At 34.5% G+C, this 115,259-nt stretch overlaps 13 protein-coding genes across 19 annotated transcripts; 9 read left to right on the forward strand and 4 right to left on the reverse strand.

Annotated features, from left to right (window-relative positions):
* Positions 1–8,457: 8,457 nt before the first annotated feature.
* LOC117913875 (sulfate transporter 3.1-like) lies at positions 8,458–13,070 on the reverse strand. Its single transcript, XM_034828970.1, has 12 exons — positions 12,467–13,070; positions 12,173–12,380; positions 11,893–12,064; positions 11,711–11,776; positions 10,879–10,992; positions 10,650–10,766; positions 9,946–10,072; positions 9,554–9,840; positions 9,271–9,461; positions 9,090–9,175; positions 8,908–8,984; positions 8,458–8,784 (listed from the first exon to the last, which is right to left on the reverse strand). Exons 1-12 carry the CDS (start codon positions 12,780–12,782, stop codon positions 8,581–8,583), a joined length of 1,965 nt encoding a protein of 654 aa, XP_034684861.1. The 5' UTR covers positions 12,783–13,070; the 3' UTR covers positions 8,458–8,580.
* Positions 13,071–30,047: 16,977 nt separating this feature from the next.
* On the forward strand, positions 30,048–40,258 carry LOC117914484. The gene is made up of 3 exons (XM_034829828.1): positions 30,048–30,199; positions 34,959–35,082; positions 39,515–40,258. The coding sequence occupies exons 1-3, from the start codon at positions 30,048–30,050 to the stop codon at positions 39,539–39,541; spliced, it is 303 nt and encodes a 100-aa protein (XP_034685719.1). The 3' UTR covers positions 39,542–40,258.
* Positions 32,169–34,900, reverse strand: LOC117915383 (protein IQ-DOMAIN 14). The gene is made up of 4 exons (XM_034830953.1): positions 34,263–34,900; positions 33,870–34,106; positions 32,648–33,334; positions 32,169–32,525 (listed from the first exon to the last, which is right to left on the reverse strand). Exons 1-4 carry the CDS (start codon positions 34,710–34,712, stop codon positions 32,505–32,507), a joined length of 1,395 nt encoding a protein of 464 aa, XP_034686844.1. The 5' UTR covers positions 34,713–34,900; the 3' UTR covers positions 32,169–32,504.
* Positions 40,259–46,393: 6,135 nt separating the features above from the next.
* On the forward strand, positions 46,394–47,593 carry LOC117913923 (E3 ubiquitin-protein ligase RNF126-like). The gene is made up of 2 exons (XM_034829046.1): positions 46,394–46,767; positions 47,138–47,593. The coding sequence occupies exons 1-2, from the start codon at positions 46,562–46,564 to the stop codon at positions 47,424–47,426; spliced, it is 495 nt and encodes a 164-aa protein (XP_034684937.1). The 5' UTR covers positions 46,394–46,561; the 3' UTR covers positions 47,427–47,593.
* Positions 47,594–48,928: 1,335 nt separating this feature from the next.
* LOC117914030 lies at positions 48,929–51,927 on the forward strand. Its single transcript, XM_034829188.1, has 6 exons — positions 48,929–49,348; positions 49,550–49,705; positions 50,510–50,590; positions 50,673–50,798; positions 51,001–51,096; positions 51,520–51,927. The coding sequence occupies exons 1-6, from the start codon at positions 49,246–49,248 to the stop codon at positions 51,594–51,596; spliced, it is 639 nt and encodes a 212-aa protein (XP_034685079.1). The 5' UTR covers positions 48,929–49,245; the 3' UTR covers positions 51,597–51,927.
* A 12,642-nt stretch (positions 51,928–64,569) lies between these two features.
* On the forward strand, positions 64,570–68,683 carry LOC117915125 (VAN3-binding protein-like). 3 transcript variants are annotated; one of them, XM_034830703.1, is made up of 7 exons: positions 64,570–64,929; positions 65,596–65,718; positions 66,428–66,833; positions 66,938–67,165; positions 67,259–67,308; positions 67,713–67,770; positions 67,928–68,683. In XM_034830703.1, exons 1-7 carry the CDS (start codon positions 64,627–64,629, stop codon positions 68,140–68,142), a joined length of 1,383 nt encoding a protein of 460 aa, XP_034686594.1. In that variant the 5' UTR covers positions 64,570–64,626; the 3' UTR covers positions 68,143–68,683. The 3 variants fall into 3 exon arrangements, with proteins under 3 accessions (XP_034686594.1, XP_034686593.1, XP_034686595.1); XM_034830702.1 differs by having other exon boundaries at positions 64,571–64,929; positions 65,593–65,718; XM_034830704.1 differs by lacking the exon at positions 64,570–64,929 and adding an exon at positions 65,178–65,497.
* Positions 68,684–71,778: 3,095 nt separating this feature from the next.
* On the reverse strand, positions 71,779–73,521 carry LOC117915391 (protein LIFEGUARD 4-like). Its single transcript, XM_034830966.1, has 4 exons — positions 73,146–73,521; positions 72,941–73,054; positions 72,390–72,547; positions 71,779–72,296 (listed from the first exon to the last, which is right to left on the reverse strand). Exons 1-4 carry the CDS (start codon positions 73,393–73,395, stop codon positions 72,090–72,092), a joined length of 729 nt encoding a protein of 242 aa, XP_034686857.1. The 5' UTR covers positions 73,396–73,521; the 3' UTR covers positions 71,779–72,089.
* Positions 73,522–77,226: 3,705 nt separating this feature from the next.
* On the forward strand, positions 77,227–79,809 carry LOC117913783 (chlorophyllase-2, chloroplastic). Its single transcript, XM_034828821.1, has 2 exons — positions 77,227–77,565; positions 78,784–79,809. Exons 1-2 carry the CDS (start codon positions 77,272–77,274, stop codon positions 79,456–79,458), a joined length of 969 nt encoding a protein of 322 aa, XP_034684712.1. The 5' UTR covers positions 77,227–77,271; the 3' UTR covers positions 79,459–79,809.
* A 4,970-nt stretch (positions 79,810–84,779) lies between these two features.
* On the reverse strand, positions 84,780–85,721 carry LOC117914649 (EPIDERMAL PATTERNING FACTOR-like protein 5). Its single transcript, XM_034830068.1, has one exon. The coding sequence runs from the start codon at positions 85,590–85,592 to the stop codon at positions 85,155–85,157; it is 438 nt and encodes a 145-aa protein (XP_034685959.1). The 5' UTR covers positions 85,593–85,721; the 3' UTR covers positions 84,780–85,154.
* Positions 85,722–91,406: 5,685 nt separating this feature from the next.
* Positions 91,407–97,925, forward strand: LOC117914647 (protein TIFY 4B-like). 5 transcript variants are annotated; one of them, XM_034830063.1, is made up of 9 exons: positions 91,407–91,638; positions 91,787–91,929; positions 92,221–92,393; positions 93,183–93,273; positions 93,361–93,526; positions 94,166–94,225; positions 95,492–95,555; positions 95,687–95,892; positions 97,427–97,925. In XM_034830063.1, the coding sequence occupies exons 1-9, from the start codon at positions 91,521–91,523 to the stop codon at positions 97,441–97,443; spliced, it is 1,038 nt and encodes a 345-aa protein (XP_034685954.1). In that variant the 5' UTR covers positions 91,407–91,520; the 3' UTR covers positions 97,444–97,925. The 5 variants fall into 5 exon arrangements, with proteins under 5 accessions (XP_034685954.1, XP_034685956.1, XP_034685955.1 ...); XM_034830065.1 differs by lacking the exon at positions 95,687–95,892; XM_034830064.1 differs by lacking the exon at positions 94,166–94,225.
* A 660-nt stretch (positions 97,926–98,585) lies between these two features.
* Positions 98,586–99,706, forward strand: LOC117914781 (1,2-dihydroxy-3-keto-5-methylthiopentene dioxygenase 1). The gene is made up of 5 exons (XM_034830249.1): positions 98,586–98,688; positions 98,773–98,860; positions 98,946–99,040; positions 99,137–99,376; positions 99,453–99,706. The coding sequence occupies exons 1-5, from the start codon at positions 98,677–98,679 to the stop codon at positions 99,579–99,581; spliced, it is 564 nt and encodes a 187-aa protein (XP_034686140.1). The 5' UTR covers positions 98,586–98,676; the 3' UTR covers positions 99,582–99,706.
* Positions 99,707–104,464: 4,758 nt separating this feature from the next.
* On the forward strand, positions 104,465–107,463 carry LOC117913816 (1,2-dihydroxy-3-keto-5-methylthiopentene dioxygenase 2). The gene is made up of 7 exons (XM_034828867.1): positions 104,465–104,522; positions 105,798–105,909; positions 105,997–106,091; positions 106,236–106,350; positions 106,434–106,558; positions 106,919–106,989; positions 107,105–107,463. Exons 1-7 carry the CDS (start codon positions 104,508–104,510, stop codon positions 107,169–107,171), a joined length of 600 nt encoding a protein of 199 aa, XP_034684758.1. The 5' UTR covers positions 104,465–104,507; the 3' UTR covers positions 107,172–107,463.
* Positions 107,464–108,761: 1,298 nt separating this feature from the next.
* Positions 108,762–111,451, forward strand: LOC117915017 (heat stress transcription factor A-6b-like). Its single transcript, XM_034830560.1, has 2 exons — positions 108,762–109,693; positions 110,329–111,451. The coding sequence occupies exons 1-2, from the start codon at positions 109,406–109,408 to the stop codon at positions 111,097–111,099; spliced, it is 1,059 nt and encodes a 352-aa protein (XP_034686451.1). The 5' UTR covers positions 108,762–109,405; the 3' UTR covers positions 111,100–111,451.
* The last annotated feature ends 3,808 nt before the right edge of the window (positions 111,452–115,259 follow it).

The following is a 115,259-nucleotide window of genomic DNA, read 5'->3' on the forward strand; positions in this document are numbered from 1 at the left end:
TTTAAAAATAATAAATTATTTTAATTTTTTTCATTTATTTAACTTTTTTATATAAAAATTAAATAATTTAAAAATATATAAAATTTTTATTAATTTTAATTGTATTTGATTTTTTATTTTTATTTTTTTTTATCATTTTTCATAATACAATCAAATATAAAAAAAATATTTTTCTTTAACATTTTTTTCTTGATATTTTCAAAAATCAAACATAACCTAAATAAAATTTGAAAATAAAATGGGGATCTATTGGATTTTGAGAAAATGTTAGATATCATTTTCATGTTTACTATTTCTATTTTTTGGAAACAAAATTTTATTTCTATTATCAAATAAGTTAGAGCTTTATGTGCAATTATTTTAAAAACCCTATTTAAATTTAAGAAAAAAAAAAAATCTCTGTCGGACAAAAGTGAAAGAAGAAAGAATATTAAATTTATAATCAAAATATAAATCATTGGATAGACAGTTTGAGCCATGATAACTAGGTTGAGAAACCATGGAACCCATCTGTTGAACCCCATTCGTTGGCTCCTCTCTCTCTGTTAGACCATTGAATATTTAACACTGATAAGGTTGAGGTGAGGCTTTGTCAACAAAATTATATTGAAAATTCAAAAAGAGTTAAATCAGTTAAAATTGTAATTTTGAACCAAGTCAGGTAGATGGAAGGAGTTAGGGTGTGGTCGATCGGCATCAGATAGGACGCGTTCCAACTCCACCTGGACTCCCCAACTCAAAATGTTGCCCGTCTCTTACTATAATTGCATTGCCTACCATCCACCTACGTTAGTTGGTCTGTCTGTTTTGCCCGCCCCAACCATAATCATATATTTTTTAGTTTTTAGTGAAGTTAAAAGGAAATGAATGTAACAGCTTAATCCTATTCCTACGGAGTAGAAAGAATGACGCAAGTGGAGAGAAATGTTTCATGGCGTAAGCAGGGTTCAACAGTGGAGGGCACACGCCGGGTGGAAGGAAGGAGTCCGCGCCGTGGGACACAGTACTGATGGCCGTGGAGAAATTTAAGGAATTTTTTTGACTCAAGGGAAAAGCATGCTTTTTTTGGACCATCTTTCTCTCTTCTCATGATGATAAAAGTAAATGACAGTGATAAACAATGTCTTTGATGAATTAATGTGTAGTGTAGCCTTGCTTCTCCCATCTTCTTGGAAATCTTCACCCTGCCAATCTTAGACTTGATATAACATGTGTTCCAAATGGCCTCACAAACTAGACTTTCCTATGGAATGTGTCATACAAATACTCTCAATCGATCAAAGAAAGTATCTCAAGCAAACCAATTTGAAAATTTGATCATTAATTAGAAAAAATATACTCAATTTAGCTTTCACATAACTTGTCATATCTCCTATTTGTTTTTCAAAATTAATATTCTACTTGAAATAATACGAATGCCTAACAGTGTCAAGATTTATAGCACTGATCCTTTGACTTCAACAGAAAAAAACAAATTTGTTAGATTTTTTTCCCTTGGTGTTTTTCAACTGTAGATGGGTCTTAAAGTGGCAGGAAACTTTTTATTATTAGCTGATTGAATGCTGACCTAATTGTAATGTGTATCCCCAAATGCCTCCAATCCGGTGAATTCCCAACTAATATATACAAATTTGGTGCTCCTACCTGTTCACATTAGTGATGTGCAATATGTTGTGTAGGCCCAATTAATTAATATCAAATTCTTAAAATCAAGGTCCATTCTCATAAACCAACAATCAATTTGTTGATTCTTACTCAAAAATCCAAACTCTTTTCCCCTTTAAGACCAACTTAAATATCTAATTTTGCATCTAGAAACTATTAATAGAATAGGAGTGATGAGTCTAAGAGGGTGTTTGTTTTTTTAGTTTTTTATTAAAAACAAATTGATTTCAGAATTTAAATTGTTTTTTTTTATTATTATAAATTTGTTACTGAATAGAAAAAACCAAATAATTAGTTTTTTCTAAATGAAAAAAACATATTGATTTTTCTTAATATTTTAATGTTTGATAAAAATAAAATATTATAAAAATAAACAACTTAATATTTAACACAATTAAACATTAAAATTCTATTTAGAGTTAAGTAAAAAACAAACACCACCTAATTCAAATACTACCGTATTTATATAAAAACATAAAAATCAAACAATCTAAGATGGTTCAACCTAATATGATTATATTCATTGAAAATAAGAAAATATTCTATTGTGAGATAGAAAATATTACAACAAATAAGAAATAAGTGCCACTATTGAATTATGAAACATTCCACGTTTTCAAATTTTTTATATTTACAATATTCCATGTTTCTATACTCTTTATATCTACATATAACAATGTCTTTTCATATATGTATTTATCGATATCTTTTACTCTTTCTCATATTTTTGTTCATCACTTATAGTATTTGTTGGTGCATGGTCAATGATATCATTTCCGATTGGCTTCCTTTGAGTGAACGGTGAGCATACCTACAACAAGGTGTGTCCAAACATGCTCCTCTGAAGCTTAAGTTAGTTTTTGGAAGAAATAGACTATGACTCTTTTAGGGAGCTTAGTTTATAACTGAATTTGATGTCTAGTAATTTTTTATTCTGATAGGGTTGTAATGTTCCATGTGTCTCTTTAATGTTTTAAATAGACCCATAATTGGTCTTACAAATAATAACTTTTGGACTTAAAGTTAAACGTTTATGTTTATGATTACTTCTAACATAACGATTAAGTACATTTATCACTTGCGTAATGAACATGGATGCTGACATAATAACATTTTGTTCGTCCGATACCTGGACGGATGCGAGGCCCCACAATATTCACAAGTCTATTTCCTTGTATCATTTTTTTTTCGCTCATTACTTAGAATATTTTAGAAAAATATTCTTAATAATTTTTCTTATTCTATAAAAAAATATAATTAACATATAAACTTAAAAATGTATATACATGGATTAAGAATTTGAGACACTTTAAAATAGAATTTGATCATAAATTAATTTAAATAAATGGTATTCAACTTAGAGTTAAATAAAATCAAAATGCAATAAAGTCTTGATTTATATGAAGTCTAATGGTGAGAGATATTTATTGCATTTTCCGGCACTATCAGAATGTTTTTCACATATTCCACTTCAAGTTGAAAAATCCTTTCGCCCCTTTAGGCTATTACTTTTGGCTTTACCCCTTTTCAAAGTCCTCCACTCGAAAGTGTTGGATAAAACCTGGCTCATAAGTTTTAACATGTGATATGTATTCCAATTATATATCACCACTTGCTTCTTGGAGTCAATTCATTTTCTTTGTCCCCTGATAACAAGGCTGAGACACCTTCGAAGAAGAAGTAGTTTTGGGGGTTTACCACTATTGACTTCCTTTTATACACTTTGGGGACTTTATTTAGTGATGTGAAATGAAGAATATTCTTATAAAAGTTTTTTTTAAAAAAAAGTGTAGCAAAATTCAAATTCCTCCCATTACCATCTAATAAATTATAAGACCTGCAACAATTATCCACCAAGGTATTCATTGAATCAAGCAAAATAATGATGAGTGCAGGCCAACTTTTTCACAAATCATGTCCACCACCACATCCAAAAGAAAGCGTAAAAAAAATATTAAAGTAATAACCAATTATTCGCCATTTTGTTAATGGCCAACTTCTGAATTTCCAATTGGTAATTATTAATTCCATGTTTAAAAATCTATATCCATACGTCAGGTAAGTTGAATAAGTTCTCATTTTCCTTCTCTTTGTTCCCCTCTACTTGGGGACTCCTTATTCTCCTCTACTTTGGGTTGAATTTCCTATTTGCTTTCATAATAATAGTAATAATTTCCATATTATTAATCTCATTTTCAAAAATTTATATGCATAGGACCAATAAGTTGAATGAAATCTCATTTTTCTTCTCATCTACTTCGGGATGAGATAAAAAAAGACGAGTTTAAGATGTAAAAGAGGTATTTATGGAACTTATCATCCCAATAATTGAAATTGTATAATAAAACTTAAATAAATGATGAGACCAAAAAGTACATAAATAATAAGATTAAGGTATAAAAAAATAAGATCAAATGCAAACAATGGATTAAAGTGATGTTTAATTTGTTTTTTGACTGATATTTTGAACTTGTTCTTAATAAGTTTAATTTAACCAAAAAACAAACACCATGTAACAAGAAGAGATTGAGCTAAAGTACAAGATAGTGAAATCGGACTTAATTTAAAATATTGAGATAAAATTACAAGAGACCAGACTTAATGCAAAATAAGCATATAAAATTACAATTTAGAGACACAAAGTTCCCTTTCAAACCAACTCCTCTTTTTGAATGAGTCACATTTGTTCCTATAGTTGCTTAGGACTTTTAAGGTTATTTAAATGGTGGAATTGTAATCTCTTCAAACAGTTGGTTGTGTCAAATCATATATCATGTCAGCTAGGTTATCTGAAAATACAATAAAATGAACACCTCCTTGTGAAACACATTGAGATGGGCAAGCCAAAATAAGGCCCAGTTTGCACACACGGAGAATAGAAAGCCGAAACCGAGTGTTGAGTCAAAAAAATTGATGTGAATGTTGTGCCGGTAGTGAAATTAACGCGCCTTATTTCTTTCCAAGCAGCTTCTAATGCGGGGTCTTAAGGCCCAACTCACACACTGAAAGCAATAATTAAGGGATTAGTGAGGGACAAAACTTTAACGTTAGTTGTGGTTGCAGATCGAGCATGTGGAGCGGTGTCCTCACTCTGGTCGTGGAGAGCACTGTCTGGAGCATTGTCATGGAGTATTTATTTGAATATAACAATGGGGTCTTCATGAAAAAGGGCCCCGTGGGTTTGTTGGGTTGATCCTCAAGAATCCAATCCATGGATATGGAACTGTAAACGAAAGAGGACCATGTAATTCATCGAAGTGGTAGGTGGCCCAACTTATATAGGGTGTCTCGATATCTGAAATGTATTAGGGCCTTTTAAGGAAAACCCCATATGCATATTCAGTTATCAGTAGGCCAGGGGAGGGGTAAGTGGACTACTAGTGGTGCCATCCAAAGTGAGAAGGAGAGATTTATGGTGTCAGATACATGTTGATTAGCTTTTGATCTCGGTACATGTTGCTATACCATCACGAATCTGTTTGTATGGCTAAGTTTGGAAGCTTTTGGTGTGTCTATTGGTATTGGTCGGTCCATGAATGCACTTAGAATGATGGCCAATGACCATCATTTTGCAGGCAAAGCACTTACAGCAAAGAATCTGCTTATCTTACTGATGATGTACCCCAGCCATGTCGGGCGCATTTGTGAAGTATGTGAACTAATGTTGTTGTGTTTCATTTGTGTCCACAAGGTAAAAGGGGGAGATTACTACATGATCAGATCAGCTGCTCTGAAGCTGAGGAAGAAAGAGGAGAAAGAATCAAAATAATTTACATAGATTGATGTCACATTTAGATAATGATTAATTTGACGGAAAATCTTCTCAGGAAAACTCCTGGCTAAAGTTGACGTTTTAGCTATTTCAATACAAATTTGGTGGATGTATAAGCTATTATTATAGGATTATGTAACAACCTACTTCTGATTATGTAAATATTATTCTTTACGAGTCCAATAGATTCTTACAACTTAAAGACGCATTTACAAGACTATGAGGAACTTATACATCTATAATGTCAAAAACTTTTTTTATTATTTAACGTGGAATATCACAATCACTCTCACATAGACACGATATTCTCATTGTGTTTCATAATATTGTGGATCAAAACAAACAAATACCTTTTGCAAAGCCAAACAAACTCCTATATTAGTGTTAGAGATTGCTTTCAATATCATTTGTAACAGTTTGCCTCCAATTGTGTTGATATTATCCTTTTTGGCCTAATGGGCTGTCACGACTTTAAAATACATCTATCAGGATTAAAGGAGCTCATACATGCGTCATAAACTCCCACAGTCCCTATTACTTATTCTGTAAGGCTATGTTTGGTTCCCGGAAAGTACAAAAGAAAGAAAAAAAATGTTAAGGAAAATGATTTTCTCATATTTGGTTGTCCTATGAAAAATATCAAAGAAAATTAAATATAATTAAAACTAATTAAAAACTTATGTATTTTTAAATTATTTAATCTTTATATTGATGAGTTAAAATAAATAAAATGAGTTTGAAGTAACAAAAAAAATAATTTATCAACTTTTAATCTATTTTTTTATTTTTTTTCACTTTTTCTTTCCTTCTACTTTTCCTTTGTATTTTCTTTCCCTCGCATTTTCCCTCAAATTTTCCGGGAACCAAACATAGCCTAACTGTTCTAATGTTTTGAACTTGAATACTTCAATGGAGTGAATCGATGAGAAAAAGCCCAAAATTAATCTATATGAACATAAAAGCCCAAGTCCCCTCCAATAGTTGATCTTTGTCCTCACTACTAATTACTAGAATCTAATCATAATTTTAGATGATTACTGATAAGTTTTCATTAGATAGTAACTGCTACAATAACCTCAACTCTCTGTTCTTGCATGAAGGGGTACAGTTCAGATATTCCCCAGCTGACTTATTGGGCAGGCAGTGTAGGGCCACCAAAAATATTGTGGAGAAGCGGATTCAATGTCACCTGCCGAAAGGGAAGACAAAGCACCCAAAGAGCAGGCAGAACTCACATGTTAGATCAATGTTTATGTCTTCAATTGCCTGTACAATATCTTGTCATCTTCTGAAAGAATCGATATTCCTCTTAAAACAACTCCATTTTCAAGTCAGCTTCCCACCATCTATCCTAATAAAATCAATGTATATTCTGGAAAAGGTATTGCACTTTTTAATTATATGACATTCCCATCGCCACCAATGCTGCTTTTTTAATTAGCATGAGTCCAAAGGCATCTGGCCGGGTTATATTTGATAAAGCCAGAACCAAGACAACACAAGTGATTTTTCCCTGGATGTCTGCTAAAATGGTTCTGGATCCTTCTGGCTGAAATCCAGGGCTAGCTCATCTAAAGAGGTGAAGACAAGTAATGCTTCTAGATTTTCTTTAGGTGCATGGTTGGAATATATTCTCTTCCAAAGCGAGAAAAGTCAGAAGGCCAGATAGAGAGTGAGCTCCATGTCTGGCAAAATGTCCTTCTACTTAAAAATGGTTTAATTAAGGTGTCTAGTGCCGGATGACTCCAATGCAATCTTCCCAAGATTCCCAGCAAAATGTAATTTTCTAAGAGCCTCAATTATTGGTCTGACCATTTGAACCTTCGTTGAAATGCTAGCAGCATTCATTCCTTCATGTTTTCAAATATGGTATGTGTGTGAGTTTTTCAATTGAAAACAAATTAAATAATCATAAAGTGGATAGATATCTTGAGATGGGCACAGAAAGGGGTGCAGAGGAGATAAGAAAATGGGCATGCAGACGCAGGCTGGACTCAGGGTAATTATTGAAGAGGAAGTCGGGTTTGCACATCAAGTGCCTTCAATCAATAATCTGTTGATTCCATTTATGAATGAAAAGAAAGGAAAATGGCCCATTTCCTTATTTCTGTGGGAGCTACAGGGAATTTCTGCTCTATCAGGCCCATGAATTGCTCCTGATATATGTCCATAGGGACATCAATGCAATTCAATGAGTAATTTTCAGTTAATCTATTTCTTGTAGTAGAAATATTTTTAGAAAAATTAACCATCAAAGTGTTTTTCTAAAAAAGACTCCCAATGATTTTTTTTTTTTTTCTAAAAATGTTTTTAAAAATTTTACTAAATATTTGATTTTTTAAAAAAACCTTTTTTAGGTGTTTTATTAAAGCACTATCAAGCCAACTCGAACTGTATCAATAAGTACTGTTAACAATGGACCAGCTAACTTTCTAGAGAAACCAGTGAGCATGGAACACACCAGGAATATGAAAGTTGACATTCTCAGTCATGAGCATCCATTCTAGAAAGAGGACTTTTTTTTTTTTTCTTCTAAGAGCAGAAAAATTTATTCAAAAAAAATGAAAGAAATGTGGAGACAGTGCAATATGACACTTTTCGAAGCCCCATAATTGTTCTCTTCCATGTGCCAATTAAATATTATAAAATATAACTAGTTTGCGGCCTCGATTGTTGGAGATGGTTATGCTTTTCTGTATGAGAAAAGATTTTAGTCACATGTCAAAATTTACTGCAGAAAGGAATTCAGTATGGGAAAATTTTTAAGCAATTTTAAGTACTTCTCCAATCTGAACTTGATTCCTTTAAGCTTGGGTGTCTTTACAATGAATTTTTCATTCAAGTGTCTAAAGTAATTTTACCCTAGTTTTGATGAAAACGTTCGTGGTGGGCTTGATCTTGATCTCCTTTTATGTCAAAGTTTTGAAAAAACAATTTGGAATGAGAGACGGCAAAACGTTCCTGGTTACTCATATTTTCGATTCATAAATTATTGTAGAGGTCACTGGTGCAGGGCCAGATGGTAAAAGCTGTGATATCCATTCAAATAGCAAGCCGCATGTTGTTGATAACTTGATACAACTGCCACGTTTGGGAAAATAGAGCTTAAACTATTACAACCCTTTATCCTTATTTGTAGAATATCACACGTAATCATATGTGTTGGGTTCAACTGCGGCAGGATTTGTGAGAGCCGCAGAAGTGGACTTGCATGAGTGTAGCATGAAGTTGCAGGCTCCCACTGCCTCTGCCACCGTCAAATACATCCATTCCTCTCCAATTTTTTCAATCATCTTCGACTTGTCCAGCTTCTTCATCACTTCACTTCCAGGATTTGCTAATGCAAGCTGAATGGATTACAATCCATGATCAGTCAGCATATAAGTCAGCTTTAGAGGAAAGAATACTTTCAGACAAGTTATAAATGATTAGTATAATTAACAAAACAATGAGAAACTAATTCTAGGTACCTGGAGACCCCTTCTATCGACATTCTTCCTGACTTCTTCAAGCATGTGGATTCCACTTGCATCAATGCTACTCACAGCTGGAATTTAAGAGTTTTTCGAGTATTAAAGAAAGTGATTAATGCATATATATGTATATATATATTACCGAACTTTTCATGTCTGAATAGGGGTTGATTGTTTACCACTCATATCTAATATGACATAATGTAAGCTGGTTTCTCCTGCAGATTTTAGCCTGTCTTCCTCCTCATATATCCATCTCGATATCCTACGATCAATAGCCAAGAATCAAGATAAGTATTGCTTTATGCGAATTGAGAATCTATTATGATCAGTCCTTGTATCGGGGTTATAAATATATACCTTTCCCTTAAGTAGCTAGTATTAGCAAAGTAGATTGGAGCATCAATACGGAGAATGAGCATTCCCGGAACATTAGCAGCAGCTGGATACTGTTCAATGCTTCTGTAGGTTATGGAGTTAGGAATGTTGCCTAGAGCATAAGTCCTTGGCCTCGACAAGGATAGAAGCAACCTGAGCATGGAAATGGTGACCTGCATTCCCCAATAGTTAAATCAAATAATGAATCTGACTGTCATCTATTCCAGCTTCAAACATTCAGTATATATATATTAATTTCACATACCGCAATAATTAAGCCAATTTCAACACTGCCGAAGACCACACCAAGAAATGCACTTATGCTCACAAAGAAGTCGAATTTGTCGATCGTCCAGAGATGGATGATACCCCCATAGTCTATCAGGCCGAGCATGGCAGCGATGATTATGGAGGCGAGCACCACAAGGGGAGTGTAATGGAAGAGCGGGGTCAGGAATAGTAGTGTCATCATCACTGCTGTTGCCATGACAATGTTGGAAGCTGCTGTCTTGCAACCTGCATTGAAGTTCACTGCTGTCCGCGAAAAGGGTCCTGTAATAACAGGTTTTTTAGAACCAGAAATAATGAATATGGGGATGAGAAAATATACAAATTTAATGACCTAGAGAGGTAATTTAGAGCGACAAACAATGGTACCTGTGGTCAAGTAGCAAGAAGTTAAAGAGCCCACGAGATTCATCATTCCAAATGCGATCATTTCTTTGTTCCCGTCAATGTGATAGTTCTTATACATGGCGAAGCTTCTTCCCACTGCGACTCCTTCCTGTACCCCGTCCATCAATTGAGCTATGTATGTTAGCCCTCCCTCTAGGAAAAATCCTTAAATTTACACTATTTATGTCGAAAAAAAAGGCAGTTTAACTGAATGAATTCTAAAAGACTAATAATGCTATCCATCGTGATCAAACAGGTTCAATGAATTGCTTCTGAATTCTCACAATGGCATTTGTTACAAAATATCCGTTTGGGAAAGCATTGAAACCCCCTTTCAAAACGTTTCTCTTTCCCCCCTTTTTATCACCTTATTAGCTGAAACAAATTTTAGTATATTCTTTTCGTATGTTGAAAATTCATTTCTACCACCTCAGTAAACTCGTAAATTGTTGGAAAAACATAGGAAACTCTAACATTCCTCTTTCCCTTGCCTCCATGTGCTGAAAGATCTAGCAATAAACCGTAGGAAAAGATCAATGGAAGGGCTAGTTGGGATATTTTGCTCACATGCAATGTCCAATATATATGGGTTGATCACCGCCGACAAACTGAGTTGCCAAATTTTCAGTGCTCATAGGCATTAGAATGGATGCTATAGTGTGATGACGAGAGGGATTAGAACTTACAGCTAGGGATATGATCCCAATGGTGGCTCCTGCTTTAATGGCTGTCATCAGATATGGTGACCCGAAACCCAGTTCAGACACAGATGGTGGATTCAACCCTTTCTTCAAGTGCCCAATCTGCATATACAAAAGAAATTGCAGATATCAGGCACAGCATATTAGAACCCTGATCCAGAAACGTTACAGGAAGGTTGACTCGCTGGTCAGGGAGAGATGGGTGTTCACTCACCACTTGGACACCATGTTTCTCAGCATGGGTCATATAGACTAGAATGCTTCCCAAAATCACAGACGTTAGAGGCGCCATGGCGTTTATCCAGAAGAAGGCTTGTTTTCTCTTGCTCTGCTCGGTTTTCAATGTCACCATGAACAGATGATGCATACTTTAGTGTCAAAAGTGGAAAAACATAGGCAGAGTTCTACAATTATTTTGCTCTGTTTTGAAACAAGACAAAGTGCTCTAGTTTTACAATTATTTTATGCTATTAGAAAACAAGGCAAAGTGCTCTTGAATAATGTCTTTTGTAACTTCTCAATCATATATGAATTGAATATAAACAATAAATTTGACAAATCATCTTTGGTTGGAAAGTTCTTAAATTTTTAGTTGGTATAATTTTTTTTTAAAAAAATATTTTCATATATCATTGTAATTAAATTTATTGTGAAATAAAAAAAAAAACCATTAGTAATATCTATGAATATAAGGAGAATAGTTTACGAAATAAAATAAGAAAACTTATAGTTTAAAGTGAAAATATAAAGAAATTGTGAAAAATCGAATAGTTATATCAATTCTTTTGTCTTTTATAATATTATCGGTAACATAGTGAAGTATTATTTTTTATTCGTGGATATAAACATGGGTGGTAAAATCACGTGAAAACCTCGGCAGACCTTTGTACATGGAGGATTATTACATCTTTACATTCTTTCGTTAGCATGATTATAATAGTATTGCTTGAGTAAGTTCTTTTTCGATTTTGAATTTAATTATTGGGTTCCATAAATCTGAGAATAAATAAGACGAGAAATGGAGAGGGTTCAGATAATTCACTTACATAGTATTTTGTGAGGATGAGGAATGATAGAAAAACACAGCCCAAGACACAACTTTCCCATCTCCACTGCAACAACCCAACACCATAGCCACCATTAACATTGGAAAAAGAAAAATGGAAACCTGGCCCAATTTCAATTTAAAATAGACTAAAAAAATATGAAAATTGTAGTGGAAGGGAACCTGGTGCGTTTGAGTGAATACGGCTCGCAGTACCGATACGATGTCGGTCTCTAGTGTAAAATGAACCAGACCCAGGATACCTTTCAGCTGCTGTAAACAAACAATTATGGCTGCTCCATTCATGAACCCCACTATTGCTGCATGTGACAGAAAGTCCACGAGAAACCCTAGTCTGCAAGTCATATTTTAATTACAAAATATTTGTTACAACTCTGAGGGAAACCAGAGAGAGAGAGTCATATATATATATATATTCCAAAATGTTGTTTAACAAACCGACCTTAAGAACCCCAGGCAAGTTTCGATCACTCCAGCAAAGAACGTGGCAGTGAAGACTGCCTGAAGATAAATCTTTGGGTTCTCAGTTGGATTGATCTCTCTCCCAATCATGGAACTTAGGAGGAGTGATCCAACGGCATTAGTACCCACTGCCATGTCTCTGGAGCTTCCGAACATGGCGTATATCAAGGGAGGCACAAAGCTCGAATCTGCATTTCCCAATACATAAGTTTACACTTCTCAGAAAGAAATTATAAAAATTTATTCTAAAATATGCTTTCTCATCAGCACTCACATAATCCCTGAATGGCGGGCACGTTCGCTAATTTTGCATAACTTATCCCTTGAGGAACGGCGAGACTGGCAATAGTAATTCCCGCTATTAAATCAGCTTTGAAGAACTCAAAAGTATAGCTAGGAGCCCACTCGAAGATAGGTACCAAGTATTGTAACCCTAATACAAACTTCCTGGAAGGAGACTGGTTCTTGAATTGCCTAAAAGGGTCATCGGGAAAGATAGTCTCTTTGAAAGTTGAACTCAAAGAAGCAGAAAAAGATTTTTTTGGAGGAACAGCAACTCGACGTGGGGTTTCACAATTGGAGTTACCCATTCGATCCTTGGTTCTGAATTTAGATCAGATGCTACTATTCCTGAACTTAGAAAAGGTGAGAGTAGCAGTACCGTTATGGTACCACAAGATATGTGTGTGGTGCAGTTAGGTCGGCTGTGCTAAATGTTGAGTGGCCTAGAACATATGGTGCACGGACTTAGGTTTTTTCAATCAAAACCATGAAAACTCATCTCAGTGAAGATCCTGAAAGAGATGGGTATGGTGAGTGGGAGAGGGTTTGAAGAGGAGGGTTTGGTGGCAATGGTGTGGAGGGAAGTGCAGTGAGTGAGCAAGGGAGGGGGCGGTCCTGTTTATATAAGGTTTGAGTTCTGAGCGGGGTATGTACATGTGTGGTGTCCACATGTGAGATATTGGGACTCCGGACCCACATGTGAAACCCACACGTGCCACCCAACTCAGCCTCAATTTCTTCGCACAGTGAGGCCCCAACCGAGGAAGGTGGGCAGCTCACATGTGTTCAGGAGAGGCCCGGCCCCTCTGAAAATTGTTGATTGCACCTCCCATGATTAGCAATATTTAACTCTGGACTTATCAAATTCTGATTGCACCAGCTTGCTTTGGCACTAAATGAGGTGCACACATTTTTTTCTTTTCTTTTTTTTGTTTTGCTCACTGTTTTAAGCACTTCTCTAACTTTACGATCCTGGGTTTTACACCAGAAAACTATTAATAGTTTCCATATTAGAGAAGGTATTAGAATCTCTAACCAACTCTTTCTCTTAGGTCATTAACTTAATTATGCTTTAATTGATCATTCAAATAGGATGTGGCGTGTGGAACTCTACTTGAATCAACTACCACCATTTGCTAAGCTCTGAGGAGAGTCCTAGCGAAAAAACAAAACACGCATGAAAGATATGGTTATCAGCCTCTACTAGTGGGGTGTGATCAAGCTTTAAAATTCATGAAACTTGACTGGTTTCTCCGATCCATGAGGAGGAGGATAAGCCTATGGGAAAGCAGTTAAATTGTAGGACTTAATGATGTTTGGATGAAATAAAAAAGTCTTGGAATTAAACAAACAAAATATGTTTTTGCTAGACGCCTTTAACTGTCAGGTTCATCTCCAAGTTCCCAGCATGCACCATTGGGGAAAGGCCACCGGTGATGGGCCATTTTCTGAGGTGATGAATGACGTCATTTTATTTTTTCCAATTATGATCCTCTCTCGATTTTATTTTCGTCAGGGGAAGAACAAGTCAACCCACCCTTTGGGTTGACCACACATGGTTTAATCACAATTGCATGTAAGTTGAAACTTTTACTAAGTTCCGTTTGATTTCCAAGAGATTGGAGACATTATTTCAAATTAGGGGTATGCGACCAAATTGATAGAGGCAAATAGACACCAAATTTTAAGGTTATGTTTGGTTTTAAAAAATTTTGAAAAAAAATTTTAGAAAAAAAAAAATAGAAGGAGTATTTTTCCCCTTCTTTAGTATGTTTGAACCTAACATACCATCAAAGATTGAAAAAATGTGAGAAAAAATTGTATGGCTTCTTGGATGGATAACCCAATCATGTAGGTCCGACTAATTATGAGTTATATGCTTCCATAGATAATTTTAATTTCAATTTAAAATTCTTGAATTCAAGTCAATTTCAAAGTCAATAATTGCCGACCCAGCTGGGACACTAGCAGACAATTGACGCACAAACTAGGTTAGGTAAAAAGTTCTTTTTGCCAACTCTGATATAAGCTTATGCAAATAGAAGGGTATTAATTTATGCTTATTTTGGCATTTGATTAATGTATATACTTGGTTTATAATAATTCAAATGACAAGCACGTGGTGATATTATTTCATAAATCATAAAAATATTATTAAATCATTTTTATTTGAGATGAATGACATTCAGGTAATCTAACTTTATACATTTAAATAAATTTAAAAATATTTACTATATATATTTTTAGATTATTACTATTATTAAAAATTTATTACTATTATTGCAAAGATAAATTAATTAAAAAATATATGTTTTAGCTTATTATTATTATTAATTATGGGGGTGTTTGATAAAACTCAATATTTATTACTTAATGATTTAAGTTGACTTTAAGTTAAATTATACTTAGGTGGTGTTTGTTTTTTGACTCAATTGAAAAAATCAAAATATTTGATTTTTTCTATTCAGTTAAAAGTAATTCATTGATATCAACCAACATAATTAAACTAAACTTATTGATAACAAGTTCACTTTAGTTATATTAGTTAATATCAACAAGGTATTTTTAGGTGAATAGAAAAGGTCAAATATTTTAATTTTTTCTATTCAACCAAAAAACAAACATCACCTTTAAATTATTAACTTAAAACTTATTACTTAATTTTTATATTAAAGTTGTTTCATAAAGTCTATTTAAAACATATCCAAAATTATAAAATTTATATATTTATCCTCATAAATTATAATTAGGATAAAAGAAATCGAGTAATAGTAGAGGTCGTAAAGTAGGAAAAGATATTCGTAGAGATAACTAGAGTAAATAAAAAAAATAAAAAATAAAAAATGTGAACTTAAGAATAAATTAATTATTTTACTTATTACTTAAAATTATTTTTTATTTTAAATCACACCATTAAATTATTTTACCAAACATACTTAATTTAGTTAATAACTTAAATTAAATTATTAAGTCACTTTTAAGTTATTAGGTTAGTGGACCAAACACCCACTGTGTATCCAACTTAATCTATATATTTTTGTTGTACAGTTACCTAAATATCAAATTCTTTTTGCGCATGAAAAATAATTAGTAATATTACACAAATATAAAATATGATTATAAGTTATTGGACTATAGGTTATTGACTTTTGTTGCATATGCACTTTGTACTATGCCCTTTCAAACAAATTTCAACTCTTTATTTTATTAAATATATGCATATTTAAATTAACTAGAGAAGCAATTGTACTTATCAATTGACTCAAATTAATTTTCATATTTATCCAATTTTTATCTTGCGGCACCAAATTTCTTATTTTCTTTTTATTTTATTTTTCCTTTCTTATTTTGCCATTTTTGAAGCTTCTACATAGCTTGGCAGACTACCATGTTTTGCATTCAACGATTTAAGTTATTTTCTAAACAATTATTACACATTAATTATTTATTTTATTTTCAAAGTTTAGCCAGATATTCATGAACTTAATTAGATAAATTTGTAAAATCAATTTAATGATTTAATAACTTAATTTAATATTATAACATAAAATCATTTTTAATTTTAAGTATTAAATCAAAATAGTTAATACATCATTTGTCCACACTAATGAAAATATATTTTAGAATTATGATTCTAAATAAATAACTTATTTTTATAATAAATATTTTACAATTATATTATGAGCCTATGATACTTTAAATATAGATGTTTTATAAATAAATTTATTATTTAAAATTAATGAAAATAAATATGAGTTAAAATCAATAAAAATAAAATTAATTTGATGATTTAAAATAAAAATTAAGTAAATCATTAACTAATAAATATTAAAAAAATTTATATTTAAATCAAACATTAAGATACAGTTACTGTCAAACAATAAAATAGAAATAATTGATTCCAAATTTTCGTTCTAAGAATGATTAACCCATTTCATTGCTCATTCAAGGAGTCATGAAATCAAAGGGAATCTTTTATTTTTCTTTGACTAATGATTAAGACGAAGGGAGAAAATCTTGGTAGACGAATAGGTGATAAGTAAAAAATAATTAGTCATTTTTTGTGGCCAGTTTTAATTTCAACTTGGAAAATTTGACTTCAAATCAGTTTCAGAGATTTGACAGTTGCCAACCCGGGAGAGCACCAATTTTGGTGGAAGGTATTTCTGCCGAGACTCCGAAGAGTTTTAGGCGAAATAAAGAATGTAAGGGACAAATGCAGACGAAAATTGCTGGGGACAAGGAAAGAAGGATGTGATGAAACGTCGTGGTCAGGGCCAAAGGGTGGCAAGCATGGCATGATGTGAGGATTGATGATGGCCAGTGAGAATTTTGAGGTGGGCATGGAATTGGAATTTGTTTGACCTTATAGAAAATGGGGAATTTTCATTTCTTCCTCTTTTTCCGTTTTGGGTCTTATCTTTCTCTCTTCTCATCATAAGAGTGAATGATGATGGCAGGCCCATTTCTTCCCTGATTGCTGGGTTTACTTCTCTTATCCTCCCCCGCAAATCTTTGATCGCTTTAGAAAACATGTCACTAGTTTGATGCTTTACGCATTTGCATTTCTTTATATATATACACACAATATGAATTGCCACTTTCTGCATGCCCAACTGCCACATATCTTACTCATTGATTACAATGAGCAGGAAACAGAGCACTAAGTTGAAATGAAGTTATATATATTAATTTGTCTATTTCTTTGTTCTTCTTCTATGATTCCATGGAGGCCCTAGCAACAGAGGACTTCCAATGAGTCGGATGTTTTCGACCGTGAGTTTCTTATGTGTAGAGTTCCAGGTTCTGGAATGGCCTTTGTTGTGTCAAATCATGGTAATGTCAAAGGGCCGGCGTTGATGGACGGTTGTTTGGGAAAATGATCGAATTGAAATTGTACGGGGCAAATCGATCGACACTTGAATGAAATAGAAATCCCACTAACAACCCGAACTTTAGTGTAAAATAAAAAAATATAAGGCAAAATTCTTGTGAAACACATGCAATTTTTGTGAGTGGCAGCTTATTTCCTAGCAGACGCAACTGGAGTGGGGTGTCAGTAAAGGACAAGGTATAACAATAATTGAGCTTGCCGACCACATGGAACAGTCTCAACGTTCAAGCGTGGAGCACTTGTCATCGGGCATCATCATGGTTCGTGGAGTACTTACTTGAATGGAAGGATGGATAAACATCAAGTAGGGCACTGTAGGACACTGTATTTCCATACGTAACTCGAGGAAGAAACCAAGGTTTGGTTTGAATAGTTTTCGAAAATTCCAAACTAAAAAAATGAGAAAAATATGCGTGATAACTTTTTTTTTCTTAAAAATAGTTTCATATAACATATTTTAATTATATTTTTTTATTATTTTTATTTAGTTTTTAAAAATTATTTAAAAAAATAATTATTTAAGCATATAAAATGATTAAGAATAAAATATTACATATAAAATTATTTTTAAAATATATTTAAAAATATTAAAAATGATATAAAAATATTTTAGGTTTTCAAATAAATTTTTATTTTATAAAATATTAAATAATGGTTTTCAAAACTGTTTGAAAAGATAATTATCAAATAGACTATAAAGTATCAAAGAGGTTGTCTAATTTCTGATCTTTATTGTTAAAATATATAAAAAATCAAAATATAAAATAGTGAGATTTAGATACTTATATGATATAATTTAATTAATTACATCTTTTAATAAATATATTTTTAGTAAAGGTAACAATTTGTGTTAATGAGTCATGTTCGTGTCATGTCAAAACTAAGGTATTTTATTACATAGGCCAACCTAAATTCGACCTAAATAATAATTATATTAAAAACATATATAAACTTAAATATTATTTAATTATAACCAATTAACATGTCGTGTAATCCATTTAATAATCACGTCCTTCTATATAATAATTATGTTGAATTTATATAAGTTTATATGATTAATATCTTAATTAAAGGTACATATGACTCAATTAACTTATTTATTTAAAAATAAACTTAAAATAAGTTAAATATCTATCAAATAGTTTAAAATTATAATTAAGTTAATCAAAATGATTATTAAACAAGTCAATTCATATCAAATTCATATCATGCAGGTTGATTTAAAACCTTCTTATTTATTAAATGAGTTATATAGGTCGACACAAATTTGACTCAAATTCAATTATACTTAACTCAAACTTATGAAAAACGTGTTAAGTTCTAATTATATTGACGAATCGTATCAAACTCTATCATCCTTGCTTTTTAGTGTTATAATTGAACTAATTAAACATATAACTATAAAACTAACAAGTTCACTTTAGTTATAAAAGCTGATATCAATATATTACTTTTAATTAAATTTATTTATTTTTCTATTGATTCAAAATACAAACACTTATCTTCTACTATGAATCTTCATCAATTATTGGGGACCATGCAGGTCCCGCAAGTGGTAGAGTGGCCACGCACTCATGTTGGATGTGTCAAAAGATTCTTGAGTAAACCCGAAAGTAGATATTAAGAATTTTATTTGAATAAAAAGAATGATAAAATTGAAAATCTACATTTTATTTTTCTTCGGTTCTGTGTTACTTCCCTGAGGCAACTCTGGGTGGGGCGTAGAGCATTGGGACAACTTCTAGTGCCATTTAAAGTAAAGAAAGAGATTTGTGGAGTGAAGTGGGTAATGAGCTCTGGATAAGTTTATGGCTGTAATTTGAAAAACCAATATGCTAATGATGAAGCGAGAGACAACTGGGGACCCCAAAAATGTTGTGGTCTAATGGCCGGTGCATGCATGCACATGCACCTGAGCAATATTAGTGGTGTTGGAGGCACCGCCATCTGAGTTGCCTAAAAGGACTGATACCAAAGATTTTGCGGATCGTCTCATGTAAGTAGGAGTTGGACACAATTTTTGTCTACTATGTCAAATGTCGGTGTGTTCAATGTAGAATGTTGGATTGGACCCTCAAGTACAATGAAGCTCGAGAAAAATATGTTATGCCCTTTGTACGATAAATTGGAAAAAAGGATTTGCCAAATACGCCTGTTTATAAACGATTGTGGATGTGGATATCGTTTCTACAACCCACAATTTCTTCACTTTCTTTGTTCCTTTTTTCTTTCCTTTTTACCCAAGTCGCATGGGAAATCATCTTTATAGAAGGTTCATATCTTTTCTTCTCATTGAAAACGTCTTTATAAAAAAAATGCTCTGAAATAGTTTTTGTCACAACACTTTTTTACTTTTATTTTATTTTATTTTTTGAAAATGGTTTTTTTTTCTTATTTTCGAAAAACATATTTTACCAAGACCCCTTTAAATATACTTTATATATCTCAATTTTTTTTGAAAAATTTTGATAAGTCTCTTCAAAATAAAAGTTCCTTGTAAAAATTATTTGTTTAATACATGATTTTTTTTACTATATTTGATAAAATGATTTTTCAATATTTGATACTAGATTATTAGGTTGAAATTGAGTATGTTTACTCGCACTCAATCATATAGATATGGTTTGTTTTAGGTCCAAATGGATTTTCACGACTTTAAAATATATTTATAAAATTTTAAAAAGTCTATATTTATATAATATTAGGAGCTTTTTCTCATATTTAATGTCGAACATTATAAACATTTCTCATGTAAACACAATATCATCATTATTTCTCTCAAGATTGTCAAATCAAACAAACAAACAAACATCCCTCACGAAACCAAACAAAACGCCTAATGGGGTTAAAAAAAAACTCACACCGAGGTAAGAGATTAGTTTTGATACCATTTATAATGACGCACATCTAACCATATAAATATTGTTCGCTTTTGGAGTATGTTTAGCCCTATGAAGGGTATCTATTTGTTTGGCTCCGTAATTTCGTGGAACATAACGAGAATGTTATGTTTGTATAAATGAATGTTTGTAATGTATTATATCAAATAAGGGAAAAAAATTTCAGGCACTATATAAATATAAACTTCTCTTAACCTTGCAAATCCATTTTAGTGCCATAAGAGTCTATTTGGGTTCAGAATGGATAATATTTACATGGTTAGTTGTAGGTTATTATAAATGGTATTAGAGTCAATCCATAACCTCGGTGTAAGGGTTTATTTGGTCCTGTAAAGATGAAGATTTTGTATCTATATGAGGGGTAATTATAATATCTCACATCAGATAAGTTATATAAGTATGAGTTCCTCTTAACTATATAAATATGTTTTAAAATCGTAAAGATTTCTTTGGGTTTAAAGTAGACAATATTTATATGATTGGATGTCAATTATTTAAGTGTGTAAGTAAAGCCGAAAAAATCGATAAACCGACCCAAACCAATCAAACCGGTCAAAACCATCTTGTCGGTACGGTTTTCGATTTTCTTGTCTTATAATTGATAAAAATCGATCCAAACCAACCAAAACAAATCATATTGGTTCAGATTTAAAAATTAAACAAGTCGATTCGGTTTGAGAAATTTAAAAACCAATATTATCGATGCGGTTTTAAATTTTCTTGTCTTATAACTAAAAAAAAAAAAACCAAACCAAATTGATATTTAAAAACTTAAATATAATTGTTTGATATTTAATAATTTTTTATTAGATTTTATTAACTGATTCATTATTTTTATATTATAGTCAAATTAATTGCAAATGCATTTAATATATTTTTAACATTAAATTCAAGTTAGTTTAAATTAATTTTAAAAACAAATTAGACTTATGGTCTAATATAAACTCAAATTAATGAGATTTGAACTCAAAATAAACACAAATCTACAATTAGATTTAGGACTAAAAAAATACTATTAAGTTAGGTCAAAATTGATCCATAAAAATCGAACCAAACCAACCTCAAAAGACCTAATTTGATTCGGTTTTTTTTACTCAAAAGTTGATCGGTTTAATTTTTATCATATCTAAAATCGACTATATCAATTCAATTCATTTTTTATCAAAAAAAAATTGATGCAATTCACCTTATTGACATGAAATGATTGTTATTTTAACTAATAACTTTGTTTCATTTGTAAGTTTGTTTCCTATTTTTACTTTTTGGGAACGGTTGTTGAAAGCATGTTTTTCATTCTAATCAATTACTCTTGCCCGCTATTGATTGTTTTTGTAGCACATATTGCAATATTTTAAGAATTATTATTATTTAAATATTTATAAAAAAAATAAGGATAAAAAAAAGTTACAAAAGAAAAAAAAATACAACAGAACGTCCATATGGGTTTTTATAATAAGAAGATATAAAGAATTTTCCATCATTATGATGTGACTCCCACCTTTGTGATTTCCACCTTCTGTCCCGATGCAATCTATGGACATTGTAGAGAAGCTATTGCACTTATTATATAAAATATTCTCTTTACCGCCCAATCTACGTTTTCAGCAAGTCAAAGCAGAATCCTTGATAAACCTACAACCATCCAACACAACACGATGGATGTTTCCGTAGGTCGCCGCTAGAATGTCTCTGAACCTTCCATCTGTCCAATATATTGACCCATTTTTTAGGGCTTTTCGAGCTCCATTTTCAGCTGGCCAGCTCATTCTCATTTATGTGAAAGATGATTTGTGCTTCTAGAATCTAGACGTTCTTTAGGGGTTGAAATTGGAATACATATCTGTTATCGAGCTATTCTATGGTATCGAAAAGTGCTTTTCGGTACCATACATTCGTTTTCAAACCAATAAGAATAAGCCACATGTAAGGTATAGTTTAAGTCGATAAAAGTCAGAAGGTCAAAAGATCGAAAATGACCTCCATATTTGGCAAAATGTCTTCTCATGCTATCCAGTGTACTCCAAGACTATCTCTCCCCAGATTCCTACCGAAACGTCATCTTCTGAGAGCTTCGATTATTGATTTGACTATTACAGAATTTTATTGGCAGCCAAGTCCCTGCATTAATTCCTCGGAAAATGCTAAAATATCTCTATGATATTTATCCGATAAATGATTTGGATTATCGAATATATATATATATAATATGATTAAGAACGTAAAATAAGAATATAATATAATGAGATTATAATATAAATGATGATCAATGATACCATTTTAGTAGATTAGAAAAAATACACTTCTATACTTTCATCGAAGCCTAATTCCTGTTATGTTTTCAGATTTGTAATTTCTTGCCTCATTTGAGAAAGCAAAATGAGCGGTCGTAACATGGATTAATAATTTAGAAGGGTTAAGGAAGAATAGGATGGGCATGAGGTTGACCTTTTCAAATTATTGAAGGAGTGGGGCTTGCATATAAGTGCCTTTTATCAATTGGATCTACGGAAAGAAGGGAGAAGAGCATCTTTCCATAAATGCTTGGGAGATGGGAATTTCTGCTTCCTCATACCCATGAATAGTTCATGATATCTTCAGTCTTCTAATGACATAAATGTCACTCTCTCCATTGCCAAGGAAAATGTGGGGCGGTGAAGAGATAGGGTGGATTATTGCTTGGCTCTAATGATCTGGAGTAATCTCCATTGCTTGGCTCAAATGCAGTCTCAAAATTCTTGATCTGGGGAGCTTCTGAAGCAAATGATCAAACAGGGCCTTGTACCTATCCATGTACTAGTGCAGTGTTTACTGTATTTTCTAGCTTGTCCATTGAAGAGGAGAGAATTGTGGCATGGACCCACTGAAGTGGAGTAGAAATCGACCCAGTGCAGTGGAGTAGAAATGCCAAGTGTTCAGTGTCGGGGTCAGACATGAGCACTGCTCATTACTACAAGTTTATTTCCTCTTTAGTATCTCCATGAATTCTTTCTACCGAATCTTGATTTCATAAATTCAAAAGTTTTTAATGAATGTTAATGCATGTTTTAGTTGATAATTAGGCTTTGATACATGTAATGGGGTGCAATAATATGATTCTTAAAAGGGATAGGTCACCCAAATGATAGGCATTCGAATGTCTTAAATGACTTGACTTATTTTTAATAAACATCAATTAGTTTTCAAATGAAATGGTCAAAGTCTGATGATCCAAAAATTGATATTGAAGCCAAGATTATGGATTTGGTCTACGAGAACCTTATGTTGAAGGAGGGATTATTGGGTATACTACTCTTAAGCTCAAAATGGGTCACTTAAATGATGATGGTCGAATATCATAAAAGAATCAAAGAAATACGATGATTTTAGGAATATGGTTTACCAAAATGGCTCATAAGGTCTTCATGTAACCTAAAAAATTTTGCACGTGAAAGCTGCAGTTAATAAAGTTCTACCCTACTCTTTAATCAGTTCTGACATAATTGAATTGTTTGGAAATACAAAAAATGGATCTGAGTGCATACTATTGCCCCGTCCAAGCGTCACTTGATGAATGGAAGACGAAACACCCAAGATTATTGAACCCACATGGTACCGCAATCCTCCTGTCTTCACTTGTTTAGACATGTAATCTCGTCATCTTCTCAGAGAATCAAAATCCTCCCGAGTACGTCCATTTTTCGAGTCAGATGCCCACCATCTTTCCCAATAAAATCAATGAAGATTCCGGAAAAGCGCTACATGTACACTTTACGGCATTCCCATTACTACTGATGCCACTTTTAGGAATTAGGACAAGTCAAACGGCATGGTTCATTGCTTCCCTTTAATAAAGCGTAGAATGAAGTTTGCTCACGTTTCTCTATATTTCTGCTAAATTACTGATTATGGAGCCTGCTTCTGGCTTATCATTTCTAGCAAGCACATTCATTTTTATTATTATGAATATTGTTACTTCAGTGCTCCAAACCTCTAGTACTGCTGAAGATGAATGCTTGTAGACTTTGGTGGTAGGAATATATTCTCTGCCGAAAGCACCCAAAACCACAGGCATAGTAGAAAATGACGTCCATGTTGGGCACTAGCTCTCTTTCTCATTCTACTAAAAGTGGTTTAATCTGTCTAGTGTCCAAGAACTACAAGGCTCTCTACCAAGATTCCTTGCGGAAATGTCATCTTCCAAGGGTTTTCAATTATTGATCTGGTCCATTGCTGACTTCGTTCAAGTAGCAGACACAGGAAGAGGAAGAGCATAAAACTCTCAACTTCCCAAACTACAGTATACCCGCCTGCCCAAGACAGAAGAACATGGGCAGGATATATACCTCACAATAATTTGCAGATGTGGGGGCTTTTTCTCAGTTGATCAATCATTAAATTGTTAAGTGAAAGGAAAGGGCTACAAAACGAGAGAAGAAGAAGCGCTTGCAGGGTGGACTTCTTCAAATTATTGAAGAGGAAGTGGGGTATACACATCAAGAGCCAGGCTTCCGTCAAGAATATGTTGATTGGGTTTATGAATGGACAGAAACAAGCAAAAAAAGCAGCTTTCCGAAATGTTTGAGAAATGGGAATTTCTGCTTTCTCAGACCCAGAAACAGCTCCTGATATTGACAAATTATACTGCTTTCACATCATTAATTTTCTTTCTAGTGAAACAAATGTCATGTTCTGCTTTCTTTACACCATTGAAATGATGAGGGATAGGATCAATTATTTATTGATGCGTCCAAATTCAGGACCAGCTCTCGGCCTTTTCACAATATTCCTTTTGGGTTCGTCAATCTGCCCAACCCTGATGAAAGCGGATCGTACTAAATCCATAGCCTACCAACATTCGGGTGTGCCTGCTATCCCCACTTTTAACACGAGCTGGAACCTCATTCTAGCCAATGTGCTTTTTAGGTTATAGCCCCCACCCACAAAGGGTATATATCTTCCACCGGCCGCCGACCAGTTCACCTTCATGATTTAAGAAAGCAGGTGGTGCTTTAGGCAAGATACAGATTGAGCCGGCATGCTTTTAAAGACCAGGTGTTCCCGCTTCTAGAATATTTAGTGTGCGGTAGGTAGGTGGGGAAAAAAATGGTTTTATCGCTATTTTAATAAAAGTTTGTTTGAATTTTTAGATATTTTTAAAAATAAATTTTAATCATTTTTCATGTACAAAATTTTGTTTTAAACAATCAAAATATATTCTAAGATAGTACGAGTTTGTTTGATAGTATGATTTAAAAATAATTTTATATTTTTTAAATAAAAAACTATTTTAAAATTTTTTTTAACACTATTCTATTATTATTCTCTAAAAATAATTTTTAAAAATAAAATGAAATAAAGAACAGTTTTTAGAAATAAGTAAAAATTGTTTTCATTGATTTTTAAAAACAAAAGGAAAAATATAAATTAAAAAAAGACAAATAAAATTGAATATTTCTTTTCTATCTCCAGATTTAATATCAATACAAAAAAGAAAAAAAAAACCCTTAGATATGATATTCTTTTAAATTACATGTGGAATTTCTTTTAATTTTTTTAAAATTTTTCATTAAACAAATAAATTTCAAGTCAAACTGTATTATTTTTTAAAATTTATTAAGTTTTAAAAATAATTAAAAATTTTAAAACTGATTTAAGTCATAAAACTTAATAACATTACAAAGTCATAAGCTATATATATATATATATATATATATATATATATATATATATATATATATATATATATATCATATTTTTACAAAAAATAATTATTAGACAAATAAATTCCAAATTAAGTAACACTTAATAATATTGAATTTATTAACAACTCTAATAATTTTTAAAATTAATCAAAAAATAAAATAATGAATTAATTAATATCATAAATTTAGGGATAAAAATTGATCTAAAACTATTCAAACGTTTCTCTTATATGCATAGAATCATTAATTTCCTTCTTTTTTTCACAAATAAATTATGAACTAAACAAGATTTTATGTGTTGGATTTATTATCGAGTCTAGTAATTTTAAAAAGTAAATTAAAACACAAATAATGATTCAATCAACACCAGAAATTTATAAAAAAAAAAAAAAAATTGGTTTAAAATAATTCTATTGTTTTTCTTCTACATAAAATCATTATTTTCTATTTTTTTTTCACCAAGTAAATAAACTATAAATTAAATAAGACTTAATGCATCGGATTCATCAACAAGATTAGTAATTTTAAAAAATAATCTAAAACTAAAATAATAAATCATTAATATGAAACATTTATAAATAAAAATTGGTTCATAACGACTTTATTATTATTATTGTACATAATTTTATTTTTATAAATTTTATCACTATAAAAAATAACTTGAAATCAAGTGACATTGTGTATTGAATTTTTAATGGGCTTAATTTTTTTAAAAAATAATTTGGAACTCAAAAACTGGATCGAATTATTATTAAAAAAAATCAAAATTGATAAGTTATGAGTCATGACTTTACTCTTTCTTCTATACATGTAACTATATTTTTTGAATTTAGATAAGTAAATTATAAATTAATTAAAACATAATTAATAATTTAAAGAATTTTTTAACTTTTAAGAATACTTTTAAATTCAAAAAATTGATCCAATTAAATGTAAACTAAATCAAAACATTCTAAAATATTATATTCATAATTTAGTACTCAATATATATATATATATATATAATGAAAAACTTAACTCATTTATATGTTAAAAAAAGTTAAATTTTATTCATTTTTTATTTTAGATACAATATTATTAAAATGTATTATTTTAAATTATTATTATTTATTTTCAAATAAAAAAATTTACAAAGATGTTAATATCATTATGTTTCTAACATATACTAAAATAATATATTTTTTTTTATAAAAAATAATTTATAATATTACTAGTTATGTTTTACTGAAAGTTATTTAATTTTTAATTTATTCTATTTTCATTTTTAATAACACTTGAAGTAAATTTAATTTATATTATATAAGTTCAATTTGCAATATTTTTACAAAACCAAAACAATATATATATATATATATATATATATATATATATATATATATATATATATATATATATATATTTTCAAAAACAACTTATCCGAATAAATTTTTTATTTTTTATTTTTAAAAACAATTTTTAAACATCCTTATTTTTTATAAAATACTAGAAAACTATTTTTTTTTATCCTTTAACTTAACAATATTTTTTAAAAACAAGTTTTTAAAATCATGGCCAAACGGGCCCTTAGGTTTCAAAATGAAATTTTAGGCTATATTTGATTTATAAGAAATTTGAAAGAAAAATGTAAGAAAGAAATTAAGAAAAAAAAGTAAATAGAAATAAATAATAAATTTAAAATCTATAAATTATTTTTATACATTAATTTATTTTAATTGTTTTATATGGTAAATAATTGAAAGGTATACAAGTTTTTAAATAAGTTTAATTATTTTCTTTCATATTGTTTATAATAAAACCAAAATGATGTTCTTCTTTAGGACTTTCCTGAAATCAAACGTAAGTTAACCCTGCCCTACTAATGCAAGTGTAAAGAGAGAAAGAAGCTAGTGGGAGATCGGCACTGGCCAAGAAATTAGAAATGACAAGAAAAATATGGAGTGTTTCCCTCTCATCTTATTTATTTCGGATCAAAGTTGACATTCCCATGCATGCACACCCCAAAAATTAAAAAAAAAATGAAAAAAATAAAAAGGGAATACTAGGCTTTATTTTGTAACTATTTTCAAAAACAATTTTTAAAAACTATATTATAATGTTTTATATCTTCTGCCCATTCTTCGTTCACACGGTTCTCAAAGCAGAGAGGGAAGGGTGGGCAGTAGGTACCACGAGCCCTCTGTCCCACACATCTATCCAAAAGCAAGTGTAGTTCATTGGTTCCACCGAATGCTCTTATCTCTCGGCAAAGATCGTGTGAGTGTGTAGTTATGCTTCGGATGCTTCGTCATAGAATAGATCGACCCTTTAAAAACTTAAAATATTTTTAACATATTTTAAATATTTTTAAATATATTTTAAAAATAATTTTTATATATAATATTTTATTTTTAATCATATAATCATTTTCTAAAAGAGCACTAAGAAAATAAATAAAAACAATTAAATAATATTTTTTTAAATACTATATTTTTTGTTTTTAATAATAAAAATGTAAAATAATTTTTTGGATATCAAATGTATTTTCTTTTTTTAAAGAACGAAAAATTATTCTTTAAAAATAATTACCAAACAACACCCTAATATCTCTCTCAATCTAGGTTTTTTTTTTATTCTATTTTGGTGTATTTTTTTATTAAATTTTATTTCAAGTTGGCATTCTTGTGACCTTGATGGGTTTGTAACATAACTGTGCAGCCAACAAAGTTTACCTCATTAGTTTCTTGACTTTGTTTGCCTGTTCTTAATATTGAATATTGGTCCAAAGAAATTTGTGAAGGATTTATTTAGGAAACGTGTTCCACATTAAACAAAGAAGTTAGTTAAAGACTGAATTGGACCGTATGCACTCTCGTAACAGCATGTTCTTTTCGTAGTATTGCTTCGATTGGTCATATCTCCCTAATTCCAACTACGAATTGTAATATGTTTGAAATATTGGATTTCTAACTTCCTAAACTTTAAAACTATATATAATTTGCCCTAAGAAACTTAATGAAAATATCTTCACTTTTACCTCAGAGTTGATGTCATTATGTTACCATACACTTTGCACAACCTTATTTTAATCGGTTATATCTCTTTTGTTTCAATTCCAAATTGTGATTTGTTTGAAGTATTGGATTCATAACTTTCTAAGCTTCAAATGCATATGTAGTTTGCCCCAAGAATTATAATGTGTCTCGTTTATGAGATATTAAATATCTTTGAATATATCTAAATTAGAAAATTTATTTTATTTAATATTAAATATGTTTTCAAGTTCTATATGCTATTATTTAAACATAAATTTTATCATAAATATTTATTTAAAATTTTCTAATATTTTTAAGGGTTTTAATCTACTTCCGTCTCATAAAAAATTTTGTCTATTTTTTTTATATATATTTTTAATATTTTCATAAAATTCAACTACCAATATTTTCATAAAAACGTCCTCTTTCATCTTATCCTTAATCCATATAGGTAAGTTTTAAATTCTTTGAATGGTCCCCTGTTAATTGTATATGAGTTGTGCTACTCGGCTGGGTGAACAGCAGCCCAAGTCTAAGGCAACTGGGGGCCTGGAAACATGATCCCAAATCTCAACACCACTGCTTCAATCTTTCCAGAATTAAGAATGTGAACCGAACCTAACCGAGTTTGGGTCAACAGAACACCTTAAAACCCAAAGCTACTAGAATCAAACACCAAAGCCTGGACTCTGGAGTTCTTGGGCCCAACATTCACCCTCTACTTGTGGCCACTTTTTTTTTTTTTTCCTTGCTAAACCATAATTTCATACTCTTAATTGTGGAGAAAAATTTAATGGTATCAAATCGATAATAAATAAATAAATAAAATTGTAGATTAAATAAGTAAAATAAATTTAAAATAATTTATTAATTTTAAATTTATTTTTAACAGTTTTTTATTCTTCTTTTTTTTTTTTTTTTTATCTCTTTCATTTTGTATCAAATTTTCCCCTTACCAAACATAGCGTTAGGGATTTTCTTAAATTCGAGGGAATGTAATGTGCGCTGACTCGCGTTTTCCTGGTCAACTAGAGGAAACACATTGGCACCGTTTGTTTTCTTTCTTTCCCATTTCGTTTTTCCATTTATGACTTTGCCGTTGACAGGTTTGAACTGGTGGCAGAGTAGTTATGGAGGCCCAAGAGCCCTCCATTTCCTTCGAATGCTTCGTTTTGCCTTGTCCACCTCTCTCTCTCTCTCCCCCAATCAGCAACTCCAAAACGACGCCGTCTTCTACAGGTACCCTCTCCTCTCTCAGAGTTTTATTAAAACCATCTCTGCCTTGGTATATGTTTGTTGTTTTAGTGTTTATTGTCGCCTCTGAATACAAATTACTCAAAAAGAAATTGTAATTCGAAATAATTTAATTCAATTTTTTTAATAATTATTGGAGCCGAAATGCGTTTGCGAATTCTCACTCAGAACCTTTGTTTAAACGCTTAGATTAGTTGCCGAGAAAATGCAGGAAAGGAAAAAAGAATTAAAATTTTATACCATACCGCTTTTATTTATTGTGTTCAACTTCTTGTTTCTACCTGGATATCTGTGTGTCAGTTCAATCTATAGTCATCCAAAAACTCATGGTGCAGACCGTAGCTAGAGTGGTTATAGTTGGATTAAGTCAGTGTTGTTTAATGGGGAAAGAGGATGTTAGCATGAAACCCTGGCTGGAAAAGGTGAATATTTTAGCTCCAAATTAGGTATCTGGGTGCCATGTAGTGTTAGTCCACTAACAAGCAAAATGCCGGAAGAGGGGCAGAAGGGGCTTCAAGAGCAGTGGCGTGGAAATCTTTGTCATAAGAAATTCTAAGGTTAGAATGTGTAGCCTACATTTAGTAAGAGGCATTTGGGAATTGGAATTTCAGTTTTCAAGTTGAAGGTCGAGCCTAGAGCCTAGGGTTGGCAACGGGTCATGTTGTGTTAAGGTAAGAAATAGTGAAAATTTACTCAACATGTATATGGTCCGATTATGAATCCTCAGCTTGGAATAATTGTGATTTCAAGGAAAGCCAGAATTCTGCTTGCCCGTCCTCTTTTGGAGATTTCATCTTTTTAGGGTATGCTTTATACTCTTAATAAGGTATGTTTTTCTGATCGATAGTGTCTGTTTCATTCAGTTAAATTCATTTACCTTGGTTTGGCTCTTGGAAATTTTGAAGGAAAATGCAAAGAAAAGAAACTAGAGAGAAAAAAAAAGTGAAAGAAAATAGAAAATAGATTTAAAGTTAATAAATTATTTTTATGTGTATTTTCAAATTCATTTAACTTATTTGTCATCTTTTATATAAAGATTAAATAATTTGAAAATCTATAAGTTTATTTTTCATAATAAACCAAATACAAAAAAACCATTTTTTCCCCTTTCTTTATTACTGTCCTGGAACCAAACATAGCATTAACTAACCAGCGTTATTCTCATGTAATCCCAATGAATGGAGATGGGGCAGTGAGGATCATGATCCCTTGAAGGATCTGCCTATAACTAATTCTTTTTCTAGATACAGCTCAAATATTTTTCTGGTCTTAGGTCATTTCATTGGATTCAACTGACAAAGATGCTAACATTTAATTAAAGGACTGTCAAGACGTAGATGCTTCGGATGACTCACACAACCTATGTAATATACTTCTATGGAGCAAGGGTTCTGTTACTAGGGTTTAAGACTTTTCTAAGCAGTAAGCATGACTATGTGATTAACTCATTGATGACACTGAGCTAGAAGAAAGTGTATTAGAATACAAGCAAACAGATTCCTTTAGTGTCAGGCATTCTCCATAAACTTGTAGCAAGAGAAACCGAGAGAAGAAACGAATCTGCTAAAGAACCATTCTAGTCTGACTCCTAAATGGCAAAACAGAAGTTTATCAAAGAGATCTGTTTCTCTTCTTGCAGAGTGAACAAAATTGTCTCATTTCTTAGTATCCTGTGGAAAAATGGTAATAAGTAATATTTCAAGCTATTGAGAATTGCAAAACCTCCAAGAGACCCATGAAATGGTTTTCCCTGCTGTCTAACTATTGAAGAATGGATTTGCATTTGTGAAGTTATAACATGATACTGCATGGAAGCTCTGTGGCATTAGTAGGTTGCTGTCAAAGAGATAAGGAGACCCTTGAATTTGGCAGCGATGAAGTTGATTTCTGGTCAAACATCTCATAGAGGAATCAGTAGTTCTAGGAAAAATCACACCCAAGAGATTTATAGACAAATAATGAATCAGTTAAAAGTACATTCCTGAGAATTTCATTTGCCCTGGTAATTCTCACGATTCCACATTGCCAGCTTTTCTCAGCAACACATTCATCCAAATAATGCAGAAACATAAAATTTCAAACGGTAGACTCTACATAGAGGGAGCTTCAAGTCAAAGCACCTTCAAATGACACTGAAATCAGGAACCAAAAACTATCAATTGTTTTAGCAACTTCTATCTAAAAAGTCCCAACTGTCTTCTGCTGAAGCTTGGATTGCTTGTTTATTTTACTGTTACACATTCCTGTCCATGCACAAATGCCAGTCATAGTGGTTGAAAAGGATAAACTGTTAATACCTATCCCCCTGCAGCTGCAGTCACAACCAAAAAAAAAAAAAAAAAAGTAATGATACGGTATGATGACATTAACTAATAACAGTAGCTATGCCATTTTTTTTCATGTGATTATGACATTGGGTTAAATAATACTCACATCATATGCAAAGAGGGATTTGCAGTAGTTGGTATTTGTGAGCACTGTACTGGTAGATCCACACTCACTGTCTTTAAGGGAAACTGTTGATCTGTCAAGTTTGATCGACCAGGGATATTGGTATCCTTGAGCAGTGGAGCCTACATGCGAAGATGATCTTTGCATCCGCATGGCCCTTGGGATGTTTCTTCCTTCCATTGATGCTCTCCGCCGGCTTGGTTGCCTCTCAAAGGATTCTGGCCGTTGCTTTGGTGCACTATGTGATCGCACTTTGGCTTTTGAAGATTCTGTGTTAGCCATGTAATTGGGGAAGAATGGGTAATCATAGGACAAAGATTCTGCGCAATCGGTCTGAGGGAAAGCGAAAGGAACTCCTGTGCAATCAGGTTTAGACACAGCTGAGTAGCACTGGGGGCTGCTTTGCGTTGTGGTGAAGCAATATTCCTCAAAATGCCCACTGCTGGCTCTTGGACTCATGTCAGTCAAGGCTGATGGGGCTGGTGAGATCTGTTGATTATCTTGTTTTGAGTATGCATGATTTGTTGCATAGTTTGTGGAGAATCTGGGCTCTGCTCGTTCAGTTTGTGCATGGTTTGAATAGCTATTCCTTCCTTTTGAACTTCCCTTTGACTCCCCTTGGTCCATCTCCACTATCTTAATGTTCTCCTCCATGCCTCTATCTTTATCCTATATCCAGAAAGATCATATTACGGTTTACTGGTTTCAGAATTTAAAATAGCTATTTCACATCAGTCAAGCAGGTTCTCTGCCATACTTAACAGCTTCAAAATTCACATTTCCCATTTTTCTCAATATCCAAAGGAAAAGATAAAAAATTAGAAAAGGGGAACATTTTTCTTAATATTAAAAGAATAATAATAATAAAACAAAAAAGAAAAAAGAAACATGTTCCCCCATTTGGAGTTCATGGGCACCTCTTAATGCCTCTTATAATTTAAGTGATATTTCTAAAATATTCAGTAATGGGGCAATTTTGATTGCCATTTTCTTATCATGTAATAACGAATTTTGTCCATCCAACAAATTTGTAATTGAATTTATTGTTAAAAAAACCAAGAAGGATAGAGTAAAATTCAAAATAGAATGCAACAGTTGATCTCTCATTTTATTTCTATAGCATGTCAATTGAGCAACTTAGTTGGATATTAAAGAGGATTATGACTTGGAAATTTCTGGTGGAAGCAGTGTAGATGAAACTCACATGATTTGTGTTCCTGAACCGATTGTCCTGTGTGGATTTTCTTTGAGTCAATTGCCTCTGATTAACCGGCTTTGTTTCTTCAGTCATCCGGATCCTCTGAACTCGAGCTCTAGCCTGAACTGTCACCAGTGCCTGCATGCACCGGAGTGTAGCAGTGGCCTGTTTTCTCACCAGGTTACCCCTTACCAGTGCCTGCAACTTCACTAATCCTTTTAATGCACACAGTGCTTTTCTTGCCTGTAACAACACACCAATGAAATTTATCACTACTAGATTGATAAACATTATAATCTCTTTTTCATCTGGGTCTTATAGTTTGGATCTTCTGAGAGAAATTCTGAAACAAAGATGTTGGCTACTGAAGCATAAATAGATTTTTCCAGAATTTCCTACCAAATGAGCACGAAAAGCAGCTTGAATCTTAACAGCAGCAGCCTCCTCAATTGCTCCTGCTCTCCCGGTGGCAGCAGCTGTTAGTCGGATCACAGCAGCAGCAGCTTGTGCAGCTGCCACAGCTGCACCAGCAGCTGCTGCAGTAGCTGCAGCCACTGCCATGGCATGCTTTTTCTGCTCATTTTCAGAATCCAATATTGGCTGTCCTGCCGGCGGTGTAGTGGCAATTGTGTCCATAGAGATTGAGTCCTTGTGACCTGCTGATGTTGCCGACGATCTGCGAAAACTCCATCGCCGTTTTTCTTTGGGAGTTGTTGGTGGGATAAGAATGGGGGTGCTTGGATTCTCAATGGCAATTGAGTTAAGCTTTTCCTTGTCTTTCTCTCTGTCTCTCTCCTTATCTTTCTTCCCTGTCAAGAAGTTTCTAATCCATTTGCCTGTCTTCCCCATCTCTCTCAAAACCTTCTAAGCTGCCAATCTAAAACAGAGAACATAGGCAAAGAAAGCAACAAATGATATCTAGATCTCTCCCTCTCTATATTTGATTGGTAGCTGTCAACACTATCATGGCTTACTTAATTGCTCTCTTTTACAGTCTTTATCAAACTGTTCTGTTTCCCCACTCAGTTAGTCATAACTACCATTTTCAGAATGTGATCTAGTCATTTTGTTTTGTTTATTGGGTAAAACTTGCAGGAGCAGGAAAGAAGCTGATAGGAAACTCCCTCTTGATAAGCCACTTGCTGCCCTCCTGGAAGATTATTGGAAGGATTCCTTGCTCGCCCTGGAACTTCCTCAGCTACCCATTTTGTCCCTCCAGGTATCCTTCACTCTCATATACTGATCAAGGGCATTTTAATAATTATGTGGTGTTAGTTAATGTGGGAGGAGATGATGAGAGACCCATGTGAAAAAATGGCCAAGAACATGCAGAATCCGTGTAAAACACTCGGTGTCAGGTTTGGGAAGCTGTCCAGTTATGGGGTCCTTTCTTGATGTTATGGGTCTAAAACTTGGGGTACCCCTCCCGGGCCAGGTTGTGTGGTCCACATAGAAGGGCACGAGCAGGTATGATCTAGGGTTGTGCACGTGGTTGTCCTATCCCAGCTGTAGGATTCTTCTGTCTTTACAGGCTTTAGCCATTCCTTCAAGATCCCAAGAGAAGTCACCTCGATACTAAGACTGAGAAGGAAGTCATCTTACTATATCCCATATCCGAATTGAAAAGGCCCCATTAGCTTTTATACCTCTCTCTAGATGAGAGTCTGTGATGCAGAGAATACTAGAGCAGTTGGTGGAGAGACAGGCCAGTTAATGTGAATTAATGCCCGACTCTCTTCAGACTGCATTTGTGTCTTTGCAGGACCAGCCTGGAAATTTAATCAGTTGAGTAGTAAATTAGATGTAAGACCAAAAATAATATATACATTTTTGGAGGCTAAAGGCCTTTTTTTCCTAGACATTGAGACCATGATAAAATATACTTTCATCTGTAGTGACAAACAGAAAAAGAAAAACCCGACGAAAACATGTGGCCTTGAACTCATCTAATTGTCGGTCCCATGCGAGTTATAAGGTTGAGGTTTATAACTAGCTATTCTTCTCCACAATAAATCTTCTTTAAATCATTTGGTGGGGGATTTTTCTTTTCTTGAATTGTGTGTAAATAGAGTGACTTAGCAAAGTAGGATTTGTTTTCCCAAATCATAATTAGCCTAAGCGTTTTCCACGAGGAAAACCTTCTGTTGATGACATTTTTCCTTTTGAAATTGGGTGAGAATTCGTAGAAAGCAGGTTAAACTGGCTGATTTTTCGGCTTTGTAAAAGACTGAAAGGACTACTAACATAGACTGCTTTGGCCATATATATCCTCCATGGCAAGAGGTGGCACATAATTTTCAAAATCCACTGAATTGAAAGACTTCTAGTTAGTTCCTGATCACTCCCACGCATCATACCTTTTTTCTTTTTCTCGATTCACAGGTTCGGATTCTGTCATATCATACTATACATTATGATGACAATCCATGCCAAAAGAAATAAATAAATAAATAAAATCAAAGCAGAAAAAGTAAAAGACCCTTTGTGTTTGTGGGGATGTACAATAACTCTCTAATGATTAGTTGGGTAAAAATTAGAGGAAAAGTATTATTTGCTATAATTGGAGGATTGAAATGAAGACTTCGTATATATTATTTGCATTAGGACCAAAAACTCTCTATTATTGAATCTTTGGTACGCCATACTTTAGGACAAGCAATAAAACAAGATGATTTAATTATGTTTGGCCCTATCCTAACCACTGGCGATGTATAATTGCAGCAGTGTGATAGACTATTTTTGTTTTAGTTACTAATACTTTAGTTGGCAATCACATGGCATGTTTATATCCTCCCCTTTGACTCTGTTTGGATTGGGGAAAAACTCTAGTGTTGGAATTTGCTCCTTCTCTTGCTTCCATTAATTCTTAATCACCCCACCCATTCCTCTTCATCCCGTAACTGACGGGTTGGACAAGAAAATTTTAACCGAGTCTCTGCTCCCTTCTTGGGGTTGATTGAATTCTTATTCAAACCCCTTGGGTGGGACCAGCCCATCTCTATGTTTCATCTTGGATGTGAATCATGTGGATGGTTGTAGCACACATCCTTTGAAAAACATTCTGATATTGAGACAAAAATAAGATAATTATGGAACAATGAAGTGGGTGATTAATGTATGTGTGTATGCATTAATGTAGTGAAGAGAATCCTCCAGTAATTAAAAGGAGAAGGTGGATACCACATGGAGTAGAGGTGTGTATACATGCATGCATGTGCAGATTCTTTGATTGGACGTGGATCCTTCCATGTCCTTTTGGATGCATCTCAAGTCACATGCTAGTGCTTGGTTATTTTGATTATAATCTGACCCCTTATTTTTTACTGGTTTGATCGGGTTTTGTCGGGGCTCGTATTTGGGTTCAGCCCAAATATAATAATAAAATCGTCAGGGAAGTAAACATCCACAAAATGTGACCCTGTGTCTACCCTATGAGCAAAAAAGAGTACGATACCATGGATTTTTGGTGAAAAAATTAATTGAATCGATATGGGTGATTTATACTTGAATTGGAATCTAACCAACACATTAGTGATGAAAAAAAACAAATCAAACCAAGTTACTAATTAAGGTCGATTTGGTCTGATGTAGATGATCGATTGGATACAAGTTAATTTAGATTTTTAGTTTAATTTGTTTTTAAAATTAATTAAAATCAATTTAAACTTGAAATTGAAAAATATATAAAAATTTTCACCATGGTTTTAAAAACCGAACCGAATTGGCCGGTCACAGTTCCGATTCGGTCCGATCAATTGGATTGGAAAGTGGTCGAATCGGAATTGAACTGGTTAAACCGATGGTCCCACTGACGACTTGGACGGTACCCTCCAAATTGGGTTCAATTTTTATTTTTTTTCTACTATCGTCGTCACTGTTTTAAAAATCGAACTGGACCGGTTGGTTCAACAGGTGGAACCGTTGCTCGAACCCTAGTTCGGTCCGATTGAGCTTTTGAGTCGAAAAGGGCTTCGAATTGGCATTGAACCGGATGAACTAGTGGTTCAATCGCCAAGTCGGACAGAACCTGGACGATTCGGTTCAATGGGTTTTTAGGGCAAAACAGACATTAATAACCAATGGGTCACACCCCCTTTCATGGCCATTAGCCAGTTGAGACACAAGCAACTAAATGAGGTTTTTAAAAGAATTTTTATGCTCTTGCTTTTCAATGTGAGACTCTACCAAGGGTTCAAGGTGAGTCTGGTTGCACCAATCTGTTGTATTGTTTTTCTGATTTAATGATTGGTCCAATTCTGAAAACATTGTTTTTCACTCAAAATATAATTAATATATTTAAAAAATAATTTAATCATAATTTAAGAATAATAAATTATTTTTATGGAATCTAATATTAAAAAATCATCAAACATTGAATAATTATATATAAATTTTTAAATATTCGTTTAATTTGATTTTTTTTCTATTTGGAGTCCAGGAGATTGAAAACCGAATCGATAAAATCGGCTTTTCAAATGAAACCAACTTTTATGGTTATTGAAAACCAAAGCGAAATAATTAGTTTTGGTGGATTTGGATTCAGAATTTACTTGCTCCCTCGACTGACACTAGGGAAAACATTGAGAAATGGAGTTCAGGCTGTTGCAATTACAGTGTAGTAAGTGAACAAGGAAATGGGAGCAAAACAAACGCACCATTGTAGTAGTCCCACAGGCTTGAACAGGTGTGTTTTTGCCCTTCTTTTTGGGAGGGGGTGAGGGTACCAGCAACAGGACCAGTCTGTTTTTATGCCAAAAAATAGAAAGATAGTATTTTCTGAAGAGGGTAGCCATGGCCCCGAGTCATGACTATGATTTTGAATCTTGTCGGATTTGCCCTCTTATGGTATGAATATTTTATCGTGTGAAATATAGTAACGTACCTTCTAACATGCCCCCAACACCATCAAACAAAACAAGGTTTACCCAATGGAGTCTACCATCAAAACGGACGACATTCCTTTGTATGTGTTTTAAAAGAAAATGTTATCTTTATAAATAAATAAATAAATAAAGTGATGGTATTTTTGTTGAAAATAAGTCTTTTTTTAAATATAAAAAAAAAAGTGGAAGGTTAGATTTGTAATTTTATGTTTATTTTGTCCCTTTTAATATGTTGTCCCTAGTTATTGCTATCTTTAAAAAAATCAATTCAGAATCATATTTAAATAATTATGATTTTGAATTTAAAAACTATGGTTTCATGTGGACCGTATTTAAAAATTATGATTTTTGGAATATTTAAAAACTTTTTTATAATAAATTTTTTTAAAAATTCCAAATATCCTAAAAGTTTCAAACAAGTAGTGGAAACTTTATTTATTAACTTTTAAAATAAAGAAAATTAAAATTTAAAAAAATAATAATGAAAATAATAAAGAGTCCATTTTCTTATGAAGTTATCAAAATATTATTAATAGTGAATATAAAAAGGTTAAAAGTTATTATAAAAAAAAAATGACAATGGTCAAGATATTAATATAATAGCAGAAAAACTATTTGTCTTGTGGTTGAAGTTTCTAAATTTATACTGAAAGTTGTAATTTTTAATGTGATTTTGGAATTAAATTTTTAGATGTAGTTTCTTTATTTTGGAAACATGCTAGTATGTGTCTCAATGTGATTCTTTTTATTTCTGTTTTTTGAAAATAGAAAGTGGTTCTTCCTTCTGAACCCTGAACTGAACCGGGAAGACTCAACACCACTCAACAATGGCATGGGTAGTTGGGTAGGCACTGTAAAAAGCCAGGCTAAATTCCAGATTGGGGACTGAATTCTTGGGCTTGTAGTGTACGTAGAGAAGTTGAATCAGCCCATAAGCACATTACCAGGCTTTGTGGTCCAACAATGAGGTCCCAAATCCTCTGTTTTCTTCATGTTCAATCTAACCCATATATGCCATCTCAATCAAATAACCCTGTGAACAGAAGGCTCGTGGTCCTAAAAAAAAAAGGTATGATCGATCCAAAGCATTTGCCATCACAATCCGATCTTGTAATGGCAGCTTTTCATTTGTTCCAAGCCCACCCGTAATGTATATAGGGATCCTAGAGATTGACTGAACCCTTTGCAACTCGGCTTCACCTAAATAGGAGGAAGGGGATTTACGTGAAATAAACGGCTGCCGTATACTCCCAAGTGTGTGGTCACGGACTGGAATACTGTTGCAACTACTCGAATTCAAGTAGAAGAGATGTCCATTAAGGCCGAGAGGCGACTTGACAAAAGAGACTTAGCGCTGGCCTTTCGAATGGAGGTGCGGCCTTCCCGTGTCACATTAATTCTTAGTACGATGCCTGCGTGGCAATTGGATGGGTCAGTTGGGAATTGTTTGTATAATTACGTTTAATTTGTAGGCGAAATTAATTTATGAAACTTCTTGCTGTTTCCTCCCAATTTTATTAAAATGATTTTTTGGTTTTAATCATTAAGGGAAAGAATAGTATGACATGGAATGACAAAACGCGGAATAGAAATAATAAAGGAAATACACAAAATCAAATACATAATAATAAGAATTTGCTTCAGTATTTTCATAAATCAAGGAAAATTATGTATTAATAATATTTTATTTTCTTAATTTATGAATTTTTTTTTTTTTGTGGATATTTATTATTTATTTCTTTGTATAGTTCAAATTATATAAATTTCTAAAAAGCAATATCAAAACTCATTGCTTCATTGCCAAATTATCAAAACTCTTCATGGCACTAGCAAAGACAGCATGTCCAAAGGGGGCAAGTGCCCTCTCTCCCTAAAAAACCAAATTCCAAAGTAAAATGTACATCTTAATATCACATTCCCTGCCCCCCACCCCTTTGTCGTAGGATTCTAACTCTGCCAATGCTTCATGATATGGAGGAGACAAACTCGAGCTTTCTTTAAAAGTAGTTGAATACCATAAAATACTCAACTTACCCTAACAAACCATGTCTTCTTCTAAAATAAAATTTAATATCCAAGCTTTCCATGAGTGTTCTAGTTTGATTTCAATCAAGTGTTTATTTCCCTCTTTGATGGAATCAAATCATCCCTTTAGTTCATGACATCAAATATCGGTTCTTAAATGAAGAAAAATCTACTAAAGAAACTAAGGATGATGAGGGAAATAAAAGTCTTATCCTGCAATTCCAGTTATGGGTTGACAATAACAAATTTGTCACTTCATAAGTTCTTAAATTAATGAAAGAATACATTTTCAATATGATCTTTAGTCTTAATGTAATATATGAGGTATGAACTTCTCTTAAAAAGTAATTACTCTCTGTTATGGGAAAAAAAATATGAAAAATATGTTAATGACTTAAAAAACCGATGTTATGCTTAATCACTTGAAACGGCCTTTCTAATTACTTGTCATGCTCAACTCGTCAGGCATTAATTCAACAAAAACAAGTTAATACTTAATACTATTAGATTGTATTTAAAATTAAATTAAATTAAGTTCTATTTATAATTAAGTAAATAAAAAATAAAAATAAATAAAGAAAAGAAAACAGCACCTAAAGGTCTCATCAAACCCTTAAGCATCATAATATCTGAGCTTTCTCTAAGATTTGATGACTACATGTCTTCATTTAGAGAAAGGACAAAGCAACGCATCCGATCAGTGGGCTTGTTTATAGATTGATGGGTATACATATCACTCAACGAAAAATCACATCCTGGGCTCCCCAGGTAGTCTTTATACCATGGATCAGGACCCACCATCATCTCCTAAGCCCATGTCATTCAACCTAGTGGGCCGACTGTGCTTTTCTATTTATCTTCTATTTTGAATGTTTGTCTAAATATTAGGTCAATGACAAGGTCATGAAATGATGGTCAATGTCGGTATATTTAATGTTTAATGACTTTAATATAAATAAATCTTATCTTTTGCCCTAAATATCATAAGCCCTTAGATTTTACTAAATGTCCTACCAACTTCTCTTCTTGAACTTTTATATCATTTAACAAAGTTTTTTTCTTAAATAAATATAGTACTTTAATTCAACGGATTGTTATTTAATTTTGAAACAAAATTACAAAATAATAATCATGTACCTCTTGAACTTTTATATCATTTAACAAAGTTTTTTTATTACAAAATAATAATCATGTACCTGTGAGTGATAATATCTTTCTTGTAGAGTGATAATAATAATCATGCATCTTAGGAGTTGTTTGTGTGACAAGTTTTTTTTTTTGGGGGAAGGTATATTTTGATATTCCCATATGAAAAGAAAAATGGAAAATAAGTATTTATTGGGTTGAAATCAAATTTATTTTTGCATTACTTCGTACTCTTCTTAAGATGTCTTTTTGAGTAGCGAGGACAACAGCGGAGAACAAGTTATTCTCATCCCAACCTCACTCCATTTATTCAAAAGAATTATCGTCCCCACCTCATTAAAAGAATTAAATGGGGCAGGGCAAGGCGAGACAAGTACATGAATTTTCCATACCCACCTTGCCCTGATTAATTCTTCTTTTTTTAAATTTTTTAATTTTTTTTAAATTTTAAATACATTAAAATAAATATTATGAAAGAAGACGTTTTCAATGTGATCTTGGGTCTTAAAGCAATAAATGAGGTATGAACTTCTCTTAAAGAGTAATTACTCTGTTATGGGAAAAAAATATAAAAAATATGTTAATGACATATGTGCTCTAGTATGATTTCCCTCTTTGATCAAATTTTGATGAGATCAAATTTTGATGAAATCAAACCATCCTTTTAGTTCATAGCATTAAATATTGTCTCTTAAATTGAGAAAAATCTACTAAATAAATTAAAGATAATGATGGAAATAAAAGTCTTATCCTATAATATCAGTTATGGGTTGATGATAACAGATTTGTTACTTCATAAGTTCTTAAAATCATGAAAGAAGATGTTTTCAATATGATCTTTGATCTTAATGCGATGCATGATGTATGAACTTATCTTAAAAAGTAATTACTCTCTTATGGGAAAAAAAATATGAAAAATATGTTAATGACTTAAAAAACTGATATTAATCACTTGAAATAGTCTTTCTAATTACTTGTCATGTTCAGCTTGTTGGGCATCTAAATCAACAAAAACAAGTTAATACTTAATAGTATTAGATCGTATTTAAAATTAAATTAAATTAAGTTCTATTTAGATTTAAGTGACAAGAAAAAAAAAACAGCACCAAAAGGTCTCATCAAACCCTTAAGCATCATAATATCTGAGCTTTCTCTAAGATTTGAGGACTACATGTCTTTATTTAGAGAAAGGACAAAGCAACGCATCCGATCAGTGGGCTTGTTTTTAGATTGATGGGTATATATATGATATGTCACTCAACGAAAACTCACATCTTGGGCTCCCCAGGTAGTCTTTATACCATGGACCAGGACCACCATCATCTCCTAAGCCCATTTCACTCAACCTGGTGGCCCGACTGTGCTTTTCTATTTATCTTCCCTTTTGAATGTTTGTCTAAATATTAGGTCAATGACAAGGTCATTGTCTAAATATTTAATGCTTAATAATGACTTTAATATAAATCATCTTATCTTTTGGCCCAAATGTCATAAGCATTGACCATTAGATTTTACTAAATGTCCTCTAACTTCTCTTCTAGAACTTTTATATCATTTAACAAAGTTTTTTTCTTAAATAAATATAGCACTTTAATTCAAAGGATTGTTATGTAATTTTGAAACAAAATTACAAAATAATAATCATGTACGTGTGAGTGATAATATCTTTCTTGTAGAGTGGTTCAAACTTTATCATACCCCTAAGCATCTTAGGAGTTGTTTGTGTGACAAGTGTTTTTTTTTTTTTTTGGAAAAAGTGTGTTTTGATATTCCCATATGAAAAGAAAAATGGAAAATAAGTATTTATTGGGTTGAAATCAAATTAATTTTGCATTACTTCATACCTTTCTTAAGATGTCTTTTTGAGTAGGGAGGACAATAGACACGCTTCGGGACAAATTACCCTCATCCCAACCTCGCCTCATTTATTCAAAATAATTGTCAAATCCACCCCCATTAAAAGAGTTAAATGGGGCGGAGCAAAACGAGGCAAGTACATAAATTTTCCATACCCACTCATCCTAATTAATTATTTTATTTTTTATTTTTTATTTTTTAAAATTTTTAATTACATTAAAATAAATATACTTTAAAAAATAATTAAAATATTATAATTTTTATAACCTATTATTATTATTATTATAAAATATATGAAAATAAAATTTAAATTAAATTTTAAAATTAATTTTATATATAATCGGGACGGGACAAGACAATATCTGAATTCATTCCAGATTGTTTTTTTTAAAAAACATCAAACTCACCCCTAATACTCTTATTTTAATTTCAAACTCAAAAAAGCGGTACATGAAAAAACTCATAGCATTGTTATCCCTATCTTTTAGTTGCTTGTATAGTTGGTTGCTTCCTACCTTTCCAATGAAGTATTCCTCAATCCATGACTTAATTATACTGCAATAGCATCAAATTTTGAATATGGGTTTATATTTTCATTCCTAATAAATAATTGGTGAAATAAAAGAGCAAACCATTATGTTTTTTTTCCATTTTTTAAAAACCAAATAAATATGAAAGGAAAAAAGTTATTCTTTGACTTATTGATTGAATTGTAAAGATTTTTTAATTAAAAAGAGATAAAATATAGATTCTTAAATTAAATAGATATGACATGGAAAATTAAAATTTTCAATTTATTTTTTTTTTAAAAAAAAAGAGAAAAATTAGATTGTCTGAAGTGATTTTTAAGATAAGATTCAAACTTGAGAGAAGCATTGTGTACCTTTGAGAATATTTTTGAGAATAGTTATCAATAAATAATCTTTAAGAATCATTTTCAAAAAAAAATATTAGAATAGGTACTAGGAATGTTGTCATTTTTTTTTTTCAAATATTTCTTGTTTTCATTTATTTTTTGCATTTATATCATTATTTTTTAAAACTTCTATAAAAATGATTAAATTATATTATCATAAAACAGTTTATTTCCAAAAATATTCTCAAAAAACTATTTTTGAAAACACTGATAACCAAATGTGTTTTCTCGGGCATAGTCAAAATTTCTTTTATTTTTTTTATCTTATTCAATTTATTACAAAAATAATATTTGTCATTATATTAAAGTTTAATTACTAATAAAATTAGTATGATATTAATGAATTTTTAAAATGTAGTCACCTTATGACAAGGTAAAAAGGCAAAATATTTCATTAAAATAATGAAATTATCTCAAATTTATAAAACTAGTCTCTTTTATATATAAACTTAAAATGTAATTATTTTGTTTACATAAATACCTTTTAATATTTGAATTATTTTTACATCCTTTTTATCCGAGGAATGAAGTGTTCACCATCCAACTAAAAATTGGAAGGTGATAACAAAATGTGTGAACTTTTAAATATTTTAAGGTTATATTTAGTTTTTGAAAAGTTAAAAAAAAAAAAAAAAAAAAGTAGGAAAATAGAGAAAAAAAGTAAAATAAAAATAAAAATAAAGGAAAATAAAAAATAAAGTTAAAATTTATAAATTATTTTTATATATTAATTCAATTTTTTTCATTTATTTAACTTTTCTATATAAAAATTGAATAATTTAAAAATATATAAATTTTTTAATAATTTTAATTATATTTGACTTTCTTTTCTATTTTCTATAATAAAATCAAATATGAGAAAATCATTTTTATTAAGCTATGTTTGCTTCCCTAAAAAGTACTAAGAACAATATTAAGAAAAATAGTTTTCTCATATTTGGTTTCATGATGAAAAATATAAAAGAAAATTTATAATTAAAATTAGTTAAAATTTTATGTATTTTAAATTATTTAATTTTTAAATAACAGAGGAAAATAAGTAAAATAATTTTAAAAAAAATGTATAAAAATAATTTATTAATTTTAAGATTATCTTTGATTCTCCAAAAATACTAAGAATAAAAAATATTACAGAAAATGATTTAATGGGGTTGTCTTATAAAAAATATTAAAATAAAATAATTATAATTAAACTAATTAAAAACTTACACATTTTTTTATTATTTTATCTTTACATCATAAGTTTAATAAGTAAAATTAGTTTGAAAAAGTAAATAAAAATAATTTATTAATTTTAAATTTATTTTTTACTTTTTTTTTTCTATTTTCTTTCTCTTACATTTTCCCTCAAATTTTTCAAAAACCAAACAAAACTTAAATTTTTTTTTTTTATTTTCTTTCATTTTACTTTTTATTCTCATTTTCTTTCCTTCACATTTTTTTCTCAAATTTTTAGAGAACTCTTTTCTTAGTATTTTGCCGGACCAAACAGAGCATAAAATTTGTAAAAATAAATTTGTTTTAAGCTGATCATCCTTGTTTTCGATTTTTTTTTTTTTGGCGAATATTCTTAGTTTGACCAGAAACCTCTGGTCCGGCGACTCGGAATGGAGAAAGGGGAAAACAAAAAAGGTGGGAGTGAGGCAAGAAGTTACCAGGAAATTTCGTGGTGTAAAATGGAATGGAAACGTGGGAAGACTCAAGACACAGAGGCAGAAAGTTTGGTAAAAAGAGACGGAAAGTTGCTGGAAACGTAAACGCACCTTCGTAAGAAGCTTCATTTGAATGGAGAATTGAAGACGATATTCATATATACCAGGCTAACTCAAAACACAGTAGTTAGGGTGATTTCTGAGATCGGATAACCAGAAATGGCGGGGACGTTGCCAGGAGTGGGGGTGGGTTCAAGGAGGATGAGCCACCACCGCCACCGTCAAGATGATCCTCTTGTATTCCGAGAACCACCCCCTCTCAGAGAACGCCTGCAACATTCCACCACCATCACCATGGGTGAAACCGCTCTCATGGCTCGCCAGAGGCTTGATCGCAAGCTTGCCCACTACCGTGCCTCTTCCAGGTTAGCCCCCTTTTCTAGGTCTCTCCTTCATCGATTCACCCTAAAGATCAAAAGATCAAGGAAGTCATTTCTCTGTGTTCTTTCCTTGATCTAGATCTCCTGGTTGCCTGGATCTGTACATTCATGCATCCACCGTCGATCTCTGATGGAATCCAATTGAATCCAAAGCAAATGGATTTGTTCTGCCAATTCTACGCCCGAAACTCATCCACCTTCCTCTCAGTCTAACAAGAAAAAAAGCCCTTTTCAGTTAAATCAGAAATCCCCGTTTTATAAACAAATTCAGGTTGTTTAAAAGGGCGTTAAAAACACGGATTAGAATCACGTTCATCAGATATAACCTATGTTGATTAAAATAATACTTTTACAGATCAAGTAAACAAGGAGCAAATGGAAGCAGGGAGAGCAACCATAAAGAGCGCACAAAGAGAAATAGCAGCATAGGGTCAAAAATATTAGGGAGACCCTGGAAGCTGCAGCTCAACACTGGTAGTAAATCAAATGGGGAGATGTGTTGTGTTTGCTTAGAAGATTTCGAGGGAGAGCAACAGATGATGGAACTGTCCTGCTCCCACAAATACCACTCCAACTGCCTCATGCCCTGGCTTGCTTCTCATCCCCACTGTCCCACCTGCCGCAACCCTGTTCAGTGCGCTTGAGTTTTTCCCCTCTATTTTTATCAAAATCTTGGTGCGAAGCCCCTCATCAAACCCGTTTTGATCTCCTGTTACATTTTTCTCCTAATGTATGATCCGTTTGAGAAAGGGTTTAAATCCCATGTAATTGACATTAACAGGTTGAATGAAAGTATTGAATTAGAACTAGATCATATAATTTTCGGTTTATACTAACCAATTTACGGTTCAATGGTCAAATTGATTATTGAACTGTGAACTGTAGTCGAATCATAAGGTCATAAATATATATAATTTAAATTATTATAGATAATTATAAACCTAAATAATATTTATTTTTTATCATTGATATTATCAATATAAATGTTGAATAATGAATATATATATATATGCAAAATTGAAGAAAATTTCTATTATTTAACTTTATTTTTGTCTCAAAAGTTATATATCTCATTATTTTATCATTTTAAAAATGATTATATTAAATTATTTATAAATTTTTTTAATCATATTATTTTATATATTATTACAACAATTTGTAGTCAATGATGCTTGAGGTCAACCTGGAAATGAATTTTGAAGATAAAATAAGTAAAAGGCATGATTTCAAATTCAATATCATCAATTTTTTTTTTTTTAAATGGTCATAATTGTAGTCAATGACTACAATTTTTATCTTAAAGTTAATGTTGTAGTAATTAATTACAGTTTTAAATTTAAAATTAAAATCGTAATTAGTGACTAAAGTTTTAACTACAAAAAACTTAAAATTGTAATTATCAAGTATGATTTAATGATATCAATGTCTATGTGACGGAAACGCAAGATTGAACATTATTTTGCAATCATGTTACAGTTAGTTTTTTGTCGAGACTCTATTCAAAAACAGTGACCGAGGCATGCTAAAGAAAAAAATAGTTGCAAATAATTGGGTATGACCCAGGCCAAGATATCATCCCACGAGGCTACGGATACACTTTCATATTACTTTGCCCCTCTAAATTAAACTTCATATCTTGCTGCCCCTCCACTCTTTCTGTGGGACGGGATGTGACGAGGTTACCTGTCGTTCTTGACATCCCTACTTTCTCTGAATCATTGAAATAAAATAGTGGGGGAAAAGAGGAGGAAATGAAGTGGAAAAAAGGAGGTAGCAGCTAACAAGTTTGTAGAGAGTTGGGATGTGATGGGAAGGTAATGATGTGGAAAGAAAGGCCAAGGCATTGGCGTAGAATTTAATTGGATGGGGTGACGATCTTTTCTTCCTTACGAAAAGGATTCATTGATGAGGAATTGGGGATGAAAGAGAGTTTAGTGCCGTGTGGCAAGCTTTGGTACGGCGGACGTGTAAAACTAAATAAATAGAAATATAAATGTTTGGTTTTAGAAATGGTGATTAAATCTCTAGATTTAGATTATTTTGTTTAGATTTTTATTAAAGTTGATATGGTGTGAACTGTGAAGACGGATAATTTTTAAATTTATTCGTCTCGTCTCTTTTGGCATCCACATCCTTTGAAAAGAAAAAGGGAAAGAAAGAGTGCGATCCGGGTGTGGAGTGGGAAACGGTGGTTGCATACTTGCATTAAGACGGTTGCCGCGAGGATGAGGCGAATCCTCTAACCCTTAATGCCCCAACCACCAACTCCAACCATTCAGCCTGTTTCTGAGACTTTGTAACTGAGCCACGTTGACGCCTCACCGTCCAACCTGCCCCCATTTTCAAACTCCCTTCCAAAGGTCACTATTAAATCAAGAAACACAAGCACCTCACCACCTTTATCTCTCTCTCTCTCTCTCTCTCTCTCTCTCTCTCTCACTTCCATTCTGCTTGAGAACAGAGATGGCTTCGGCTAATGTTATTGTTTTCCTCACCATCCTTCTTGCTCTGCAACCTACTACTACTATAAGCGAGATATTGTCTCCTCTTCTCTCCCCTATTTTCGGTTTGTTCCCTCCTCCACAATCTTTTGCTTTTTGGCTCATGAAGTCACAATTTTGTCTCCTTTTATCTTCTGGGTTTGAGGGTTGGTCGCTTTTGATCCACTGGGTTTAGCATGAATTTCAGATTTAGTTGCTAATTGGTTTGTGATTTTGAAGGGTTTTATCATGCCGATGCGATGTTGTTCTTTGATTTGTGGCCACAGATGAGGTGTGCAAAGAAGTGGAATGTGGAAAAGGCACTTGCAAGCCTTCTAATGACAGTCCTCTGTATTTTGCATGTGAATGTAATCCTGGTTGGATGCAGACTCGCCCCGCCCATGATGATCATCTCAAGTTCCTCCCCTGTGTGATTCCCAACTGTGAGTCTTTCTTTCTCTTCATGCATACTCCCTTTTTTGTTTTCAAATTAGAAAATCGAAGCTGCTTTCTATGCAAATCAGTTGTGTATTCCGCCTTCCTTTCTTTATGACATCAATTATTGCTGCGTCTGGCTCTGAGTACATTTTCAAATTTTGAACAAGGGGCATTTATGTTTTGATATTAGCTTGGTGATATTCTGTGAGGGTTTTTTGGGTAACCCATTGTGTTTGTTTCAGTGAATTGGGGGCTTGTGGGGTGATCATCACTCACACTTCCTCACGAGTGTAATTGAGGGAGGAATGCTGAAAGACCAATATGCCCTTGTTGAATTAGTCACCAATATAAATAACTTGTAATGGGTGGGGGAGGATAATGAGAAATTTTAGAGGTCATTATGATTTTATCTAGAAGGACAGAAATAAACCTTCAAAACCGCTGTAGGGAGGATAAATCTTAGCTCAATGGTGCATGCCCAGAACAATTTGTCAAACGATTAGGAAGGAAAATGAAGGGAAAGCATGAGCTCACAATAGAATTATGATCAAGAATGAATTACTTTTTCAATTCAGGATGGTAATGCATGTTACTTGCCGGAGGACCACAGTCGTGTTGAGTGTGCCCTACTTTCTCAAAAAAATTAAACACATTTTGACTTGTGACTCAAATATTGTACCTAACTAGGATAAGACATTTGATTTCTTTATAAATCCTCGATATTAGGTCTAGAGGTGATCTTATGCTAGTTTAACAATCAATTGCAGAGAGTTTGGTTTTGATGGTGCTGATAGTTTCTGGTTTTTTAGGCACCCTGGATTACTCCTGCAAGGAAGCTCCCTCCCCTGTTCAAGAGAAAGAGAACCGGGCTAATTTGTCATTGTTTGATCGTAAGCATCACTATACTGTTACATACACTGTCAGTTGATACTATTTTCTAAATATATTTATTTCATTTTTTTGGTTTTCTAGCCTGCCGCTGGACTGATTGTGGAGGAGGTTCATGCAACAAGACATCGAAATTCACACACACATGTGAATGTAGAGAGGGCTATTATAATCTTCTCAACATCACCACCTTCCCATGCTTGAGGGAATGTAAGAACGCTAACTGAAAAGTAAACGAATATGGATACAAGAGATTCTAATTTTTAGGTTCAGAGGGAATAAATCAAATTTTATGGGTGGAAATAAAATCAAATTCTGAGTTTAATGTGCATTAATAAAAATAAAATGGCCCAAATTCATGATGCATGGATTCTAAATTTCCTGCCACTAAATTCTGGCATTTCATTATTAGGTTCAATTGGATTGGACTGTTTGAATCTTGGGATCACATCATCAAACAAATCAACTTCTTCAACTCCTAGCATGGCTGATAATGGCAAGAACCAAGGTGAGGATGGCAGTTCAAAACTCTTATGGTACTTTTTTCTCTCTTCTTTATCCTTCCCTATTCCCAAGGTTGGATGATGAAAATTTCGGTTGATAAGCTTCATCACCAGGTGGAAAACAACCAGACAAGTTCAGTATGACTTGATTGAACTGTACACCTGGATTCTGAGATGGACAACCTACTGGATCTGTTTTCTTTTATGACTTAAATCTTTATGGGCAATTGGGTAACTACCCTCAAAAGATTCTCAATTTGTTCAACCAAAAAAAAACAAGAAGAAACTGTTTATCCAATTCCACTAGAGATATATTACTCTTGTTGATGAACAGCATGCATATTCCAATATTTAGTTCGATATACGGTAGTTTCAGCTCATGAAACTCAAGTACCATTTTCTTCTTTTTTTACCTATGTCTTTTTCAGCCAAAACAATCCTACAAGGGAACTTCTATTTGTGGATTATCTTCATGCTGTCATGGGCTATGGTTATGTGGAAATAGTCATTGTCTGAGGTTGCTGTCTCTGGATTGAAGATAGATCATGTTGATTTCTTCATAATATGGTGAGTTTACTCCCATTTTTTGTTTGATGGCTGCTTCAATCAGCTTTTAGTTTCTTAGTGTAAAAATGCAGGCATGCATAAGTTAGCTAGAACAGGCATACAATGGAGGAGGGACGCTTATCTTTCTTCTTCATTTTTTATTTAATTTCTTTTGTAGAACATGTAGTAGAAATGCCACGGTTATGTTAATCAATTATTTATTTGTTGTATGGATCACACTCTAGTTTTTTCCCATTCTATTAGTCATTTTTTTTATTTATGAGACTCAAGATTGGTTGCTATATTTTTCGGTAGTTTATTGATGTACTCTTGGCTAGGCTATATTACAATAAGAGAAACAGGTTCATGATTATGCTAATTCTTAAAATCTTCATAGTTTAAAGAGCTTGAGCAGTTGTTGTGCATATAAAAGTTTCCAGCATTAAACTAATAGCTTAATCCATCCTTGAGTCACATTGACCTGATCTATTGATAATCAGGCTTCTGTTACCATGAGAAAAGAGCAACTTGGAAACTCACCACATCTAGGTTTGGGGTTGAAGGCTATGCTGTTGTGTAGGTTTAGACAAGGCAAACCAGTCTAAAGGATTTGTACAGGTTTACTAGTTTTTGTAGAAGATGAGATGCCTTCTTTTGACTTACCTCCCAAATGAGGCACAAACTTTTCCTCTTTTCTAAGGTTATTCATCTTTTGCTTTACGTTGTTGGAAGCTAGTTGAAGCAGTTGTCTGAGTTTACTTCGAAGTTAAAGAGGTCATCATAGCATGCTCAGGAAGGATCAAAACAACCATTTGTGTCATCTGACTGAAAAATAGTAGGAAAATGCCAATGCATATCCGCCGTTGGAGCCAAAGAGAAGTGATCAGATTCATGAGTCACAAGCGGATGCAGGGACTTCATATGAAGTCTCCAGAGACTCGGTATGCCTAGAAATCCATTCCAAAAGGAGGCTAATACTCGGGCCCCGTAAATAAATTTAGGTACAGCAACAGAAGTGAACAAACGTAGATTGACCAGTTACCTGAGCTATACTAAGTGTCAGCCCCTTAGCCACTTGATTCAGACCCAGAGAAATAAGCCTCATGGGTAGGCCTTGCACCCATGAGAGCCTAGGCGGAAAGCAAGGAAAGCATGGAGGTTTGGCGGTTCAAACCCTAGGAGCTAAGTGTGGGCGGAAATGGATCCGGCGAATCGCGAGTGTCTGACGAGCCAAGTTGTCCGGGGAATCTGAATTGTCGGTTGCGGATGCTCTCCGGATAAGCGCTATCAGAGTATCCGGACATGTCTGACCAGGGAAGTTGATTCGCCCTCTTCTCACATCAGGCGTCGGGCGCTGGATGTGAAATATCCGGAAAAGGTGGAACGTCGGTCAGACAGAATTCCAGATGTGAGATATCCGGAGAAGGTGGAACGTCGTCAGACAGAATTCCAGATGTGAGATATCCGAAGAAGGTGGAACGTCGGTTGGACAGAATTCTTCCCCGGGTGGAATGAGCTATGTCGCGCATCGCAAGGGGGACCGTCTGCGTGTGTAAGGGAGAGAGAGCCACGTGGCATTTTTTTAGGGAGGATCCCATAGGTGTCTCAAGGGGGATGAGCACCAAGGGCGAGCCTTGACCGCACCAAGAGGGCACCCTGGCACGGCCTTGGGCGTGCCTAGGACACGGATGGCATTTGAGCATGCACACATGGGCTCCATGACGTGTGTGGCATGCACCCCGTGGCTGCAACAGCATGGGGCATGGTGCGGCCTAACCCCTCCCCGCGCAGGCACGAGGGCGCCTAAACCTTGTGCAAGCGAGCCAACCAAGAAGACTATGGGCGCAATGTCATGGCCAGATGGGGCATCAGACAAGCAGCTGGTTCACACCATGATGCCTATGCACAACACAGGGGCACAATGCCCTGTGCACCAAGAGGGAACAATCATGGGCACAATACCATGGCTCGTTGAAGTTGACCCTGACGAGTGGGAGCAACAAGCCCAGGCCATGGGCACCTTGACATGGCTTGGGCTCACGCATCAGTGTGGGGGAGGCACATTGATGTAGCCTGATCAGCTAGTGGTGCATGCTGCTTGGTTCCAAGAGCCTTGATCAGAGACGCGTTGGTGGGTACTCGATCACAAGAGGCACCTTGCGGGGAAGGAGGCAGCTTGTTAGGGGAGGGCTCTCCGGCAACTTGATGAGGCAGGCTCGAGGAGATGGCAGCTAGTCAGAGCACTAGCTAGGACAGCTAGTGATCAAGTCAGTCAGCTGCATGGACTGGCAGTGGGCTGAGTCACTGCTGATGCTGATGCAAGTGGGTGGTTTCTCAGCAGACCACCATCTGGGTGGTGGGTGGTTGTGCAAGCAGTTCAGGGCGGTTGCATAACCACCAAGGGAAAAACTGCAGGGTGAGTCTTTTAAAAGGGCTCCTGCAACCTTGAGATGAGAGAGAGGGAGAAGAGGGAAAGTAGTCTCTGAATGCTTGGGATGTAAGCATTGCTCTCTGACTCAAGGAAGCAATTTTGTATCTTGTAAATTGAGATTAATACAAGTTGGGAAGGATTTCCTGTAACCTCGTCATGTCCCAGTTTCCTTTGATTTGTTGTTGCTGTGTGTGTGTGTGTTGAGAAGGTTGGCTAAGGAAGAGTCCTTAGCACCACGCACCAGGTGAAAATTTTAGGGTGATTTTCGAGTGTGTGACACTAAGGATAGGAAACCAAAAGTATAACATTATTGGGAGCAATGCCCATGTGGGGCGGATGGTAGCAGGTGGCTATCATGTTGTCAAGCATGTGCTTCTCTACAAATTCAGATGATGACATATGGGTTATCGTTCCCTGGGAGTTTGAAATAATAGGAAGCATTCATGTTTCCATCGTCCTCTGCATTTTCCTTGGTGAATCCATTCCCATATGAACTATGAAATACTCCATCGCTGCCTGTAAGCTTTTAGGGCTTTTGACACTGAGTTCCCTGGTTTGGCGAAGCCTCCACTACTAGCGCTTGCGATTGGCCCTTCCTCAGTGGTGTGACGTTGGTTACAAAGGGCTGAATAGATTGGTCCAGTTCAAGTTGATTGGGCCTAAGGCAACTTCCCTTGATATAGATACTGTTAGGTTCTAGTATTGAAATATGCGCCTAACCACCGCTGGGGCCAGCCATGGGGCAATGGTACATGGACGGATCAAAGTATTGTCTTCTACTTGTCTAACACAACCTCTTTCGGGCATGTGCTATCATGTACTTTTTTAGCTTTTTTTAACTCCTTGATGTGGTTCTCTCTTTTAGTACGCCATAACTTTCTTCATAGGTCTCAGTGTAGCCTAAAATTTGTATGGCAATCTAGAGCTTCTCCGGTGCTCGTAATCTCAAAAGCTATTTTTTTAATAATATTGACAATTACTCTCTAATTCAAACACCAAATTGTCAAATTTTAGCAATCTACTCCGATGGCTAATGCTGAATTTACCCGTTGAGAGTTGCGGATGGATGGAAGCGTCAAATCAAACTTAAGGTTGAAACTTCAACCATAGTACTTCCTATGGTTGCCTTGTCTTGTATATACTTCTTCGTCATAATTTAACATCTTCGGTCCTGCCATAAATTATGAAGGGAGACTAGTTGAAGAACTGAACTCGCAGCTTGTTAATATGGTGTCCATTAAAAGGGTAGTTGAAAGTTCCTATTCCTTTTAAGAAACTGCATAAAATAATAACAAAAGATTGAATTCCACATGCATTCAATGTTCAATTTTGTGATGGAAAAAGAAGATGCCTCTTCTTTAAGAACGTATCTGATGATTAAGGTAGGAAAGAAGGTCTTGAGCTCCGAGCCTTGGAATTAGGAGTGGCGCTTGGGAGGGTGGCTTGCCCTGGATATGCGGATGGTGGCCAATGAGCTGATGGATGGTTGTGTTTATTAGATTTATTGGCTTTTGATGAGACCTTAACACTTCTCTTCTCTCTATAGAAGGCGTGTGGACCTAGACCTCCCCTCAAGCCGCAGCTGTCCATCAACCTTGATTTTCTTTCTACATAGCCAATAATTCGTGGTGGAATGACATTTTGTCATGCTCGTGAAGTGACCTCAACCACCTCTAGTCCACTATCTTGTTAAGAATGCCTTGAAGATACTCTTAAACCAAACTTCACTGTTTTCTTCTTCTTTTTTCTTTTTCTTTTTTTCTTTTTTTTTCTTTTTTTAATGTTTTACGCCAAAGTCGATTTGTGTATCAATTTGATAATTCCTCTTGAAAACAATTAATTTCACTACAATATTTTTTAATTATTCTGTCAAAATATAAGCATTCTCCGGCTATTTCTCCATTTGGGGCGTGGTAGATGGTTGAATCATTGCACGAGCAGCCGTCTCTATCTCTCAGACGTCAAGGACTCTTCCAATCCATCAAGACCTACTCATTCACTCGCATTAAGTTTGTGCCCACCGATCGATCCGCTAATCAAAACACCCCGTTGAAAAGTTTGTGCTATACTCTCCTCGTGTCTTCAGCATAGCTCCACTCACCTCCCATCTCACTTCAGCTGTCCCATCATCTCATCAGTAAATCCCACAACTGTACGGGGCATCGTTCCATCGGCGGCGTACGGCACTCCCTTATAGGGACACTATAGGCCTGCGACACACCCCCACCTTGCCCACCTTGGTATCTTCGCCCAGCTCCTCCATATCCCAATTTTTACTCTCTCTCATGTTCTTTGATTTTCGTGTGTGAATTATTGCTGGCTTTTCCCTCTAAAAGCCCTTGCTTTTACATTTCTCGGTTTTCGCTTCCTCATAAAAGCTTTCTTTTCTTGTTTCTACCTTGCCCCTTCTTTTTCTACTGGGCTCTGTATCACCAGTCTTGCTACCTCTTTTTTCTTTTTTCTTTTTTCTTTTCCTTTTATTTTTCTGCATCTTCTTTTCCACACAGAAGGGGCTTTGGAAATTGGGGTTGATGTTGTGCGTTATGGATGATGATTCATGTGAAGGCGATGGCAATGGTCACTATTGGGGATGAGGGAAGGGGATTCGTGAAGAGATTCATGTTATGATCTAAGATAAGATTGTGGTGTTCCTCACTTGGTGACCCACCTCATTTATTGGCCTTGTTTATAATAATAATACGCATTGTTTTGCTCTTCCAACACACGTTTGATATGCCATAAATTCACTGCTCAAATTTATTGAGACATCTCCTTTGTTCCCCGTGACAATCCCTTGTACACTAGCTAAGCCAATCCATAACCCCACCGTAATATTCTGGCTGACTAGGATGGACCAGTGGTCAAATAAGAAAATTACTTTTGAATTCTAAGAATTTGATCCGATTTTCTATGCAACCTGCGAGAGACAAATAGTTTTCATTGTCTGTGAATGTGATTATGGGATGAATGAATTAGATTGGGTTCAACGTATAGACAAGGAATTCATGGAATCGTGTTTAATTTCCGGATAGGATATTCGATGGTAGTGGAATTCGATGTCACATTTAAAAAGGAAAAATTTATGAAATTCCATGAATTTGAAGGTGGACCCAGGATTGAAATAAGTTGATTGTTAGATATGGCCAAAGCAAGATTCATTTATAAACTGGGTCCAGGTTATAAGAGATGTGCTCAAATGATAGGGTTGGGCAAGTTGACATGTCATCATCTCTAGTAGAGTCATTTTCCCACTCTCATTCTCCATGTACATCGAGCATATATGACCTGTAGGGCAGCAGCATTAGTCAGTCGGTGGTGGTGATAATCAAAGATTCCAATGAGAATGGAATAGAAAATTAAGAAGAGGATGAAAGAATTGGATAGCAGGGTGGTTTCACCACCTCGAAACATAGTGGATCTTGCCCTGTCCTCCACCTTTTCTCCAAAACATGGAATTCTGGGAAGCAAATTCGACGGTGCACATCACCCACCATGACCTTGGAAGTTGGTGGAGGCGTTTTCCTCTCCAATTCAGCTTCCGCCTATACATACTTTTGTTTCCCATCTTATCATGTCTCTGTGATTCTTTGCTAATCGATTAACCCCATCACCTCCAGTACCAATAATCAGTGGCAGAAAAGGACCCCCATTGGGATAATCTTTTCCTTCTTAGACAAGCTTTCGGGTAAAAAAACTACTGGAGAACATGAGGAATTTGCCCCTAAGACGACAAAGCTGAGCCACTCAAAAACAAAAAGGATCATTAGTGTAAATCCAGAGATGGGAATCATGGGAATGGGGACAAAGCCAGAATAGGGAGAGGGGTCGCTGTGGTGGCTAAGTGTGGAAGTACAAGCTCAGAGGGAGACTTATATTTGTTTAATTTAAGAGGGGGTTTAGTTTAGGGTTAGAGACATAGGGTTTGCAGAGGTACACGTAGTATCGAGTTTAATGATGAAAATGAGATTCTTCTGTCCTACCAACCCATCCACACCCCTGCTTTAAACTTTAATCTCTGCTTTTCTTTTTCCTCACCCCCCTTCTCTCTCCCTTTGTCTCCTCATATATTTAATAGGAAGCCTCCCCATTTACTGCAACTTTGAAACTTTGTATGTCTCCATTTTCTGCCAAGACATTTCTCCCAATCATGTATCCTATCATGCAAGTTTATTTAATAATAACTGAGAAAGGATCAAGTGAAAGAACACTCTCTCTCTCTCTCAGTGGGAAGCTAAAGTTGCTTAGGCCCAGAGCCTGCGAGCTGCTTCTTTTTTGATTCCTGGGATGACTGCTTCTGATTTCACCTTAGCATTTTAAAAACAGCTTTTCCGAACTAAATGCTTTTCTTTTTGCCCTTTTGAAATTTTCTTTTTTGCAAGAATTAAAACAAAGAAAGAAAAACTGGCCGGAAAATCAAATAATTACCTGTTATATTTTCTTATCATATTAAAATATTTCATAAAATAAACTAATTATTTAGTACATGTTTGAATTTTTAAAATTTTTTATATAAATATAATGTGCAGATAAGAATAATTTTGATATGGATTGATGGGTATTTTTTGTATTTGATACATTGATGGATGGGATTTTAAGGAGAAGCTAGTATTACCACCTAAAGTGGAAATTGGCCAAGGAGTTAAGAAAGGAAAGGAACAAATCATGCTCTCCATTAATTTCAGTTAGGATATCAATTTGGATGAGTCCAAAGCATGGAGAGATGGAAAGGGTCTACATAAATTGGGAGAGTCAATGACACGACCCAACTGGGACTTCGCGATAACCTTATGGGTCCGGTGCGTCACCATCACAATTTATTATTGGATGTGGAGTCCAATTTCGTCCCCAAAAGGAATTAAAATAAAAAATCATAAATTAGGATTAAAAAGAAAAAAAAAAGATGTATATAAGAAAAATACAATTTTCAAAGCTAGCAATTACATAGCGACATTATTCCTTCAGTTTCCCATGCAACTATCTCCACTCAGCCCACTTCCCCATTTTTCTGAAGTCTAATTTCTACAAAATGGTCAACAGCTGCGACTTTTTTAGTCTTCCCCCCTTTCCTCAAAAGGGAAATACTTCCAAATTTCAAGAAATACCCTCACGACTCAGCAGACAAAATGAGAATCCACACCTCTCAGCTGAAATGGAGGGTGAACTGTGAATATAAATTGAAACAACTCAAGATATTCCCTGATATGTATGCGGCAGACACGCCCGCAGTTAATACATGCTCACATCATAATTGAGACGCAGACCCCTATAAACAGACTAGTTTATTCGAAGCAAACTTGGCTTAATTTATTAAGTTTTGAGACCTTGGCACAATTTAAAATGTTGGGTTCCCCATGAATATTACAGAAGCAAAATGATTTTTTGGGGGTTTTTATGCTATGGTAAGCAACAAAGTGTTGGCATTGAGATGAACAAAGTACAAACATTCTGCAGTGATTAGAACAGCCCCACTTATTTGACCATATGTAAGGCACTTTCTGAGCCTTGTCCACATTAAAGAAATGCGAAAATATTGGATCAGCGTAACCCCATTAGTTTTGTCCAGAGAGGCATATGGGAATGTGGGAAAAAATGGAAAGTGAAATAAGGGGAACATGGAGCCTCCTTAATTCGCATATGGGAATTAAGGATTGAAGAGAAATAAGTAAGCTTTTTTGGGATCTGAGAGAAAGAGAGCGGGGAAGAGATTGATGAAGGAGATGATGACGGTTGCCAGTCACGCCAAGGACTCTCTGCCAAACAAGGGGCAGTACTTGTTAGAATCTGCTACCAAATTTGTCAGGACTCCCTCTCTCTTTCTCTCTGTACTTGTCTGCCTCAGACCCAGGCAGCCATGGCCTGTGGCTCTGTGCCCCTCTGGCCGGAGCCTTCACCAGGACAGCAACACAATCACTCCACTCACCAGTTCCAAACGTTTTCCCTTTCTTTATGTTTTCTTAATCTTATATGGCAGCCATGTAAGCTGTGCTGTAGGGACCCATCTGACATGGCTGGGCATGTCAGATGGGGGAAGGGAGATACCAGATACGGCGATAAACTTTGGAACGTGGCTTTGATATTTGGAATGTGAATCCGCCTCTCTTTTGTCTCCTTCCAGTTCCACTAGCCCACATGGGGAATTATTTTCCATTCAAATAATTTAGGTGGCCATGAGTGAGAGCCGGGGTGATGTCTTTTTGTTTTGTGGGACGAGGTTGAAGACTATAACTATGTTTGGCGGGAAAAACGTTGAAATTAAAAATTAAAATTAAGAAATTATATTTATTCACAATCCTAATCTCATTTCACTTATTTTTAACTTATCAATATAAAATTAAATAATTTAAAAATAAGTAAATTTGTAATTAATTTTCACTTTTTAAATATTAAAAAAAACCACATTTTTCATATTTTTAGAATATATTATATAAACACACAAACACCAACTCCTGTTCACAGGGGAAAATGATTCGAATGATGACTAACGTTACTATACATGGCATGAATCGAAGTGTATAGTGTTCATTATGGATGACCAAGTACATATCATTCACGCTATTTTAAGAAGTTAATCATAGTCCTATTTTAAAAATATTTTCGAAAGAAATTCTTTCATCAACCCAATAAGAAAAAAAGGTAAAGAGGAAGGATTAGCTTACACGTGGAAGAAATGTCTCCCAATGATTGAAGGGATTACCTCCTCGGAAGGCAACTCTTCGTCGACGTGGCCCATTCATTAAATTCTCCAGATGGATCCAGTTCACCCGAATCACACCTCCACGGCTCCACCCCCTCCCCTTCGACTGAGTCTATTTTTCACTCCTCCTCTCTTCAACCATATGCTAATTTTTCGCATATCAATAAATAATTCTTTTTTCCATTTACTTATTTTATTATTTTACACAAATTTTCAAAGCCTTGGTGGTAGGTTTTTTTTTCTTTTTTTCTTTTTTTCTTTTTTTTTTTTGTGTCAGAATTTTTTTCCTTTTTCTTTTTTTCCTGAAGGGAATTTCAATTCCCGGTGACGGTACTTTGAGGCATTTGGTCAGCTTTCTCATTCCGATTCCAGAATTGTTGGGCCATTGGAATTTTAATGCCACACCCCCACCATGTCTTTTGATAAAAAGGACAACAGCTTTCATATAAATACTATTATACTTATTTTGACAACGGTGTCATCTTTATCCAAAATAAGGGAATTTTTTAAAATTATTATCATATGGAAAAGGAAATTATGAAGTTCATTTATAATCCTTTCTCCTCCCCCCACCCCAATTTTTTTTCTCTCTCAAGGGATGGAAAATATTAGTCACTCCAATTTTTATTTTTTTTAATAGTTTTTAAGAACAATTTTTTAATATATTATTTTCTAATTTTTATAAAACAAAAAGTTTGTTTAGAAAATTAAACCGTTTTAAACTTTTTTTTTAATTTTTTTAATATATTTTAAAAATAATTTTTATATTTAAAACTTTATTTTTAATCATTATATATATTTAAATAAATATTTTTTTAAAACAACTCTTAAAAAAAAGTAAAATCAACTAAAAGATGTTAACTAAAAATATAATATTTTATGTTATTTAAAAATAAAAAATAAAAACAGTTTTTTTTTTATTGTCAAACATATTTTTCAAGTTTTTTATTCTAGAAAACAAAAAGTTATTCTTGAAAATAGTTGTTAAGTAAACCCTAAATCTCCTTCTAAAATAATTCTTGAAATAAGTGGATATCCAAATAACAAAATTACTTCATAACTACAGTTTTTTTTTTTTTTTTTCTAATGATTAAAACCGGAATTACTAACTATAGTCTTATACCTTAAAAAAACTTAAAAAAATTAAGTCACATGAATACCTTGGTGGCTGAGATTTACTATTTTGAAAATTATTTTGTTACGATGAATTAATTTGTAATTTTTTTTAAAACATATCATTTTTGCTCAAAAAACACATATTTGCTCCAAAATGTTCAAAAAATTGTTTTACATCGAAGGTGAGAACATTATTTGTTTTTAAAAAGTAAATGCACCCAATAAAAAATAACTTTTCATCGGGCACTCTTAGAAATTAAATGTAGCGACACACATGTAGAAATTGCTTTTACAACATTTCTTGAAAACAAATCCCATACATAAAATGTTTCCATATTACTTCCACAATTTAGAAATTTAAATATTTTTTCCTTTTCAAATAACTTCATAATAAATATGCTCAATATTTTTCAATTTAAAAAACAAAAAATCAAAAAAAAAAAAAAAACTTTTCTTATTTCCATAACTTGAATCCATATTAATTTAAATTTTAAAATTTTGAAACAAAAATTATCATTGCATTCCCGTTGAAAATATACTAGGTATCATTTTTAGCTTAAAAGGAATTCACACGATGAACAAGAGTTATACCAACTTATGAAAAACTTTGATTTTCGACTAACCCAATGCAAACTCTCATATGTCTTTTTTATTGGAAGTATCCTTATTTGCTTTGATTGATTCCTTGACCCTATTGTGGGAGAGCTCAACTAAGCAATTGGTGCTTACATTTCAAGTAATGTCGCCTTTCCTAAGCTAGTATTAGCTAAATTGGCTCCTAGGAATCATATACATATCAAAGTTGTAAAATACTAAAATGGTCTGGCAGTCTCTAGGAACCTGTAGCAAATTCTTTTACTTTTCTTCTTTACATACCCTTGATAGTCGAGAAAGAAAACCTTCTTGCCCTACTATCCACATAAATAGGGCTTTTGGATTTTTTTTTAATATCTTTGTCCTATGACTAATCTCTGTTCATATTTTATCAATAACTTTTTTTTTAGGTATTAAAATGATGAGTACAAAATAAGTATATAATTTATTTCATGTGTTATACAAATGATATATTTTTTAATGCTTATGGGTATGATATATAAAAAGAGGTATTAAACTGCGCTACCCATGTATAAGCATAATTTGAGAAAAAACATATTACTTAAAAAAGGATTTGCACGAACCTATAAAAGGGTTATTCAACTAGGAGAGGAAATGAGAAATCATGTGTTATGGATAAGGATAGAAAAGTTTGAAACGATAAATGATACGAATCTAATACGCTTTTCGTAAGTTTGAATTGAGTATAAATGAGTTTGGATTAAAATCATTTAAACTAGTATAACTTATCTAATAAATTGATAATTTTGTAGTCAACTTATATAACATAAATTTAACTCAAATGAACCCATTTAATAATCTTACTATTAATCTATTTATATTTTTAATTCATTTAATTCATATTTGATTCATTTTAAATCTATTTTTAAATAAATAGATCAATTAGGTTATAAACATATTTTATTGAAATATTAATCATATAAACATATACAAATATTTGGATAAAATGTGAGGACATAATTGTCACCTTATAAAAAATCATTTATTTTTTATAAATTTGAATAAATAAATTTTCTAATGGTTATGAATTTGAATAGTGTCCATATTTAGGTTCATTTATTTTTATGCAATCGTATGAACAATTTAGACCGCCCATCTTATTTGAAAAGGCAATTTATGTGAAATTTTAATGTCAGGGCAACCTATTTTATTTAGGGTGTCCTTTTTGTCCATAGAACATCCTTTATTTAAAGAACATAGAAAGCGTATAAAATCATAAATGCACCCTACCCAGCTGGATATTTATCTTCTATTTTTCACTTTTAGTTTCTTCCCAACCCCCCTAAAAATTATCCCCTAATATTGGGAAGATTTAAAAGCTGATAAGTGAAAGGATGTAAAAGAAAATTTAAAAGTTCCATTTGTCTTTTCCATATCATTTTAATTAAGTCAATAAATAAAAATGTAATTAATTATTGGATGGGACAATGTTGGTCAGGTCTAAGGCCTAGCTTGAACTTGGCCTCTCATATTGGTGTGATAGAGTACCAAACCATTTAGAGGATGAGTAGGGTTTTTCATGTTGTATTTTGGAACTTTTTTTTATTTTTAATGTTTTAAAATATTTTTATATATAGAATTATTTATTTATTTATTTAATTTTTAGAATAAAAATAAGAAGTATAGCTGGTGAGGACTTAATTTCTCATATTCACAAACAAACAAAGCATATTAACTATGATGAGCTGTTATAGTAAATGGTAAAAAGATAGGTTGAAGTGAGAAGGTAACATAAATAAATGAGGTGGCAATAATCTACGTGGAATTAATAATAATAAACTATAGTGAGAGAGGGTAAAGGTGGGAAATGGAAGGGAAGCTTATTCCTTGGATTGTACTTTTGTAGGATTTCAAAACCAACTCTATCTGCAGCAGCGCGTGTGGCGTAACTTCCTCTTTAGTTCGGATTTCTAAATGGTGTCGCCATGAATTATAACTATTAACTATTGTTTTATTTACTATTTTTTTATTTTCATTTTTAGAAAATTTATTATTATTGTTGGTGTTGTTTAATAAGACTATAATAAATGCCTAGCAACACTGACAAATCAGCTGCCTGGTGTCACTCCCTCTTGTCTTCCTCTATAAAGCGGCGACCCCTACCCAAAAATTTAACCTGCGCACCAACCCCCCATGGACAAAACCGTCGGCGATCCTTGGAAATCGGATACCGGCCTTTTTCGGCCGCCGGAGACCCCTCGTGAGCCCATGGAATTTCTCTCTCGCTCCTGGAGCGTGTCGGCTTTGGAAGTTTCTAAGGCTCTGGCTCCTACTCAGATGCAAGCGCTTTCCAAGACGTTGAGTGGCGGCGGCGGCTTTGCCATACCGGAGGACATCGCCGGAGAGCTGGAGGAGGCGGCTATTTCTGGGAACCCATTTTCCTTTGCATCTTCCGAGACCTCCCAACTCGTTATGGAACGTATAATGTCACAGTCGGTGAGTTGATATCATGGATCATGTGTGGATACAACGTGAATGGTTGCCATTGGGACTGAAACAACTTTGTTCTTTCTCAGCAGTTTCCTCTCTCTCTCTCTCTCTCTCTCTCTCTCTTTTCCCTTTCCTTGGATTAGCTTCTGGCTTGTGAGATTTCCCCCCACTTTTTTTTTTTCCTTTTTCTTTTTTTATAAAAATATTTTATTTATTTATTTTCTGGAATAGGCGGAGTCGAACTTCCAATGGATTCTAGTTTTGTTTTGTTGTCTAACTTTGTATTCTTGCTTGAATTGTTGTTTTCCACTTTGGTTTTCTTCTTTCTGTTTGCGCTTGAAGCCGACTCTAGAGAGTCAAATTCACTACAATCTCCCCCAACTTGGATCTTGTCTTTTATCTTCATCCATATTCTGAACTGCCAATTTTATGAGAAAAACACTGGATATCACTGAAACTAACAGAGGGATGTGATGTGATACTCTCCATTATTATGATATCTTCTGCAGCAATTTTGCTCCTACATGCTTTCATTTTCCTCTTCTTTATTTGGAATTGGGTCCTCAGTTTTCAAGTAATATGATTATTATAATCACACTCACCCACAAATCCTTCGCGCTAATCATCACCATTCCATTCCATCATTAACACTCTTCATCTCTGTTACAGCAGGAGGTGTCCCCGCGCACTTCAGGCCGTCTCTCACACAGCAGTGGCCCCCTCAACGGAACTCAGAGTTGTGGCTCCTTAACGGACAGCCCCCCAGTCTCTCCCTCTGAAATCGACGATCTCAAGGTTTGTGTTGACCACCCTTTTTCCCCCGGCCACCGCCGGCATCTCACACCCAAGTTGAATTTCCCAACAGGCGTTTGGGTGAGTCAGGAAAAGGGGAGGAGCGCATTATCTCAGCTTTCTCTCTAACCAACATCCTTTAATTGCACCCCACCCCACAGAGTATGAGTGTTGCTTCGCTTTCTCCAATGCAAAAGCTACACCACCCCTGAATCGAAACTTGGAGAAACTCTACTTCCACCACCCATTTTTCCTATTCCACCAAATGGTCACTGTCTTGTACTCGTACCAGAGTGGAAGAAGCAAAGACTTGGGTTTCGATGGACCAATCTTCCACAGTTTGATAGAATCATAATGTTCCTTCTTCCTCTACTCCCTGTGATAGCTCAGGATGGCGGGATGGTCACTGCAAATCCCTTTAAGATTCGCCTCATTTTTATTTTCTAATTACGGTAGTACCACGCTTGACCCCTTAGGGTTTCATAAATCAGTGAGACTGAAGTCTCTGCTCTTCCCAAAATGCGCCGCGAGCTAGAGTGCGCACGGGGCGCAGAAACCTACTCTGCGCCCTCGTAATTAACGAACCAAAGAAACAAAGATGCGTTAGCTGGCCGTACAATTTGGAAATTGTTAAGGCTTTAATCACATCCATTAATTCTAATAGGACACACTCCTGGCTTCATCAATGACCAACACACATTCTTCAATGCAGTTTTGCCGCTCCAACAACCCTGTTAATACCCAGTACAGACCAGCCACCGCAGCCACCACTGGCAAGACCGTCGGCAGATGGCTCAAGGACCGCAAAGAGAAGAAGAAAGAGGAGACTAGAGCCCAGAATGCCCAGCTCCACGCCGCTGTTTCTGTCGCTGGAGTGGCGGCTGCCATCGCCGCAATAGCAGCCGCCACAGCTGCCTCCTCCGGAGCCGGAAAGGACGAGCAGATGGCGAAGACCGACATGGCGGTCGCCTCTGCCGCCACTCTCGTCGCTGCCCAGTGCGTGGAGGCCGCCGAGGCAATGGGCGCCGAGCGCGAACACCTCGCTTCGGTGGTCGGATCCGCCGTCAATGTTCGATCTGCCGGCGATATCATGACCTTGACGGCCGGCGCAGCCACAGGTAGAATTTAAAATAAAATAAGCTTCCATGGGCTACCATGTCGCTTTCAAAAAATTGGGCAGTTAGTTTGTTGACTGACGGAAGTGCCCTTGTTGGGGCTGCAGCTCTTCGGGGGGCAGCCACATTGAAGGCAAGGGCGTTAAAGGAAGTTTGGAATATAGCAGCAGTAATTCCGGTGGATAAGGGGATGGGAATTGGTGGTGGCAACGGCAGCAATGGTAATTCTAATAGTAGTTACAGTGGTGAGCTCGTTGCTGAAGAAAACTTCCTAGGAATCTGCAGCAGAGAATTACTTGCTAGAGGCTGTGAACTTCTCAAACGCACCCGAAAAGGTATAATCATTTTATCTAATTCTGAATTACTTGTATAATTCCCTCTCACAATCATAATTCTCATACATATGTGTGTTATGGTTAATAATGCAGGCGATCTTCATTGGAAAGTTGTCTCAGTTTACATCAACAGAATGGGTCAGGTGAGAGTAGTATTTGAATTCTTCTAATTCAAGCTAATGATCATTTTGATTTTGATCAAATTGTTCGGGTTTACTTTTGATGCATTCACTTTGCTTTCTTTTATTGGATTGCACTGATATCCTCTGTTCCTGCAATTATGATATTCCTTGCTCTGTAAACGCCATAACCATGAAGATAAATTTCTGGGTCTGGGTCCACTTTTAATGCTTGGTATTTGATCTGGGTGGATTCAGAATTTCCACAAAGCATGGTGCAGGAAGTCAAAAGTGAAATGCAAATAGCTGAAGTTTGTTTTGTTTTTGTTGTCACAATGTAAAGGACAGGAAGCTAAATTTCTAAAGCAAACAAATCGGGTATTCTTTTGATTGCAGTCTTTAATTTTTAAAACTGGCTTTTTGTGCAGGTGATGCTTAAGATGAAGAGCAGACATGTCGCTGGGACCATCACAAAAAAGAAAAAGAGTAAGTGATTACTTTTGTCTTTCTCTCATAATGTGAACGGAAATGGAGGTGTGGGTCTCTTATTCTTCCATTTGGGGATTAGAGAAAGGAATTGGCCATAAAGAGGGAAAAGATCTAAAGGGATCATCTTTAATACCCCTCTCTTTTGAATTTGCAGACGTGGTGTTGGAGGTCTGTAAAGATATGCCAGCTTGGCCTGGCCGCCACCTACTGGAGGGCGGGGAGCACCGGCGATACTTCGGACTGAAGACGATACAGCGGGGAGTTATAGAGTTCGAGTGCAGGAACCAGCGGGAGTATGATATATGGACTCACGGTGTTTCCCGGCTCCTCACCGTTGCTGGAGAAAGAAACAACAGACATAGAGTTTGAGATTTCTCAAGCGAAGAAATGAGTGGGGTACAAACTGGATAAAAACATTGGGGAAAGGTTTTCTGGCCCTTTGAACTTACCAGATGTTGTATAATTTGGTGGGGCAGTGTTTTTTCTTTTGTTTTTTGGGTTTCTACTGTATAAAGCAGAAATTAAAGATAAGTTATCCAAATGGGTTTCTTTAATTTTGATGAGAATATGTTCATGGATTTTGTTCTTAATTTTGAACTGGAAAAGTAAAGTGTTGTGGATCGCAAAGCAAGGACACCACCATGTGTCTCAAGCTTCTCTGCTGGGGAAAGAAAAGGAGTATCTTGGACTGGGGCAGTCAAAAGAGAAGAAAGGAATCCCATTTTGAGAAAGAATAATACAGAAGATAAAGACATGCCCAATCCTATGTGCTTTGTTGATTCATGTGAGTGGTTTTTTTGCCTTTACTAGATTTTTAGGCTTACTTTAACATTTTGATTAGGTGGAAACGCTAATTGTCTTGATCTGTAATCTTTGCACTTTATATATAATAAATTATTGTTTGGATTAATTAAATGAAGAGCTTCTGGAATTTTTTGAATTTTGTATACTAAGATCAGACCCTTCTCCACAAATGAATGTATTGAATGACATGGAAATTAAATCAAATTCGGGTTATGCTCAAGTTGTTTGAACCCCGACCCTGCCCACATTAAGTTTGAGTTAAAAAACCTAACCCAAGAGTTGAAAATAATTGTCCTACCCAATCGAAACATTAAGTTGAGTCAGATCAATCCGTTTGAACCTTGATCCTATCCAAATTAAGTTCGAGTTAAAAAACCTAACCCGAGAGTTGAAAATAATTGTCCTATCCAGTCCAAACATTAGGTTGAGTCAGATCAATCCGTTCAAATTACACCTCTTTATGTACCTAAGGTCCCATGGATGTTAGAATTGGATGCCCTTTATGTACCTGAGGTCCCATGGATGTTACAGTTAGATGGTGAAAGTATGGCGCAAGGTGTCTGTTCTTTTGGTCGACCTCCTCAGCCTTACAGCTTGAGAAACGCCTTTACACTAGCAATCACTGAACTAATTCCTGAAATTTCTGTAGTTCCATACAGCATTCATCAGCTGGGGCAATTTTTCATGATATTTGTCACGTTTAAGGACTCTGGCAGGCATCTTTAATCAACCCAAGTCATGATAAGAAAAATCTTCTAGTGATTGTTGCACTGTGGCACCAACAGTTTTGTGCAATTTCAAGTTGCCGTATTTTTAGTGGTGGAATGTGTAGGAAGAAGAGCGAAAGTGAGTAAAGGTATTGGTAATGATGATAATAGACTTACGAGTATCTCATTGATAAGATTATGGTGATGGCAGCTTCATGTGGGAAGAACATAACCTGTGAAAACTGTGGGCACCAAGACCAGTGATCATCCGGGTAGCCGCACCCAAGTGGTCCATCCGGTCAGCATGACACCCGACCGGGATTTGTTATCCAAAAGGCATATGAATGGGCGGCTAGATGCTATAAATAGGATGGTTACGTATTTTGCGCAATTCAAACAACCGTTACATGATTGACTTGCATGTCATAAATAATTGATAGTTACTAACGGTAATTGAACCTTGAATATAAAAATTGCAATAAATGAAAATCATAAGGACGAGTAATGTAACGAGATTTCCTTGAGAACAACCCCATCAAGAGAAAGATATGTAATCTAGTTAGTACAAGAACTTTATATCAAAAATATTCTAAACCAATTGGAGTAAGATCCGTCCTGTTTTATGGAAGTCTGACAACCTTCCTTCCTTCTTTGTGTCTCTCATAGGACCGCCTAGCAATAATGAAGTTGGGTGGATTCCTTTTTTGCACAAAAAGATATTCGGATAGGTGGTCCAAGCATATCCCTCCGAAGTTTAAGTTAGACAAGAATAACTCATACTGTTTAGTGGAGGAGAGTGAATTAGCGTTTATACGCGTACCTTGTTTTTGCTTTTTAGAGGGTTCATATAGTACTGATGAGAATGCCACTATAGTACTAACTAGACACTTTGAGTTTCTTTTATAATGATGATTGTCCTGTAGGCGGTTGGACAATCATCACAGTTTTGGGTAGCTAGCAGATACCATCAATTGATGTGCCATGAGCTTAGACTGTGTGGCTGTGTGTCCCCTTAGCTTGTTGATGGTCTGGGGCTATGTGCAGTAATTAATTGACATGAACTTGAGGGCTACAAGATGTCCCATCAATCGTTCACATGTCAGGCGTGAATGATCACGCGTGCCAGTGGGTCTTGAAGATTTGACTGGACAGTCCTACCTGTTTGGGGGTCCGACCTCCCCTTGCCGTCTGGCCCTATAAGGGAAAGAACCTTCTTATGTTTGGTGTCAGATGGAACTTGTCGTGATCTGGATGGGTTGCATACTTGTATTAGATGGTCAGGGTGTCCGGATTGAAAAAGGAACACGTGGAAGGGAGCCCCTCACAAAAAATACTTCCCAAAGCTAACTTAGCTATTAGAGAAGTTTATTTGGACAAATATCTGGACACATTTTTCTGTTGATCCGCCTAGAGTGAAGAAACTACCAAGAGGAGCAATTGTTGTCAAATGGTTTTGAAACCAAAATGTTATGATACTAGTGTTGATGCATTCTTCAAAACTCATATAGCATTACCCCTTTGGTCTGTGGTGGGAGCGGCGGCTAAACTCAACATTTTTACAAGACAATACAAAATCCCATCAAGCCCACTACCCCCTTTTCCTCTCCAAGTCATTTTCCATTAAAAACAAAAGGAAAATAAAGCAGCAGTTTTTAAAATTGCTTTTAAATTGAAGAATAAAAACAATAATTTTGGTATATATGTATATATAAAGTCACAAGATTCTTCTTTTCATAAAGTTATATATTTTCAATTGTTTTTCGAATGAATAAACTGCAAATCTTAAATCAAGTATGGGGAATTTGTTTAGTAAAAAACTTTAGAAAAACTAAAGAACATTTGAAAAAAAAAAGGTGTATTTTAGAAATACATCATATTTGAAATTTTTTTGCTTTACTTGATGGAGATAGAACTATATTTGCTTTTTATGATTTTTAAATAAAAATGAGCACACCCAAGGATATTACAATAAGGTTATAAAAAAATTTAAAAAAAATTTAGGTTTTCTTTTTAAAAATTAACTAAGAAAAAGTGTGTTTCCATATGATCGTATAAAAAAAATTATAAAATAAAAACTCAAATTTATAAAATACAAATTTCAAGCCATTATATAAAAATAATTAGTATTTCATGTACTTTTTGGTCAAATGTAATATATTTGATTATTCAAATACTACATTTTAATGATATAGGTACCATCTTTAGATACTATTTTTGATCGATAATTGTATCCTAAGTACTACCTTTAATCGATGAGTGCATAATAAATACTATTGTTTATCATGAGTACGTGAAATTTGAATTATTTTTAGAAGTTTCACATTTGTTTTTAAAAACCGTTTTTAGACAACATAAATAATGTTATATATTTTTAAAAACAGATTTAAACCGTACTGAAACAACACAAACAGTGTTACGAAATTTTAAATATAGAAAACTCATTTTAAATCACATCACACAAAATAGGCTCAAAAATTTGAAAATATTCCATGGCTTCTCATACTTATCCAATAGCATGCTCATGTGAAAATTCAAGGACAGTTCTCAGCCAGTCCTGTAATTTGCAGTACCATGCCAAAGAAACACAAAATCTGAAAATCTTTCGAAAGTCTTAACATTTGCTCTTCTTGCAAACAGGAAAAGGGCATTATTCGTACTTGGTACCAGCTGTGAAAAATCTGGAAAGCCTGTACATGGAACTACGAGCAATCAAAGAGCTTGCATGCATGGTATCAATCAGACTCAGATATGGGCCAGCTCCCTGAACATACAATACAAAGCAAAGACATTGAAGAAAATAGGATTCTAGCTGTCGGAAGCAGTTAAGATATTAATGAGAGCAATGAAGAGATTGAGGATATCCAAGTAAAGGGAAACTGCAGCCCAGATGAAGTCATCGTATTCGTAGCGCTTGATCATGTTGTCAGTGTCGTATATGATGAATCCAGAGAATATGATCGCGCCCAAGCACCCGATTATCATTGTCGACAACTTTCCCATTGGGAAAAACATCTGTTTGTTGAAAATGGTTCCCAATTCCAAATTTAGGAGAGCTAAAAAGGATTGAAAAAAACAAATAAAATAACTTCAAAAAGTCCCACAAACCTGAATCATGCTAAAAACAAGGAGCACCAGGAGGGAGGCAAACAGAAAGGGCCCAAGAAAGCTGAAATCGTGGCCTCTCTTTGCAGCCCAGAATGTGTAGAGGGTCAGACCAATGGTCACTACACTGGTTAAAATTGCAGCCTCCAAAATAATCTTCCCTGTTGGTAGCAAAACCCCACAAATTATTCATCATCAAAGCTTTTTATTTATTTATTTACTCTTAACAATGTCCAATGCTTAATATGACTTTCAATAATGACAAACACTGTACCCATTCCCTAACATTGACAAAGCCTAACAACCATTTCTCAGCAACCAAACAAAAGGTTTGGCTCACATTTGTATAAATACCAAGGGATTTCTACACACGCAACCAAACTAGATGATATCATTTTTTTTTCAGTACAAGAAAGAAAGGGAATAGAATTTTGAACAAGAATCATAAAAAATCCATTCCGAAAAGTAAAAAAGATATAATCTTTAATAATTTTTCTCAGAAAAGATAAAGATTCAAACAACCAAGATAAGATTATAGCATTTGTTTTTGTTACCTTTAACGAAGGCACAACTCAAGCCCATGGTGAAGGCCATGGTGAGCGTAAACATCCCAAGAAGAATGAGATTCGCAGGATGACGTTTGTGAAAAGCAGCCAGTGCACACATGACTATATCGTTCGCAAAAAGGAATAAAAATGAGAACATTTCCCAAATAAAATTGTAAGAACATCGAAAGCAAGCATGCAAGGTGATACATACGTATCAACGAAAGGACCACAATGAATAGGTAGAGGCCTAGGCCGGCCCTGTTGTGGACCATGAAGTCTGATATTGGATCGACTACGACGACAATGGCGGCAACCACGACAGTCAGAAGCAGTTGCATGGACAATATGGCATAAACCTTTCGAATGAAAGCCCAACGCATCGGCGGGCTCTCAAGCATCATGGGGTAGAGGTGGCCTTCACCCCCCGTTTCAATATCACCTTTGCTTCTCTTTGGCGACATTGTTGCCGGAATTCAGAAAACTATGAAGAGACGATGAATTTGGTGGAACTGAGAAAAGGGTCAGATTCTGATTATAACAGGATGATGAGAGGAAAAGGTTTAAAGTCTTTTCCTCGCCCTTTCCTCAATTCAGGTGAAATTTCGGAGATGGTTGTAAAATTTTGATTTGGTTTGTTGTGTGAATTTATGGGTGGCGGATTCTAGGAAAGAGAGGAGAAATTTCTAAATTTAGAGGCTAAACGCGTAGAAGAGTGATCATGCATTTATTTGATTGTGAGGTTGGATGGCGTGAAGGGTGTTGGTGAGACGAGTTTGTTGCAGGGATTTGAGAGGATGGGACTTTATTTTAGGCGTGAATCTTTCTGCAAGCAAGGAAAGAAGTCACAACGTCCTCTATCAAGTCTTTTACTTGCCTTTTAGTTTGAGTTCTGAGCGTCCTTATGCCCATTAAAACAACATTCAATGAGGTACAAGTATTTTTTTTTTTTAGTTTTAAAATTTTTAGAAGTGACGGCTTCAAAATACGGGCTTTAGTACAAATGTAGGGATCGCATTTTGAAATTATGACTTTATATATCTAGAAATCATATTTGAAACTATGGTTTTTAATTTTTAAACAAATCTTATTTTTAAAATAAAGAATAAAAATGGATACTTTAAACATTACTTTTACTCATAACCTACATTTTGTTTGATGGATGACCCATTTTGACCCAAAATTCCATTTATCATTTTGGAAAAATTTTTTTTAGCTATTAGTATATTGGCTATATTGATGTAGGACCAAGGCTTCATGTGATGACATTTTGAACCCATGAGTGCCTGTGACATATGGGACGACATGCCATGTTAAAGATAACATGACCAGCAAGAATGCTTGTGAGGCTAAGCCGTATGTTAGTTCAAGGACATATGTGCCAAAGTGGTAGGTGGTGACCTGAGGGTAGTATCACGCAGTCATGCACTTGCAAGTCACCACATGGGGAGCTTGATTAAGTGTGAGACTTTGTTGAGTTGAGATTTTTCTTCAAAGAAGATGCCTTGAGAAGTAGTTCCAAGTGGTGGAATATTTTTCCAAATTCTATATGATTAAAGAAAATCCATTATGTTTTTGGAAACACTTATGATATCTCTTCATATAAGAATAATAAATGATTAAAAATCTCTTTTAAGGAGGGGTAAGAGAAGAGAGGAAGGGGCCGGTAATTCTTTTTAAGGGTGGTGATAGAACATGAACGATACGACTATACCACTCTAAAGGTAGGATATAGAGTCTCGGACATGAATAGTAAGATGTGATGGTAAGCCTTATTAGCATACACATATTGGTGCAATGCGATGAGTGTGGTTGCATCCATGGGTGTAGTATCATGGGGTACAACTATGAAATATGACATAAGTTAGGCATTCCTTGGATGGAAGAAATTAACAAGGTTAACATGAATGAACCAAAAATACAATAAAAAGTCATGACTAAGAAAACAACTTAGCATATATGGGCAATATTACAACAAAGACGTGGGCCAAGAGAGTGCTTGTCACACATGAGCTCAACATAGTACAACATTGAGCATTGGTGAAAGACAAAGTAAAGATCGTTAACCCTTAAGAGCATGGCAACTATTGGCATATAAATGTGACATTTGAGGAAACCCATGCAACATTGAGATGGTTTCTAAACACATGACACGAGCTAAGCAAATCTCTACAAAGATGAGACAGATAACATGAATGTGCAACAAAACCTAAGACAATGGCATGACTAAGAGAGCTATGAGTATGATAAAGGTGGCATTAGTACATGCAAACAATGCAACTATTGTGGCAAATAGAAATAATTGAAACCATAAGATGAACCACTACCTGAATTTGGATGGGCTTAGTGGGTTGATTCCTAAAATATGGGTAGATGTTGTTGGAAAGTGTTCCAAATTCCTAATTAGTAAAGTTTTTTTTTATTTTTTTTATAAAGAATATTGTATAAAATACTTTCTAAGTTTATTTATAATAGCAATATTAAATTCTCATATAGAATAAGGGATGTTAGGATTTTAGGTCAGAAAAAATTAAGATGTATTTAAAAAGATTCTATGAAATGGATAAAGATATGAGGAAAAATAAGAGACACTTAGTGGAGTAAGAGGCTCGTGATTTAGGATGTAGATATAAGAGTTGAGAAATATAAGATGTTTCAGAAATACAACAGTTGTATTTGTTTCTATTCTCTGAAATATTCTTTATGATATGATGGAAATATTCTCTCTTGTTTGTGGATCGATGTAGTCATGGTCGACCAAATTATATTAAAATTTTGTGTACCTTTGTGTAAATTATTTTATCTTTATATTCTTAAATTAACATTATTTATAGCCAAACTTTTGCATGCACAACAAACTAGTATTAGAGCCTAAGATGAAGATCTCTGAAAGAGCCAAAGATAATCGAGCAAACAAAAGGAATACAAAAGTAGTTTTAGTTGAAAGTGAGTTGTTATCTCATGAGGATATGATACAGAAAGCTTGTGTCATGGAGAGATGGAAGATTGATTTAATGAAATTTGGTACAAGGTAGAGATTGTTAAAAAATATTCCAAATTCCTAATTAGTAAAGATTCTTTTTTTATAAAGAATATTGTATAAAATATTTTTTATATTGATTTATTATTGTAATATTAAATTTTGTTATAAAATAAATAAATATTGTTAGGAATATCTCCATAAATATTGTTATGAAAAGGTCATGAGATAGAGATGTATTTGTAAAAAATATACGAGGTAGATAGAAATGTGAGAAAGAATGAGAGACATCTAATATAACGGGAACTCATGATTCAAGGTGTAGATATAAAAAGTGAGAAAACATAAGATGTTTTAAGAATACAATACTTGTATTTGTTTTTATTTTCTATAATAATCTCTATAGTGAAAATATTCTTTCATTCAATGGATGTAAGTATGGTTGACTAAATCATATTAAAATCTCATATACCTTTGTATGAATTATTTTATCTTTATATTCTTGAATTAAAATTATCTGCGGTACATGTTCCACATGAACAATAGAGGTAATGCTTCCATGAAGTATGCCGTTCCGGTCCTTTTCAACATGAACTCATGAAAGAAATTTGTGGGACTATGTTTAGAGAAGGCCTTCGCTATTTTTTTTTTCTATACATTGTGTGTTGTATGCTATTACTTGTACATCTCATGAGGACTGAAAAACCTTGACTTAGAGGGTTTCTCAGCTTTGCACGACTCCAAAAATTTAAGGGCAAATTTCATGCGTTTCACAGTTGATATCAGAGCCTATTTGTAGAGAAAAGATGGTGGGTTGTGGTGTCATAGAGGCACTGCAAATGCGGGTTTCCCAAATTGAGATGTATGTTGCGTAAGGCCCTTGTGAATTTGATACCACTCTCTCTGCTAGAGGGGAAGAGGCAGCCAATGAACTCGAGATTCAAAGTAGCTTGGTGAAGGGGCTTGATAAATTCATTAAGGAAAAGATTCTTGGGCTCATCACTGATTCATGGCTATGATGGAGGAGTTCCAAGAAGCCATGATAAGTCGCTTGGAAGGGAAGTCATGTTGCTGAAAAGGGCTGTGGTCCAACCCAAAACTCAACTCACTCAACCCATCCAACCAGTGGAAAACCTGAGTAGCTCCGTAGCGGCATTTAATATTTAGCCCATGCCAGTTCACTCTTAACTTTTTGGCCTTTTTGGCCCCAGAACTGAACGCAAGGCCCATCCACCAGAAGTTTCAGCACAGCATAAAATATCTAGCCAACACAAAATCCACTAGCTTCCCCATAAAGTGAGGCCATGAGGTCCACACATGTGGAGAGATAATTTCTTTAGAATAGATACAAGATAGAAAAATGGCTTCACACTTAACTGGGGTCATGTCTTCTTCTACATGTTCCACCACTGCTACAAATGTTTTTGAGATTGGAAAGCACATCACAGTGCTTCTAAGAGCTGAACCAGGCACTTGCACCACCAAGTCATCTCTTCCTGTTCCCCCTCCACTGCAACTCTTGATTGCTACGCCCTCTGAAGCAGGGGAGTTCCCGCTGCTGCTCCTCCTTCATGGTTATCTTCTCTATAACTCTTTCTACTCCCAGCTCATCCAACACATAGCCTCTCATGGTTTCATTGTTCTTGCTCCTCAGGTAAGTGATTTGCTCTTGTATCTGATGTTGATTTAACATGAGGTTTCTGTTGTTAATCTAGTGATTACATGTTTCTTCTAATGAACAGCTCTGATTTTGTGTCATTGCCTTTCCAAACTTCCCAGTTCCCACCCCACTTCTGTACTCTATTATTGTACTGGAAAACTGAAACTGGATGCCCTGTTGCTGTCCCCAATAATTGGGATTGCGCCTTATCCCAACATTGAGTCTACAGTTCAATCCAACTATCGAATTGGAATGTTTTTACAAATTGACCAGTGAATGTATATGATCTTAGGATTAATCTTTAATTTGTATGACTTTTGAGCGATGGGGATATGTAGCTACAAAGGATGATTCCCATTAATTTTGACACTGTTGATAGGTGTATTAAGTCGGTTGTGAAGCCTCCCAATATCTCTTCTTTTCTTCTTTCTCATAAAAGTTATGGTCCCTATGATGACCTTAGTTCCCAAGTCTGAATAATGAAATAACTTGTACCAGAAGCCTTGGCTCCTTCAATATGTTCACTGCCACATCATCTTGCTATGACAGCCATTTTGGAATTTACTGAACCTTCCTGTCCAAAAAGACAAAGCATATGAATTATCAAGTGTTCTCTTTAAAGCAAAAAATGAATACCCAGCATTTTTTTATGATGTAAAGTGGGGTGATTGGAATGTGAATTTGAAAGCCCAAGACAAACTCTAGTTTTGTTGTTCATTAGTTGAAGCCCATGCTGGGTATAATTCTTATTTCCACTCACTAGAAGCAGATGTTGGCGCCAATTCCTCCTTGTTCTCAGATTCAAAAACCAAAAGTTACATTTGCATTATCCATATATAATTGTGAATCACACCTTTGTTCATGCTTACACAAGAATAGGCTTTCTAAATCATCTTTAGTCTCATTTGGCAACTATTGGTTTGTTTACTGCCTTTGCCACATGCCAAAGTCGCAGTTAGGAGTCTGATGCAGCAATGTGACCACCGATTTTTTTGTTCTCTCTAAGTACTTCAAAGCAAATTAGCATTCTCCCATGGCCTAGTGCATGACTTTGATTGTATACTCTTGGGGGTATGATGACTTCTTAGCATGTTGTAGCTTTGATTGTGAACTCCTCCCCAAAATGCAAACTCAGATCTGAGGGAAGGAGAACTAGTACTATTTTGTATTTTGTGTTTGGGGTATAGCTTATTTCTTGTTTTCATTCAACAGTTATACACTGTGGCTGGACCAGATTCAAGCGAAGAGATCAAGTCCGCAGCTGCTTTAACAAATTGGTTATCCAAAGGACTCCATGACTTACTTCCTCCCCATGTTCGGCCAAATTTAAGCAAACTAGGACTTGCCGGCCATAGTCGTGGAGGCAAAACTGCTTTTGCTCTAGCACTGAGAAAAGCATCCACTTCTCTGAAATTTTCAGCCTTGATAGGCATAGACCCGGTGGATGGAATGGACAAAGGGAAACAAACCCCTCCACCGGTACTCACCTATGTTCCTCATTCATTTGATCTAGACATGGCAGTGATGGTAATTGGTTCGGGTTTGGGTGAAGTGAAAAGGAACCCTCTGTTCCCTCCTTGTGCCCCCAAGGGCGTAAACCATGAGGACTTCTTTAAAGAATGCCGTGAACCAGCTTGTTATTTTCTTGCCAAGGACTATGGCCATCTTGACATGCTAGACGATGAGACTAATGGAATTAGAGGGAAAGCTACACATTGTTTGTGTAAAAATGGGAAGTCTAGAGAACCCATGAGGAGGTTTGTTGGAGGCATTGTGATTGCATTTATGAAAGCTTATTTGGAAGGCGATAACAGCAGTCTAATCTCCATTAGAGATGGGCATGCTACTGCACCAGTGGAGCTTCAAAATGTTGAGTTTCTCGTGTGAAATTTTAAATGTTTCGATTTCAATAGGGGGTATTTTTCTAGTATGTTATGAATGTCCAAAGTTGTTCCCCTAATTCCAAGGCAAGATCCAACTTTATTCGGATGCCTGCTTAACAGGCAATATCTTAATGCCAACATTAGCCACAACTTCTATCAAATCATTGGTGTGTTCCCCTAATGCCAGGGCAAATAGACTCTGTTTGGATGCTTGGTTGACTGGAAATGTGATAATGCCGTGTTTGGTGAAAATTTTTATTAGACCATTGATGGCCAGGCTCATGGTTGAGCTCCTGGTTTCACTTTCACCTGTGACTAGCAATGGTAAATGTTCCACTTGGTTGTCTATTGCCAATCCTGACATCATTTCTTTTCAAGTGTTTGTTCTGAAATTTTTGTTTGTTCCTTTGTTTGTTTGTTTTTGCTACTGTCATGTTGAATTTATATACTTGATCACCAACATAATTTATGTGTCTAACAGTGATCAGTATCTAAATTAGTGCATAATTTCAAGAGTCACTCTTGATGTCCTTTCTCTCTTTGGTTTGTTAAGATCAAGCCATCCTCATTTACAGGAATGTTTTCACGGAAAGAGAAAAAAATGTTGTTCATATCCCGAACACCCATGACCCATTCTCCCAAAGCAGTATGTTTCTTTTTCCCAATACAAATCTTTTGAAATTGAAAACTCTTTGGGGAAAATAGCAAGAGAGATGAAGATAATGCAAAGAAAAGGTACGCGCGTCTGTCGGCCCATCGAGCAATTATTATTATTATTATTTTTGTTTTCCATCTCGAATTTTGAAATTTGGGGCAGCCATGCAACACTTTGAAAAGAATGGTTCCTACTTTATAAGATGTACTGAAGTACTGTGTGGGAAGCATTTTTCCCAATTTACTGTAAGTCTCTGAAGAGACCCTGTTCAAATAGTGAATACTTTTGAACAGTCCCTCAGACCCATCCGCAACATTATATCTAAGATGGCAAAGAATATTGGACTTCAATCTCTCATAATAGATTCCTCCCTGCCCAATCCAACCCCACTCTTATTTTTTCTGGTTATCCATTTCTCATAGCCAAGAAGGGTGTCATTTAATTTGAATACGTCCAACTTGAATTGGCATCTTGAAAACAAATAACATTTTTCCAACAAGTTTGTAAATATTCCTGTTGTTGTACTATGAAATCTCATGTCAGTTATGAAAGTTTTTAGTGGTTTTAAAGCCGCAAAGGTCTCTTTAAATCCAGAGCAAATAATGTTTACACAGTTGAATGTTGATCATTATAAATGGTTTTAGATTCTATCTTTGATCTCGATGTGAGAGTTTGTTTGACTTCATAAGATGTGTTTGTTTGTTTGATTTCGCAATTCTGTGAGACACAAAGAAATCATTGTGTTTACATAAAGGGTATTTATGATGTCTTACATTGAATATGGGAAAACGTTTTTAACATTATATAAGTATAAATTTCTTTTAATCTTGTATATGCATTTTAAAATTGTGAAAACCCCTTTAAACTTAAAACGAAAAATATCTACAAGGTTGGATGCTATAAAGAAGCATTTTTTTATCTTTTTAATATTTAAATGTAATTTTTTTGATAATATTTTTTAAGTACTAAAAATATTAAAAACGTTTTATAAAATCATTATCAAACATATTTTAATTTTATTTATATAAGCATGGTTTAAAATTATTAATGTAGCCAGCTCAAAGTGAAAAATATTTATATTAGTTAGGATAAATAGTATTAGACCCAAAGTGAACCAAAAAAAGTTGAACACATTTTTTACATGAAACAAACATCACCAATTGAGGTGGAAGACGAAGTCATTATTTTAAAGAGATAACGTTAATGGTAGAAAAATATAATTAAATATAAAGTACAATTTTAAATTAGAAAAGGGGTTTTTTTTATATAAAAAATAATAATTATGTTAAACTCCCCTTCCAAGTTAAGGAATTCTCTTTGTAAAAATACAGACTTAATTTGTACTGCAAGGATTTCTAGTTGAGCGACCGCAATTTGATCCAAATAATTCATTTGTGTTGGAAGGCAAATCCTGTAGATTACAATGTATTGAGACAGGAGGTGAAAGTAACAAAAATGTACTGCAAAAGCCAGACCAAACAAGCAAATTAAAGGCTAAAGATAATAGAGGGTTGAGAAATTGACATGACCGCACTAAATTTTTGATAGATGTGAGCGAAGCGGACCAAACCCTATACCACCTAGTTCACCGGCAACACCAACAACACTGTCAAATCAAATATCACTTCAATCTGCACGTTATCTTTATTGTTATTCTTATTATTTTCCTTCATGAGCGAAGCCAAAGTTACTGAGGGCGGGGTGGGGGGACGGGGAGAGGGAGGAGTGGGCAAGACTGACTTACTCCCTTTTTTGTTTGAATATATATATTCATTGAAGAGTCACAGGCTCACAGGCTCACAGGCCCTGCCATCTCATCTTCTTCACTGCCTGTCTCACCTAATCCAGATCCTAGGAATGATTTTTTGATTTTTGAAAATTAATTAACTAAACACAACTGGAAAAGAAGACACACTGCCTTCAAACTTATTAGTACTGATAGGCGTGTTGACTTTTCCAGATTTCCACCTCTTTGCAGATTCTATACCATTGTGATTATGACAACCATATAAAGTAATTGTACTAATAAATGTTTTGTATGCAATTTTAATTAATAACCTAGACTGTGTTTGTTGAAGGATTTGCTGTTTTTTCCAAAAGTACTTTTAAAAGAATCACGTTAAATATTTAAAATATTATATACGATTTTTCTAACATCACAATTAAATTTTTCAAAATTTTAAAAGTGTTTCTAAATTTTGTCCCACACCTATTTTTTTTTTTCAAAATATCTTTTAAACTAGAAGAGTTTCATAGGGCCTATGACACACATTATGACATAATACAAGTGATGACACATGTCATATATCTTGGTTCAAGGTATGGCACCATGATAAGGGTCGTAACACACGTTATGGTATCGACGATAACATGTGACACATATCTTGGTTTAGGGCATGATACTATGATATCGGTTGTGGCATATATGATGACTTTCTTAAAATCACTATTAAATATATTTTTAATACATTAAAAGTATGGTTTTTATATATATCTTATACAAATTTATAAAATATTTATAAATTTGATTATAAATTTAATATTTTTAACTATCAAAATTTCATTAAGAGATATCTCAGCTCTTTAATAAAACATATAAAAAAATTATGATGACTTGAATATTTGATTGTAACAGTAAGTTTGACAATGCTTTTAAAATCTACTTATATTTTTGAAGAAAAATCAAATAAAGTGTAAAAAACATTTCTAAAAATTAAAAAATCACTCATAACATTTTAAAAAATAAAATATTTGGAGTATGTTCAATAGTGTTATTTTTAGTGAAAGTATTTTTCCTAAAAGTGCTTTTAGAAAAATAACAAGTCAAGCGGAGAAAACATTATAAGTGAATTTTTAATAGTATAAGTAAATTTTCAAAATTTTAAAAGTATTTTTTAGAATTTATTAAACACTTAGGTGGTGTTTGTTTTTTTTATTTAATTCTAAATAGAACCTTAATGCTTAATAGTGTTAAATATTAGGTTGTTTATTTTTGTAGTATTTTATTTCTATTAAGTATTAAAAAGTAAAAAAAACCAATATGTTATTTTTTCTATTTAGAAAAAGCTATATATTTTGACTTTTTCTATTTAGTAAAAAGTTTATAATAAGTTATGAAAAAGTAGAAAAACAAACAACCTAAATTCTAAAACTAAATTGCTTTCAGCAAAAAGCCAAAAAAACAAACACCACCTTAGTTATTTTTGGGTTATTTGATTAAAAAGGTTTTTAAAATCTAATTTTTGAAATTTGACCTCCTACCTTTTTTGGGTCTTATTTGGATAAATATATCATCATTATTTTCTTATAAAAATAAGCATCTATTTTAAAACTTGTAAATACTTGTAATGGTAGTGGACAGTAAAAAATGAGTTACTTTTTTAAAAAAAAAATATGGGAATGGTTAGAATCACAATCTAGAACCTTTTAACAAAATATTTTATTTTAAAATATTTTATAAACTAAAAACATTTTCTAAGATCATTACCGGAGCGGAGAGGTTTCTAAGATCATTACCGGAGCGGAGAGGCCCTCGATCGGTGATTTTCTAAAACAAATTTATTGCATTACGGTCCTGAAAAAGTATTAGGCTCCACAAGCTTTCTAGATTGATGAAATTTGTTGCATTAGGTTTTAAAACCAGCAGCCTGAGTACCACTTTCTTTCCAACTAGAATCAATGAGAGTGACAGTAGACAATGCACCCTGGAGACTATTTCCCTTTTCGAAAGGTATGAAAGAGATGACATTCAAAGTAGAAAAGAAAAATGGTATATAAAAATAAGGAGTACATTTTGTTTGTTTGTTTGTTTACAAAAGTCCTACAGCATTGTGTATAAATGACTTTATGTGATAATACCACTGCATTAATTGATGAGTTCTTTACTCTACCGGGTACCCAAATGTATATGAAGAAGCTGGATATGAATTTGGTACCCCGGATTATTGTGGAGACTATTCGAGACAAGTGCATATTATTTGAAAGCGAAATCGAACAAGACAAGGGGAGCATAAGAGGCCTAAATTTGAAATTTGATTCCTGAGGGCCAACATATCTTTGACATTCCACCCCATCCAAAGCTACCCAAAAATTCAGCACCCAAGAGGGACATACAAAGGGCACATTTGGAATAGGAAAAATAAATGAAGCTTTTGGGTACATGAATTCGCCGTATCCTGTGCACAGTGGAAAAGATGTAAAGGGGAGAAGGAAAGGAGTAGAAATTAGAAAACAACAAGCCAATTGCAGAGAACGAAGCAAAACCAGAACCCCATGTCCCATCCTTGCTCTCTTTTCAACTTCTCTCCACCAAAGTTTCCAATGACCAATTCTGATTATAGAATGGAACCCCATCTTTCATTCACATGCATGTCGAGATCTTCTGAACCTCATTTCCCACCTGCTACTGCCCCCATCTCCACGCTACTATTCTCAGAGGGACAGAGATAGAGATAGAGAGAGGAGAGAGACGATAAAGGCTTTTCATGGTCAGTACATCAGCCCAAACTAAGAAATATTAAGAATATAATTCCATTTGCAGTTCATTATCAGCTTCATATCAACAAATACTATCAGCTTTGCACATGTATATATTTATATTCTACTTTTTCTCATAAAAACCATGATGAAAAGAACTGAATTTTCTTACTCAGTTGGGTCAGCAATCCGTGTAGAAAGAAAAAGGAAGGAGATATCAACATTAGAGCTTCATTGTTGCTGAAGAGGCGGTCTTAATTACAGCCTTTACTACGAATCTGTCTCATAATATACTTGCATAAATGCAAGTCATAAAGAAAAAAAAAAGACAAAAAAAGGGAAGGGAAATGCAGAAACGAAGAGAGAGTGTGTGTGAGAGAGCACTCTCTCGATATTCTCAGCAGCTAAATATTACATTCCCAAAGTTGTCTGTCTCTCACAGGAAAAAAGGAGAAAATAAATATAAACAGAAAGAGAGAGAAGCAATGTAGATGAAGAGAAGAGTACTATAAAGAAGAAAGAGATTGATGGATTGTTTTTAGGGAATGTGGTTAATTCTTTGTTTCTTTTCAGGGCATGAAAAGCTTGTTGCCGCATTTGCAGCGCCAAGCTTCAGGGTAGTACTCGAGAGGGATGCTGAAACCAGGTTGAATCGGCACGTGCACCGCCTTGCAAGGCGCGCACCTTCCGCACTTGGATCTACACGTCGGCGGCGACGATCCTGGCCCTCCAAGTCTCTTCTGAGTCAGAACTCGCTCCAAGGCCACCGACCCACTTCCTCTTTTCCTCTCCTCTCTCTCCTGCCCCACTAAACCACCAGTCCCTGGAAAGCCATGAGGGAAGAAGCGAGACTGAGTCAAGTGGGTTTGGTGGGTCTTTGAGTTCTTACCGCGATGGCGAGGTGGGGCAAGACTTACAGCCGAGGCAGAGGCGAATAAAAGAAAAGCCAGAGCAGTCAACAGACGGTGGTGGCGGTGGTAGTGGCGGCGGCGGCGTACTACGCCCATCGCCGAGGTGAAGCTGCGCCGGTTAGTAGAGAGGGGCGAGAGAGGGCAAGTAGATTAAAAGCTGAAGGCGAAGATTGAGAAGGTGGTGCGCTATTATTGCAGTTGCGTGTGAGCGTGTGAGTCCAAGTCAAACTCATACATACTAGTGATACTAGACCCAGAAAATATATATATATATATATATATATATATATATATATATATATAACTCGGGTGAAGAACATTTGTTTTATGTTTTGGCAATAGAGTGTGTGGTGGGTCCCTTGAAACAATCCCTGATTGATACTGATTTTCCACCCGGACAATGCAGTCCTGTTAGAATCCCCCTATTACTAAAATGCCACTCCACAATTCAACGTATAATTCAGCTTCACCTTCATCTTCACCTTTGGCCCCATCCCATGGTTAAATAAAAAACAAAGGGTGAGGGCTAGAGGATAGATAGGATCGTAGGGGAAGGGTGGAAAGTGGAAAAGGGCGTAAGTGTAAAAATAGAGAAAAGGGTGGGAAAGATGAGGAGGCATGGTGGTAAAGAGATACCTATGGATTGGAGAAGATGGGAGGGGTGCAGTAACAGAACAGTGGCCGTGTGGTTGCGTACGTGTGGGAGAATGAGGGTGCTGTCTCGTACGGGACGAACATCTGAGTCAAGGTGAGAGCAACCCCACCACCGCTCATTATTGAGGCACTTTCTCCCTCCTTCTCTCTCTCTCTCTCTCACGCACACAAACTCTAAACCGGGTCAGGGCCTTGGGGATCCGAGGTGGGGTGGGCTTAGCGGGTGGCGATGAGTACGACGTGCTATTCAATTGTTTGAGGGGTGGGGCCTGGGTGGGGTGGGGGCATGTGAAGACAAGAGTGGCAGTGTATTGTTCCCTATTGATGTATATAATCGTGAGGGAAGGGTAAATAGAGAGGGAGTTGAATTAAATGAACACACCCTCACACATGATCTTTCTGCGAGTGCGGGCCTAGAGGGAGGAGGGTGGCTCGTGGATCGATGGGGCTGGGGAGTAGCCATATCGGGGACTGCGGTGTGCGTGGGGTCTGGAGCTGGTTGGGCCAGGCCTGGTTTGTGTGGCTCCTAAACAGGATACCAACCAGGTGGGGAAAGGGTAGGCATTTGTGTGAATCGGGGTGGGGTTTGAAGGGTGGTTGGGGTCCTTTACTTTCTTTGGTTCCATACATGTTCTGGGAATGGAATTTTTGGAATTGGAGATTAACTACCTTTTATTATTTGCTTTATTCTTTCTTCTTTCTTTAATAATGTACCTTATTTCCTATTGGTTTTTTAACTTTGCTGGTTGTTTTTTTCTTCTTGGTAAATGTGTTACATAACACCATATCAAAATTTGGGTTACAATTTCGATGGTTTTATTGTATTGGTACCAAACTTAAAAGCGACTTGAATTAAAAAACAATTAATCCAAATCTAATCCAACTCGACATCGTGATGAAAACCTAATCCCAAATTATTTATAAGATTTATTGATTTGTGTTTTTTAATATTTTATATCAAAATTTAAATAAAAAATGAGAAAATTTATTTAATGTTAATAACAAAAGAAAAAAGTAAAATTAAATTTATATATTTAGATGGGTGAAAAAGTGTATGATGTAATTATAATTTAATTTTTTAAAAAAAAAAGTCTAAAAAAAATGAATAATATTATATACCATAATATATAAATTATAAATATTAATTGTCAAAATATTTATTCAAGTTCAAGTTTAAATCTTGGGATAACTTATTCAAATTTAGTTTGAGTTAAAAAAAACTTAATTCAAACCACTTGAATATTAAAAAGGGAAAAGTGGATTTTGATTCACAAGTATGAAAATATATGGAAGAATGAACTTAAAAAATTTTAAATAAGTATTATTTTTATTTATTTAAAAGTAATTTGAAATATATACATTTTTTAATAAGTTAGTCTAATTATTTCGTAAAATGTCATTTTCACTTGAAATACGTGCACTTTTTAATAAGTCATTTAATTATTCCCCAAAATATCCATTTTACTTGTCATGTCATCAACATCAATAGTCAATCATGCTTCTTTACATAAATGTTTTCATTTCTTTTTTATTTATTATTATTATTATTATTATTTTATTATTTGAGATTTTTTTTTCAATATTTTAATGTTCACAATCTTCAAATTACCTCACTTTTACTATAGGAAATTTGTTCACGAAGAAAAAAATTAAAGCTCAATTGTCCCTAAGAGGTGTTTGTTTCTATAAGGAAAAAATATCTCAAATAATAATAATAATATTAATAATAAATCTAAAAAGAAGAAAAATATTTACTTGGAAGAGTTTAATTGTCAATTAATATTGATCACATGATAATAAAAATGATATTTTTTAGAATAATTAGATAACTCATTAAAAAATGTATGTATTTCAAATTATTTTTAAATAAAAAAATATGATATTGATTTAAAAATTCTGAAATTATTTTTTACATATATTTTCATATTAGTAAGTCAAAACCCATTATTACACAAAAATTTTGTGGTGTCTCCATTTTTCATTTGGATTCTCTTGTTGGACCTAATGGACAACTACTATATTATAACGTTTTTTAAAATAATAATAATAATAATTTAGGGCTAAAATTACTAATATTGTTTAAGCAAGAAAAAGGATGTGTGTATATTGAATTTTGGGACAACATGGCACGGATATAAATCGTAGGCAGGTACGAGTTTTGCCGGTAAAAACAGACAGCATCTGAATGTAGATGTTTTAATTTGGGCATGGGACTATGAGAAGGACATGCGTTACCTTTCATTCCCGACTCAAAAATCTGACCCACCATTTATGTTATTAGGTTTGAAATTTGAAAGTCACAAATAAAGTACGAGTTCAACTATGATACCATTCCCCTTAAGTTTTGAGTCAGATTTAGGTCACATCTGAATTTTATAAATGGATCTGAATGCCATTTATGATAGTAAGTATAACCAATACCTCCTTTTAGCAATTCATATTAAAATAGTTATCAATATATACAATGCATTCCCTCCATCTTCGCCCCATTTCATGATTGTTGTGACTAAATGTCATTTCCTTTCTAGCCGACCATGGGTAGCGAGCCCTAACTATATGGCAGATCATTGTCATGTGCATGATACCCATTTGGAAGCTTCAAGTATGAGCCCTCTTATTATTTTTCTCATGCCATTGTTAGGTTAAGACATTTCAATCCATATTTTGATGTTTTTATAGTAATTAATGCTTTATTCCTGCCTTCTATTGGCCCAACCTTTTGAATTCTTGTTGATATGGCTTCTATGCCAATTTCTTAGCATATTTTGGCCTCACAACATTTCGCCATTCTTTCTTCTTGGGTCACTGTCAAGCTAATGCATTTCAATCTATATTTTAATGCTTTCTAGTGGTCAATGTCTTATTTTTACCCTTTGTTTGCCCGACTTTCCGAATACTTGTTGATATGACTTCTATGCCATTTTCTTAGCATATTTTGCAGCATGAGGCCACACAACATTTCATCATATTGAAGTTCAATATGTATGATAAGTCTCCTGACCATGTTGAACACTCGGTGCATTTCAAGTAAGTGATGATGTTGGAAATTGGAGACCATCCTCTTTTGTGTATAGTTTTTCTATTCTGTAGGACATTGTTTTGGCTTGATTTCAAAACTTACGAGTTTCATTTTAGTTTTCCACTATTATTTAAGACCTTTTATGCATTACTTGTATTTTATTTAGCATTGACAAAGTATAGATAGCTAGTTTCATGTCAAAATGGTTCAAAGAGAGATAGAATGTATTTAATAGTAATTTTGAAAAACGTTTTAAAACATTTTAAAACTTTTTAATATTTAAAAGATAAAAAATTTCAAGTCTTATAAAGATTAAAAACACTTTTTAGTATTACCACCGAACAAACTCTTAATTCATTGTTTTAAGAAATAAATGTAGGAATATTGTCATGCATTTTAGATCATTTAAAGGTAGACATTGTTATATAGGCCATTAAGGAAGCTATGTTGCCTAATTTGTCATTCTTTAAATCAATTTCACTTGACCCACCATCCACAATGGATGATCTTTGTAAGAGAGTAAGCAAATATGCTATGTAGGAGGATGACCTTTGCACTGCATCCTAATAGGTCATCACTTTAGCTCATTTTGTGCCTAAACAACTATATGGGTTATTGTCTGCATAGTTTGTTAGGCAGTTGTCCTTATGTAAGTTGGGTGCCCTACGGAAAATGACAATTTACAACCTTAAACTTATTATACTCAAATTACTTCCAACCTTGCAATCACGAGAAGACTTCCTATAGCCTCGGCCTATGCATGGGGATCATATTGAAGAGATAAGATTTGTAAATGTAAATTTCTCAAATATTATGGAAAACCATGGAGCAATGCTACAACTTGCAATTTTATGTGGAAAAAATGTTTCAAGCAAAAGCAATATGTGAAGGAGCCTCACGTCTTGAATCGACCAATGTTACATTCAATTGCCATGCAAGCTTTCTTTAGGAGCAAACAGTTGAGGCAAGTGATTAATGTGGTTCTTTGAAGAGCCGCTAATCAAGATTAGACTTCAAATTGTGTTTCAAGAGTTTACTCCATCAAGCTCATAAAGTTGAGTATATTTGTCATCTTCAATATTTCTTTGTCCTAAGTAGTCTAGAGCTAATTGATAATCTAGTAACCTTTTAGTGATAGTATTAATGCAATTAGCATGCACTACTATGATGCCTTAACCCTCACTCTCCTTGTGACAAACTTTGATGTTAAACAAATTCTAATGGATCAAGAAAGCTTAGTTGATTTGTTGCACTTAAGTGCTTTCAAACAAATGAGATTACCAAAATTTGAATTGTAACGATCAAACTAGGTTTAATGAAAGTGCAAATTAAATCTCTAGGTGAGCTCATTCTCCTTGTTTTCATTGACTCGGTTACTCTAATTCTTCAATTTTTTTGTTATGGACCACCCATCTTCATATAATATCATACTTGTTCGAGCCTATAAAAACAAGATGAAGATGATCCTCTCTTCATATTATCAATGAACATTTTTTTATCATAAATATTTTATACTTATTTTTGTATAATTTATATATATATATATGTTTAACAAACATATTTATAAGGATAAATATGTTAATTTAATAATTTTAGAAAAACATAAATTAATTAAAGGTAAAAAACCACTCTTTACTCCTCTTAGAAACAAGAAGTTCATCTCCTTTCTCTCGGAGGTTGGAACCCTTTTTTTTATAGGCGATTTATGTTGTTATAGTCCGTTTTATGGCCTTTTATTTTCTCGAGGCCATGCATTCAATTTTGTCTCCACACATTTTTTTTTCTTGGCCAAATTAGTAGGTTGGGTAAGGATTTTTGGTCATCGTGTAGATGGTGCCTCCCGATGGCCCGAGGTAGAGGTGGTTGGATTTTATGCACGTCCTATTATAAACTTTAAAAGCTAAAAATGAAGGTGTCATTAAGGAAAATTTTGAGGGTAAAAAGAGAAGGAGAAGATGACCAATTCACCATTGTCTGACAAACTATCTTAGGAGTTGAACTCAGGCTTTCAAATTTGATGGGAAAGAGAGATGAAAAAAGGTGCCATGGGGGTGAAAAGAAGAAGAAAATAATGGAGAAGGCAGAAGGACAAAATGGGATAGTGAGTGAAAAAGAATACGGACAATAGAGTACGTGGCAGCCCAGGGTTGCTCCGCGGCTCTTAAATCCCAAACAAAGAGGAGACGCCGCGACCAAACCCTTAATTTAATACTACTCCCTCACTCCCCCCAACTGTTAAAATAATTCCTCTCCCCCGACCCCCCTTCCCTCTCGCTCTCTCTCTCTCTCTCTTCTCGCCTCACATATCGCCGGCTTGTTTTCCGGCCAACATTGGACCGGATTCCGCCGCCATGAATCCCGGCGTCACCACTCTCCGCTCTATACTGGACAAACCCCTTCACGAACTCACCGAAGAAGACATTTCTCAGCTCACTCGTGAAGATTGTCGCAAATACCTCAAAGAAAAAGGTTCCTCCTTTTCTTCTTTTTCCTTTCCCTTTTTTTCCCTCATCGATTCCTTCGTATTTTCCGGCATACCTGAAACCCAGGCACTGCAATTATTGCAAGTATGGGTGATGAGGTAAAAGTGACCGCCACGTGCCTTTTGTCCGTACAGGAATGCGTCGTCCTTCCTGGAACAAATCGCAGGCGATCCAGCAGGTTATTTCGCTTAAATCGTTGCTCGAAACCAGTGAGGGCAGCGGTGCCGGAGTTTTGAGGAAGATCATCGATTCACCGCTGCCGGGAAATCCACCTCCGGTCAGTGTTGTCAGTAGCCCTCTCTTTGGTTGCTGAGACAATGATGGAAATTATTTTAAAACAGTTATACTAGAATAAATTTTGTGCAGATTATGAAATTTCTTGCATTCGATTTCATTATTGCCTTTTTTTTTTTTTCACACTTTCTCCGCAGCCAAACGGAGGATATTCATATTCTTATAGATTCGCCCTTTTTTTTTAGTGAATATGTAAGAACTCTGAACTGCTGACATTTTTTAACTATATAATTGACTTATTAACTTGTTTAATATGAATAAATAATATCTGTAGGTTACCTCCAATTCAGCTGATTCAGGCAAGGAGCTGAGTGCTGATATCCAGATCTCAGTATCAGCTGATGAACTGGTTCCCCTTCCGCCAAAAGATCATCATCCAGAATCCACCCCTTCTGGCGAATTAGCCAGCCAGCCTCCAGAGGCAGACACCAAGCATACTTCTCCCAGGTTTATCTTAATCATATTTTTTTTTTTATTCTGTGTTTCCCTTCCCATTAACGTGAATTAAATAGTTATTCAGATTTACCAGGCACTAAGCAATGGGCTCATGTTAATATTATATAGTACAGAGTAATGTATTTGGGCTGCAACATTTACAGACAAAAATTGATTAATTAGACATTGGTGTTGAGTATTTGTGGTACATTGGCTTAGTTGGGCTGTTAAAATGGTCTGGCAAATGTTTTAATCCCGGGTATCAGAGATTCATTGGGCTTTTTGAGTCTGCAGCAAGTAGATGTGGCTTGTCCAGGCTTGGTGATGTTTGAACTTATGTGCTTTATTGTTTCTGATTTCTCCTTCCTTTGCCCTTTTAACGAATTAGGTCTCACTGTAAGGGGTAGTCTCTACTTCGTTCTGAATTATAAACTGTTTCATAGTGCAAGCCTTTGCAGGGTTGTGGGCTTCCTTGAGCTTCAAACTTTTGAGGCATAATCTTTGATCGGGCCTAAAAAATACTGGGTTTTAGGAATTTTGTTTGGACCTCATGCCATGGTGAGCTTCAAGGTGTAATCTTAAAATACCTTTAAAATCCATGTACCAGTGGAAGCTCCAATCATGATTCTAGATAGCAAGGACTGCCTTTTGAATGCATAAATATTTTAACTCTTGGTCCTCCTTTATGGCCTTCTTGAGTTTAGCATTACTAATTAGTTTTAGTTAGGATTTGAGTCCATATTTCTATGGAATTTTTTCTAATTTAAGTTTTAATAGAAGTATTTGAAAATATGGCCACAGAAGTCCAGGTGCAACAAATTGTTTGGTTGGGCAGATGACAATTTTCTACTGTGGAAAGGTGAATGTGTATGATGGAGTTCCAGATGATAAGGTAACAAAGCTTCCTTTTTGCATGGATGCCTGAAGATAAATCCTTTGGTATGTTGGCCTTCCAATGCATCTGAATATGGATTTGCAGGCACAAGCAATCATGCATCTTGCAGCAAGCCCATTCCATTTGCCTTCAGATGACCCCTTTAGTGGTGCTGCTATGCTTTGCTCCTCTCCGTGCCATTTGCATACTGCCAATGTTAAACATGGCCATATTCCTCCTCGAGCCATGGTTTCTCAGACTATGCAAACAGGTAGTGCTTCTTGTTAGTCTTTGAATTACTCTCTCGCATGTAATCTTTAGACTTGTTCTACCTGAGGACTGCTTGAATCATACAAGAAAATATACCAATATTGCATTTGTGAACAGAAAATTAAATTTAGGAAATGGTTCTAGCCTGCATTCATACTTGGAGCACAATAAAATGGTAACTTTGCAGTTGAAAATAAATTTCTTGATTGTTCAAAATTAAGGAAAAGTTAAGAAGTTCTTTTCTTTAATATTTGCTGGCTAGTATTGCTTACTTACATTTGGAAACTGACTTCCTTTAACCTTCTTTTCTTACAATTAAGCCAAGGAAAAACACATTTGGGGAGCCCATCAGAGAATACTAGATTTACTGGCTTGTCATTACTTTAGTTGCAATGATGACAAACATGAAAATTGAAAGTTCTCTGGATCCTCTTTGTGGATTTTCTTTCTCAAACTAAACATAGCCTGCATGTCCTTTGAGTTTCTCATCAATAAATCATGACAAATTGTTAGCTTAAATCGAGATGGTTTGAACACCATTGCCCAGTCAACATCATCGAGGCCACATGAGTTGAAATGGTGGTTGTTGAGATCAGTACTTTTCTAAGTAATAAGTGGCTGTTTTGGTTTCATTTTACAGAGAAATTTACTGAATATTCTCAACAGTACAGAGAAGAAGTGAACTTTACCCGTGGACATGGTAAGGGTTTTACTTATCTTGTGATTGATTCTTGTTGAGGAATGTATGATTATAACTGCTGATGCTTGAACTAAAGAAACTGGTAACCTTGCAATAATGTTAAGGTGACCAAGCAACGAGTCTGAACTATGGGTGTTCTGGTCAAGTAGGTAAAAGGGTAAAAGGGTCCTATTTGTAAAGCTTATTTTTCCTGAAGCAGGGAGATGTTTTAGGAAACCAACCAGGAGGGTAATTTCTTTTGGCCTCACTCATGCTCACCTCCTTTTCCCTCATATATCTCATGGGCTGTAAAACGCTTGATCACCTCCTGAGAGGATATATTACCACCTCTGTGGGCTGAAGGATCGGAAGCACTTTCTGGGCTTAGGACGGTAGGAAGCCCAATGGCCAGGCCTACCGAAGATATGGAACAGACCACTTGTCTCACTATATGGGGTACCTTCTGCTACAAGGTTATGCCATTCAAGATATATGAGGGCATCATGGGTATTAGATATCATAGGACCTCAAAAACAATGTTGAGACAATTTATGTTTCAGTTCCTCAAAAAAGGAAACTGGTGGCAGATCTCCTGTTTTATGTCAATTTAGGTGCCATTTGGAGTTCATTCTATCAGCATTTGTCTTATTTTCTGAAAGTAAAATCAAGAAATGTTTTATGGTTTGTAATGGAACTGGTCAATACATTGAAAAAAGTAAAGCTAACACTTTGAGTGAAGCTGATAAATGTTTTTATTGATAGATGAACTTTTTCTTTTTACTTCACTCCAGCATCATCTCACCAGCACACCATGACTACTATCAAGTGTCATCAGCCCAACAAACACTACCACCATCTCCAACACTTATGGCACCAACTGTATACCCCAACCACTACCTCTACCAAAATTCAGGCAATGTCATTGGTTGTATTCTAGTCTTCTACCATGACCATCATGAACACACCACTACTATTGCTAACAGCACCACAATCTTCTGCTTGTATAATGTTGTAAGGCTCATGCTCACCTTCTTTTCCCTTGAGCCTTGCCAGCAATGTCACTTGCTACCACACTTCCTGGTTTCTAAGATATTTCTTTTGGTCAACAGCTTCAACACATACTCTTTACTTCTGTTTTGTGAAGTAAAACAAGTCAATTTTCTTGTTTGTCAAGAATATTAGTGAAAGCATATTTGATGGTGGCTTAACAAGACCTTAGACTCATTACTTGCTTGGAGAAGAGAGCAATTTGCTAATTTATCTTTTATGTTTCTGGTCTTTGTTTAGATGTTGAAGGTCAGGTTGACAGAAAATTATCATTGCAAAGATATTTCGAAAAGCGAAAAGACAGGTACCTTAATCAACCAAGATATCATTTATCACATGACACCAATAACCTTATATTTTATTTACTCATTTCTTGCTTTCAAGCCATTGCCTTTTTTTTTATCTTCTTTTTGCTCATGTGCCTATTTGGGGTAGATTTAAGAGCAGGAAAAAAATAGGACTACCTTCTGGTAGCTTGGAGATGTATGTGAACCATCAAGCAAGGACACAACCCTCGAATGGGCAATCAAGCCGGAGTGGCACAAGCTCTCCACCCCAGCATGGATTGTTGCACACCCTGTGCAGCTCAGCTGACAACCATACAAAGAATTTCACTCCTTTTGTTGATCTAAACAGTAAAGGTGAGCCAAAGTTTCCTCATTTATATGTTCATAAATAGTATGCTACCTGTCACGGACTTAGTCTTTTCCTAAGCTTGTGTGACACTTAGACAAGTTAAGACCTTTGATCTTACTAAGTCAACTTTACTCTCGATACTTAGCTTGCTAGGATAAGATGCTCACGACTTGGAAGCTTTAGAAGGCGTAATAAGTAACTCTTAAAGAATGGAAGCTTTATTGCTCAAAGGAAGCCTTACAAGTGCTTTGGAACTCACTTGCTTGGTTAGGAAGTGATTTGGGTGGTGTCTTTGCCAAATGAGGGTCTCACCTATTTATAGGCACTTTAGGAAGTTTCTGGAACCTTGGAGGGTTCCTTATAACTCAAGAATAATTTAGAACATCCTACACAATTCTATGTACAAGTCTAGGTACAAGAATATACAAAAGATCCCTAGAATTCTTTAGAAAACCTTAGACTCCTCTTATGCCTTTCATCATAGTGTAGAGATGTGTGGACATCTTTAGGTATCTTTAGAACTTTCCGCACACTTCCCACCAATGGCTTAATGTAGATGCCTCCAGGAGTCTCCTGAAGCTTCCTGCCCTCTATATAACCCCTATTGGGAGGGTCATTTGAAGCATCTTGTGACATACCGCTCAATAATCACTAGAATGAATGTTCTTCTGTTTCATGTCAATTTGTGTCTTGGCGAACATAGAAATATTAGAAAACCCATTTATTTGAAAGTTTTATTAAGTTCCTTGGAAACTGAACGAACCTGTTCCCAAAAGAAGGGTGAGGGGGAAGTTTGCAGATCTCTATGATATAAAAATTGGTGGTTTGCAAGTAATCAAACTTGCTTTCGGATGACATTTTGTTTTTTAGTAGAAAGGGTGGTATGGTTATCATGGTTGAAATGGGTTCTTGTCAGTTAGGAAGTGTGCTGGTAGTCTACGAAGGATGCATGAGAATTGCTTTTTCTTTTTTCCTTCTCTGTAAAGGGTGATTGAAAGCCTTTTTTCTTCCTGTTCTTTATAGATGGAGCTTGTTTTAGTTATTTTTATGAGCAGTTATGTGATCTGATCATCTACCTGTTATCTAATCAATGGGCTAGTAAAAAAATATCGCCATTCCTATGATAAGCATGGAATCTGTTGGATTTCTGTTTTTTGAACTGTCCATAAAAATGTAACCATTTTAGAGTGGTGATTTGATTTACTTTAAGAAATATCTGATTGTGTGCAAAGTTGATATTGAATATCTCAATTAATTCTGTCATTTATTCCTCATGAACTGATAATCCCTTAGTTCCTGAGGCTAATACACATGGACAGTTTTGTTTTCATTTTTGGTTCAACAACAAATACTGAAGAAAGTTGATTCTGAGGAACCTTCTTGCTGTGATATTATAGTAATTTGAAAGCAGCGATCTGATTTATACTAATAGTAGATCTCTGTGTACATCCTTTGTCAATTCCTGATAAAGGGATCATCCACTGAAAGCTTGAATTAAATATACATGGATGGTTTGTTTTTTTGTTGGTTGAACTGCAGATATCCAAGAAAGTTGAATCTGAAGACTGCTAATGTATCATATGGTGGAGGAAATCGAGTGGAGAGCTACCTCCATTGAAAATCACCAAAACCAAACTTGAGGAAAAAGGAACGGTGGAACCAATAGAAGTTGATTCAACATGCCCTCCCTGTTGCATGATTTAGGCTGCCCTGCAATTGAAATTTTCTACTGACTGGATTCTTTCTTGGAGATCCCTCTGAGATAATACCCTTTTGGAATGGTGTGAGTTCCATACTCATCTGACCAATTTTGTAACTTTAAGAATCATTTTGACATCCTCGCGGGTCATCTTTGTCTATGAGACGAAAGCAAGGTTTCTAGCTGATGTATTGCCTCTTGATGCATCTTGTCATGCGTAGATGTGTATGCTACCTATCTCTATGCCAACAGTTAATTATACATGTTACTATTTGCTCTCATTTTTGTAATTATGAGTCGTGTATATATCATGCATTTCTTTGATATTTGACACTTAAATTCTTGTGAATAAGCTGTTGGTTTCCTTTTGTTCCTAGTTTTCCCAATTTCATCCATATTATGGGAAAAAAAGGCTACCATCCTCCTTTTTAATTGCATAACTTACTCCTTGGAGGCACCATCTTGTGACAGTTTGAAATTATGTCTTTGATATAAACTGGCATTTTATCAATACGATCCTAGTCAACTTTGGTTTCTCTACACTATATCTAATATTTGTTGAGAAAAAGAAAAAGTGAATTAAATAAACTAAAGGACTAATGAATGATAAAGCTTAGTGCAAAATAAAGGGTGAGTTTTCTAAAAATTTATTTAATATTTTTATGCCGGGCTATCTTGCCTCGCACAAGCTCCGCCTGTTACATTTTTAAAACAGACCACTTCATATTGTGAACCGCCGGAATGCAACAAAATTAGCTTGGCAGAAGGGGCGTTGGACTCAGTTTAGAAATCCAGGGTCTGGATCGGAGGGTGCAGGTGCATTTCCCATTCTTGTGGTGGCGCAGTAGCTAAGCTCTCTCTCTCATTATATCACCAAAGTCGATATTTTTGAGAGGGGAAAATGCTAATGTCACATTCACCACAAATAACTGGAGATATACTGACCTACACGTGGCCGAGTTTAAGGAGATGGTTTTGTACTGCAACTTGTGGAGTAGAATACCACGGCGCTGCACCCCTGACCTGCTCTTTATAAGGCTGACTTCACTACTGTGTTGGGTGTGTGGATGGTGTAAGAGTGACTGAAGACATGGCGATCGAGGTGAGGCTCTCTCTTCTTAATAGTAGATTAAGATTGTGGATTATTTTTTTTTATAAACTTTTCTTGAGAGTTTTGATGAAGCAGGCATGGTTTATGGAAGAGAACGATGAGGATCAGAGGCTGCCTCATCATCGCAACCCCAAACAGTTCGTTTCTTTGGACCACTTGGCAGGTTTTTTTCTCTCTTCTCTCCACTCTCTACTCCATACTTTGTTACTGTACAAATCGTTATTTCAATTGGACTGGGGATTTTGCAGATCTGGGAGTGTTATACTGGAAATTGAACCCTAAAGATTACGAGAACGATCAGGAATTGAAGGAGATCAGAGAATCCCGAGGCTACAACTACATGGTTTTCATTTTTTCCTTCAAAAACAACTTGTTTTCTTTTTAATGTATTGTATCTAAATTTTAGAATAAAGAGTAATATTTGGTTTGCGGGGTGAAGGATTTGCTGGATTTATGTCCAGAGAGAGTGGAGAATTACGAAGAGAAGCTGAAGAACTTCTACACGGAGCACATACACGGGGACGAAGAGATACGTTACTGTCTGGAAGGGAGCGGATATTTCGACGTTCGGGACAAGGAGGATCGTTGGATTCGCATCTGGATCAAGGAAGGGGATATGATCGTTCTACCTGCCGGAATTTACCACCGCTTCACCCTCGACACCGGCAACTACGTCAAGGTAAACCACTCGCACCTGCATCTGGCTCTCAGAACCTACAACGTATGTTCGATTAATTTGTTGTTAATGTGTTCAGTTGATGAGGTTGTTCGTGGGTGAGCCGGTGTGGACGGCGTACAATCGTCCCCAAGAACAGCACCCCGCCAGGAAGAACTACATCAACAATGTCACACACAAGGTGGGAGTGCCTCTTGAAGCTCACTAAGCTTATTATTATTATTATTATTATTATTATTATTATTATTTATGTAAAAAACTTTGGAACAATAATCATCAGTGCTTCATATCTTAATTTTATAGCCATGTATGAGGGACTGCTGTCATCCAAAATGTGTTTTGTACCAATAAAATAAAAATTAGGCAAATTTAGATAAATAAAATAATTTATTTCGTGAATTTAATTCAGGGAAAATTACATAGACACTATCTGAGGTCAGGTTACTCATAATTAAAATAATTATTAATTGTTATAAATGTGTATTTTATTTAAATTCATTGAGGTCTTTAAACTAAAGATTATTTTTTTTTTCACTAAAAATTGTTTTTTAAAAATTTGTTATGAGAAAAAGGTTGTTGTTTAAAACAAATTTGAGGTCTTTTCAAATTTTTTTTATAAAGTGTTTTGAGAAACAATTGAATATATGGAGAATATTTTGAAAACACTGGGATCATACAAAGTGTGATACTTTCATAAAGAATAAGTCAAGAAAAACAATTTAATATGTTTGAGTTTTCAAATAGATTCTAATTCCTAAAAATAATTGAGAATTGTTTAATTTTAAAAATTATTCTTAAAATCTCTTTAAAAAAATGTTGCAACGCAAGCCTGAAGTTGTCTATGAATTTGGTAAACTATAGTTTCAATAGGACTATGAATTTCACAACTACCATTTAAATGTTTGATAAATTGAATTGCTAAATTATTGTAAACATTTGTAATAATCGAAGTGATATTAAAATTTAAGTGGCTTTCTTTATTTCTATGTGTGAAAATAATCTATAATTAAATAAAATATTATACCCTTTAAACCTTAATTCTTAATATTTTTATTTTTCATAATAAGTGAATACATTTTTCTCTATTTTAATTGATTTCAAGTAAACATGTTTATAATAACAATTTATTATCTTACATTTTAAAATGAATACTATAAAATAATATTACATATAGAAGATAAACAGAATTTCAACCTGCATTTACTATCATATGTGATAATAATACTGTGAAACGAATGTTTGATTAATTTTGGTTTTAATAATACTAAAACAAAGTTTGAACCGTGTAATTTATCTTATGTGTGTTTAGGTGAGAAGGTTCTTAAAGTGGTAATCATAAAATTTGAGAGTGACATTTTTGAGGAAAATTGTAAGTGTTTATTAGAGGTGAGCAAGTAAAGTGTAAAACTTGAAAGTTTGTATTGGAAGCCGAACTTCATTCGGTTAGAGCTTGAGAAGAGTGGGTATGGATTTAATTGCATCAAACTTACAAAAATCTTAGGGCTGTTTGGTTTCTTTTTTCAAAAATTGTTTTTTGTTTCAAGAACAAAAAACACGAAAAACTTATTTGGGGAAGAGGGTGTGTTTTTGTTTTTTGTGTTTTCTGTGTTATCAAAAACCATTTTTTTTTAAATAATAAAAATATGTTTTCCTTATTTTTTCACTGTTCAAAAAATAAATTGTTTTTCGTGTTTTCTCTTTCTTCTTTTTGTATTTTCTTAACTGTTTTTTGTGTTTTCACAAAGGTGAGCTTCACCCAACCACCACACCCTCACTCACAAACCCTTTTTTCTTCATTAAATTAATATACTTACACATGGTGACAAAGTCATCATTTGTTTAATGAAATTATAACTGATGTAAAAATTTCAAAATGAAATATTTTTTTTTAATTTAAATAAATCGTGCATATGAAAATTATTTATATATTTATAATATCAAGTTAATGGAAAAAAACACTTTACTAATTAAAAAAAAAAAGCTTTCAAACATGTTTTTTGTTTTACTTATTCTAAAAAACTTTTTAATTAACTCAATCAAATATGGTTTTTTTTTAGAACAAAAACTGTTTTCCAGAATTCAGTTTCCAAACACAATTTTTTTCTTCTTTAGAAAACACAAAAAACTTTTCTCAAAAACTATTTTCCAGAATAGTTTTCAAAAATATCAACCAAACATGTCCTTAAGTTGGGGCATCTTTGCTCTCTATCTCTTTACTTTATCATTGCCTTGTATCTAAATTTCTCACTATTTTTGTTAATTGCTAATCACTTTCAAAGAGTTTTTAAACACCCCAATGTTTATCTTAGGTTAGAATAAATAAAATCCTAAGAATTTTTTTATCTAAATGATTCATTTAATGTAATATTGGACATTAGATAATTTAAATTTTTATCTATTTTTATTTAAATTCAATCAATTAACAATATCAATTGGCCAACCATGATCAATACGTAATAAAAAATAAAATAATTTTGTATCAAGTAATTAAAAGGCAATATACCATGATAATAACTTTATTACATGATAATATACTCTAAAAGTATTCTTATCTTAGTTTAACCATTTTAACACCAGTGCATTGTGACCATTCATGATAGTTCTTTTTATTCCATTTAATCCTTTTTTTTTTCTCTTCCGGATGAGGAGTCATAGTCTCACCGAGTTTGAGTTGGAGTCATTCCCTATATTAAGGGTTTATTTCGTTCATTTATAAAAATAAAATAAAAAATAATTCTAATTATTTTATTATAAATTTTATTTAATTGATTAATAAAAATATAAAAACCAATATTATAATTTTTTTTAACAAATCTTTTTTTACATCACTTATATGATAATTAAATATAAATATTAAAAAATTATATATGCATTATTATTTATTTTATATTATTAAATGTATTTAAATTAAATAAATTATATTTTTAATATTAAATATTTCATCATTTATCTCATTAATCCTATTTTTAAAATAACTATCACTTCAAATTTTGAATTTTGTATTTTTATCCTTTTAATTTTGAATGTCTTTATTTTAAATTATTAAAATTATAAATTTATTAAAAAATACTAAAATATAAACAAAATTAATAATGAAATTCTAATATTTTATAAATTAAAATTAATTTGATAAAATAAATGATAAATTATATATTAAGACTAATATATCTTTGCTTACGAATATTTTTCTTTTTAATCATAGTTATGTTAATTATACTTATAAAATAACTTTAATACTATATTTTTACTTATTTTATCAATTTTTAGAGTTTTTTTTTCAAATATTTCCATGAATTTTGAATAATTTTCTCTTCAAAATATCCAACGATATTTCTTATATATCCGTAAAATCTTAGTACCGATATATCCGTATTTACGAATATTTCAAACCATGATTATGTTAGTCATATTACACCCCCAACCCTTTTTTTTTTTTTTTAAAAGAAAAAACATTTTGCTATTTTTAAGTTCTACTTATTCTTAAGGCCTAATTACTATTATCTTTTTATACTTCTACTATAGTTATGATTATTATATGATTTCTCTTCACCATCATATTTCTTACCATTTTAATTCCGATTTCTTGCTTTTATATTTCATTTGTTGAGATGATGATTTGACTTTGGATTTTGAGACCTCACTTTCTATTAACAGCCCTTTAGGCCATTTCACTATAAATGCCTTTATGAAAGAGAAAATTTTAAGAATTGTCGGAGAATATACAAAGAGACATTAAATTCCCATGTATTCATGTATTTATATCATCATTATTATCAAACCAAACCTTCTAGTATGAATCAAAATTTAATTACCCAAATGACACCAATCACTCTTTTGCACCCTTTTGGACCAACATACTTCATTTTGATGCTAAGGAAAACCCCTGTTTTGACTTGACAAAATAATTAACCCTTAACTAGGGATGACAACATGGTGGGTTCGAGACGGGTCGCCTCATCTCGAACCCACCCCGTTTATTCAAAATAATTCTTATTCTCGTCCTATTTATAAAATAAAATAGGGTGGGTATGATAAATTCTCATACCTGCCACGTCTCGTCCACCCCATTCCTTTTAACTTTTTTTTAAAATTAAATTTTTTTTAAAGATTACTTTCAAGATTTTTAATTACATTAAAATAAATATATTTTATAAATAATTAAATTATTATATTTTTATAACTTATTTTATTAAAAATATTTTATTATTATATATATATATTAAAATTTAAATTAAATTAAATTTATATATAATCGGGATGAGACGGGGCAATACCAGAACCGGTCCCGGATTTTAAAAAAATTCTCAAATTTATCCTAAACCGATTTATTAAAATCGAACCCCGTCCCATTAGGGGCGGGACAAAGCGGGTACCCGAAAAAACCTGCGCCATTGCCATCCCTAGCCTTAACTTGTTCAAATTGTAGACCTCCTGCCCACAATAATAAAATTGACTCCAACCTTCTATTTTTCACTTTAATCAATTTTCCCATGGTTTATTCAAGATCTCAAATCATTCATCTCAATGTTCAAAATTCAAAGGTCTACAAATTTGACTTGACTGTGAAATAAGGCCCAGCTTTCTTTTTAAAATTAAAATATAAAATGAGAACTTATGAATGATTATGCTTATTGATACAAATTTCTTCTTGAATTTTTACAAAAGAGGAAACTTTTTCTCCGTTTATCCTCTCTTCTTTTCTTCTATTTTTTTTTTTAATTTTACAACAAATATATCTTTTTTACAATATTAGAATGTTATTTTTATATTTTAAAAATATATATGAATTTCTAATAATTTTAAAAATATCAATGCTTTTATTTTTAAAAATAAAATTATTCTCTCTTAAGGAAATGATTACTGTCAATTGGCTGGGCGGTGGTGGGTATGTATTATTTTTCCATGTTGGACTTGCTTTCCTGTCCAAAATGACAATAAAGCCCTTAAACGACCCCACGGGTGATTCTTGTCTCTGGACGAGTTTTGGTCTTTTAACAGTCCAAATTGCGAAATTATTGCTCAAATGGGGAAGGGCATTTCAGTATTTTGACTTTCAGTACACGTATATAAAATGGAGGCGTGGGCTCAACGCCTTAGAGCGTGTTAAGAAATTCACCCAAAGGCAGTGGCTGAGATGGGTTCGTTCAAGGTAAGTTCATAGTTTTCCCTTTTTATTTTCTCGAGAATGTTTTTGAAATTGTTTTTCTGATGATTAATTTTGGAGGGTAACTGAACGGTGATGAAAAATTTTCTCGTGGCAAAATTTCCAGGAAATATTTTCTATCGATAAAAACAGACTTTAGTTTGGTTAGGCTTCTGTTGAAAATTTTGTTTCTGGAAAATTTCAATATTATTTCGGATGATCTGCTCTTCCTACTCACAATCAGATCCCCTGCGATGCTTCGTAGTTGGATTAGAAACTATCTAATATTATTAAAGCTTCTACCAGTCGATTTTTTTTTTTTTTTTTTAATTCAATTTTTTGTTAAATAGTTATTCTTGAGAGTTGAGAATAGAATTGATGGCTTGATGATTCTTTGTGTTTTGTCTCTATCAGAATAACTACTCGGCCCTAATTTGAACTTAGGGTTTACTACAGGATAAGCCCTACCTGATAAGATGGCATCAACCAGAAAAATTTTCTTTTTTAGCAATTATTTTCAATTAGATGAGAATTTTAAAAAAATCTATGGACAATAACTGGCATGGTTTGACAAGCAAGATTTTATTGGTCAGCGGAAGATGCTGAGCAGAATTCCCAAGAGAGAAGATAGTGTTGGAAGCATTTTGTCTTATCATCTAGTAGATTGGAAAAGCAGCATAGGGAAAAAAAAAGTATAATTCCACTATGCTGCAAATGGTTGGGACTAGGGATAATAGTAGAGTAGAGTTTTTATATAAGCGAAAAACAGGTTTAATAGTTATCAGCTGATTCTGTATTTTATTTTGCTCCTGCATGCAAGTTCTTTTAGTGGATTGAGAATCAGAGCCGGTTTATGTTAAAATGCAGGAGATGATATTATATGGTATTCATGAATTTTGAATCTTGAAACTAGTTCTCAAGCTTCCTTGCCTAATAAATTCCTTGAGGGAAACTAGGATTTGGATTAAGTTGTAGCAAATTTTTTATTTTTATTGCAGATTACTTGCATTATGTTAGACAAAATCTGCCAAGGAAGAGCCTTTTGAAATTAGATTCTGATGTGTAAAAATTTTGTTATATGTCTTTGTTTGGATGTTCATCAAGATGACATACCCAATGACCTTAGGAAAGTTCTACCTCCCGTCTTCTTGTTCATCTTCTAACAGGATTAACTGTTATGTGTTGAATTCATTTTTTTTTTCCACTCACAGAAAAATAGTCTGAATAGTGAAAAAGCATATTGCAGTTATGGAATGTTTTCATTATCTTCAATTACTGCAGGATGACAGAGAGGAAGTCCTACAGGCATGGTATATGGATGATAGTGATGAAGACCAAAGGCTCCCCCATCACCGGGATCCCAAGGAATTTGTGTCCTTGGACCAACTTGCTAGTATGTATTTTAAACGTAAATGTTGTTCAGACCATGAAACTCATTAAAAGGTTTTGACTAACTGCTCATGAGCGATTTACCTTGCAGAACTTGGAGTGCTCAGCTGGCGATTAGATGCTGATAACTATGAAACAGATGAGGAATTGAAGAAGATTCGTGAAGCCCGTGGATACTCCTACATGGATTTTTGTCACCTAACTTACATTTTTCATTCAGAAAAAGGAAATTGTTCTCCAATTCTTCCAGTTTGTGCCTTGAATTTATACCATAGCCTATAGTTAAGTCTGTATAATATAAGTGTAAATGGATGTAAACATTTTCTCCAGGATTTTTGTGAGGTTTGCCCAGAAAAACTGCCAAATTATGAAGAGAAGATCAAGAACTTTTTTGAAGAGCATCTTCACACTGATGAGGAGATTCGCTACTGTGTGGCAGGAAGTGGTAGGATGAGTTGCAGTTTTGTAGTTTTTAGTTCCCACTCTACCTATTAACCCAGGCTTTCCAATTTTTACTTTATGGTGAAGGTTATTTTGATGTGAGGGATCAAAATGACTCTTGGATCCGTGTGTGGCTAAAGAAAGGAGGAATGATTGTATTACCTGCTGGAATTTATCACCGGTTCACACTGGATTCGAACAACTACATCAAGGTAGCTTTACACTCCATGCTTATGAAACACAAATTAGTGGTTTGTTCGCCTGCCAAGAATGACAATAATAATACCAATACCACTAGGACCATATATTCTATGCCCCCATGTTTGGCAATTATAACCATTATGAATAAAATGACTGGATGGGAGATTTGCTCATTTTTCCCTCTGCATACCCTGATACTGGGTAACCGCCCAAAAACTTTGTGCAGTGGCACAGTATATTGCATTAGAGTTAGCATTATTTATGTTTCGTGTGACTACTGTGACTTGTCCTTGCATATCTTCTATGCCAGTTCATTATATACCGTATGATTAAAAAGGAAAACCTATTTCTTAATGAAATTTATTTTTCAGGCAATGAGGCTGTTTGTTGGTGATCCTGTTTGGACTCCATTTAATCGTCCTCATGATAATCTACCTGCAAGGTATGGCTTTTTCTGTTCTCCATCTTGTTTATATCTTTTAATCTCCACCTTAATACCTGGTGGCCAATTAAGTCTTTCGTTTTCTTGAATCTCACAGATGGCCTTTTATTTGCAGGAAAGAGTATCTTGAAGCTTTTGGGCAGAAGGAAGCTGCTAATCATGCTGTTGATGCTGCAGCATGAAATCCATCTTTAGTTCTAGTACTTTGAAAAAGAATGTGGTGTGGGTCTAAGAAATAATACCTATGATTATGCATCTGGCATATTGTGTGGTTTGCTTTGATTTACTTGTCTCTTTCAATATACTTGTGTACCTCGGCCAGGACTGGCAAAAACCTGAATATAAGGGAGCTCTACATGATATTTGCTGTATGTGTATGGGTGGGCAGCAACAGATGGATAATCCATGTGTGTGGTTGCTTTCTCAGTTTGCGGATGGATGTTGACGCCTCTCATTGCTTCATTTTTATCAGGACCTGATATGTCTCTCACGTGCATGTGGCATCTTGTCTTAATTATGGAGTCTGATCTAGACATTTTGTATTTAATTAGGTCTCTTACGAAACTGAGTCAACCCATTGTGGAAGGCGGCTGATATCCATTCCTTGAGGAGTGGAAGCCGCTTGTGGAAGATGATAGTGGATCACTGACCAGGAATGCAATAATTTGCTTCTAAAATAATAAATATCAGATTGTGGGCAACAGTCAACTCCAGGCTCCGTTTTGAGATATTTCTTAGGTTTTGTCCCGTCAGGGATAACCATTTCCATTCCTTTAATGGGTAGGTACCTTTTTGCCTATCGGATTCATTTACACTGATCTGTCTAGTGTTCCGATGCTGGGTAGCATGCTGGATAGCATGCCAGGTGTATTAGTATCCCTGGCTATGTGAAAGAAATAAAGGGTAAATCATGAAAAATTAAATAAAAAGGAATCATCATGACATGGTGTGCGGACTTTGCATGATGGATGGCATGGGCAATCTAAATCCAAAAGCAAAATGGTGGGCGCATATCCATATGGGCTTACTGTTCACCTAAAGCAGCTCTACATGTGTCGGATAAAAAAATTTCACTGTGGTTTTATCTAGTGGGGTGTCATTTCATAATCATTGGATTCTTGTAAATGTGTCTTCCTCAAGTTTTGCCCCCTAGAACAGCACCCGATTGCCACCTTGAGGACAAATTCATTCCAATTCACGACCTGATAAATGTGCCGCCACTTTCACTTTTCCCTGAGTTGATGCATGAATTGTTTCATATCTTCCATGATTCGCTTCAAATCCTTGAACACCAAGAGCATGTGATCCTTTTGCTCTTTAATCTAATTAGTCCATCTGTTATGCACTTTGGGGATGATTAAACCTGCTAGGGTGGATGGAAGCCCCGTGTTCAACTCAGATTGACCGACATCTACCAACAATCAGTAACTATCTCGGTGGGACCTACAATGAAAGCTAACTATTTTTGTAATTCCCCATTCATCATTCATTCATATCCCCAACCTATTCATCCAAGCTCCAGCAAATGTATCAGAATATGGGTATTTCCGTACTGCCCTTGTCACACGACTTGAAACATATATGGGTAGTGGGGTCCAATTCAGATGGGGAGTCCTTAACTCTAGGACACTACCACATTTTTATATTACAATTTACAACTTGATGTGATTAATATTTAATGCATATAATGATGTCTAATTTCGTAGCCTTTTAGTTCCTTATCCTGATCCCCACCCACCCTCCGGGCTATGCTCTTTCTTTCGTTATATATCTTGTGCTCCCATTATAAAATTTTTCATCCTTTTGTGGCTTGTAAAATGTTTTTGTTTAGCAAACATATATTTCTGAAGTTAGCCCAATTCCAACGTCATTACCGTGGAAGACAGAAAAGCGAAGCTCCCCTAGTGCCAGGCATTTATAAACGTATAAACCAACTTGCTGAACATAAGCCAGTTATTTTGGTAAAGAAATTCTTGATTTGGTAAAGGCTCCCAACCTTACGGTCCAGTTCTTTTCTGGTTCTTGATCTCTTCGTTGCTGAAATTCTAGGCCAATTTTTTCCCTTTTTCTAGTCAAACTGTGATCCATTTCAGCACTTCGATACTATTATCAGATACAACTTTGTCATATATGTCCGGGTTTTCCACATTTTCATCCGTTCAGTTGAAACCCCAGTTGGACTTGGTCTTTCTTCCATCTCTACCAATTAGCTTCTACTTTTATTTTGTTTTATTCTTTTTATTTTATTGTAAACTGCTTACAATCAATACCCTTATATAAGGCGAATTCAGATTCAACAGCATTGTGCTGTAAGACCTGAAGAAACCTTCTATCTACTCATAACCGGAAGAAATTTTCATGAAGAGAGTCAGACATCAAATCAAGTATTTCATCTAACTTTGTTGGGTTAGTGGTCATGAATCCCCCGGTTAGAGGAAGCAGTTCATCTTACCCCGATGAGCCTCTCATCGCTGCTTCTCAACGACCGCAACCAATGGAGGGACTTCATGATATAGGCCCTCCACCTTTTCTCAACAAAACCTATGACCTTGTCGACGACCCAAGCACGGATAGTATAGTGTCTTGGAGTATAGGTAACAACAGCTTTGTTGTATGGGATCCTCAGATCTTTGCCGGGAATCTTCTTCCGAGATATTTCAAGCATAACAATTTCTCAAGCTTTGTTAGGCAACTCAACACCTATGTAAGTATTCTCTTCCACCGACAATTCAGATAGTTTAATCCAATATCATCTTTTCTTTTGCAATTTTTTGCCTAAAAAGAGAAGAAAACTGTTGACTGCTCCCATGTTCCTGCACCGACAATTCAGATAGTTTAATCCAATCTCATCTTTTCTTTTGCAATTTTTTGCCTAAAAAAAGAAGAAAACTGTTGACTGCTCCCATGTTCCTGAAGAAACTGGAATGTTTCGTTAGTATTATAATCCCATGTGTGGTTCTTCAGATTTGGCTGCTTCTTTGTTCACGAAGCTGCAGGAATCTTTTATTATTATTTCGGTTTCCATTTTTGTTTACAAAAGATTGAATCACTACTTGCTTTTCTCTTAATTGTTTAATGGGTTTCTTAATGTGGACGCTTTGTTTAATGGTTTAAAAAATTGAAAATGCAGTGATCAGAAAATAAAATAGACTAGTGTCGAAGCAGTTCTTCACCATATCTATCTATCTATCTATCTATCTATCTATCTATCTATATATATATGATGCTGCCACACCATTATTTCTCGTTTTTAAAATTCAATATGTTTCTTTCTTCTGTGTAAAACTGTTTCACGAGTTCCGGGTATTCATATGAACAAGAGGAATTTCAATTGTATAGGGTTTTAGAAAGGTTGATCCAGACAGATGGGAGTTTGCAAATGAAGAATTTCTCAGAGGACAAAAGCCTCTGTTGAAGAAAATCAAGAGGAAGAAGGCACTTCAGCCTCATACCTCACAGCAAGCTGTAGGTCCGTCAGTTGAAGTTGAGCGATTTGGGTTAGATGGGGAAGTTGATCACAGGAGGCGGGACAAGGAGGTTCTGATGATGGAGCTGGTGAAGCTCAGAAGGCAACAACAGGATACAAGAGCTTACCTCCAAGCAATGGAGCAAAGGATCAAAGGGACAGAGTTGAAACTGAAACAGATGATGAATTTCTGGGCAAAAGTTATAAAGAATCCCAGTATCATACAGAAATTGGTCCTACAAAGCAGAACAAAAGAACTTGAATCAGCATTAACTAAAAAGAGGAGACTGATCGATGAAGGGCCTACCTATGTGGAAGCCACGGGGGAAGGAAATTCAGTCAAAACTGAACCCCACGACTATGGTGACATTTCAGCATTTGAAGTTTCAGAGCTGGATACACTTGCTATGGACATGCAGGGACTAAGCAAAACTGGGAAGAACCCAGAGAAGGAACAGATAGAGAAAGAAGAGATGAAGCTCGAAAGCGGAAATAAAGCACTGGATATAGGAATATGGGAAGAGTTTTTGAATGAGGAGCTTGAAGGAGATATGGGTTTACTGGATACTGTTGGAGGGGATGATGAAGAAGACGTGAATGTATTGGTTGACCAGCTGTGTGACTTGGTTTCCAGTCCAGTATAGGGAGCTGAGCTTTCTCAATGCTTTCCTACTTGCCTGTGTCTTCAGTAGTCAGGGAAGAAGAGACCTCCCTACAGCAGTCTGACTCCATGATTACTTGTTTTCCTTTTTCATCTGGGTCTCCCTAATGCCAAAGAACCAGTAATTTTCAGACGGGTTCTTGGCACTGACAGAGAGCGTTTTCAGTATGTACTCAAAGAAAGAAGAAATTCCAAGACATGGTGATAACCGAGCTTGTATATTTTTTGGCTTACAGTGTCCTCAAGCGTTCTTTCAGAGTAGAATTCTAGTTTAAGTTCTTAGTTAATGGTGCTCTCAGGCAGTGCTGACTAGAAAACTTGCTCTAAAGTCCAATCTTGTGTCTGTTTTTTTTTTTTTTTGTTTAAAGTTTTTAACAGATAGATTACTATTTGCCATTAGGGCTTTTTGTCATGTAATCATTTTTGTACTTTTCATAGAGCTTTTGACCAAAATATTATAAATATATATATCTTTAAAAAGTACCCGATCTATATCTGTTTAAAAAATAATGTCCATTCTTGTTCTTCTTATATACATGGATGTTCGCCTACATGGATGAATTCATCATATTGATGGATCATCTTCTTTGCCTAAGATATAAAGAAATTCATAGGGTTCCACCACTCACATAAAAATGTAGCGTTTGTTGCTTCACAGAGAAAGTAGCACATGATGTGCATGAGCAATGCATGAGACCCCCCATTATTCTATTTAATATGTGGGCTTCCCAAATCTTGGCCTATTCTCTTCAAAACTACTTATTGGGCCTTGAGCCCAAACAGCCCAGTCCGGGTGAACCCAATCCCCAAAGTCCCACAAGGCTCCAATTGTTCTTCTCCAAGGCCATTACAGCTTCTGGAAGTGTGATTGAATTCTTTCCAACCGACGACTAATTCAAGGGACAACATAGCCAAACACACCCTTCCACCACCCATTGGTTGTCGATGAAATCAATTGTACAGACTCAATTTTTTTTATAAAATATAAAATAAAATACAACTAAAGGATTAAAAAAAGAAAAAAAAAAGGAAATGATAACAGTTTAGAAGAAAATATGTGGAATTGGCTACAAGACGTGTGGAAATGATGAAATGTTGAATAAAGACGGAATTGAAAAATACCTGAAAAGGTGGTGTGTTTCATACTTTGCATTTGCGATGTGGAGATGCCCAACATTTCTGCAAATTGCACAATGGAGGAGGTGTCGCAACATAGAAACCGACTTGCCACGTGGCAACCCACCGACGAAGCCTAACCTTCCCTCTCCTACTGACGTCAAAACTGTGGTTAATAGAGAAACTCTACCTTCCAAACCATGGAACTGACTAAACTGCCCTTTGATCTCACATCACAATGATTTTATTTTTGTTAAAACATAAATGCTTGAACATGTTGAAAAATTATTTTATTTTTATTAAGGTCTTTGAATTTGTAAAATAAAAAATGGTGGCGTATGCTTTTACCAAACACCCCTTTCCTCGAAAAACTAATTTGTTTAAACAGTAATTGGTTTTCTTTTTCTCTATGGTTAGGGGATTTGGAAGCAAGGCAAGGGCAATTTCGTCAAGCGGTATGAATTAATGACGCATCGTCGTCCCAAGCCAAAACGATGAGAAGTCAGTCCTCAATCTCTCTCTCTCCTCTCCTCTCTTGCGTCCTCTCTCTCTCTCTCCATAAAGTCCAAACCCTTGCTCTCTGACTTCACAATTCCGGCTACAATTTCTGTCTGAACCGACAGATCCATACCTCTGATCCACTCTGAATCCATTTCTTCTGCAATGCCATTGTTGCTGCCGACTCACCGCTCGGAGATCTCCGGAAACGGTTTCTGATCAGAGTTTACTCCTCGCAGAGACTGCCGCTTTACGCTTTCAATGGGTACCGTGCCTTCCACTCCTCGCTGGAGCAGTACGCGGCCAGTCGACACCGCCGAGTACCTAATTGGCACCTTCGTCGGCGAGAAATCATTCCCTCTCACTTCCGATTTCTGGCAGAAGCTTCTCGAGCTTCCTCTCAGTCTTCAATGGCCGAGCCACCGTGTTCATCAAGCTTGCGAGCTTTTTGGTCAGTATAGTTTTTTGGTGATTGGTTGTTGGTGTTGTTTTCTTTCAAATTTGCACTGCACCAGGGCCGCTTGGTACCCGAGAAAACCAGGGAGAAAGAAAGCAAACGGAAAATTGAATTCAAGGCTTGTGTTGGTTTGGTTGAGTGGAGATTTTTATTTGTTGGGATGCTAAATATGACAATCCTAAGATTCAACATTTCACTTTATTTTCTTTTATTTTCCTAGAATTTCACGAAAGCCAAACAGAGGGTTAAGGAGTAACTGCATTTCGAAATGGGGTTAAAAATACATATTTGGCTGTTCTGAACGTTTATTTAGGGAGTTTATACAGCAATTTAAGTTGATAAATTCATATCTTACAACAAAGTCTCAATTATGTTATTAGATGACGTCTTTAAAGGTCTGTATCAATTTGGATTACAAATTTTAAGTTTTTTATATGGAGTTATTTCTGAGTTTGAGATCTATTTAATAGCGTTACAAGTCAAGGCAGCTCAAGTTCATGGAAACAAAGTAGCTATTCTCATTTTTATGATTGTGATTATGATAAATATGCATTCTCAATACCCTAGGTAAACTGTATGTCAACTTCTACAAATTCAAATATAATTTGATATGGTGTACAATACTTTACAAGTTTGCAAAGCACAAGCAATCCAGATCAAATAGAATCTTTTGTAATCCATCTTTGGCACTGGAGAATGCTATTGAAATCTACGTGGTGGTTCCAAGTATGCAACCAGTTTGTCAGCTAATTTGTATTGAATTGATTTTTGAGAAACTATTGATCCATCCTTGATCCCTGTGTCTTACCTGTGAGCTCCATAAATCCCAAACTAACATTCTAAAAATTCCCCCACCTTAAATGGTAAATGCCTGGAAACTCATATGTAACTTCTCAAGACAACAAAACTGTTAAAATAGGAAAATACAGCCATAAATTACTAAAGGTAGAATACACAATGAAATAACAATCATCCTACAACCCTGATTTGTTGGAATGAGTTATCACATATCATGCCTTGTTAATTTTAGGTTATTCTATAGCTCCTTAATAGGTCAATAATTGATGCCTTCATACATGCATATATTTAGTAGTGCCAGGAATTTCAAGAAACCAAAATGCTGAAAGTTTAGACAGGTTGAATATGTTTTGGAGTTGAACAACTATTTTCAAACTCATTTGAGTGACTCGAAGTCGAACTTGAAGGTTTATTGTGAAACTAAAGAAGCTTGTCAAAATTTATGTTACCATGCAATGCATTAGAATTTCTAATAGGATAGATATGTGAAAGAAAAAAAGTGTAATTACAAATTTGAAACTAAATCAACTCTTAAAAGATGCTTTCTTAACTTTCTCCAATATAATTCTTAAATTTATTTGTGTCACCAAACTAAAAGAAAATAGAGCAATTAACCTATTGGGTGCACCATGGATGTTTAAGAGCTGAAATCCCTCAATTTACTGACAAACCAGTTATAACATTCTGAATTTAGAACCAAATCACATAATCCAGGGCATGATAAATTGCTATTTGAATGATATCAAAATCAAAGCTTTTGATCGCTTACCTTGATAAAAAGCACTTTATCAAGTCTACCAATTTATTTCATGTTTCTCTTTGTCATTCCACGGAAGGTGTGTGTAAGACTTGAAAAGATTCAAAAGGATTTTTTGTGAGGCAGTGGTGCCTTAGAGAAAAAACCCTATTTGGTGAATTGGAGTTTGGTTTGTGTTGATAAGCAGGAGTGAGGCTTAGGAATCCATAGTCTTGTGGCTCTAAACAAAGCTTTACTTGGGATGTGCAGTTGGATATTTGCGATAGAAAGGGATTTCTTTTGGAAACAAGTCATCATCGACAAATTTGGGGTAGAGGAAGGAGGGTGGTGTTTGAGAGAAGTGAGGGGAAGCCACGGTGTGGGGGTGTGGAAATCCATTAGAAAAGAATGAGAAAATATTCATTGTAGATCCCGCATTATCGTAGGGAATAGGAGAAAGGTCAAGTTTTGGAAAGACTTGTGGTGTGAAGACCAAATGTTAAATAAGCTTTCCCTAATTTATTCCTATTGGTGGTTA

This window comes from Vitis riparia, chromosome 5, assembly GCF_004353265.1.
Source record: "Vitis riparia cultivar Riparia Gloire de Montpellier isolate 1030 chromosome 5, EGFV_Vit.rip_1.0, whole genome shotgun sequence".
Lineage (NCBI taxonomy): Eukaryota > Viridiplantae > Streptophyta > Magnoliopsida > Vitales > Vitaceae > Vitis > Vitis riparia.

Coding starts and splice junctions, on each gene's coding strand:
- LOC117913875 (XM_034828970.1), bottom strand. CDS start 12,782: ATGGGTAACTCCAATTGTGAAACCCCACGTCGAGTTGCTGTTCCTCCA. Junction 11,777..11,892: donor TATTCACTCAAACGCACCAG/GTTCCCTTCCAC, acceptor GGGTTGTTGCAG/TGGAGATGGGAAAGTTGTGT. Junction 8,785..8,907: donor TCGATAGAAGGGGTCTCCAG/GTACCTAGAATT, acceptor TAATCCATTCAG/CTTGCATTAGCAAATCCTGG.
- LOC117914484 (XM_034829828.1), top strand. CDS start 30,048: ATGACTTTGCCGTTGACAGGTTTGAACTGGTGGCAGAGTAGTTATGGA. Junction 30,200..34,958: donor AACGACGCCGTCTTCTACAG/GTACCCTCTCCT, acceptor TAAAACTTGCAG/GAGCAGGAAAGAAGCTGATA. Junction 35,083..39,514: donor TACCCATTTTGTCCCTCCAG/GTATCCTTCACT, acceptor TTTTGAAAATAG/AAAGTGGTTCTTCCTTCTGA.
- LOC117915383 (XM_034830953.1), bottom strand. CDS start 34,712: ATGGGGAAGACAGGCAAATGGATTAGAAACTTCTTGACAGGGAAGAAA. Junction 34,107..34,262: donor CTGCTTTTCGTGCTCATTTG/GTAGGAAATTCT, acceptor GTGTTGTTACAG/GCAAGAAAAGCACTGTGTGC. Junction 32,526..32,647: donor AATCCCTCTTTGCATATGAT/GTGAGTATTATT, acceptor TTGTGACTGCAG/CTGCAGGGGGATAGGTATTA.
- LOC117913923 (XM_034829046.1), top strand. CDS start 46,562: ATGGCGGGGACGTTGCCAGGAGTGGGGGTGGGTTCAAGGAGGATGAGC. Junction 46,768..47,137: donor CACTACCGTGCCTCTTCCAG/GTTAGCCCCCTT, acceptor ATACTTTTACAG/ATCAAGTAAACAAGGAGCAA.
- LOC117914030 (XM_034829188.1), top strand. CDS start 49,246: ATGGCTTCGGCTAATGTTATTGTTTTCCTCACCATCCTTCTTGCTCTG. Junction 49,349..49,549: donor TCTTCTCTCCCCTATTTTCG/GTTTGTTCCCTC, acceptor TTGTGGCCACAG/ATGAGGTGTGCAAAGAAGTG. Junction 50,591..50,672: donor TAATTTGTCATTGTTTGATC/GTAAGCATCACT, acceptor TTGGTTTTCTAG/CCTGCCGCTGGACTGATTGT.
- LOC117915125 (XM_034830702.1), top strand. CDS start 64,627: ATGGACAAAACCGTCGGCGATCCTTGGAAATCGGATACCGGCCTTTTT. Junction 67,166..67,258: donor TCTCAAACGCACCCGAAAAG/GTATAATCATTT, acceptor TTAATAATGCAG/GCGATCTTCATTGGAAAGTT. Junction 67,771..67,927: donor CATCACAAAAAAGAAAAAGA/GTAAGTGATTAC, acceptor TTGAATTTGCAG/ACGTGGTGTTGGAGGTCTGT.
- LOC117915391 (XM_034830966.1), bottom strand. CDS start 73,395: ATGTCGCCAAAGAGAAGCAAAGGTGATATTGAAACGGGGGGTGAAGGC. Junction 73,055..73,145: donor TGTGGTCCTTTCGTTGATAC/GTATGTATCACC, acceptor CGAACGATATAG/TCATGTGTGCACTGGCTGCT. Junction 72,297..72,389: donor TTGTTTTTAGCATGATTCAG/GTTTGTGGGACT, acceptor TTCAACAAACAG/ATGTTTTTCCCAATGGGAAA.
- LOC117913783 (XM_034828821.1), top strand. CDS start 77,272: ATGGCTTCACACTTAACTGGGGTCATGTCTTCTTCTACATGTTCCACC. Junction 77,566..78,783: donor TCATTGTTCTTGCTCCTCAG/GTAAGTGATTTG, acceptor TTCATTCAACAG/TTATACACTGTGGCTGGACC.
- LOC117914649 (XM_034830068.1), bottom strand. CDS start 85,592: ATGGGCGTAGTACGCCGCCGCCGCCACTACCACCGCCACCACCGTCTG.
- LOC117914647 (XM_034830063.1), top strand. CDS start 91,521: ATGAATCCCGGCGTCACCACTCTCCGCTCTATACTGGACAAACCCCTT. Junction 91,930..92,220: donor TGCCGGGAAATCCACCTCCG/GTCAGTGTTGTC, acceptor TAATATCTGTAG/GTTACCTCCAATTCAGCTGA. Junction 95,556..95,686: donor TTCGAAAAGCGAAAAGACAG/GTACCTTAATCA, acceptor TATTTGGGGTAG/ATTTAAGAGCAGGAAAAAAA.
- LOC117914781 (XM_034830249.1), top strand. Junction 98,861..98,945: donor TTCTTTGGACCACTTGGCAG/GTTTTTTTCTCT, acceptor GGGATTTTGCAG/ATCTGGGAGTGTTATACTGG. Junction 99,041..99,136: donor CCCGAGGCTACAACTACATG/GTTTTCATTTTT, acceptor TGCGGGGTGAAG/GATTTGCTGGATTTATGTCC.
- LOC117913816 (XM_034828867.1), top strand. Junction 106,092..106,235: donor CCCGTGGATACTCCTACATG/GATTTTTGTCAC, acceptor CATTTTCTCCAG/GATTTTTGTGAGGTTTGCCC. Junction 106,990..107,104: donor CATGATAATCTACCTGCAAG/GTATGGCTTTTT, acceptor TTTTATTTGCAG/GAAAGAGTATCTTGAAGCTT.
- LOC117915017 (XM_034830560.1), top strand. CDS start 109,406: ATGAATCCCCCGGTTAGAGGAAGCAGTTCATCTTACCCCGATGAGCCT. Junction 109,694..110,328: donor TTAGGCAACTCAACACCTAT/GTAAGTATTCTC, acceptor TCAATTGTATAG/GGTTTTAGAAAGGTTGATCC.